Source organism: Salvelinus sp. IW2-2015, linkage group LG20 (assembly GCF_002910315.2).
Source record: "Salvelinus sp. IW2-2015 linkage group LG20, ASM291031v2, whole genome shotgun sequence".
NCBI classification, from domain to species: domain Eukaryota; kingdom Metazoa; phylum Chordata; class Actinopteri; order Salmoniformes; family Salmonidae; genus Salvelinus; species Salvelinus sp. IW2-2015.
Window position 1 is genome coordinate 70,324,100 of NC_036860.1, and position 144,179 is coordinate 70,468,278.

Consider the following 144,179-nt stretch of genomic DNA (forward strand, 5'->3'; position numbering starts at 1 on the left):
AGCAGCAGTGGCCGCACACCCCGCTGGGCTCCCCCACCTCTTCCACTCTCACTTGGTTGACTGGTGCTTCCTCTTCCTTGGTGGTTATTTCTGTGGTTAATTGCTCTCACGCTGTCTTTACTCCTGTTCCTCCTTCCCCCACACCGGGTGACTACTGGGGCCACGTGCAGACCTCTGCCACAGAAAGTGGTAACTCAAAACTGATTCACACAGATACTTTTAAATCTGATGGGTTCTTAATAACAATGCGACACAAGAGCAGAAAACAAAGATGCCAAAAAGCGTATTCAACAGACACAATTAAATGAATCAATCTTGGCTTTTGGTGAATTTGTTATAATATTCCAAGAGATTGTTTTCAACAGTAGTGTTGGGAAGTAATGAATGATGTAATCTATATTTTCATCAAAAGGTCAATGTAGAAATGTTCCAATCATCAAGTTAAAGAGACACGGAATCTTTGTGCTCTCAGAAAAACTCATACGAGTCGAATATACGTATACAAGGCACCATACTGAATGAAACTTCTGCACCTCGTGTGCACAGGATGCGGAAAGGTGCACGTTTTTGGTTGAAGGTTCAGTAGCTCACGTGTGCAGAAATTGTGTGAGTGTATATCAGACGAAAGAAGTATGAATAAAACGAGAAACTGCACACGGTTTTTACAGGGTCTCAATGGAGGCCTTTATCCAAATAACAGAAGTCATGCACAGCGTTAGTTTGGAAATAATTAAATTCAAAATTGTGCCTTACCAAAAATACAACTAAACTTTTTAAACGGCCGTTCATAATAGTTTTTCTGGTTTGTAAAATTCCAGTAACATTCCCCAATATCCAGGCTTTCCAAATCTGGTTGAATGTTTCCCGGAATAAGGAGGAAATTGCTGATACGGAGATCTCCAAAGGAATTTCTGATAAAACTTGGGATTTAGGGAAAGTTAAGGAATTTTCACCCGTAAACAGTTTATATAATTTGGTGGTGATCTTAAAAACCATGTCTGTTATCCTCAAGTTTCTAATGGTCACATGGAGTCGTATTATTACTAGATCAGACATCCGTGCACCATACTTCCGTTCCACTGTCCCGTATACAACACATTCCACACGCGCTCTATTATTTATTAAATGTTGTTTGCTTTTATATACATTACACAGTCACGACAACACACTGGGTACACTTTGTGTTTTTATCTTTCCGATGATAGGAGAGGAATGTTCTAAAACAGAGAAGAGAGTAGTTTGGTATGATGTCTGAGGTAAAACAATGAGTCAGTGGAGCATCGCCAAACTGGCACCTAGCCCTTAAGGGCCTACTTTGAGTAGTGTAAAACAGACTGCCTTCCAGTATCTCAGAGAGAGAGAGAGAGAGAAAAGAAGGTGTGGTATTTTGAGGAAATGAGTCATTCTTGATGCGTGCACTGGGTGGCTTTACACAGGCACGCGGCGCACACACAGAATGACGCACAACACAGGGTGTATAGGAGGTAAGAGTCTACCACACATAGCTTATTAATATACAGGTCACCCATACAGGCTTGCGTATTAATGGCACCTATAAGCCCCTATTATAGTGCACTACGTTTGATGATGCACTATATAGAGAGTAGTAGGACATTTGGGCGCACAACACATCCAGCTTCTGTGCTTAAGAAACAGCAGAGGGAGCAAAGCAACTTATTTAAGATTCATGCGATTCTCTAGTTTGAGCCAGAAGAGAGAAGAGGTGCTGAACGAACGCATATAGAAATAAAGGGACAAGTATTTATTGCTGAGTCCAAAGCACCAAATTATCCTATAATAGCTCACTATTTTCAGGTTTTGACCAAGGCTCAGGCCTTGCAGAGATCTTCTGGGACGCAGAACATTGTGTTGTAGGGACGCTGAGGTGTCCTAGCCGCAGACATGAGGGAGCAAGGGCGGTAATGAGACTCCAAGACAGACTTCTCTTATCACCGTCTCTGGTTGCAATGTTCCTGGTAATAAAGTCTGTACAGATTGTGAACTAAATACTGGTCTGACGTGCACTGAGCTACAGAATTATTTGGATATTAGATAGATACCCACTGTACGTCCTCTAGCTAAATTATCTCTGGATCAACGGACTGCATTTGCGAGGAACCTGAGGGATCTTGGCTGAAGTGCCTGCGGAAGAACGCGCATCCCTTCTGAACATGGTTCTAATGGGGTGTTACATAGTTCCTCCCTGCCTCCAAATGATCATGCGAAGTGTTGTCCTGACCACGTTCTCAGTTCCAGGCTCTCATCGGACCGTTACTCTCCATCGGTCCAGTCATCAGGCAGAGAGGGTAACTAGGTCACTGGACCAAGGAAACCATGTATGGACAGAAGTGGATTTTTTGTCTCTTGGCTAGAACAGTCCAACAAACAGACCAGCTATTGTGGAAGAAAAGCACGCTGAGGGGGAAGCCATACATTGTGGTGTCAAGACTAAGTGAAAAGAGTCTGCACAACTAGTTGTGGGTTTAGTTGAGTCTGGGAGGATAATAGTATACTTGGTGTTGGTTATGCATGGTGTAGGTCAATCATCCAGGTTCGTGCGATATTGAGGGGAGATAGGAATCTGACAGGTTCCCTTGCATGTGATGACCTTCTAAGGGTCTTTGTTACGAGGAAGATGCTCTAGGGAGTTACCTGTGCTTCTGCGTCTGGGCTGAACATGAGAGATTGGAGATGCATGCTGAGTAATGTGGTCATGGTGGTGGATGTTTCAGAAGAGGTAGGCCTCGGGTTGTATTTTCATCTACCCCTCTGATACTGATTCCTTAAAGTCACGAGAATGACGACTGATGACTTGGGTCAGTTGTTGTGCTGACTCCGCTCCTCAAATGGTCTCGCTACTCTCTATATGTGTTCAAAACCTTAGGGTGATTGGGGGAAAGGTGGAATAAAGTGGTTAGCTAAGAATGTAGTTACAAGAAGCGCGGGAGAATCGCCAGCTCTGTGTTCTCTAATAAAGATTGCGCTCGTACTAATAGCAGGGATAGAGTCCACTATCTGGTATCGCAAATCAGACCATGTGGACCGCCATTGTTCTAGGTTCTCTGTCACTGGTTGGGAGCAGGGTGGGCGCACACTATCGCCCAGCTCTGGGTCGTCATATGTGGCTTGGTGATCGGTTAGCTCGCGCCTCGCGGGGTCATCACTCGCAGGCAGAAGAAGAGAGAGATCGTGCTTATCGTCTTCTTCTTAGACATTATATTCTCACGAGCTGGTTCAATTAATACTCACACACTTCTTCGTCACATTGACGGCCTGGAAGAGGCGATGAAAGTATAGTAAAAGTACGTACCTATGAGAGACGGAGACGAGAGCGAGCGAGAAAGAAGAGCGGAGAGGAAGAGATGCAGGGTTTTAAGAGCAAAAGTAGATTATAGATTGACAGAACATATATAATTTCTAGAATTTGCAACACTCCTGTTAGAAGTGATAACGAAAGGTAACAATCGATCACATTGTAATTTTAAGTTACTGTTGAAGTGTGATACTCTGAGTGTTTGAAGAGGCCTGCATGGTGTCTGATTGGGTTTGGGCCCGTTTGACAGCTCTTGATAGACTGGACACGCTCATCAGTCTGGGATTCTGTTTAACGGAAGACAGGAAAACGTTAAGAGAAAATTGTCTTAACACAGTAAAACAACACTAAAAAGCCGTTCATGAACTAACACTCCATGTTCCCTTGCCCCCCAATATAGAACAAAAATATAAATGCAAACGTAAAGTTTTATCCATGTTTATAGCTGGAATAAAATAACCCAGAATGTCCATATGCACCAATTTATTTGCGTCACTGTTCGATGAGCATTTCTCGTTGCCAAGATACGCAGACAACATTACAGTTGCAAATAAACGCGATTAAACAGCATGATCATACAGGTGCACCTGTGTGCTGGGACAAAAAGGCACTCTAAACTGTGCCGTTTTGTCAAACACAAGTGCCAGACATCCAAGTTGTGAGGGAGGTGCAATTGGCATGCTGATGCAGGAATGTCCACTAAGAGCTACTGCCAGAGATTGAATGTTATTCTCTACCAGCAGATTTCTCTATGTCAACAGGCCTCACATCCGCAGACCACGTGTAATCACGCCGACCTCCACATCCGGCTTTGCTTCACTGGGGATTGTCTGAGAACAGTCAGTCGGACAGCTGAATGAGTGTGGGTTTGGACAGCCAATAGTTTGGGACAAAACTTCAGAAACCGTTCAGGGAAGCTATCTGTGTGTTCGTCGTCCTCAACAGGGTTGACTGATGCATTTCGGCGTCGTTCAGTTGAAATGCTCACCTTCGACTATACCGGCAGATGGTAGAACACGTGGCAAACGGCGTCGTGTGGCGAGCGGTTGTTTTGGATGTCAACGTTGTCAACAGTTATGGAAGGGGCTGGACTAAGCTATGGACAACGATACATTTGCATTTTATTGGATGGCTATTTGCGAACGCACGAGAGAGATCTGAGGCCCATTGTCCGTATATGTGTTATTCTATGTTCAGAAAGACAATTGCAACGGACCCCATGCCGGATGGGATGTTTTTCTGTACATGTCCCAGTTTCTTCAAAGGCCTGCTTATACAGACATGTACCATTGGCATGTTTGGGATCTGGATAACGTGTTACGACAGCGTGTTCCAGTTCCACAATATCGCTAACTTTGCAACAGCATTGAACGAGAAGTGGACAAAGATAACCGAAAATCACTCATGCGAAGAAAGTGCGGCATGCGGAGGCAACAGTCACCTAGCTACTGAAGACGAATGCCAGTTGGTCGCGTACCAATCCATTCTTAATATGATTCTGAGTGAACTGCTACAAAATCAATGGGGGGCCCACGGTAATGTCGACGTGATAACAGTTTGGATAGCTAGGGCCTAAACTAACTTAGCATCGAAACCAAAATGCTAAGTGCATGGTCAATTGACTGATAGGTGACTGACATAAGAGAAAACACTGATGTGTGAGAACATTATCGTAAATTGATTTGTGTAGGGGGGGGGGGGCTTGATCCGGAGGGCCTCAAAGGGATAGTTGCCCTGATTATAACTCAATGACATGTATCCATGTATTTGCAGTAGTACACTTCCTTCGTGAACACGATTTAATAGCAAACTCGTATGTGCTAAAGAATGATAAATGAAGGAACATTTTATTCTGGACAGTGTACTCCTGATGCATTGAAAAGTCATGATAAGTGTCAGTGAGAGCGTTCAGGTAGTCTCTAAAGAACATCTCAAACGGCCCGTGTCACGTGGATGTTTTCCATTTTCCTCCTCTGAGGTCACTTCTCATCTACCACACAAAGATAAAGACACAGGGTTATTCAGTGTAACTCGTAGTGGTGTAAAGCTATAGGTACAAGTATACAGGCTTGCAGTTAGAGTTGTACATTCTGGTAACTTCTAAAATTCAGAAGTCCTGGTTGGGAACAGCAAGGAAATCGTGAATATCAACGGAGTCGTGAAAACAAGGTTTGTGGTAAGTTACCAGAACATTGAAACCTAGTTGCAGTATACAGGAGAGCGAGGAGAGGACAGTAGCAGTAGATAACCTAGCCTGATTGACGCGAAGGCGTAGTTTCTGGATGCACCGCCAGATCCCACTCACCTGTATCAGCCCGTCAATTAGAAGCTGAGGCCGAGGAACAACAGGACACCGTCGTCACACAAACGTTGGACAGTAGCCCAATTGTTTGCATTGTTTTCACTTTCCTTCGTGGGATATGCACACTCACCACAGGCCTTTAAATTGCACCTCTATTTTACTCAGGCACATCTTTTCTGTTCAGAAGTGGCTGGTAAAGCCCTTTTTCCCTGCTAATATATCACATCATCAGAATGAGAACAACCGACAGACAGACAGACCGGACAAACGGTAACGCCTGTTTGTGGCATTATAAACGTTATAACGGTCATAATACAGCGTGACATACGTCATAATAGTGGTCCAATAGAACTGTCATGACATCATATATTTTACGCTGTTGTGTGACATATATTGTGTTATTTTCTATGGCTGGTTATGAAACACTTGCTGAGAAGCGTCAAAACACATTTATATTCAAATGCACTTTTCTTCTGAAGAGGTTTCTTTTCATTTCAAAGTTGTTTGTGAGTCCTTTGTTGTTGTCTGTAATGAATCTTTAGTGTTTTTTTTCTATATTTTTAACTATTTAAGAAAACTACCTTTATGCACTGTCATAAAGCATTATGACTATCATAATCATACAAGCCAGTCAGGCAGTCCGTACATCCCCTTATGTCGTTATCAGTCATAAAGAAGGTGTTTTATCTGCTCCTGAAATTGCTCTGCAAATTCATCCCTGGGATGCACGCCACACAATTGGGGTAAGGTACATGTCTGACGTCAAGTGTGCGAAGTTACAAGGGTAATTTAATATGGACCATTTCAGAAAATTTTATATAACATAAATATTAACTATTGACAGTAGGCTATAAGAGTAATGGAATGTTAGTAGGTTTCTATGGTGTTTTGACACTTATCGCGGTGTGTCATGACAGTGTTATGACCATATTACGACAGGTTATAACATGTACGCCAGTGTTCTGAAATATTATGATTGCGTTAGGGGCGAGTGAAGTGTTACCGAGCACAATACATTGTTTTCCAGTGGTCGATGCACAATCGTGACGAAACTTGGCAGGATGCGTTTCTCTCCTGCAGAGGTCACTCCGACTGGCAGCAAACTGGTCTGAGCACACGAACAGGGAAAAGGGTTCGTTGTTATAGAGGTCCATAAGTACTCGCTACTGAAAACCAAGGACTCTTCTATTCTTTTAACAAACAACTCAATGGCACGATGTTAGGTTTGGCCATTGCCGAAATGGAGCCTGATGTGCACGTGTGGTAAAGTTCTCTTGCTTTAGAAATAGAATCATAAGTGGACATCACATGTCAGCTATAACTGAGCGTATCAGGGTTGGGTCAATTTGAATTCATGAATTTAATCAATTCGATCCCACACATTGAAATTGAATTGGCTACACCCAGCAGGAAGCAGTATTACATTAATAATAAGATCGAATTAATTCAAAACATTCAACTGAGACAAACTGACACTCTATTCTTTTTTACAAATATTTTGCCATTTTGTACCTGACTTCTTAATAAAGAAAACAGATCGCCTTTGCACATATGTAGTTTGGATTCTAATTTAATTGATGTCAGATAAACGATTTCTTGATTTGTATTTTATTGTCATTAGAATGTTAGGTTGTTTTACATTTGGAGCTGTTTGATATGCATTCTGGGAAATATTTCAAAAAACAACAACATCTAAAGTGAATAAGATTATTGACAACCTACAAATTATTCTTACAATATTTCCAGTACTGTAATGTAGTTTAACTTTAAAAGAATTAATTAAATTCTGACTTTACTATAATTCAAGATTGAAATTCTGCTTTCCTGTGGGGTGTGGCCAATTAAATTTAAAGAAATTAAAATTGGAAGACCAATTTTCAACTCATTCAGAATTGACCCAACCCTGGAGGTGTACGCTAAGCCGCAGTCAACTTGCTTTGGTCTGAGAGGCTATTCCCATTCAGCATTTCTATCTATGGTTCAGTGTCCCATACTAGCATTTCTTATTTCATGGTTCAGTGCTGTCTCTCTGTAATACCTTTGATGTGCCCTTGTCTCTGACGGCTTGCAGCGTGGGTCCTGCGGTGAGGAACTTCATAAGGTTTGTGTCTGGTCTTCTTGTCATCTGATGGTCATATGTGGACTCTCATGGCTACAGACCAATGAGATAGAATTAGATGACAGATTTACTGCTAACCTCTAGAAAAACACTGACAGGTTTCGATGGCTATAGACTGATAACAATCGGGATTCTGACACCATATTCATCACAACTAACACAATAAATATACAACATTTCTGTAGACACATAACTAATGGGAGATGACTTAAACCTGAGACGCATGACGATAACAATAAATATTGTAGACAAAGATTAACGATCTCGAAACCATAAAACAAAAATGAAAGAGGGGGGGGGGGGGGTAGTTTGGGTTAGGGTAAACAGACAGGCAGAGACAGCAGGCCACTGAACTTGCTCTTAGAGTTCTGTGATCTTTCTCCTTGTCCTTGTTTCTTCAGGCTCCAGGAGACCTGGCATGTCCTCCTCTATGGCATCATCTGACTCCCAGGCTACATGTGTGAGTAGGTAACACACACCAGGGAATACAAGAAGGGACAGCGAAACAGGTAGGCTACCTTTGGGCTGGCATACCATCAAACGGCCCATGACTAAACATGCCACTCTGGCCACTTAGTGGGATCATGTGGAAGCTGAAATCAAGAATTTAAGATTATTTCAATCAGTGCACATCTGACTGAATCAGATTTGCGGTTGTGTGTGGCGTGTGGCGTTGCTTTGTGGTGTGTTTTGGTAACTCACGTGTGTGCGTATGCTGGGTCGTAGTGCTCTGTAACAGTCGATGATGAACTGTCATTCTCTGACTGGATCAGCAGCTGTGTGCCTGGACGGGTTTTCAGCTGCGAAGAGGAGACAAATACATTTTTTAACAGTAAGACATTACTCAACATGAAATAATCTCCCTGTCATCATCATGTTTATACACGTAGTGCTACATTGTCTGAGGCACTTGGCTAATTGCCTTAAAAAATTGCACAAGGCGCATATTCAAGCAGCTTTAATTATTATAATAATTTATTTATTTAACTAGGCAAGTCAGTGAGAGGCAAATTCTTTATTTACAATGACCGGCCTACCGGGGAACAGTGGGTTAATAACTTGCTTGTTAGGGAAACGAACGACGATTTATTTTCCTTGTCATGCTCGGGATTCGATCCAGAAACCTTTCGGGTTACTGGCCAACCTCACCACTAGCCGCCCCGTTTGCCAGATTTTTGTAAGGAGCCTCACTTACTCTATAACATGCTTCTTGGCTGGACCTGTCTTTGGTAAGCCCAACTCTATTGATCTCCTCGTCAGTCACAGTAAACTCTGGCTTGACTGGATGCCTCAAAACTACAGCGAGCAACAAGTAACACATGACAAAAGTATGTGGACACAAAAGTTTGCTCGTCAACGATCTCATTCAAAATCATTGGCATTAATATGGAGTTGGTCCCTTTGCTGGCAATACCAGCTTCCACTGCTTTCTGAAGCTTTTCCACTAGAGGTTGGAATAGTGCTGCGGGGAGTTGCTTCCTATAGCCACAAGACGATTGGGATGTTGGGCGAGTAGGCCTGATAGCCTGGCTCACAGCGGCGTTCATTCAGGTCAGGCTCGTGGCAGGCAAGTCAAGTTCTTTCCACACCGATCTCGACAAACCATTATGTACTGGACCTCGCTTTGGTGTCACGGGTGGCATTGTCAGCTGGAAACAGGAAAGCGGCCTTCCCCAAACTGTTGTCTACAAAGTTGGACAGCACAGAACCTTCTAGATGTCATTGTATGCTGTAGCGTTAAGAGTGTGAACTAACTGCACACGGGCCTAGCCGAACATGAAAAACAGTCCAGATCATGTATTCCTGCCTCACAAACTGTAGAGTGTTGGTACATGCGAATTCGGGCAGATAGCGTTCTCCTGGCATCGCCAAACCAGATTCGTCCGTCGGACTGCCAGATTGGTGGAAGCTTACACATTCAGCCGATTTGCTTGCATTGCGCAGTTGTCTAGGCGTGTGTGCGGTGCTTCGGCCATGCGAAACACATTCATAAAGCTTCCCGACGAACAGTTCTTGTGCTGACGTTGCTTCAGAAGTGAGTTGGAACTCGGTAGTGGGGGCGTTGCAACCGAGACAAACTTTTTTAGCGAGCTACGCGTTTCAGCACTCGGGGTCCCTTTCCGTAGGCCTTTGCATCTGAGCCGTTGATGTCAGACGTTCCAATTCACATATATAGCATACAGTTGCACAGGGGCAGCTCTAGCAGGGCAGACATTTATGAACTGACTTGTTGGATAGGGGCATCCTAGGACAGACAACGTTGAAAGTGATGCGCTCTTCATAGGGCCATTTTACTGCCAATGGGTTGTCTATGGAACTGGCTGCTGTGTGCAAGAATGTTATAGCAACTGTCAGCAACGGTGTGGCGAAATAGCGACTCCTACTAATTTGAAAGGGGTGTCCACAATACTTTTGAGTTGAGTATAGTAGTGAGAAACACACACGACATCACAGCGTGGTGTCATGGAGTTTGTCAATCCCAACCGTGGCAACTCCAGTGTTTTTTGGTGAGATATTACTGGGAGATAAGTTGTTCTAGAGTTAGAGTTTGTCATCTACTCACCATGAACACAGGTGCATCATTGAGATTTTATATTATATATATATATTATAATAATATATATATACTGCTCAAAAAAATAAGGGAACACTAAAATAAACATCTAATCTGAATGAATGAAATATTCTTATTTAAGATACTTTTCTTTACATAGTGTGATGTGTGATAACAAAATCACACAAAATTAATGGGAAATCAAATTATCAACCCATGGAGGGTCTGGATTTGAGTCAGCACTTCAATATTAAAGTGGACAACACACCTAGCTGATCCACTTTGATGTAATGTCCTTAAAACGAAAGTCAAAATGAGGCTCATGTGAATGTGTGTGGCTCAAGTTCTGTATGCCCTCTACAACGCCTGGGCAATGCCCTGATGAGCGTGGCGGATGGTCTTCTGAGGGAGTGCTCCTCCCCAGACCTGACTAAAGCATCCGCACCTCTGGACAGTTGTGGTGCAACGTGGGCGTTGGTGTATGGAGCGAGCATGATGTTCCAGAGTGTGCGTCAATTTGGATTCAGGTCTGGGGACGGGCGGGCCCAGTCCATAGCATTCAATGCCTTCCTCTTGCAGGAACTGCTGACACACCCAGCACATGGGTCATGCATTGTCTTGCATTAGGAGGAACACAGGGCAACCGCCAGCATATGTTCACACGGGGTCTGAAGGATCATCTCGGTACCTAATGCCGTCAGGTGCTACTCTCGGCGAGCACATGGCGGTGACTTTGCGGCCCCGAAAGAAATGCCACCCAAACATGACTGACCCCGCCAAACCGGTCATGCTGGAGGATGTTGCAGGCAGCAGAACGTTCTCCACGCGTCTCAAACTCTGTCACGTCTGGTCCAATGTCTCAGTGGTGAACTGCTTTCAGTTGTGAAGAGCTGTGTGAGGGGGAACGGCACCTCCGTACTTTCAGGCTCTGATCAGGCCCTACACCCAACAGGGCACTGCGTTCATGCACTCTGGCCTGCTGCCTCCCTCCCTCTGGAGGAGTAGGTTCCCGCTCAGCCTGGCTGGGCCTACTTTCCAGTGGGCGGATGGAAATCAAACATCACGACAGAACCATGGGGGCTGTTTGCTTTATTTGCAAGGCCCGTCAAGACCCGGAGATTTATTGCAAGCGCACGCGGGGTCCTGATTAGCAGAAACACGGCTCTGCGTTCGAGAGAGAAGAATGACCCACGGTGGGATGTGTGACCTGTATGTCCTAGAGGTGTATTTTAATTCCTGTATGACATAAACAAGCGTTCCAACCAGTGGAGGTTGGATCCTTTACAGCGCGTAATGGTTTCATAAGTGGAGAGCTGACGTGGGGGTGAGGGGGAAGACTAGAGACAGCTCCAGCCTCAAACTGCTGGGTGCAATTTGCATCATTTTGATCATAAATCTCTCTCAGCCCTCCGCCAGTATGGCCTCAGACACTGATACTAACGCCTGCTTGTACTTAGACTCAGGCACACACTCTCGGAGGTCCATTGACTTGAGATGTGCCAGTAAGTCAAGCTTTCAATCAAATCTTCCACTGACATCAGCATAGGCTACATATTATGCACCGATGCCAATAGATTCACTTGACAGTTTGGGCTACTCCGTGACAATCAAGTCAGTCGCTTCATGACGTGCATTTACTATCATAAGCACGTCTGACATACAGTATGTCCGGAGTTTGCTCTTCCTTCAGGCGGGAATACGTCCTCGACTCTCACTCAGACTCGCACACTCCTTCATGTAACTGCCTGCCTGTGCTTTCCTCCATGGTTCTCCTCAGAGTTCTCAGTATGTCGACCTGCACTCTAGGGCCTTCTGTCCCATCCCGTCCTGCTCATTGATCCTCATCCCTCATACCTCGTAGCTTCTTGCACATTGGATCCATTCTAATATCATAACAGGAGCCTGCTTCGCGATTAGCTCAATTAGAACCCCCGCCCCCTGCTCCCCCAACGCCCATTAAACACTGGCCCGTCCTCCGCTCCTCTGCCACTCCGACCCTCTTCCATTGATCCCCGTCCATCCTTCGGATCAGCCTTAATCACCGACCGCTGTCCCCTCGACCATAAACGACCACGCTAGACCGCGCCTTGTCAAAAACCTACGGGGGCCGGCGGAATTTATCGGATCCTTAAAGGTAGGAGTTTGCACAGGGGAAGGAGAGGAGGCCAGCGGAGTCTGCAACACGGCGCACACCCGTGTGAGCTGCCTAGCGTGTCATAATACAGCACCAGAGGCCCCGGGATGAAGCGTGGTTGGCGGATTGATTTAGTGTCACGGCAGGTCTCGCCCCCTTCATGCGCCTTATCGAGTGATCCGCTGAGCGTGACAGGTTGACGTTATTGAGGAGCACCCAATCACTCGCCCGTCTTTTTTTTTTATCCGCCAGTGTATTGGCATTACCTTTCTTCTACCTTCTACCTCTAGTCACATCTCAGGTCATCCTCTTTCTTTTCAGGGAGAAACATTGGTTAGTTGTTGTTCCATTTTGTGACAGCCATTTTGGTCTCCTGCTTTCCAGTGTTGGCATGGCCTCAAGGGGACTTGGGAGGCAGGCTGTGTCCGGTCACGCCACACCTGGAGGGGTTATTTTGCCGACCTTGTACCTCTATACGTAACACAAAACAAAAGGGTATTTGTCCCCCATTCGTGCAGCATGTGAGCCAATTGAAATATTTAGCATTCAATTCTATCTGTTGTCCTTCGAGTGATTTTCAAATCCTCACGCTACCATATCAAACTCTATTTTTATATATTCCTCTTGCATTTAAGTGAACAGTTTAGATAGTTAGTTAGACGAAAAGGGACATTGAGAAAAGAAAACAGATGAACTCGTCAAAGTCTCAGAGTGGGGAGACCTTTACTGTCTGTGGTGGCTGATTCCTGGTACCCGCTAGCCACTCATGGCGTCTGATTTCCTAGAAGAACAGAGCAGTTCCGCCCAGAGCGAGTCAGCTGATTCACCAGTCAGCAGAAATAGACAAAGCACACATAGTTGAAAGTGTGTCATCCATTTTTTACACTGAGCGTTACCGCACCCTCTGTGCAAAGCCGAGGTAGTTTACGTGCTTGAGCTAAACATGCTCTTTGATATTGACTCTATCTGGTACTGTTGTCCACAGAATGCGTGGAAATATATCTCACTCTGCCTTCACACAGTCTGATAAAGAAGAGGCTATATGTCGAGCACAGTACATGAGAATGAACATCCTTGGGGCTGCTTTGTGTATGAACCAACTTTCTAAGGATCTCTGTGTGTCTGAATGTAGTGTGTCCTGTAATTGCCACAGTGTCTGCTTGTGGACTCTTCTCAAACACGTACAGACACCATTGTCTTTACAATTTGCGGGACTAACAAAGCATTTGATGACAGTGTCATGCTAAATATTTATGATTCACCAGACCAATGGTTAACGATCTTGCTCTAAGTTCACTATACTCCCAGGGGTGCATCATGGGCCTCTATGTGGCCCTGCAACAATCTCCAAAGTTATGTAACAGCTTGGACTACTGTAACCTCTGAATGGCGACTTCTTCATTCAGCAGGTGTGTTTTGTTATTTTTTTTATTTAACCTTTATTTAACTAGGCAAGTCAGTTAAGAACAAATTCTTATTTTCAATGATGGCCTAGGAACAGTGGGTTAACTGCCTTGTTCAGGGGCAGAACGACAGATTTTTTACCTTGTCAGCTCGGGGATTCAATCTTGCAACCTTTCGGTTACTAGTCCAACGCTCTAACGGTGTAATCTGGGCGCTGTGTTAAACCTCTCTCTCGATCACTTTTGGTTTCCCTCTCAAACCTTTTTCTCCGTCGCTAACATCCCTCTCCCCCCTCTCGCTTTCTCTTGCCAAGGCCTGCCACCAATTACATGTGTGTTTGAGAGTCACACCCACCGTCTGACATCACAACACTCAGACAGCCCTCCACCAATTTCTCCGCCCTATTTCGCAAGGACAGACAGACAGACAGACAGACAGACAGACAGACAGACAGAGACAAAGACAGAAAAATGTGTTTGTTTGCGCCTGTGTGAGCATTCTGACAAGCCTTTGTCAACCCTGTCGGCCTTTGTAAATCTGACCAGTGACGGGGTACTGAGGCGACATCAGTCTCCCACACAACCGCCCTAACTGCCATGCTTTGTCAATCATAGCCAGCCACAGCCAAGCAAGAAGCCTTCACTTCTCAGTCACCGCCACTATTCGGTCCAGCTAAATAACTGCAGTTGAAGGCAAGTGACGGCCATTGAAAGCATTTGACAGCGGCAGCGTTTGAAAGTTTGAATGAGCTTTTGGTCCCCATCTGACCCGATCAGACTAGACCCATGGGTGTCAAACCCCAAAGTAACGTCATGGCAACGTTTTAAGAACGCTGCATTCCACGTATGCCTTCCTATCGAGTTTATCATGGAGTATAGGATGGGGGTTGGTGAGAGAGTGCTTGTTTACATAACACACCGTGACATTTTGATAAAACTCTGGCAATTGATACGCATTGTTAACCAATGGTTTGTAATCGTACTGGAAAGAACTTATAAATATACTTTAGCTCTGTAAACCTCTACCATGTATGTTTACTTTGTATGTTTACCTTGTGTTTCCCACACCGTGTAGCTGTTTATGTTTTAATCGTCCTCCTTTGTCTTCAAACTGTCTCATGTTTGAAGTAAATGTCTTTGTTTTGGGAAGATTCTTCTGGAATGACTGTGACTGTGTTCATACTTTGGACTGAACGTAAGCCAATGAATGTAAGAAAGAAGCTCTGAAGATGCATTCTCAGTCAAGGTGGAGACCGTCTGTCACGATCGTGTGGAGGATTGACGGACCAAAACGCAGCAGTAGGAAAATAAGCCATCTTCTTTTATTATTGAAGAAGGCAAAATGAAACAAAACACACTTTCAAACTAACCAAAACAAAAACGATCGTGAAGCTAATAAACGTCGTGCACATCCAACAGGCTACAAACGTTCTGACATAGACAATTACCCACAATCAAATGAAAGCCTATGGCTACCCTAAATATGGCTCCCAATCAGAGACAACAGAAATCAGCTGTCTCTAATTGGGAACTCATTCAGGCAACCATAGACTCTCCTAGACAACTAAACCAACATAGACACAGCTAGACACATGCACTCMACACAAACCCATACACTACACCCAACACCCCCTTTACCATATAAATCACCCAAAACCGACAAAACACAAACAATCCCCATGTCACACCCTGACCTAACTAAAATAATAAAGAAAACAAAGAATACTAAGGCCAGGGTGTGACACCGTCATTACATCTCACGATAAAGATATGAGCCCACGTTGGTTCCTCTTCGTGTCGTTTGTATGTAACACACATCAACAGTTTTAGTTTACGTTCAGATTGAGTGAGAGACGTGCCGGCCAGAGACTGTAAAGTCCATGGAGAATAAGAGCACCTCCTCCCAGCTGCCCACTGCACTGAGGGTAGGAAACACTGTCACCACTGATAAAACTACAATAATCGACAATTTCAATAAGCATTTTTCTACAGCTGGCCATGCTTTCCATCTGACTACCCCTACCCCGGCCAACATCTCAGCACCCCCTGCAGCAACTTGCCCAAGCCCCCCCCACTTCTCCTTCACCCAAATCCAAACAGCTGATGTTCTGAAAGCTGCAAAATCTGGATCCCTACAAATCAGCTGGGCTATACAATCTGGACCCTCTCTTTCTAAAATTATCTACCGAAATTGTTGCAACCCCTATTACTAGCCTATTCAACCTCTCTTTCGTATCGTATGAGATACCCATAGATTGGAAAGCTGCCGCTGTCATTACCCTCTTCAAAGGGGGAGACACTCTAGACCCAAACTGTTATAGACCTATATCCATCTTTGAAAGCCAAGTTAACAAACAGATCACCGACCATTTCGAATCCCACCGTACCTTCTCCACTATGCAATCTGGTTTCCGAGCTGGTCATGGGTGCACCTCAGCCACGCTCAAGGTCTTAAACGATATCATAACCGCCATTGATAAAAGACAGTACTGTGCAGCCATCTTCATCGACCTGGCCAAGGCTTTCGACTCTGTCAATCACTGCATTCTTATTGGCAGACACAATAGCCTTGGCTTCTCAAATGACTGCCTCACCTGGTTCACCAACTACTTCTCAGATAGAGTTCATTGTGTCAAATCGTAGGGCCTGTTTTCTGGACCTCTGGCAGTCTCTATGGGGTTGCCACAGGGTTCAATTCTCGGGCCGACTCTTTTCTCTGTATATATCAATGATGTCTCTCTTGCTGCTGGTGATTCTCTGATCCACCTCTACACAGACGACACCATTCTGTATACATCTGGCCCTTCATTGGACACTGTGCTACCAAACCTCCAAACGAGCTTCAATGCCATACAACACTCCTTCCGAAGCCTCCAACTGCTTTTAAATGCAAGTAAAACTAAGTGCATGCTCTTCAACCGATTGCTGCCCGTACCCTCCCGCCCAACTAGCATCACTACTCTGGACGGTTCTGATTTAGAATATGTGGACAACAATAAATACCTAGGTGTCTGGTTAGACTATAAACTCTCCTTCCAGACTCACATTAAGCAACTCCAATCAAAAATGAAATCTAGAATCGGCTTCCTATCGTAACAAAGCCTCCTTCAGTCATGCTGGCAAACATACCCTCGTAAAACTGACTATCCTACCCATCCTTGACTTCGGCGATGTCATTTACAAAATATCCTCCAACACTCTACTCAACAAATTGGATGTAATCACAGTGCCATCCGTTTTGTCACCAAAGCCCCATATACTACCCACCACTGCGACCTGTATGCTCTCGTTGGCTGGCCCTCGCTACATATTTGTCGCTAAACCCACTAGCTCCAGGTCACCTATAAGTCTATGCTAGGTAAAGCCCCGCCTTATCTCAGCTCACTGGTCACCATAACAACACCCACCCGTAGCACGCGCTCCAGCAGGTATATTTCACTGGTCACCCCCAAAGCCAACACTTCCTTTGGCCCCCTTTCCTTCCAGTTCTTTGCTGCCAATGACTGGAACGAATTGCAAAAATCACTGAAGCTGGAGTCTTATATCTCCCGCTCTAACTTTAAGCATCAGCTGTCAGAGCAGCTTATCGATCACTGTACCTGTACACAGCCAATCTGTGAATAGCACACCCAACTACCTCATCCCCATATTGTTACTTATCCTCTAGCTCTTTTGCACCCCAGTATCTCTATTCTCTACTTGCACATCATCATCTGCACATCTGTCATTCCAGTGGTAATGCTAAATTGTAATTATTTCGCCTCCATGGCCTATTTATCACCTTACCTCCTTACTCTTCTACATTTGCACACACTGTACATATATTCTTCTATTGTGTTATTGACTGTACGTTTGTTAATGTGTAATTCTGTGTTGTTGTTTTGTCACACTGCTTTGCTTTATCTTGGCCAGGTCGCAGTTGTAAATGAGAACTTGTTCTCAACTGGCCTACTTGGTTAAATAAAGGTGAAATATATATATATATATTTAAAAGACTGAGGAGTGATTTTAGTGTGCTTGGCTTTTCTAAAGACCATTGTACTCTTCTGCCATCTACTGGCCAAAAGGAAGTACCACTTGCATGCCCATCATGTTTACGTAGCCTATCGATATACTGAGTATACAAATATCAGGAACATCCTAATATTGAGTGGCCTGTCGTGGAAAGAGCAGGTGTTCTTAATGTTTGGTATACTCAGTGTAGAGGGAAAACAGCTTTTGTTTTTTATGAGATACTACAAATAATTTATTGTTCCCCAAAATCAAATAATTATGAATAAGCCTTTAAATATGTAAGTGTAATACATTTTACTAATTGATTAGGGGTTACTTAGTTATAAACAAACAAATGGTAGCGTACCAAACACTTATTTCATCGTTGTCAAACATGTGTGTTGGAGTGTATGCATTGAAGGAATAAAAACTCCATAATTGGCCCTCAATATTTAGCATGAAATGGACCTTGATGTGAACCATTATAAACATAAACAGTTGGTAGGCAAAACAATTGCAATGTCCAGATTTGGGGAAATGTAGGCCTTTAAAAAAAAAAATCTATAGATTATCAAATGTAACTGACGCCTAACATGTTAATTTTTCAGATAGCTTACCATATACGTTACATAATTTGAATAAATTTGAAACGGAAGTCAAAGTTTATGTGTAAAGTGTAGCCCTAAAGCAAGGCTATAGAGGCTATGTTTTATTAAAATATATACATATATATATATAATATAATATAATGAAGCACATCAAATTATGGTGACATAGCCTAAATATAGAGGCCTTTAGGACGCTCTGGGCCTTTTAGTGACAGCATGTGGTGTTTTGGAGACCGAGTGGCCAGGTCCAATATTGGTAAAATAGCCTACAAACTTCAGCCTTACATGGCTTTGAGAATCCCATTTTCAAAACAAGGCAGTCTAGGTTAGCCTACTTCAGCCTTTATTTTCCAACATAAGGCTCGATTTACTTTCGCTTGATTGACTTCCTGTTAATTGTTTTTTTTTTGTGTGAAACCTCTCAGCCCCGCCTGTCACCTAATATTTTCAGAAACCTGTCGCTTGTTTACCTCTCAAGACGATAAATCGTTTTATTTTTTTCTAATTTGGCTCCATTTTACGAAGACTGTGCGTCCGCGGTCTGAGATTGTGTGCGAGTTTATTTGTTTAAGAATGGGGCCATCATTTATATCCCGCGCGCTCTGTTTGGGCAGATGGTGGGCTTTGGTGCGCCAAACAGGGCTACGTGTTTATTTGAAATGGAGCATGTGGCACGCTAGGGTACAAAACGGCCCCAAGGAGCATGTGGTCCTCCGTCGCTGATTGAGAGACGAGAGTTTGGCAGCCTGGCTCGGCTTTTGACAAGATGCAGGAGACAGGACTGGTGTTCTGTTGAAACAGACCCGCCTGTTTTCACGGGCCCGGGCACCGGGCACAGAGACTGACTGGCCTCGAGTGCGGGCTGTTGGCTGTCCGTATTCTTTATGGCGTCGTTCGCAACCCCATGTGGATGTGATAATGAATTTTATATGTCCAGCTGGAACTTCATAGAAATATAATTACATTTCAAGATTACATTAAATATGACATATCACAGGCTAAAGCGTTGGACAATGGACAAATATTGGAGAGTTTAAAACGTGCTAATTGTAGGACATATTGTGCATCCATAGCGCAGGTGAAAATATGAAATTCAACTTTCGTGTTGAACGAATTCAATCTTTGCAAGATAATTAGATTGTGAAGGGGGTTATTGATTGTGCAATAAAAACAAATGCACTCCTTAAAACATAATAGATATAGGGCGTACTTTCAGTCAAATTATAGTTCCAACATGATGATGGTCTATACTCCACAGACCGTCAACAATAGAGCTACAGGGTAGAAGGGCTCACATTAAAGTTTACAGCAATAAGGCAGAGGCATTTGACAGTTATAGCCTAGAAAATAAAATGGAGTTTGTGAAAATGTTACAATCTTATATAAATTGTAATTCCATAAGAGGTTTTATTTCTCATAGGCCAGTTAATCAGTAAAGCACTTTCCATTTGTATTCTTTGTTTATTCTGTTATAGACAACACATAACAAGATGTTAGACTGCAGAACATGATACAACCTATATCCACAGTCTTATTTAAAGAAAAAAAAAATAGCATGTCTTCCTTTGATCACAGTTGATGATTGACAGTTTACCCCCTATTCCACCCCACCCTTCCCTATCTCCATCCAGCTCAGCCCACTTTTACATCATCACTGGAATATCCAATCAGCTGGAGACCAATTTGTCAATGTCAGGTCCACACACCAATCAGCGAAAGATATGGTAATACATTCGAGCCAATAAGAGTCAGCCTTTGTGCTCCATGGCTATATATATATATTGGACCTAAGCTGCATCTGTCACATAGACAGTTGGGAGCCAGCTGGATCATCGTATGGAACTAAATGAAACTGAGCAGAACATACCTTGAGGCTGATGTTATAGGCGTATTGATGGATACTAGGCATGGAGTTGATCGAGCTAGATTACTTTTGTATTGGGATGTAGGCCTATCTTAGTGGAACAGAAAGGCAGAAAGAATGGATATACACCTATTTATGTGGATGTCCTTTCTGAATTGTATTTTGTCAATACCAACTACTTAAGTATCCTACGTTAAGAACATTAAAAAAACGTTAATAACACATTAGTAACATTACACAACACAACAGCCTGAGAATACATTGATCGAGTGGACAAGGGCAGGATTTACAGAATGACATAACTACATTCTATGTCTGTCTGTAACACTGTCCAGTGTTGTCTTAGCTAAGTGCACCCTAGATAATCCTATGACCCAGCTTTGGGAGAATCGGACCCAACGGCCCGACTGCAGTCCATGTCTCTCAGGAATCTCAGCCCCAGATCCCCGTTCTACTCCTGGACACTCCTCCTGAACCCCTCCCATTACCCAGAGCACCATGGCCCCATCGTGGCCACGCACTGCCTCTGCCTGGCTTGTACAAATCACCCCCTGTCACTCTGTCAGAGCTGTGTAACATAATTCACCCTGTTTGACTTGGCTCTCTCACAAAGGGGGCTGAATGTGTGTAAGTGTGCGCTTCCCACTTGTGCTCAGAGCCTCGGACCTCTGCGTCACACCTGCTTTGATGGAGGCCAGACCATGGGGCTGCAGAGCCAGTGTGTGTGTGTGTGTGTGTGTGTGGTGGTGTGGTGTGTGTGGGTGTGTGTGTGTGTGTGATGTGTGTGTGTGTGTGTGGTGTGTGTGGTGTGTGTGTGTGTGTGTGTGTGTGTGTGTGTGTGTGTTGTGTGTGGTGTGTGTGTGTGTGGTGTGTGCGCTTGTCTATTGTTTCATAGTCCCCTCTCGCTATCACTGCTTCCCTCCCTCACTCCCTCTCATTTCATCTGTGTATTTTCGTCTCTCATTCGCATTTCTCTCAATTTTCTTTTCTCACTCGCTCTCTCATGTTGTAGCCTATCCCTGTTGTGAAAACCCGCTTGTTCAACTCCCACTCCCCTTAGGCTTTGTCCGTGGGCATCACAGGGATGGGGCTAGGGAGGTTGTTGCCCAAGAGCCCTCCTCATTCATCCTCTCACGCAGTCACTGGCAAGCTGTTTGGAGGGCACATTTTTGACTGATGATATGGCTACTTTCTCTGAACTGCAAGCTGCTAAAAGATCATACAACGTAAATAAGATGTCTTTTTTAGGTGATTTATGGAAAAGGGTGGCGTGGAAAGGCATTTTGTTTTCTCTCTCTCTCTCTCTTCTATATATATTATATATCTTTTTTTTTTATAGCTTGATAGACCTATAGGCCTTGACCTAGCAAATAGGCTTACCAAGTAAAATTATGATTCATATTGGTTTCAGCCACAGAGCTAATCAGAGAAAAGTAAAATATGAAAATATAATGAATATGAATATATATATATACATACAGGAAAAGTAAATATATTTACGTACAGTGGGGAGAACAAGTTTTGGATACACTGCCGATTTTTGCAGGTTTTCCTACTTACAAAGCATGTAGAGGGTCTGTAATTTTTATCATAGGTACACTTCAACTATGAGAGAGGAATCTAAAACAAAAATCCAGAAAATCACATTGTATGATTTTTAAGTAATTAATTTGCATTTTATTGCATGACATAAGTTATTTGATACCTCAGAAAAGCAGAACTTATATTTGGTAGCAGAAACCTTTGTTTGCAATTACAGAATCATACGTTTCCTGTAGTTCTTGACTAGGTTTGCACACACTGCAGCAGGGATTTTTGGCCCACTCCTCCCTACAGATCTTCTCCAGATCCTTCAGGTTTCGGGGCTGTCGCTGGGCAATACGGACTTTCAGTCCCTCCAAAGATTTTCCTATTGGGTTCAGGTCTGGAGACTGGCTAGGCCACTCCAGGACCTTGAGATGCTTCTTACGGAGCACTCCTTAGTTGCCATGGCTGTGTGCTTCGTGTCGTTGTCATGTTGGAAGACCCAGCCACGACCCATCTTCAATGCTGTTACTGAGGGAGGAGGTTGTTGGCCAAGATCTCGCGATACACATGGCCCCAATCCATCCTCCCCTCAATACGGTGCAGTCGTCCTGTCCCCTTTGCAGAAAAGCATCCCCAAAGAATGATGTTTCCACCTCCATGCTTCACGGTTGGGATGGTGTTCTTGGGGTTGTCCTCAATCTTCTTCTTTCTTCCAAAACACGGCGAGTGGAGTTAGACCAAAAAGCTCTATTTTTTTGTCTCATCAGACCAATGACCTTCTCCCATTCCTCCTCTGGATCATCCAGATGGTCATTGGCAAACTTCAGACGGCCTGGACATGGCACTGGCTTAAGCAGGGGGACCTTGGCGTGCGCTGCAGGATTTTAATCCATGACGGCGTAGTGTGTTACTAATGGTTTTCTTTGAGACTGTGGTCACAGCTCTCTCTTCAGGTCATTGACCAGGTCCTGCCGTGTAGTTCTGGGCTGATCCCTCACCTTCCTCCATGATCATTGATGCCCCACGAGGTGAAATCTTGCATGGAGCCCCAGACCGAGGGTGATTGACGTCATCTTGAACTTCTTCCATTTTCTAATAATTGCGCCAACAGTTGTTTCCTTCTCACCAAGCTGCTTGCCTATTGTCCTGTAGCCCATCCAGCTTGTGCAGGTCTACAATTTTTATACACTGTGCCGATTTTGCCAGGTTTCCTACTTACAAAGATGTAGAGGTCTGTAATTTTTATCATAGGTAAACTTCAACTGTGAGCAGACGGAATCTAAAACAAAAATCCAGAAAATCACATTGTATGATTTTTAAGTAATTAATTTGCATTTTATTGGCATGACATAAGTATTTGATCACCACCAACCAGTAAGAATTCCGGCTCTCACAGACCTGTTAGTTTTTTCTTTAAAAGCCCTGCCTGTTCTCCACTCATTACCTGTATTAACTGCACCTGTTTGAACTCGTTACCTGTATAAAAGACACCTGTCCACACGCTCAATCAAACGACTCCAACCTCTGCCACAAGTGGCCAAACGCAGAGAGCTGTGTAAGGCACTCAGGGAATAAAATTGTAGACCTGCACAAGGCTGTGATGAGCTAACAGGCAATAGGCAAGCAAGCTTGGTGAGAAGGCAACAACTGTTGGCCGCAATTATTAGAAAATGGAAGAAGTTCAAGATGACGGTCAATCACCCTCGGACTGGGGCTCCATGCAAGATATCACCTCGTGGGGCATCAATGATCATGAGGAAGGTGAGGGATCGCGCAAGACTACACGGCAGGACCTGGTCAATGACCTGAAGAGAGCTGGGACCACAGTCTCAAAGAAAACCATTTAGTAAACACTCTACGCCGTCAATGGGATAAAATCCTGCAACGCACGCAAGGTCCTGCTCAAGCCTAGCGCATGTCACAGGCCCGTTCTGAAGTTTGCCAAGACCATCTGAATGATCCAGAGGAGGAATGGGAGAAGGGTCATGTGGTCTGATGAGACAAAAATATAACTTTTTGGTCTAACTCCACTCGCTGTGTTTGGAGGAAGAAGAAGGATGAGTTACAACCCCAAGAACCCATCCCAACCGTGAGTATGGGGTGGAAACATCATTCTTTGGGGCTGCTTTTCTGCAAAGGGGACAGGACGACTGCACCGTATTGAGGGGAGGATGATGGGGCCATGTATCGCGAGATCTTGGCCAACAACCCTTCCCTCAGTAAGAGCATTGAAGATGGGTCGTGACTGGGTCTTCCAGCACTGACAACGACCCGAAACAACACAGCCAGGGCAACTAAGGAGTGGCTCCGAAGAAGCATCTCAAGGTCCTGGAAGTGGTACTCAGCCAGATCTCCAGACCTGAACCCAATAGAAAATCTTTGGAGGGAGCTGAAATTCCGTATTGCCCAGCGACAGCCCCGAAACCTGAAGGATCTGGAGAAGGTCTGTATGGAGGAGTGGGGCCAAAATCCCTGCTGCAGTGTGTTGCAAACCTGGTCAAGAATACAGAAATGTTGATTTTGTAATTGTGCCAAAACAAAGGTTTTCTGTACCAAATATTAAGTTCTGCTTTTCTGATGTATCAAATACTTATGTCATGCAATAAAATGCAAAGGAATTACTTAAAAATCATACAATGTGATTTTCTGGATTTTTGTTTTAGATTCTGTCTCTCACAGTTGAAGTGTACCTATGATAAAAATTACAGACCTCTACATGCTTTGTAAGTAGGAAAACCTGCAAAATCGGCAGTGTATCAAATACTTGTTCTCCCCACTGTATATGTACATATATTTTCATATTTTACTTTTCTCTGATTAGCTCTGTGGCTGAAACCAATATGAATTCATAATTTTACTTGGTAAGCCTATTTGCTAGGCCAAGGCCTATAGGTCTATCAAGCTATATAAAAAAAAAGTTTAATATCCGATGTGTGTTAAAGTGTCTGTTTTAATTTAATTATGGGGCATTTGCTAGCCTACAGATGCTATTTTATTCTTCATCTCCTCGTGAATTTGAACTGACCTTTCAGCACTCTCTTCTGCCTCCGTCTGATATGAGATGACGGAACCACGTGTTTGTGTGTGTTTTATTTCCCCGTACAGTTCAGACAGTGGCGGGACGTGAACGCATTTGAGAAAACGTTTGGAAAACAGATGTTCGTAGAGCAAAAAAAAAATCTCATAAAAAGGCCAGCTGGGTTGCTTTTGAGTTCGCCGTGACAGATGGAGATGTATCTGATATCTATTAGCACTCACGCCTCGCTTCTAAAAGGCCATAATGGATGTTGCGAGTTTCCGGAGGATGTGGCACACGTGCGTCGCGTGCTCACAGTCAACTGGTGCGTTGATGACGATAGCTGGTGCTGAGTACAGCTCAGGAGAAGAGAGGATGTTGTGATTGACCCTTTCGCTCAGGAAATGTATCATCCCACGTAATTAACCGATTAATGCCACGTAATGCCACAGACTGGAATATATTCTGGGATTCATCTGATAACATCGAGGAGTTCACCACATCAGTCACCGGCTCCATTAATAAGTGCATCTACGTTGTCATCCCACAGTGACTGTACGTACATACCCCAACCAGAAGCCATGGACTACAGGCAACATCCACACTGAGCTAAAGGATAGCGCTTATACACATCTAGATGTGTATAAGAGACAGGGTTAACATTTGCAAGGCCGTGAGGGCTAGACAGAATACCAGGACGCGTACTTAGAGCATGCGCTGACCAGCTGGCAAGTGTCTTTATTGACATTTTCTATCCCTGACCTGTACGTACATACCCCAACCAGAAGCCATGGACTACAGGCAACATCCACACTGAGCTAAAGGATAGAGCTGCCGCTTTCAAGGAGCGGGACACTATTCCGGACGCTTATACGCTGTCTCTTATACACATCTAGATGTGTATAAGAGACAAACGCAGCCGCAAGATTCCCAGCAAGGCCGCAGGGCTAGACAGAATACCAGGACGCGTACTTAGAGCATGCGCTGACCAGCTGGCAAGTGTCTTTATTGACATTTTCTATCCCTGACCTGTACGTACATACCCCAACCAGAAGCCATGGACTACAGGCAACATCCACACTGAGCTAAAGGATAGAGCTGCCGCTTTCAAGGAGCGGGACACTATTCCAGACGCTTATAAGAAATCCAGCTATGACCTCCTGAAGAGCCATCAAACAGGCAAAGCGTCAATTACAGGACTAAGATCCAATCCTACTATGCCGACCTCTGACGCTCAACGAATGTGCTAGGGCTTGCAAACTATCACGGATTACAAAGGGAAACGCAGCCGCAAGATTCCCAGCAAGGCCGCAGGGCTAGACAGAATACCAGGACGCGTACTTAGAGCATGCGCTGACCAGCTGGCAAGTGTCTTTATTGACATTTTCTATCCCTGACCTGTTCTGTAATACCAACTTGTTTCAAGCAGACCACCATAGTCCCCGTGCCCAAGAATGCCAAGCTAACCTGCCTAAATGACTACCGCCCAGTAACACTCACATCTATAGCCATTAAATGCTTTGAAGGCTTGTCACGGCTCACATCACCCTGGACCCACTCCAATTCGCATACCACTCCAACAGATCCACAGGTGACCAGCCTTTCAAAGCATTTCATGGCTATAGATGTGAGTGCTACAGGTCGATAGTCATTTAGGCAGGTTAGTCCCCTCCAAGCTCATCACCAAGCTCAGGACTCTGGGACTGAACATCTCCCGCTGCAACAGGATCGTTAACTTCCTGACGGGCCGCCCCCAGACGGTGAGGGTAGGCTACAACACATCCGCCACGCTGACCATCAACATGGGGCCCCTCAGGGGTGTGCGCTGCTTAGTCCCCTTCTGTAACACCTGTTCAGCCATGACTCCATGGCCGCGCACGACTCCAACACCACCAACAAGTTTGCTGACGACACGACGGTGGTAGGACTGATCACCAACGACGATGAGGCAGAGCTTCAAGTTCCTCGGTGTCCACATCACTAAGGAATTAACATGGTGCGCACAGACCCACACAGGCGCGAAGAGGGCACGACAGCGCCTCTCCCCACTCTGGAAAGATTTAGCATGGGCCCTTAGATCCTCAAAAAGTTTTACAGCTGCACCATTGAGAGTCTTGACTGGCTGCATCACCGCTTGGTACGGCAACTGCAAAGCACCCGGCCGCAAGGCTCTACAAAGGATGGTGAGTATGGCTTAGTACATCACTGTGAACGAGCTCCCTGCCATCCATGACCACTATACCAGGCGGTCAAAGACTCCAACCATCCAAGCCATAGACTGTTCTCTCTGCTGCCGCACAGCAAGCAATACCAGTGCACCAAGTCTGGAACCAACAGGACCTTGAACAGCTTCTACCGCCAAGCCATAAGACTACTAAACAAAATGCTAAATAGCTAATCAAATGGCTACCAGGACTACCTGCATTGACCCTTTTTTGCACTAACTCTCTTGGACTGACTCTACGCACACACACACGGGACTCTACCCACACATACTTAAACTGACACCGCAACACACACATAACATACGCACACATGCATCCTGATGACACACACGCGCTGCTGGTACTGTCTATTATCTATCCTGTTGCCTAGTCACTTTACTCCTACCTATATGTACATAGCTACCTCAATTAGCTCGTACCCCTGCACATCGGCTCTGTACTGGTACTCCCTGTATATAGCCATGTGATTTTGACTCTTTAAAAGGATTTGTTACTCACTGTGTATTTATTCCCCGTGTCAATATTTGTATTTTATTTTCTATTTTTTGACCTTTATCTTAAATTGTTTTGAAAAAGGACCTGTAGGTAAGCATTTCACTGTTAGTCTACACCTGTTGTTTACGAAGCATGTGACAAATAACATTTGATTTGATTCGAAATAAAAGCTTTGGCTACGGTACAGAGGAAAAGTGAACTATGCTACAAAAATGACGTTTCAATCTTTGTAGATAAATACAGATTACAATAAGCCTATTATTGGATTATAAAAGGTTCTGAAATAACCTAGGCCTATATGATTTTTCAATTATTATTAGCCTATGTTTATGGAAATTGTAATAAGCATAATGGTAATGAACAAAACGTGATAGGCTATAAGTATATAAGTATAAGTACCTTACTACAAGGCACTAGTACTAGGCGATCCATGATGAGATGGAGATATTCTGGTAATACATACTCCCAACTATTTGATTGGGCTTGGTTATGAGATTGAATGTCATGGTAGTTTGTCAATCCCAATATTATGTGAATGATATCCCTATCAGTGACTTTTCAGTGGGGAGAGAGGAAATTGCTCCACATGAAATGCTGCAAGGCGGTAATACGCCCCTAGATGGCAGCAATGCCAAAGTTGGGGAAACTAATCCTTGGTGGGCAGTGTACGCAGACAGGTCTTATCATCAGGCCGATTATAATTATGAGCTGGCAATTTCATGCGCTCAATAAAGATTCATTCGTTTTTGGTGTCGTTAATACTAATGAATGGACCACTGTAGCATAACACACTTTATAGCTTACTGCTGTGACGTGAACATGTTGGATTTGTCTTCACTATCACACATTTATATTCATATAGATACATTTTAAAACGCCAGACTGACAAGCGTTTTGAAGCGTATGTAGCCTATAATACAATGTTTTATTTATAATGCAATTGTGCATATTATTTTAAAACGAAAATAGGCTAAACACGAATGGCAGTAAAATTGCATATAACATCGTAAACTAACGATTTAGAGAGTTAATTCGATTTTTAGATGTGTAGGCTAAATAAATATAATGTAATCCGTTTCCGTTTCCGTCATCCTTATATGAAAGTAGCAGGTGCTCCTTGTACATTTGGACCATGTGTTCATTTTAAGAGACCTATATGCCCTCTTGCCATCAAATTCGTTAAACATTATCATTTCAGAATCGAAATAATTCTTAAACCTATAATAATAATGTTTTCCAATTATATAATAGCGAACCAGTTCTACACATTTTTACATCTAAAGCATCGCAATGTAACCTAAAATAGGCCTACGAGCAGCTTTGTATGCTATTCAATGTCTTTACATATACTATAACATTCACCACAGACACATCTTCATTGTCTATGCTAAATTTCCCTAATTACAGCCTACATTGAACAATTAAAACGATATTTAGCACAGAATGATATGGAATACAGAAAGCTCCACCCTGCACCAGACACATCCAATCACATTTTGAGATTTAACATCTGAAACGCTTCATTGGCTCTTGATATGAAGGCGGGGATTTTGACGTCAGACCCTGACGTCCAATCAAAACAGACACCACATCCCATGTCATGAATATTAACAACTAAGATTACCATTCAAAATATTCATTTCAAAAGACACTCTGGGCTACAGCCTTCACTGCTCACAGGAAGCCTTTTCGAGGAAACAAGAAAAAACATATTGTGTCAAATTAGATACGATAAATATGGAACAAGAGACATTTTGACAACACAAAATACAAAAAATATAGTTTAATTAGCTTGACAACAGGCAGACTCGAATGAGAAAACAGATGGCAATATAAATCAACAAAACTAACAACTAGAAACTGAACTACTGTAACAATACACAGGCTATTGCCTTTTTTTTCTGTTAAACTTACAACGCTTTGAAATGTAGTATATCAAAACGTCATGTTTAAAGTTCTCTGTAACTTAACTTCATAATCATTGAAGCCTAAGCAACAGTTCCCCCTAGTTGTGTAGGCCTGCGCACATTAAAACAACATTCAGTTCTCTTGGTTAGGTTAAAACATTCTTTACAGAGCATTTTGTGTGGGTTAAGGGAAATTAACAAAATCATGTGCTATAAATCTAGCATAATTCTTCAGATTTTTTATTGCAAATCAAATAAATTAAACAGATTATTTCCAATATAATAAATATAAAATGTCTTCTTGCCATCATAGGAAAAACGCTGTATTTGCCACTAATTACTATAAATATAGTCTATTTAAGCATAAACGCTAAATACACCCCTTAATATTTACACATAAATTCGTACTGTCCATTACTGTAAGACCTTTGGACAGGCAGTGTAGATCATTTGAGTATTGACCACTTTATTTGTTCTTTGGCAGACTGCATTATCTGGAGAGAGAAAAAAACAGAAAACACCTTTTCAGATTGAGTGTGGAGAAACAACATTCTCACAGATCAATAATAGTAGCCTATTATAGTATACTGTAGTAGTCTGTTATATTTATTGTTAATTGTGACCCAAGTCAACCAGTAGGTGTCACTATTGTATTCATGTGAATGGAACTCCTCAAACGTTCATATTTTACATGAAATATGAGCCCCATAAGCTTCGTAAGTGTAACAAACTTTGTAAGTGTATTTTGTGTAGTAGACACAAAAAAAGTGAGTTAGCTTCTCTGAGCAGACTTAAAATGCATTTTCATCTAGCTTAGAAACACAATTAAATTATATTCAAGATCGGTAACGACCTGATGCAAGTGTGCCTTGGTGATTTATAATCGTCACTCTCCCTGCTAAAATGAAATTCCACAAGAAAAACAGCATTTTTTGGGGCTGTTGAAACAGAGACGCATAGCATAAAACTATGCACCAGGGGGCGCAAGGAACCCAGGTAAAATTATGAACTTGTGTCTAGTGTTTAGTGTCTACGTCTAGTAGTTTACTGTTAAGTTCAGTGTTTTAGGTTTATTGTCTAGGTCTAGTTTTTTTTATATAGGCACCATGACAATTCCATGTCTCTTAGAGGGTTTTCAAGGTATTGTCATTTAAAGTTTGGTTCCAACTTGGGAGAAAAACTGTCACAAGGCAAATAGTTAATTAATAGCTTTGGATATAAACCCTTCCTTGCAAGCAGGGTCTGACTCAGGAGTACAGGGCAGTCTGAAAGTCACACATAGAGATGACCAGTATAGAACAGTCATGATGTGTCCATTCTATATACTTCATATCTATCCATCTATCTATCAGGGGCGGCAGCGTTGGGCATTGGGCCAGTAACTAAAAGGTTGCTGGATCGAATCCCCGAGCTGACAAGGTAAAAATCTGTCAATCTGCCCCTGAACAAGGCAGTTAACCCACTGTTGCTAGGCCGTCATTGTAAATAAGAATTTGTTCTTAACTGACTTGCCTAGTCAAATAAACGTTACATTTCAAAATATATATTAGAGACTCAAAATGTCCCACGTCGGAGGGTGAGGAGTGACTTACATTGGAGGTCATAGCCAATTTGTCCGTAATGTGCTGTGAGGGTTAAACCAAAAGGTTAGGAGAAGAAGGAAAGAGGAAGTAACAGGCAGAACATTGCATGAAGCTAAGAGCAATTCAGCAGCCACGCTGACCATGCAATGTCAGCCATTCCATCATTGACTATGCAGGTGTGAGCATGGCATCAAATTCAGATGCGGGTAAGTACATGCTGGCAAAGCTGGCAATTCTCCTAAATGATATTGAACGCACGTATGAATGCAGTGTGTTTGGTACTCATGAAGAATACCTGATTCAAATGGATGAATCTATGTCTGAATGCAGTGATGTTAGTCAAATGTAAATCCTATGGTAGTATTGACGGCATGTCATACAACTGGACCCTATCGTTTAAATCAACCCGGTATTATGAGTAGTAATATTCGATCATTTTAAAATTTAACAACACTGGGAGACAATTATCCATATATTGTTTACTGTGGCTTTATTCTACAGAGAATTTAGTATAGAAATGACGAAAATGGGTAACTGGAAAGGTAAGAATCAGGGTTGTGGTCAGTTCCGTTTAAATTCCAGTCAATTCAGAAAGTAAACCAAATTCCACTTCAAAGCATTGAAGATAATTGGAATTAGAATTTTGGTGTACTTCCTGAATCGACTAGAATTCAAAACGGAACTGACCCCAACCCTGATAAGAACCGTGTTATAGTTTATATGCAATTCATGTACTGTATATGACAGCAGAACAGAAGGTTATGTCATCAGGTGTGAGCTGAAATGAATGGCTAAAGTTCTATCCATAGAAAAGATCATCATACCACGCATGCAGGGTGACGTTGCGTTGTGTGTGGGTGCGTGTGTATGACCTCACCTGAGCCACGCTCTGCTCTGACAGTGGGTTCTCATCCGCCTGGAATAGATAAGAGTCAAAGAAAGAGGGGACGTGACGTCATAGCAATCAAGCACACACACCATTAGGGGCTGTGTGTGAACGGAGTCAAACACATAAAGCAATGCAACAACTGTGTAAGATAACAAGAATGCCCTTAAAACAGTAATTTGAAGCCTTGCATTGCGAATGTAAATGCACTCCGACACTGGTGAATATGTCAGTGACCACCACAATCCAATCAAAATGGCTGCCTCACACAAGGCATGCATTGTGCAAGGGAGTACAACAAAGGGCCCTGCTGCTCTTAGTGTACCAACACCTATGGTATTTCCGATAACCCCATACGGACGCCTTGAAACACTCTGGGCAACCTCAGGCTAACCCCTGACAAACCACAGCAAGACACAGACTTAGTGGACAGTTGTTCCAACGTTGTGAGGTGGTTATCTGGAGGTTATCAGAACCTAAAGTGATATGCTCTCTCATCACGCAGTTACCTGCACTGGATATCCCTCACCCATCCCTCACCCTCTATCCCTCACCCGCTATCCCTCACCCGTCATCTCTGGTTGTAGGGGCAGTCTGTTGCTATGCACACTGGCTTCTGTCCGTCTGTCCATCAATGTTACCAACGATGTAATCAAAGAGGTCGAAGCCGTAGGCTTGCTCTGAACCATCCAGCTGACAATGTGAGGGTGGGTTCGGGGGAGAGAGGACACATCAAAGAGGAAGATGGACTTGGGTGTTGAGGGGATGGTGGGGGGGTGCTGAAGACTGGCATTTGGTGTTGTGACATCAAATAAGTTAATTCATTTTCTTCAAACATACAGGTTATCAGAGTCAACAACAATCCACTAGACAATCCCTACATCTGTCGGTCTGAAAAAAATCACAATTTCCCATAGTCATCTGTGTCTTCAAGTATTGTCCCCATATCAGAATCCATGTATTAATCCATACAGTAGACACAGTCAGTGACTGTAGCTGTCTTACCCTGTAATTGACCTTCTGGATGACCTGTTGGGGGTCGCTTTCCAAGATCACCCTGGTAACACGACGGTAAGGGCGGTCATTAAGAGAACACAAGATAGTGTACCAGTAACTCCCAACTCCATCCCTTGAATGATACCTCAAATCAAAGTGTATTGGTCGCATACACAGTATAGCAGATGTTATAGCGGGTGCAGTGTTACTAGCTCCTAACAATGCAGTAAAATGTCAAAACAGGTACACATATAATCAGATTTTTTTTGCTCCAAAACAAGAAATCAAGAAATGTCGGAACGAATCCAATTTTCAACCCAAATAGCAATGTAACAGTAATCCAAATGCGATCTATACGTTACCCCCCGTCAATAATTTCGTCCACTACCAAGAAGACTCCGTCCATGTTGTCCAATAGACACCTTCTCTCCACATTTTTCCTGCGAGTAAGAAAACTTCAATGACTGACTTGAATTGTAGTTAGTATGTGGAGCCAATAGGGATGAAACCTGTGATTGGCTCTCATATTATTGCCTTGTGGACCAGAAATGTAGGGCCCATAACACCTTAGGCTATTCTGTACATTTAAAAAACACTGACTTAAATTAACTTCCCGTAGCACCAGTTGTCAAGGTTTGAAATGATACCGAACAGTTGGCATTTTAAAAAAAATAGGAGAAAACTGCATGAAAAGGAGTGGAGAGAGGAAGCAAATAGATTAATTCACTCTCTCCCTACCTGCATTGCTACTGCATTGGTTTCTATGGTAACGGCACCAGCCCCTGTCAAGCTGTTCCCTTTCACCGAGAGGCCAAGGGTGTGTCACTGTCATCCCATCATATATATAACCCAAAATAAACGATCAACAACTTAGTGTGGCCTTCCAACTGATACGGTTCCCCATATTTTGAACGCACGAAGGAAACAATTACACCAGAGCTTGTCAAATCACAAATGAACTTCTTTCTAATTTTGTTGACCTGTCCCCATATTAGCGGCGGCAGGTAGCCTAGTGGCGAGAGCGGTAACCGAAAGGTTGCTGGATCGAATCCCCGAGCTGACAAGGTAAGAATCTGTCGTTCTGCCCCTGAACAAGGCAGTTAACCCACTGTTACTAGGCCGTCATTGTAAACAAGAATTTGTTCTTAACTGACTTGCCTAGTTAAATAAAGGTTAAATCAAAAAACATTTACAAGAGTGATGCTCTCTAATAATTAACAAAAAAAAATCTAAATCGTTTCCTGCATCGCTGTTGACTTTGTTACAATTTTCTCCTCAATGTGTCTACAATCGTTAGCCCCTAAAGGTGACCGACATTCTCACATTTTAAAAAGGGAGGTTACTTCAACATAGACAACACTTACCTTAGGATTTGACTGAGGGACTCAAACAGACAGTTCAGCACAGCCATGAGCATGAGCTATAGGAAGAGAGAGCAGGGCAGTGGATGAGGGGAGGATGAAAAGAGAATTGAGAAGTATAGATGGAAGCCAGGCGAAGTAAACAGAGAAAGGTTGTGGGACAGGGAGAAAGAGAGAGGGAGAGAGCGAAAAGTCAGGTGTGGTTGACTCACACTGCTTGTAGAATATGAATGCCAATTTGCCATGAAGGGACTGGTCTTTCGCTAGCAACGTACATAGCAACAAGAAGTGCTGAAGAAAATCGAATTATCAGTCTTTTATTCTCATGGGCATTTGCAATATATAGGGTCTCCAATGATGACGTCATGCCGACAAATGACCAGTGGTGTGTATTCATGGATGCCAAAGGAAGCCAGCCCCCCCCCCCCATTTTATTTTGATTTTTACATATACACATTATATATGTACAGTGGGGAGAACAAGTATTTGATACACTGCCGATTTTGCAGGTTTTCCTACTTACAAAGCATGTAGAGGTCTGTAATTTTTTTATCATAGGTACACTTCAACTGTGAGAGACGGAATCTAAAACAAAAATCCAGAAAATCACATTGTATGATTTTTAAGTAATTAATTTGCATTTTATTGCATGACATAAGTATTTGATCACCTACCAACCAGTAAGAATTCCGGCTCTCACAGACCTGTTAGTTTTTCTTTGAAGCCCTCCTGTTCTCCACTCATTACCTGTATTAACTGCACCTGTTTGAACTCGTTACCTGTATAAAAGACACCTGTCCACACACTCAATCAAACACACTCCAACCTCTCCACAATGGCCAAGACCAGAGAGCTGTGTAAGGACATCAGGGATCAGTTCTCCCCACTGTATATGTAATTATCCTTCAATTTGCAAAAGAGGCTGAATGTATCTCACAGGAGAAAGCATCCGAGCGTGCGAAACAGCGCCCCTCTGTTTCTCTATGTGTAGGCCATCTATCTGATACTGTCTGGTCCAAACGAGTATGACATTGTTTCTGCCCGTAGCATTGAATGCAAGGGAAGCCAACGAGCATTTGGCCTCCCTCAATTAAAAAAGTATACAAAATCTGCCAATCAGCGTTGAGCTAAACTGACCGAGCTCAACTGTGAATGATCCTGGCGCACCAAAAAAAAAGTGTCAAGAGAAGCCAGTTTGGATTTTGGTATCACTCCTATCAAATCGCAATAAGAGCATACGTCATTGACAGAAACATCTCATTGTATTGTTGTCTTCTGGTGGTTAGCTGGCTAGCTCAAATTGGCACATTCCTAAATTAGCCATGGATGGAAATAGAGATTTGGACTTGTCGTTGTAATTCATTTTCTCTACTGGCCATGGCGATTCTTATCCAACCATTAATTAATATATTGTTGTGCCCTTGGCCTGAGAGGATGGAAGTTCAATATACGCTACCGGTCAAAAGTTTTAGAACACCTACTCATTCAAGGGTTTTTCTTTATTTTTTTACTATTTTCTACATTGTAGAAAAATAGTGAAGACATCAAAACTATGAAATAACACATGTGGAATCATGTAGTAACCCAAAAACTGTTCAACAAATCAAAATGTTATATTTGAGATTCTTAAAATAGCCCCCCTTTGCAAAGCTGTCGTCAAGGCACACTCTTGGCATTCTCTCAACCAGCTTCATGAGGTATTCGCCTTCCTAAAACTTAATTTGTGGAATTTATTTCCTTTATTTCCTTTTGAGCCAATCAGTTGTGTTGTGACAAGGTAGGGGGATATACAGAAGATGGTCTTTTACAAAATAGGACTAAGTCCATATTATGGCAAGAACAGCTCAAATAAGCAAAGAGAAACAACAGTCCATAATTACTTTAAAACATGAAGGTCAGTCAATAAGGAACATTTCAAGAACTTCAAAAGTTTCTTCAAGTGCAGTCGCAAAAACCAGCAAGCGCTATGATGAAACTGGCGCTCATGAGGACCGCCACAGGAATGGAAGACCCAGAGTTCACTCTGCTGCAGAGGATAAATTCCTCATCAGAGCTTCCAACCTCAGAAATTGCAGCCCAAATAAATGCTTCGCAGAGTTCAAGTAACAGACACGTCTCAACATCAACTGTTCAGAGGAGACTGTGTGAATCAGGCCTTCATGGTCAAATTACTGCAAAGAAACCACTACTAAAGGACACCAATAATAAGAAGAGACTTGCTTGGGCCAAGAAACACAAGCAATGGACATTAGAACAGTGGAAATGTATCCTTTGGTCTGGATTACAAATTGGAGATTTTGGTTCCAACCACCGTTTCTTTGTGAGACGCAGTGTGGGTGAACAGATGATCTCTGCATGTGTATTTCCCACCGTAAAGCATGGAGGAGGTGGTGTGATGGTGTGGGGGTGCTTTGATGGTGACACTGTCTGTGATTTATTTAGAATTCAAGCCAATCTTAACCAGCATGGCTACCACAGCATTTTGCAGTGATACGCCATCCCATCTGGTTTGGGCATAGTAGGACTATCATTTGTTTTTCAACAGGACAATGACCCAACACACCTCCAGGCTGTGTAAGGGCAATTTTACCAAGAAGTAGAGCGATGAAGTGCTGCATCAGTTGACCTGGCCTCCACAATCCCCCGACCTCAACCAAATTGAGATGGCCTGGGATGAGTCGGACCGCAGAGTGAAGGAAAAGCAGCCAACAACTGCTTAACATATGTGAGAACTCCTTCAAGACTGTCGGAAAAGCATTCCAGGTGAAGCTGGTTGAGAGAAAGCAAGAGTGTGCAAAGCTGTCATCAAGGCAAAGGGTGGCTATTTGAAAATATAAAATATAAAATATATTTTGATTAGTTTAACTTCTCTAGGGTAGGGGGCAGCATTCGGAATTTTGGATGAAATGCATGCCCAAATTAAACTGCCTGCTTCTCGGGCCCAGAAGATATGATATGCATTGAACTGGTAGATTTGGATAGGAAACACTCTAAAGTTTCCAAAACTGTTAAAATAGTGTCCGTGAGTATAACAGAACTGATTTGGCAGGCAAAAACCTGAGAAAAATCCATTCAGGAAGTAGTTATTTTTTTGGTTTTGTAGTTTTCTATTCAATGCCATTACAGTATCCATTGACTTAGGACTCAAATTGCAGTTCCTATGCCATCCACTAGATGTCAACAGTCTTTAGAAATTGTTTCATGCTTGTATCCTGAAAAATGAGGAAGTAAGAGCAGTCTGAATGAGTGGACCCTAAAGTGTCACAGAGCTTTTTCATGCGCGCGACCGAGAGAGTGCCTGTCTTGTTTACCTTTTAAATTGACGACGTTATTGTCTGGTTGAAATATTATCAATTATTTAGGCTAAAAACAACCTGAGGGTCGAATATAGACATCGTTTGACATGTTTCTATGAACTTTACGGATACAATTAGGATTTTTTTGTCTTCCTGTTTTGACTGCGTTTGAGCCTGTAGATTACTGAAGAAAACGCGCAAACAAAACGGAGGTTTTTGGATATAAAGAGACTTTATCGAACAAAAGGAACATTTATTGAGTAAATGAATGTCTGCTGAGTGCAACCATATGAAGATCATCAAAGGTAAGGGATTAATTTTCTCTATTTCTGACTTGTGTAACTGTTCTACTTGGCTGGTTACTGTTTGTAATGATTTGTCTAGTGGGCTATGTTCTCAAATAATCGTAAGGTATGCTTTCGCCGTAAAGCATTTTTATCTGACACCGTGGTTGGATTCACAAGAAGTTCATCTTTAAACCTATGTAAAATAGGTTTTGTTTTCTGAATTTTTATAATGAGTATTTCTGTATTTGAATTTGGCGCCCAGCAGTTTCACTGGCTGTTGAAGAGGTGGGACGCTAACGTCTCACGTACCCAAGAGAGGTTAACACTTTTTTGGTTACTACATGATTCCATATGTGTTATTTCATAGTTTTGATGTCTTCACAATTAAATAGTCAAAGAAAAACTCTTGAATGAGTAGGTGTTCTAAAACTTTTGACCGGTAGTGTATAGCTAGATGTAGAAAGCTAATGTTAACTTGCTAACGTTGCCCATGAAAGGAAGTTAGGTTAGCTAGCAATCATTTATTTTAGCCAGGTAGTCTGGGCAAACAAAAAATAAAAGCATGTACTGTATGACAGAGCGATTGACCATTTTGTCAACATGTGAGAAGAGCATGGTATTAGCGTTTCTCTACAAGTAGGGTGAGTCAACATGCTCTCCTACTTGCACGAATGCACACGCACACACAGAAATCAGAACCATGGACAGGCACATCATATTTAGTTTACGTTGACTGGATTAAATTGTTTTTGGTATCTTTGAGTTGTCACTGTATTAGACTAATCAGAGGAGATTTGATGATGAAATGTTGAAGATGAAATGGTGCTGGAATAGTGAAAGCAGCGCTTTGTGGATTTCACCGGACAGAGGTTGCTCTCCGGTTGTGTGATAAAACAAAAGGTGTGGTTGAATTCCTTCTGCCACTGTGTCTTCTTATCGTCTTCTTATATCATGGTCGCAAGGCATATTAGTTAACAGGTTAAAGACGAAACAACGCAATTCTCACAACACATAGGTTGTAACGGGGGTGGGGGGGCTTCCCCAGTGATTTTACCCATGCACCGCTACTACAAATTACATGTTGCTTTCTGAGATCCCGAATTCTAAATTGATATGTGAGCGCTTAACTCAGACTGTGTGAATTATGCATTGATGTCAATGGAAGGTTTGTGCAAAAAGGATCCGGGCCATATAGTCTTTGAAGCACCAGTCTCGCCTTGTACTCCCTCTGCATCACATTACCTACCTCATTCTCCTGTGCACTGCCCACCACGTAGAAGAACAGGTCAATGCTGCACTTATACACGATCGTCATCCCCTCCACGAAGGCAATCTCATCTGCTTGGGGGGGGGGAGATCAAGAGAGATCAAGCCACCAAGTAAACATTAAAGCACATCCACACCTTATTCACATTTACGGATATACCCAAGTGAGAGGTTTTATGGTTCTTTTTTATGTTTTATGGTTCCAATTTAAATGTGAGTTTTGTCATATAAAATGCTCAACTCCTATGTGTGTGGGGAAGAAGGGATGGAGAGGAAGGAGGGCTATAGAGATAGAGAGTGGGCATCCTCCTTAGGGGCAGGTGGACCCGGGGTGTCGGATGACTGCTGTGAATTCCATTGGAACAAAAGAGTGCGAGAGCTGTCTGTCGCTGAACTGGTTCCCTCCCCTTTTGTTCGATGTAACGCGAGCTTGGGAGGACTGAAGAACCCAGAGGAACCAATACTGTTTCTCATGTTTAGACAAACTGACCAATGAGGATTGAGCCGCCGGCTAACGCTATACAGCTAACCCAGTCTCGTGTTTTTCTATGTTGGAGGGATACACAAAAGGTGTGTGAACCACGGGTCCTGACTAAATCATTATTTACACAGTTTTCTATTAACGTGAAGCCAAAGAAGACTGGTACACATATGCATTGATTTACATTATGATACCGTCGATACTGATTTCACTGACGGTGCACATCAACTTTCTCACCACATTGTTAGAAGCTTATTTTTTCTTAATCTCATTGGTTCATTAAAACTATAACATGGAATAGAATATTAGGCTTCAAGCTCAACCATCTACTCCAATAGTCTCCTGGGTCATTTTTTTGAATGGGGGAAAAACTTACTGTCAGCTTTGTGTGTCTTGTTGAAAACGTTCTTTTCAAAGTTCTTCTGCTCCTTCATGGAGGGGTAGAGCTCTGTGTCGTAGTACTAAAACGCACCAAAGACAGACATGAGACGCATTAGTTATGACAAATACACCATCTACAAGAGTGCTCATTTGGGGAAGTTCTCACAATGTCTCGACTCCACAACAATAGCCAATGTGGGTAGCTATTGGACAACTGTTATTGGCATACCTTTGATAGAAGTCTATTGCCATCGTTATCCAGAATGAAGACCGCTTTCACTGTGTACAGCGAGGGTTCCTGAAAGACAGTATGACCACACGTTGACTAGAATAAAGGACCATTTGCATTTCCATGGGACCTAGGCATACTGAACACATTCCTAACAGTTATTAATAGAACACTGATGACGATGATATTGGTGATGATAATACAATCTAGTCACGTTATTCAAAAACACGAGGGATATGACAATGTCAGAAAGAGACGTGAGTGTAGATGTCGATGGTCGCAGATCCTTCAGTTCTTTCCATCCCACGGTGGCTTGTTTGAACCAGGCCAAAGTTCTGTTATGCACTGACTACCACAGACTCAGAGCCTAAGTGTATCACAGAACTTGGGCCAGGAACATCACATTCAGGACTTTAGACCTTGAATTGAGATGAACTGGAGGAAAGTGCAAACCAGTCATCAAGATGCCTGTGCCAATTAGAAACAGTCCATATTCAAACTAATTCCTTGAAAAGTTCAATGAGGTGCAGGTGTCAGGTAACCAGTCCTATGGTCCTTTGTGCAACATTATTTTATGCATTAAGCACAGTGAATATCAATATCAAGAGTGCATAACTTATGAAGTCCACATCCTGACACTGTACTGTGCAGCCATAATGACTCTGCCTACTAACAGAAAACACTGCCAATTTACATTGAACAATACATCAGATAAAATGATATCAGTAAAAAAATATATATATATAGAGAGAGGGATATTTCGAGGCCGAGGGTCAAGAACAGCAGGTTGGTTAATCAACGAAAAGTAATTGCGGCCTTGTCCAGCGCTGCTTGTTTTATTCTAAGTTTAAATTACAGTAAAAAAAAAATTAACACAAACAATTTATTGTAGTGCAATGATCATCTGTCTAGAGTTTAGTTCAAAAGTGTAAAATTATTCTATGCATATTTAGTTGAAAAACCCACCTGTGGAATCAAGTTTTTGGTACGCGTAAAATGCTGCGAAACGCAGCTCCTCCGGTTGAAACCAAATATCGTAGACGTGGCACACAATATATCCAGTGTTCACCCTTCAATGCTTGGGCAGGCTGATGTCACAGTTCTAATACAAGTATAACGGATAGCCGACAACTCATGCCATTCATTTAAGTGTAAATCATAACAAATTAGGTTATAATCTCAGATATGTGACATGGGGTAGCTTTTTAGACAGTATGCCCCTCTCTCTGGGATAATTTGGCAACTGTTCGAGTTTGTACAACAGCAATTGCCCATTGACGAGGAAAAGTGCAACACATGTTGCAGCTGGTTGTGGAATTTCAGTACGCCACACTCAAATAGCGCATAGACAACATTCAGACTACAACGATAGTCGTGCAGAATACAATACTTCCTAATGTCTGCTATCGTACCTGAAAATATTAGATCCAGCCAGTCAGAGACCTCAAAAAAAATCACTTAGCCTGGGCATGATGCAAAAACACTGAATACAACATTTTACGCAGCAAAGGGCTACAATGAATGCTATTGAAGCAATGGCCAACGAGGCCTAATCATGCATTTTCAAGGTAAAACTCGTTTAGAAATACATAACGCTCCATATCCCTACCGATTGCTTACCAAAGACGCGATCTCCATAGTGGTTCTCTGGTGTTGACGTGGACAGGTTTGAGCTGTCATTCTAGTAGACCTCGCAAAATCCTCTGACTCATGGGTGGGCGGATCCTCTGCTGGCCTAGAGGAGGCTCCGCGAAACCAAGCCCCTCAGTCGGCCATGTTGGCTCCTTCAAATTCGTGAATGATGTTAGGTCCTCGTTCTCTAGGAACCACAATGGCGTCAGTTTCTTATAGTGGTGTTTTTACGCGTCACTCCAAAATGAACACCGTTAGGGTTTTGATGACCACCTACTTCATATGGCCAAGTAGTGAATTATGGGGCATTATGCATATACATCCTATCAGTATTATCTTTAATCTCATGTGTATAGAATATGTCATAAATGACCTACTCTTGTTACAAGTGATAGCCTATTTTATAAAAAAATATATATGTGATTCAAACCATGTTACGAGGCTCGTCTGGATTAGCCAGCGTGGATGTCTTTCTGTTATAGTTCGTTCTAGCACGGCAGATGGCAGCAATGCACATATGGATGGACCGTCAGACAGACAGTAGGATATTCTACTTTGGAGCCTGCGTACGGTGTGGCTGTGTGTTCAGTTGATTTGGCAGGGTTGATATAGATGGGCGGTATAGCCTATAGGGGGGTATGGTTTTTGACGCCGCGGAGTTATAGAAAACAGAAAAGTGAAATGGTAGGCTTTACGTCATGTAGGGAGGGGACAGCGAACGGCTCCGTGAACTGAGCAGGTTTTAAAATTCTTCACTCTCTGATTTAGAGTCATAATACAAAATCTTCCAAAAGGATTGGGCTCGCTGCGTTTCCACTGATGTGCCCATTTTTGACAACTTCTGTCTCCATAGTCCGGTAAGAGAGTCAAACCAGGAAACTAACATTATCTACACTTGTTTGTAGATAATGGCAGTTATGTAGGCCTAATATGGGTGTTATTACTGTAAGTAAATATGTAAACAGGCTATACACATTGTATACCTTAAATTGAGATGAAGTGGAGTTTATGGGACAGTTTCTCGACCCATTTCTATTGATATTCAGTTGCTCGACCCATTTCTATTTGCCAATAAAAGTGGAACATTTCTGAAGAATGAGGGTGAACAATTACTGTCAACGGTTTTTAGATCCTTGACGTTCATACATAATTCCAGATATTTTCAAATGAACTTCTAATGATTTCGCGGGGTCGTTCAGTGTCCTTTGATGAAGTAGCCTACAGGTTAAATTATCAACGTTCTCCCTGTCAGACAGGTTCAAATTCAGTAATTTAATCCATTTTTGGTTGAACGGGCTCCTCATGTGACATGTTTCATGCAGGAACAACTGCAATAGACATGCCTATTGAAAACATCTAGCAGAATAACATTGGTCACCGGTTTATTTACATGGCGTAATACATTACAAATAGTTGCCTACAGTTACCGAAGTAATGCGTTGTCAAGTTATTCATTGAGCCATTGATTGGCAGAATATGCTTGTTATTTCCCGGGTAACAGTGTGATTACCACTGTGTGTCTAGTAGCCGCCCTGGCGCTAACTACTGTACCAAACAACTTCTAGAACGAATAGAAGGAAGTAAGTGGAAGTGAAGTCACTGGTATCTTTTGATAATAATAACACTCCCCTGTTTGTTATCTTTAGGAATATTTTTTTTAAATTCGCTTTGGGTCATCAAGTATACAACAATCGTATATAGGGCACACTTAAGCCCTTTGGGGCCCGAAGCAAGATTTGGTTGGGTGGCCTCCCACCTCGCTCAAAACATTTTAGTGGCCCCAGTCTTAACGGTGGAGAGACATTTATTCGTTTTTAAGTTAATTTCCTGCAACTCTACACATTTTGCCATGGGGCATAGAAAAAATCAGTTTCTTGGAAAATTTCCTGCAATTCTACACATTTTGCCATGGGGTGGAGAGAAATTTCTGCAGTTTTAAAGCACATTCATGCAATTCTACACATTTTGCCATGGGGTGGAGAGAAATTTCTGCAGTTTTAAAGCACATTCATGCAATTCTACACATTTTATAATGACTTAGGCATATTAATATAATTTCGGGAGTGAAAATGACTAACAAAATCATTGGGGGCCCCATGAAGGTCAGGCCCACGTGCCCAGTCAGTATTCAGCCATGATTACTACAAGTTTAGATAGCTGGCTAAACTAACTACTAATCAAAAAATATATATTTTGGGGTTATGGGCCCCCTAGCGGCCGTAGGCCCTAAGCAACCCTGATCTATGCCTGGAAGAGGCCCTGATCTTATGGTGTTCAATTCAGCAGCCTTTTCCTCTGCTATTTCATCAATTATGTTGGATTCACTACTTCTTATTTTATGAATTGTCTTTTCAATGTGATATTCTTTTGAAATAACTAATCAATTAATTGTATTATCTAACTTTATTCTTTCATGTTGTGTTTGTCCGTATAGGATTTAACGATATTTGGAAGAGTGAAGAGGAGAGGATACATCACTTTTTTATCTCACCATAGTGTCTATTTTGGTGTATCCTAAATAGCTTTATTTTGCCTCTTTATTACATTGACTTGAAGCTATAGATAACCCATCAACAGACAATACGTCTTCTGAGGCTTACACTTGGCATTTTGCCACCCACCACGTCTCCATTCCCTTTCCCTCATTTCGTGCACTCACCCTGTAAAACTCTGAAGACAAGACATGATGTGTCTGAAGAAATATTTCACAGAGGGCTTGATCCAAGTAGCCATCCTGCTCAGCCTGGTTGGCGTCAGAGTAGATGTGGGCTCTTACTTGCCCCACTCGCACGAGATGATCCTGGGCCCCACCTCAGCCCTCACCCAGACCCAGTTCCACAACCAGCTGGACGGCCAGGACCTCCACCCCAAAAGTGTAGACCTGGACGGCTTCTTCACAGCCCGGAGGCTTCTGGGCTGGGTCCGCTCCCTGGACCGCCTCCGGGTGCCCAGCTCGGAGCTAGAAACCTGGCTGGTGCGGCGCGAACCTGATACCCTGGTGGTGGGGGCTCCTGGCCAGCCAGCCCCCCTGGAGGGAGGTGCAGGTGGGTTGGAGGTTCATGCAGTTGACCAGGTGGGGTCGGTCATGAGGTCAAGCGTGGTGGCGGGGTCGCTGGAGTCGGAATATGGGCCAATCAGAGAGGACAGTCCGAACACCGTGGCGCCCCTTCTAAGAAGAAGCCATGAGGAGGAGGATAAGGATGAGGATCTCTATGAAGAGGTAAACTATGGTGAACTCTTCTACACTCTAAGTCAGTAAGACCAGTGGCAGCATAGAGTGGTGTTCAAGAGAATTGGCTGTGTCAGAGCTTATTCAATGTTCAAATACAATGCAGTGCCTTAAACAAATGAATTCACAATAGGGAACTACATTACTGCAAATCAGTCCAAAACTCTGCCACTGGGGAAGTGTGTTCAATTAGGCAACTATCAAACTGTTGATTTACAGAAGGCAAGTGATACACCGGTCATATATCATTAGGGATCAAGGGCAGGACTTACCGGAGGCTGAGATCACTATAAAAGGAGGCTTAACTGGGAGAGAAGAACACCCTTGTATGAAAACAGCCTTTCAATAAACACAGTGGGGATTCCCACCCTCGGATTCAAGCAAGCGAAAGCTTCCTGGTTGTATTTGCTGTATCATGCTGTTAATTTCAAACCTGCATAACTAAGAGATTGCGATGCACACAAGGCGAGATATTTACTATTTATAACTCCCTTAATTTACAGCATTAGAGAATGGATCTAAGATTGCAAGTCAAGAATGAAGTGTAGGTTACTTTTCAGAATAAGTGACTGGTCGTAAACGATTGTCAGACGTCTTGGCTTATTCAGTGTGTCTAACATAACTTAGCAGGCGTAAAAGACATGCCTGAAATTAGATCCCTTACATACTGGTCTTGACGAGAAAGGGGAAAAATGTTGGGGGAGGTTCCCTTCTGCACTGATCAAGTAAATGTGGAGGAGGAGTTAAGATGGAGTGTCGCCTTGTTAACGCCCACAAGAGGAAGTCTCGTCACAGGCTCTTTCCATTTCCCCTGAAAACCGGAACATCCGGTTGTTGTGCGACAGGGTCTAGGTCTGCCGATGAAGTGCCACTTATGTGCAGTCGTAGGCTCTGACAAAGTGTTGAGCCTTTATCGTGTAGTGTGGGCTGGTGTTTACGAGCCAATCCCCGTGCCCGACCAATAGGAACACAGCCGGCACGGAGTACGCACACAATAACATGATTGAAGTGTCAGATTAATATAATAGTTTGATTTAAACGTTTACATGCTTTGCAAGAAGAACGATTTCTCGAATAATCTTTCATCTTTTACATGACATCAGAAAAATCGGGCTACCTAATTGGATTTTGATAAATAAACAAAATCGCAACTCAAAATAAACGTTTTACCACAGTGGCCATGTTTTTTTTGGGACGCATATTTGATTCTGACGTGTAAAAAGTTTGTATGTGAAAACAATTAGCAGACACAGACGTTCACTTCACTCGTGCGTAAGCATAGAAAGAGGCTTGCACTGCTGGCACGTGCTGATCAAATACACCGCTGCGGTTGGCCAAGCCTACGTTGGCTGACGTAAACTCTCAAGCCAATCGCAGAAATGTGACGACAAAACTGAAGCAAATCATACAACCTGATTTGGTAACATCTCACAGTGTGGCATGTAATAATCGTAAAAGGCTGAATCCGACGTACAGGGTGGGAAGGCCTTAAAGTGAAACATTTTTCCTGTTAAAACATTTGTTCTATTCTAGTAAAAAAGTTCCCGGGGATTGTATATTTGGCATGGTGTTTGGTGGGCTGACCTCTTCAGATTTCAATAGCATTAGTATCATGACCAATATGACGAGGCAAACCATTTAGGTCATTAGTAGTCAATATTTACTCTCTGAGGACTTGCTGAACTTGAAAATACGACATAAATCACTTTGAAGACAGGAAAAATATCGACAGTCTTGTTTTATCCAGTCTATTCTTGATAAGTGTGGATATCCAACTGTATTGCAACAGTTACATTTGAGTAATTGTAAGAAATAACAATTAACTCAACAACCCCGTCATTATGTTTTAGCATGTGCTCACTTTTGTTAGAGCCTTTGTTTTGGAACCCAAAACACTCATTGAGCAACAGTGTTGGGCATTGAATGACAGAATCACGGGGAGTGAGTGCAGCAGCATGCCAAAAGCTTGGCTGGACTTCCCCTTGTTTTTCCAACAGCTGAGGGAGAGCTGCTTGTTGATATGGTCCACTAACTGTGAGGGGCGCGTTGGCCGGGGCCCAGGCTACTCTGTGTCAGAGGAAAGTAGGCCAGAGAGGGGTGTGTGACTGGAAATGTGTCCCACTTTAGCCACTGGCTATTCAGTCTTGCCCCATACATACAGCTTTCCATACCCATCGAAGCCCAGCAGATTTGATGTAGGAATAAACTGTAGAAGTATACACATTCCGTGTAGGCTAATTGTATTTGTACGCCAATCATATTTAGAAGTGCAATCACAATAATACTTGATTTTACTATGGAAATAAATGTATCGGAAGATACCTAAAACATTAGTTAAAACATGTATTTATTTATTTACTCTCCATTTGTTGAATATGGCAAACACAGGGGACAGCTTCTACTGCTCCAACCTAGACCTTGAAGGGGAATTCCAAAATCACTTTCATTTAGCACCGAGGTAGAATATTAGTCACTTTGGGAGTGTAGGGAGTTTTCAGTCACTGTAGGGTCTAAATATACAGTATATCTGCAAGGCAACATGCCTGAGTATGCACCCTACACTGGACTCATCAACACTCCATAATGAGCTTGTTTTGGATTGGGGAAAGTATGGGAGTTGTTTTGTTTTAGTCCTCTGCATGTCATTGCCATCTCCTGGCTTCTGGTCTTTTGGGTTATTTGACTGCGTACCCAGTCTCAACCATGACGACTGCAGACATCCACAGACACCGGAGGCTTTAGGTTTAGCCTCCCAAATCAGAAGCCACTCGCAGGGCAGAGAAAGTGGTGTCATTTGGCATGTCCACTGTCACAGTTGACCAAGTATGAAGTTCAGACTGGACGTGTAGCCCTGTTGGCTATTTCTGGACAGGAGGGCATGTTTTTTGGCATTGCTAACTGGTACTCGGTTTAAAATGTACATGCCTCATGTTTTCCCACCAACCCCCCATGAATACAGTCCTGTTGACAAATATTTTGTAACATAGTTAAAAATATATATTCTTGAGGCTCTTACTACCATAGATGGTTATGCTTTCTGGGTCGACCCAGATTCCAGTAAGTGATATTGAAATGAGCATCTGAGACCAAGTTAGGTGCTGCAATCGTGATGTAACGATTCAGACATACTGATACTCTTAGTTCCTTCCAAGGATCTAAGTGTCCCTGATAACGATCTTCACCCGGACTAACTCATCAGTGAAGCAGCAACCGCACCGAGACAGCTGGGCTGTATTTTTCAACTCCAGCTGCATCATATTATGGCAGCAATGTGTGGTACTGTCTGGGTCTGGGGCATGCCACCACATCTCTCCCTCTTATAGGTGTTGGTATTGTTACAGGGCTAGGCTGGACATGTCTGACGTGCCAGACATAACCAGTCCTACAGTATTATGTGAGAGGAGAAAAGTCAACTAAGCTTCCTCTGGGATAGTGCTCTGTGAAACCGTTGCCCTCCCCTCTCTCTGTGCATTCGTACAGAGGGGCCAAGGACCTCTCCTAAGGCCAAGTGCTATAATTGGTCTTAACTTCCCAGACTTGTTATTCAGTTCTATTACAACTCATCTCTGCTCTATTACCTTGACTTGCTCAATGAAACACAAATGCTGCCAAGTTCATCTATCTGAGCATCTCAGGGCAGTAATATTGTGACGTCAATATTGTGGAAGGTGGCAAACTGACAACATCAGTATTGACTCGCCAGCTCTGCTGTAAACCACAGATGTTTGTCTTGGAAACTTGGACTCAGAGCTCAAATAGCACTCAGAGCTTTGTAGTTATGTTACAATCAGAACATTGGCCCTGTGGCACGAGGTGGCATCATTCTAGCACACAGTTATACCTTTGGTTTCGCAACGCTTGTTTACTGACTTGGGCTAGTAGTATATGACCTCTTCAGACAGGTGCATGTATATGTATAGCCCTATACCCAGAGCACTCTACACATAGCCCCATGGACCCCATCCACTGCCCAAATCTGTCCAGAGCTGCTGCATTYKRSCWCACAGTTWTWYCTTTGGTTTCGCAACGCTTGTTTACTGACTTGGGCTAGTAGTATATGACCTCTTCAGACAGGTGCATGTATATGTATAGCCCTATACCCAGAGCACTCTACACATAGCCCCATGGACCCCATCCACTGCCCAAATCTGTCCAGAGCTGCTGCATTTGGCCTCACACCCCCCTTACCCAACACTTCTCATGTTGTGCTTATGCTTGAGGAAAACATGCTGTGCAATCCCTTCCAGTCACATTCAGGTACACATTTACCCAAAGATGCCAGAGTAGCAGGACCACAGGCCTCAGGGAATGGTCAGAGGTAGGGATTGGAACCAGTTCAGGGAACAGAACAGAAAACCAGAGAGAAAAAAAATTGGCGGAAGGGAAACAGAACCAGGAACCAAAGTGAACTTCCGGAACAGAACCGTTATTTTCTAACCTTGAGAACCAGTTAAAAATGTTATTTTCTGTTACCAAAATATTCCTAACGTGTAGTATATAATTTAGTTTCCAACCCCTGGTCAGACGTCAAACATGTTGTCAAATACGGTTCAAGGGGTCACAAGATCAGAATGTTCCAATCAGTCAAAGTGTCAAAGCCAAGGAGAGGCCAGCTAGTCAGTTTCACTCAGGTCGCTGTACGGTAAGGTAGAATCGGGGCATCACAAAGGGCAACATCCCCAACTCCAGTAGTCCCTTTCAGTGGAGGGCGAGAGGATCAGCTGCAAATATAGAACTGGTTTAGGGACATGACTGGATCAGTTGGTATCACTGAGCTCCAACTTAAGGAAAAGGTTAAGTCTATTCATAGCCATCCCACTGTTTGTATGCAATGTCTACTAATGTATGGGCCGTCATGGAAAAATTAAACAATAGTAGATAAAACGCAAGGTGGCTCCGATCCCCTCTTTTTGTCCCTGGCATGTGTCCCATCTAAAAAAAATTGTACAGCGATAACTTAAATCAAACATACAACGATACATAGGGCATTGTATGGATGATTGAATGTCATAGTTATTATGCTTAATAAGGAGGTGCCGATAACTTTGCTTCGCCTAACATTTCAATTATTATTGTGTGTTCACAGGATACAGATACGCTTTGGCAGGATCACTCTGATCGTGGACGCCATCAGTGGCCTGAGGAGGGAGAGGAGGAGGAGCTGGTGGGGGACACCTGGAGAGAAATCTGGAGGGATGGTGGACGCTCTTACGACCGTGCGAATAGAGAACTTGCACAGGATTTATCTGATCAGGTGGGACTCAGTCCTGAGGCTTACAATGGCAATAAAAAGTATGTGAACCCTTTGGAATTACCTGGATTTCTGCATAAATCATCTAAGTCACAACAATCATCTTCATCTAAGTCACAACAATAGACAAACAGTGTACTTAAACGAATAACACACAAATAATTGTATTTTCTTGTCTATATTGAATACATAATTTAAAACATTCACAGTGTAAGTTGGAAAAAGTATGCGAACTCCTAGGCTAATGACTTCTCCAAAAGCTAATTGGATTCAGGAGTCAGCTAACCTGGAGTCCAGTCAATGAGACGAGATTGGAGAGGTTGGTTAGAGCTGCCTTGCCCTATAAAAAAACTCTATTCACAAGAAGCATTGCCTGATGTGAACCATGACTCGAACAAAAGAGATCTCAAAAGACCTAAGATTAAGAATTGTTGACTTGCATAAAGCTGGAAAGGGTTACAAAAAGTATCTCGAAAAGCCTTGATGTTCATCAGTCCACGGTAAGACAAATTGTCTATAAATGGAGAAAGTTCAGCACTGTTGCTACTCTCCCTAGAAGTGGCCATGCTGCAAAGATGACAAGAGCACACCGCAGAATGCTCAATGAGGTTAAGAAGAATCCTAGTGTCAGCTCAAGACTTACAGAAATCTCTGAAACATGCTAACATCTCTGTTGACGAGTCTACGATACATAAAACACTAAACTAGAATGGTGTTCATGGGAGGACACCACGGAAGAAGCCACTGCTGTCCAAAAAAAACATTGTTGCACGTCTGAAGTTTGCAAAAGTGCACCTGGATGTTCCACAGCGCTACTGGCAAAATATTCTGTGGACAGATGGAACTGCAGTTGAGTTGTTTGGAAGGAACACAACACTATCTGTGGAGAAAAAAAAGGCACAGCACACCAACATCAAAACCTCATCACAACTGTAAAGTATGGTGGAGGGAGCATCATGGTTTGGGGCTGCTTTGCTGCCTCATGGCCTGGACAGCTTGCTATCGTCGACAGAAAAATGAATTCCTAAGTTTATCAAGATATTTTGCAGGAGAATGTAAGGCTATTTGTCCACCAATTGAAGCTCAACAGAAGTTGGGTGATGCAACAGGACAACGACCCAAAACACAGAAGTAAATCAACAACAGAATGGCTTCAACAGAAGAAAATACGGCTTCTGGAGTGGCCCAGTCAGAGTCCTGACCTCAACCCGATTGAGATGCTTTGGCATGACCTCAAGACAGCAGTTCACACCAGACATCCCAAGAATATTGCTGAACTGAAACAGTTTTGTAAAGAGGAATGGTCCACATTTCCTCCTGACCGTTGTGCAGGTCTGATCCGCAACTACAGAAAACATTTGGTTGAGGTTATTGCTGCCAAAGGAGGGTCAACCACTTATTAAATCCAAGAGTTCACATACTTTTTTCCATCCTGCACTGTGAATGTTTCCACGGTGTGTTAAATAAAGACATGAAAACCTATAATTGTGTGGTTGTTATTAGTTTAAGCAGACTGTGTTTGTCTATTGTTGTGACCTAGATGAAGATCAGATCAAATTTTATGACCAATTCATGCAGACATCCAGGTATTTCCAAAGGGTTCACAAACTTTTTCTTGCCACTATAAATGTCCATATACCATATACAGTGGGGGGAAAAAGTATTCAGCCACCAATTGTGCAAGTTCTCCCACTTAAAAAGATGAGAGGCCTGTAATTTTCATCATAGGTACACTTCAACTATGACAGACAAAATGATTAAAAAAATTCCAGAAAATCACATTGTAGGATTTTTAATGAATTTATTTGCAAATTATGGTGGAAAATAAGTATTTGGTCACCTACAAACAAGCAAGATTTCTGGCTCTCACAGACCTGTAATTCTTTCTTTAAGAGGCTCCTCTGTCCTCCACTCGTTACCTGTATTAATGGCACCTGTTTGAACTTGTTATCAGTATAAAAGACACCTGTCCACAACCTCAAACAGTCACACTCCAAACTACACTATGGCCAAGACCAAAGAGCTGTCAAAGGACACAGAAACAAAATTGTAGACCTGCACCAGGCTGGGAAGACTGAATCTGCAATAGGTAAGCAGCTTGGTTTGAAGAAATCAACTGTGGGAGCAATTATTAGGAAATGGAAGACATACAAGACCACTGATAATCTCCCTCGATCTGGGGCTCCACGCAAGATCTCACCCCGTGGGGTCAAAATGATCACAAGAACGGTGAGCAAAAATCCCAGAACCACACGGGGGGACCTAGTGAATGACCTGCAGAGAGCTGGGACCAAAGTAACAAAGCCTACCATCAGTAACACACTACACCGCCAGGGACTCAAATCCTGCAGTGCCAGACGTGTCCCCCTGCTTAAGCCAGTACATGTCCAGGCCCGTCTGAAGTTTGCTAGAGAGCATTTGGATGACCAGAAGAAGATTGGGAGAATGTCATATGGTCAGATGAAACCAAAATAGAACTTTTTGGTAAAAACTCAACTCGTCGTGTTTGGAGGACAAAGAATGCTGAGTTGCATCCAAAGAACACCATACCTACTGTGAAGCATGGGGGTGGAAACATCATGCTTTGGGGCTGTTTTTCTGCAAAGGGACCAGGACGACTGATCCGTGTAAAGGAAAGAATGAATGGGGCCATGTATCGTGAGATTTTGAGTGAAAACCTCCTTCCATCAGCAAGGGCATTGAAGATGAAAGGTGGCTGGTCCTTTCAGCATGACAATGATCCCAAACACACCGCCCGGGCAACGAAGGAGTGGCTTCGTAAGAAGCATTTCAAGGTCCTGGAGTGGCCTAGCCAGTCTCCAGATCTCAACCCCATAGAAAATCTTTGGAGGGAGTTGAAAGTCCGTTTTGCCCAGCAACAGCCCAAAAACATCACTGCTCTAGAGGAGATCTGCATGGAGGAATGAGCCAAAATACCAGCAACAGTGTGTGAAAACCTTGTGAAGACTTACAGAAAACATTTGACCTCTGTCATTGCCAACAAAGGGTATATAACAAAGTATTGACAAACTTTTGTTATTGACCAAATACTTATTTTCCACCATAATTTGCAAATAAATTCATAAAAAATCCTACAATGTGATTTTCTGGATTTTTTTCTCTCATTTTGTCTGTCATAGTTGAAGTGTACCTATGATGAAAATTACAGGCCTCTCTCATCTTTTTAAGTGGGAGAACTTGCACAATTGGTGGCTGACTAAATACTTTTTTGCCCCACTGTATACCTGTACACTTGGACATCCTGCTTCAATTATGTTATAAACGCACATGCTGAAATGTTAGACATGGCAAGACTGGCATACAAGATGGAATAGGAGCCGCTTTCCCCAAACACTGGAAACTTTCCGCCTCAGCTCACAGACCGATTGAGAGGCCCTGACAAGTGCACTTTGGGAAAGCATAACACTTCGGTTGCTTGAAACAAAATATGGGTTTTCTATCCTGGCTGTGCGTCGTGAAGCAGGATAGAGTGTTTGGGGTAGATGAGGTGGAGATAGGAAACAGTCTTCCCAAGTGTGTAAAATAACAACATAACCCAGAAACCTTCCCTTTTATAGGGCAGTTTCTAACCACAATCTCTTGCACTCTCTTGCACTCCTATACCTAATTTTGGGAACAGGGGCAGCCATATATCATTACAAAGGCATTTGCACTCCTCAGTGGTGTATAGCTGGAGCATGAGATTACTGTATTTCTCCTTAGGTCAAGCATAGTGAAATGAAATTGACATTCGATACCACACTACAAAATTATTCAGATAAAGCCACGCTGTTCTGTTTAGTTTACCCTCTTGCCATAACATGTTTTGTAAAAGCCTAATCATCTCCACCATCTGTGTCAGTTCAGCCCAGAAGAACCATTGTCACCATCCAGAACATCCAGGTAGCTCTCTGCTCACTCCTGTTCTCTTCTCCATCAGTTTGCCAGCTTGGAAGCTCAGTCCTCAATGTCCTTCCAGGAATGTCTACGGCTCTTGGAAGACACCTTCCCTTTTGGAGAGGAGACAGAGGTACAGCACAGTTGTTTTATTTGATGGTACTAGGGTAAGAGATGACCATTGATAGGTTTGTTGATCATTGGATGACCATTGTGATGTTTCTGTTTTTAGCCGTCAGACCCAGTTGGCATAGATCTGAGGGAAGCCAGCGGAGAGGACCCAACCCCTGTCCGAGAGCTTCTTCTGTCCCCCCTGTCGTCCCACGAGGATCCCTCTCTGGACTTGGAGCAGCAGTGGCATGATATTCTCGCCATCATGGAGCCAGAAGTAAGTCCTAAGTGGTTTCTGATTTTATCCCCTTCATAATTTATTTAAAATGTTGAAAAGTGTATAAACTTTGAAATACTCTTGCCCTGAAAGTAATTCAAAAGAATATCTAATCTAACTTCTTGTACTATTTTGGAAGGATATGGACCTTGACAGAGATGTAATGCAATCTGGATCTATTCAGAGTTCCAGCTTGATGGACCCCGTTCACCAGGATGTCAGCCTTCAGCAGGCAATCCTGCCCAGAAGCAGCCAGGAGAGTTACCCCTTCAACTCCAGCTTCGGGGGCAGTGTTCCCCTGGAGGCCCCACTCCAGCTAGCCCTGCTCAGTCAGTCCTCCAGTGGACCTGACTTTGACCTTAACTTGACCTTTGGCCCATCTGACCTGACAGATAGCGCCCTTCCTTTGGCACTCAATGGCACAGTTGGCAACCCCATGCCTTCCATTCAGTCAAGTCTCTTTCTGGAGGAACCAGTCCTGCCTAGCCCACTCGGCTCCCTCTTGGATGATGCCTTGCTGGATGAGCTTAGCTTCCAGGGCCTGGCTCTGGAGGAAGGCTTCAACCCAACACAGGCCTCCCAACTTGAGGAGGAGCTAGACTCTGACTCTGGACTTTCTCTGAACTTCAGCCACAGCCCTGCATCCCCTAGCGGCTCGGAGGCATCCTATTCCTCTTCTTCGTCCTCTTCATCGTCTGACTCTTCTGTGTTTTCTGAAGAAGGGGCTGTGGGCTACAGCTCTGACATGGAGGTTATTGTGGAGCGAGAGGAGGGTGCTGTGGGAGGCTACTCCCCAGAAGTCAGCAAGATGTGCAGCACAAGCTACCAGAAGCCTGGGCGTTTCAACAACCTCCCTTGGCTGGAACAAGTGGGCCACGACCATACCTACAACCAGCCTAGGGCCACCTCTCCCAGGCAGGGAAAGTCCCTCAAGCTACCAAAGTCGCGTTACAGCAAACCCTATGAGCATGACATTTCCGATAAGCTTTGGGGCCGTGATGAGCGCCGGGCTCGCACCATGAAGATCCCCTTCTCCAACGATCTCATCGTCAACCTGCCCGTGGAGGAGTTCAACGAACTTCTGACCAAGCATCGTCTCAGTGAGGGCCAGCTCAACCTGATCCGAGACATTCGCAGGCGGGGCAAAAACAAGATGGCCGCTCAGAACTGCCGCCGGCGCAAGCTTGATGTCCTGTTTGGGCTCGAAGAGGGGGTAGAAGGATTATGCCGCCACAAGGCCCGCCTGTTGAAGGAAAAGGCAGAGAACCTTCGCTCTGTCCGGGAAATGAAGCAGCGGCTCAGTGGTCTGTACCAGGAGGTTTTTTCCCGTCTGCGGGATGAGCAAGGAAGACCCTTGCTTGCCACTGACTACAGCCTCCAATTTGGCAATGATGGACAGGTCCTGCTTGCTACACGGAACGGTTCAGCCAGTGAGCAAAACTGCAAGCCCCACAAGAAACAGGACGGAAAAAAGTGAAAAAATTAGTTGGGTGTGTAGTTTGGAGTCGATTGACAAGGAGATGGCTGTAAAGTTACAAGAATTTCTCACAATAAGAGGGAACTGAAAAGGAAAGATGCAAGAGGATGCTCTTCCTAAAATCGGTTTAATCTGCAAAGGACATGTAGCACAAATATGATCATGCAAGAATCTTGTGAGCATCATGGAAAAACAAAAGGGAAAACCTGTCTCAGGAGCAAAATAACTGTTGGGAGGACCATGTCAGCCTTCCAAAGAAATACAGTACATAAAACACTAAAAGGTGACAAGGAGGAAGGGCTAGCCTAAGGCCTTCAGCCAAAAGACAAGACCGGGCCCTTAGCGCAATGCGGGCACATTGCTGTCCCGGTTTTCCAGTGCCTATATGTTGAGAGGTTGGGCCTAGGTTCCTTGAAGTCATCACTCACTGGACAGTTTATTAGGTATACATCTAGTACCGGCTCAGACCCCCCTTTGCCTCCAGAACAACACAAACTCTTCTGGGCATGGATTCTACAAGATGTCGGAAACTTTTGTTGCTCAATTGGTATCAAGGGACCTAACATGTGTCAGGAAAAACATTCCCCACACCAGTACACCACCTACACCAGCCTGTACCAGGCAGGATGAGTCCATGGACTCGTGCTGCTTATGCCAAGTCCTGACTCTGACATGAGCATGACGCAACAGGAACTGGGATTCAGCAGACCAGGCAATGTTTTTCCAGTCCTCAATTGTCCAGTGTTGGTGATGACATGCCCACTGGAGTCACTTGTTTTTAGCTAATAGGAGTTTAACCTGGTATTGCGTCTGCTGCAATAGCCCATCCGTGACGAGGATCAACGAGTTGTGCATCCCCGAGATGCCGTTCTGCACACCACTGTTGTACTACGGTGTGATTTGTCTGTTTGTGGCCCAACTGTTTGTGGCCCTCTCTCATCAACAAGCTGTTTTTGCCCACAGGGCTGCCGCTGACTGGATGTTTCATTATTTGTCGCACCCTTCTCGGTAAACCCGAGACACCGTTGTGTGTGAAAAACTCAGGAGGGCGGACGTTTGAGATACTGGATCCGGCGAGCCTGGCACCGACGATCATACCACACTCAAAGTCACTTAGGGCACTCGTTGCCCATTCTAATGTTCAATCAAACAGTAACTGAATGCCTCGATGCCCATCTACCTGCTTTATATAGCAAGCCTCGGCCACAAGACTCACTGTCTGTAGGAGTGATCCATTTTAATGAACGGGGTTGTGTACCTTAAAAATTGACCGGTTAGTGTATACCCAAGTAAAAAGGGTAAGACAGGGGAGCCTGGTTGAGAACATAAAGGGAACCAAAAAGGTTTGCACCTGTCTAAAGCCAACCGAACACAAGTTGCCATTAACTGGTAGTGAAGGAGTTGGATACTGCCTTTAGTAAAGCCTTAGTTACCCACACAGCTATCTGTGGTTCTCAGGGGATGTGACTGCATGACATGGTACAATGATATTCAGGAAATAGACTAGTTTAAAGTACCTGGAAATAGTATCTACTAATAGTATCTAACAGTATTGTGTTAATGATATGGTTGTGGACTTTGATTTGTAACAAGTTGAAATTGAATGCCTTATCACCGGTCATCATAGTGGAATACAGCTGTTAAAGCTGCATAAAATATCACAGCATTTTCATAAACGTTAAAAAGTTTTAAATGTATTAAATGCCACTATAAGTACTGTGATTGTGTCCTCACACTACTGCTATGCTTTGTCAAGCACTTTCCAAGTGTCCAATATCAGCAACAGAAAAGTATTTAACAAAAACACTGAATTAGGTGCTTTATTGTATTATTGGTTTGAAAAGAACAAGATTTTGTTTTAGGAGGTGTTCTTACCCCATTTGGTTTCATACTTTTGAATACTTGCTGGCAACCAAGGGATGTTGCTTTTGGGTGAATAAAACATTTTCAACCTACATCTCTTTTTGATCCCTTATTCCTTGACGATTTAGTGATATTACTAGGAATACTAATACGTACGAAAGAATTACAAGCCAACTTGTTTCGACAAACGATATGAAACACCATTGTTAACAAAAAAATGATTTATTGTCCAAAAACATTTAAACAAGTAAAAGTAACCACTGCAAATGGTGACTGATTGAAAGCAAGAAACATGCAACAAGAGATGCCTCTTCAGGAGACACAAGAAAGAGTCAAAGACAAAATAACTAAAAGGTTACATATGAGCCACTTGACTAGGGTATAATGTATATATAGAAATCTTCCGGTCTGGTATATTAGAAAAGACACGCAAGCCCTCTTAGACTTGTCATGATAAAATGAGCTGTAAAATACCCAAATGCAAAATCAATCCAAGGCAACAGGCTCTATACCAGGGCTGTAAAACTCCTGGTAATGGTGGTTGTCTTCAGTACCTAAACATTTAAATGTTAGACACCATTAACCAGTTAAAATCGATTAACAATTTTTCATACAAGCTATTGTTAGCTGTGATGAATCAATTACATTCTTTACTTAACAATTTAGGATTTAAAAGATGCCAGAAGAGGGATATTCAGACGCAATAGAGCAGTGAACAATTCTTCAATTAATCCAGAGGTAGCAAAGCCCCGCAAACCAAACTTGAATATAACCCACCCACCTCTGTGAGGGTCAGTTCTTTAAATTGGCAGCTCATTTTAATATAACAGATCCAGACACGGCGAGAATTAACATCAGAGCTCAACGGTAAAGTCTGAAAGGAGAATTAGCTTAGTTGGAGAGGTCGTCTTGATCTGGTCTTGCGATTTCAGTTTGTCAGTTGTGTGAGATGAATAAGTTGCTAGATTGATCTATATTCCATGGCTGCCAACACCTTGGATAGATTTACTTTACACTATAAAACAGACCACCATAAAACCGTTTTATTTACTTTGAATCACAATATAGACTACCTAGGGACACGTCGTCTGTATTTAAAATAGGGGTTTAGTAAAACAGAGGTGCGTGTGCATAGACCAGGGCATTATAACCCTGTTCCTGGAAAGCTACTGTCATGTACAGTTGAAGTCGGAAGTTTACATACACCTTAGCCTAATACATTTAAACTCAGTTTTTCACAATTCCTGACATTTAATCGCAGTAAAAATTCCCCGTCTTAGGTCAGCTAGGATCATCACTTTATTTTAAGAATGTGAAATGTCAGAATAATACTAGAAAATTATTTATTTCAGCTTTTATTTCTTTCATCACATTCCCAGTGGGTCAGAAGTTTACATACACTCAATTAGTATTTGGTAGCATTGCCTTTAAATTGTTTAACTTGGGTCAAATGTTTCAGGTAGCCTTCCACAAGCTTCCCACAATAAGTTGGGTACATTTTGGCCCATTCCTCCTGACAGCTGGTGTAACTGAAGTTTGTAGGCCTTTGTAGGCTTCCTTGCTCACACACGCCTTTTCAGTTCTGCCCAAACATTTTTCTGTAGGATTAAGGTCAGGGCTTTGTGATGGCCTCTAATACCTTGACTTGTTGTCCTTAAGCCATTTTGCCACAACTTTGGAAGTGTACTTGGGGTCATTGTCCATTTGGAAGACCCATTTGCAACCAAGCTTTAACTTCCTGACTCCTGTCTTGAGATGTTGCTTCAATATATCCATATCATTTTCTTTTCCCCATGATGCCATCTATTTTGTGAAGTGCACCAGTCCCTCCTGCAGCAAAGCACCCCCACAACATAATGCTGCCACCACCGTGCTTCAAGGTTGGGATGGTGTTCTTCGGCTTGCAAGCTTCCCCCTTATTCCTCCAAACATAACGATGGTCATTATAGCCAAGTAGTTCTATTTTTGTTTCATCAGACCAGAGGACATTTCTCCAAAAAGTACAATCTTTGTCCCCATGTGCAGTTGCAAACCGTAGTCTGGCTTTTTTTTTTATGGAAGTTTTGGAGCAGTGGCTTCTTCCTTGCTGAGCGGCTTTTCATGTTATGTCAAAATAGGACTCGTTTTACTGATGATATATATACCTTTGTACCTGTTTCCTCCAACATCTTCACAAGGCCCTTTGCTGTTGTTCTGGGATTGATTTGCACTTTTCGCACCAAAGTACATTAATCTTTAGGAGACAGAACGCGTCTCCTTCCTGAGCGGTATGACGGCTGCATGGTCCCATGGTGTTTATACATGCGTACTATTGTTTGTACAGATGAACGTGGTACCTTCAGACGTTTGGAAATTGCTCCCAAGGATGAACCAGACTTGTGGAAGCCTACAATTTTTTTTCTTAGGTCTTGGCTGATTTCTTTTGATTTTCCCATGATGTTAAGCAAAGAGTCACTGAGTTTGAAGGTAAGCCTTGAAATACATCCCCAGGTACACCTCCAATTGACTCAAATTATGTAAATTAGCCTATCAGAAGCTTCTAAAGCCATGACAATTTTCTGGAATTTTCCAAGCTGTTTAAAGGCATATGTAAACTTCTGACCCACTGGAATTGTGATACAGTGAATTATAAGTGAAATAATCTGTCCGTAAACAATTGTTGGAAAAATTACTTGTGTCATGCACAAAGTAGATGTCCTAAACGACTTGCTAAAACTATAGTTTGTTAACAAGAAATGTGTGGAGTGGTTGAAAAAATAGTTTGAATGACTCCAACCTAAGTGTATGTTAACTTCCAACTTCAACTGTAGGTTCTCGTCAACCCCCGTTTTAATTTACCTGATTCAGTTTATGAACCAGCTAATTATTAGAATCAGGTGCGCTATATTAGGGTTGGCGTGAAAGGATGGTAGCTCTCCAGGAACAGGGTTGGAGAGCCCTGGCATAGACACTACATTTTCCTCTGTGTATACCTCTTGGGATAGATTTGGTTCCATTAAAAAAAAAAAAAAATCAATTTGTTTTGTCCATCCCTCATCTTCGCAACCACATTAAAACCATGGGCCTTGACTGAGCCTAACCCTTCCCACCACCTTAATCCAAATCCACGTATTTCCAGTGCAGTTTGACAACAATACCAAACCTCCTAAAAGCCCCAATCCCCTCAAGGAAGCCTGTGAATGGTGAGCATATGCTGCACATGGGAATAGCTCGACAAGAAATAAGGACAGAATATGTGGGCGTTATAGTAAAAGCTTTCCACCAAAGATTAATCTGAGTGAAAGCCTATCTTTCGCATCTTCATCTCTAGCTTCTTACTTGGTGCCTGTTTTCTGAGGGTGTGTTATCTGGCAGGAAAGTAGTACACACCAATCAAGTCTTTTTAGCCATGGGTACGAGACCACAAACAACTCAGGTTACATAGGTCATACTGGTGCTCCACAACAAAGTTAGTAGCTCCATACCAGGGTTTCTGTTAGCCGGTAATAGACGGTTTTTGGCCGATGAAAAAAGTGAAAAGCCGATAAATAAAATGTCCGACCAGCCAATTGTCTGTGAGAGAAAAGAAAAATCCCCTTGCAAAATAATGCTCTTTAGCTTATTCATTGATGGAAATACCAGTCGATGCAAATACATTTGACCGGTCAAGCTTATCAGTCTATAGGTTAATTTGCATAATTAAATTGCTGCATGTGTATTTCCGTTAGTCTTTATGCATCTTATTTATCACAGGCACACAGCATACAGATGCAGAGGCTAATTTGAGCGGGAAAATCTGCGGTTTGAGGAGCTGCTGGTAAGGCTTCTCAAACCGCCTGTTTGTTGCTGCTGGAGTAAAACGTGCTTTTACAAGCCCAATCATTGCGCAACAATTCTAAATGCAATTGCGTGTTAAAAAAGTTGATGGCCACCATTAAAAATAGCAACTATTTGTATTTCTTAACTGACAATTGAAGCGTGCTTATTTTAAGTGCCTAGGCAACGCTATGCAGGCTTCAGACACCACTTTGCAATGAAATGGAGGCAGTATGCATTTAGAAAACATTCGTAATTGTTTGAAACCTGAATGTTTTACTTCATATGAGACTTGTCTTCCCTTGCGTCAAAGTAGCCTAGCCAAGATCCGACCATAGAAACGTAAAGGCAATTGTTTTAAAGTTCCATATGCCATTGAAACCAGTAGCCTATTTCTCTCATGTTCTATTGGTTTTCAAATCAACTCACTCTCATTTTCCAGTAATCAAAGGCACAATCCTAGTCATATTAGCAACCCATGCTAGTTGTTGCATCTTTAGATTAAGAGGGGAGATCTAATGGATATTTTAATCTCATGAAAACCGCTCGCATGTGCAGTGCGCATTTCACAAGTGTTTTCCTGCTAATTGCATTTTGGAACGAACATTCACGCGAAGCCTACTGCCTTGTGTACATTGCTGCACATACAGTGGCTTGCGAAAGGAAAAATGCCATGGGGGGGTTGAATACTATCTTGTTGCCTTACAACCAGTAATTAAAATGGATTTTTTAGGGGTTTGCATCATTTGATTTACACATGCCTACCACTTCGAAGATGCAAAATATTTTTGGGTGAAACAAACAAGAAATAACACCAAAAACTAAAAAAACTGAAAACTTGAGCGTGCATAACTATTCAGTCAATACTTTGTAGAGCCACCTTTTGAAGCAATTACAGCTGCAAGTCTCTCGGGGTGTCTCTATTAGCTTGCCACTGAGAATTTTGCCCATTCTTCAAGGCAAAACTGCTCTAGCTCCTTCAAGTTGAATGGGTTCCACTAGTGTACAGCAAGCTTTAAGTCATACCACAGATTCTCAATTGGATTGAGGTCTGGGCTTTGACTAGGCCATTCAAAGACATTTACATGTTTCCCCTTAATCCACTCGAGCATTGCTTTAGCAGTATGCTTCGGGTTATTGTCCTGCTGGATGGTGAACCTCTGTCCCAGTCTCAAATCTCTGGAAGACAAACAGGTTTCCCTCAAGAATTTCCCTGTATTAAGCAACATCCATCATTCCTTCAATTCTGACCAGTTTCCCAGTCCCTGTCGATGAAAAACATCCCCACAGCATGTTGCTGCCACCACCATGCTTCACTGTGGGGATGGTCTTCTCAGGGTGATGGGAGGTGTTGGGTTTGCACCAGACATAGCATTTTTCCTTGATGGCCAAAAAGCTCAATTTTAATCTCATCTGACCAGAGTACCTTCTTTCGTATGTTTGGGGACTCTCCCACATGCCTTTTGGCGAACACCAAACGAGTTTGGTTAGTTTTTTCTTCAAGCAAATGGCTTTTTTTCTGGCCACTCTTCCATAAAGCCCAGCTCTGTGGAGTGTACGGTTTAAAGTGGTCCTGTGGACAGATACTCCAATCTCCGCTGTGGAGCTTTGTAGCTCCTTCAGGGTTATCTTTGGTCTCTTTGTTGCCTCAGATTAATGCCCTCCTTGCCTGGTCCGTGAGTTTTGGTGGGTGGCCCTCTCTTGGCATGTTTGTTGTGGGGACATATTCTTTCCATTTTTTAATAATGGATTTAATGGTGCTCTGTGGGATGTGTTTTATAACCCAACCCTGATCTGTACTTCTCCAAAAATGTGTCCCTGACCTGTTTGGAGAGCGCCTTGGTCTTCATGGTGCCATTTGCTTGGTGGTGCCCCTTGCTTAGTGGTGTTGCAGACTCTGGGGCCTTTCAGAACAGGTGTATATATACACACTCAGATCATGTGACACTTAAATAAAGTCCACCTGTGTGCAATCTAACTAATTATGTGACCTCTGAAGGTAATTGGTTGCACCAGATCTTATTTAGGGACTTCATAGCAAAGGGCGTGAATACATATGCACATACAATCTTTCAGAGTTTTGTTTGAATTGTTTGAAACAAGTAATTCTTTTCATTTCACTTTGCAAATTTGGACTATTTTGTGTATGTCCATTACATGAAATCCAGATTAAAATGTGTTTTTAATTTCAGGTTGTAATGCAACAAAATAGGAAAAACGGCAAGGGTGATTAGTACTTTTGCAAGGTACTGTATGTGAAGAAATTATAGTTTAATCAACATTTTAAGCGAAATGTTCTGATCGGTTGCATCAGTGTCATTGCTTGAAGGTTATTTTCATAAATAATGTTATGTAGCCTAGGCCTACTGGTTGTATGCATTTGGGATCTGTTGTCCCAGAGTCTGTCTGGAGTAGGCCATTTCTTTCCTCGCACAGAACGACAAGCTGACCAATAAATAGGTCAAATGTTCTACTATGGGGAATAGTATATTGACATAGGCTAGGGATTTTGCTGTTTGTTACTCACCTTGCTGGCTGAGGAAAAGTAAAAGCGGACAGTTATTCTAACATCTTCAAAGTGCGCATCGGAATTCGGTAAAGATGCACGCTGTTGCATCCTCGATTTGCATGTTCTTTTAAAACAAATGACCATAATCTAAAATGTGATCCGTCATTCTGAGCACCGTGGCTGTACGCCCTAATCAGATTACGCACACAATGCATATGGGTCGGGAAAACGTCTCAAATGTCTGGTAAATTAAAATGCTGCCCGTCAAATGTCCAGCACCATGTTTTGCTAATGGAAACCCTGCATCACACCATTGTTCACACCTCTATACACCTCCTATGTGTAACACTTAAAGACCAGAATATAAATTAACTCTAGTCTGAACATCCCAAAAATTCAAATAAAATCCTTCTTAGATCGCTCTCATAACCAATTAAAACTAACCAAATATAACCGCAACTATTTACACATTATATGATAATGATATGGCAAGGGAAGGCAGGTGCCAACACTTAAAACAGGTTTCATAAAAAGTAGAAAGACAAACAAAAAGCACTGCAAGTTGCTCGATGAGGGATGTGTAGGTACAAGATAATGTTCTGACAAGAAATCAACTTCAACATTTCACGCAAGAAAACTGGAAATGAAGATTGGCTATTTCAATTCTATTAGCTGAGAACTTTTGCTGGATCGTGTTTTGGAATCGGACCATTCCATTTTGTAAACTCAGCTGCTGTAGTGATACACTTTTGAGTTAGCGAGGTATCTTGACAAAAGCTTTTCTGAGGCGAAACTACACTAAGAGGAGCTGGTGATTTTGAAGCATTTCAGTGCTCAGGGACTGAAAACTACATATCCCATGATTCTATCTGATGAGACCCAAAAGTGAGGCCTGATAAAGTGATCTTGAGACTTAGGAGTTCTATTTACCCATGCCCCCCCCCCACAACCCACCTCCTTGACAAGTCTTATCATCCCTACCCATCTGTCAACCTCTGTTTTAGTTTTAACAGTCCGGGTTTGCAGAAAGGTTTTGAAACAAATCAGCTTCTCTGTCCCACACCCTCCACCCCACCCTCTGTACCCCCTTCCCCTTCATCCTGGACCTGTGGCTAGTTCTTATCATCCTTCTTCTCTTCCTCCTCGGTGGGGTAGGAGTGCCATGTCAGACGCTCCTCGTAGAAGGAGATGACCACCTGTGGACATTTAATGTTGGCCTCCTTGGCCGGCACCAGGTCCGCCTCATCACTGTTCTTCCTGTGGAGACAGGATTTAAGGGAGAAGCCACTTCAATCAGTTATGTCCCACTTTTTTGGAGGGGACAACTAGTATTTGACCAATCTTCCACTCTCCCAGTACCGTATAGTGAAAAGTCCCAAAAAAGTCAAAATCCCAATGCAGCCCAGAACTCACCATTTCATGAGGAACATCAGCTCTCCACTGGAGTCTGTGGCTCCAATGATCCGTTCGGGGTCAAGACCACGAGCAAAGCCTCTGGGCTTCTCGGCCTGAAAGAGTGACGGATAAGGAGAGAAGGTTCAGTACAGGGCTACGTTCACGGTCTATAGTATCAGGCATGTTCTTTAATACTGAAACCAAGTACAGGCTCTCACCTCATCTTTCCTCTTCTTGGGCCTGCCTTCTTCACCCCCTGCCTCTGTGTCAGACTCGCCAGCTTTCCTCTTGCCACCAGACTCTTTCTTGTAACTTTCTTTTTTGTTATGATGATTCTGCATGTACTCGGCAATCAGGTCAGGGCAATCCAGGTTGTCCTGCGGTTCCCATGTATTGTCCTCACTGTGGTGAACAAATACAGGTTAAAAAGGCTACAACATAAGACACTACCTGAAAAAGGTCCATTTATACCTGGGCTACAACCATTAGATTCGGTTCCAAACCCCCCCAGAACCAACTGATCGAAAATTCCCCAGCCCATGGACAAGCTAACAATTGAGATTATTCCGATATGGTCGTAATAGCACATGAAGAAAAAAAAGGGGTCAGGGCCCGAGGTGGCAGGACTACCACCGCAACACTGGAAGACGAAGTAGTAAAACAGACGGATGCCAAATATACAGCAGCTGAAGACCAACCAAGCAAGTCCATCTGTGTCACCGTGGACCAGAAAAAGATGGAAATGTTTGTAATGGCTATTGACTTTTTGTAGAACGACGAGAGGAACAACAACCAACCAAAGGAAAGAAAAATACAAATAATTTGCGATTTAACACAATGGTTCAAATAATCCTAGAATTAGGTAGCAGGCCTTGGCAGATGTTTTAATTTGATTTAACTAGGCAAGTCAGTTAAGAATGAATTATTACTTACAATGCCAAACCCTAAACCGGACGACACTGGGCCAATTGTGCGCAGTCCAGTGGGACTCTCAATCACGGCCGGTTGTGCTACAACCTGGAATCGAACCAGGGTCTGTAGTGATGCCTTTAGCACTGATATGCAGTGCCTTAGACCACTGCGCCACTCGGGAGCCCACTGATGCAGTGCCAAGCCCAAAGATCAGGGCCCTATAAAATATGCGATATGGAGAACCCAGACAGAATCCAGACATTAAAATGGAATTCAACAATATTCCAACATGTATTGAACTTAGTTTATGTTCTATCATTTAGAAAATGTATTTTTCCAAGATTATAATAAGACGAACTAAAAGCATAAGGGGTTCATATTTTCCTTTAACTTTGAAGAGGCAATGGCCCGGGAATGCCCCTGTGTGTGCACGCGTTTGTCTACCACATAGCCATTAGCGGTGATGCTAACTACAACCGTCTTCTGGTAGATGGAAAGGCTTTCCCAAAAACCTTCTCAATTAAATGTTTACTACAAAGTAGTCTATGCCTACCTGGCAGAATTATTATTTGCATCAATCCAGTGGTGATTTGTTTAACAAATCTAAAATCATGTGTGCTACAGGTCTCTTGCTGGTGCCAGGCTGCACACTTGAATATAAAAAAGGGTATCTACACCCAAAGATTTACATTTTTCCCAGACCTCAAAAGTGGTCTGCAGGTGTGGATTAAGCACTGTTGTGGACTTACATCCAATTTTGTTCTATATAAAAATTGAGGGAAAAACAAAGGGAATTAGAAAAAAATAAATATATATAGGGCCCTAAAGGAGCATACGCAAACTTGTGTAGGGAGATGGAATTGGGTGATGTACCCCAGTTCCATAATCTTTCCCCGTTGTATCCTGAACAATTCCGTAAGCTAGTGGAGTTGGTGGCCCCTCTAAATCAGGAAGCAAGACACTAATTTCAAGGACAGCATTTCTGCGATTCCTGGCCACTGGTGAGCAATAGCTAACCTAATTTTTCAATGCTTGATGTTGATATTAGATGGTCATCATGACAATGAGACAACCATGAAGACAAGTAAAGGGGAGGCCCCCATGAAATGGGCAAAAATGAATGGCATCTTACTGGCATTGGGCGAACCATATACACAATCGCAAATACCACAAATAAAACGGCAGTTCTTCAAAAACATATTGCAAGCCGAACATGGCATATGACAAGTGTCATACTCCAAAAATCCCAAAGGTGGTGAGTGCGCTCCACCGTAGATTTTCCATATGGGAAATGGTCAAAGTCAGGTCCCAAGGGTGACATTTTCAAAATCTCAAAATAAATTCAAACTTTTAAAACCTCATTTGGCACTTTTTGGACTGTTGTTCAAAAAAATTATGATTTTTTTTGGTCAATTATACATATGTAGAAACTTTATGGATATACATTTGTCTTATTTTATTGAGTTGTTCCATAAGGCCCATGTTTTGTCCATTTGCCATAAATGATCATAGGAAGTCAGATTCCGAACTCAAAAGTCAGTGAACCATGTCCAAATGGCATAAGGAATGTCCAAATGGGATATATACTGACCAAATGATAGATCACCTTATTAAGCCCCGAATCAACCTAGAAGGTCTATTTGTCAAGTTTGATCATAGGAAGTAAGAATTTCTCATTGATTTATTTATTTTATTTCACCTTTATTTAACCAGGTAGGCAAGTTGAGAACAAGTTCTCATTTACAACTGTGACCTGGCCAAGATAAAGCAAAGCAGTTTGACACATATAACAACAGAGTTACACATGGAGTAAAACAAACATACAGTCAATAATACAGTAGAAAAATAAGTCTATATACAATGTGAGCAAATGAGGTGAGATAAGGGAAGTAAAGGCAATAAATAGGCCATGGTGGCGAAGTAAATACAATATACCAATTAAAACACTGGAATGGTAGATTTGACAGTAGATGAGTGTGCAAAGTAGAAATACTAGGGTGCAAAGGAGCAAAATAAATAAATAAATACCGTAGGGGAAGAGGTAGTTTGGGCTATTTATAGATGGGCTATGTACAGGTGCAGTGATCTGTGAGCTGCCCTGACAGCTGGTGCTTAAAGCTAGTGAGGGAGATAAGTGTTTCCAGTTTCAGAGATTTTTGTAGTTCATTCCAGTCATTGGCAGCAGAGAACTGGAAGGAGAGGTTGATGTCGATTCAGTATGTCCATTTCGTAATGGGAAGTCCTTATGGATATGCAACGGACACTGTCAACTTGCAGAAGAGCATGTTCACACTGACAATATAGCATATGTGTCTTGGACACTCTTCAATCGCTCGTTGGTGTTGATTTCAAGCCTGTCCATTTGGTGATATTAAATCCCTCATTTATACATTTCCAATTGTACACTGTCCATTGGCAATGTCTTACAATGGGCATTTACCATCACGAACTGGACATGCTGCAGAAATGCCCAATTGACTGGCTCGTTGAATTAGGGATGGCCGAGCAGTAATAGTGGTTCCTCTCCATCGCTAGTTGGTGTTGATTTCTGCCTGTCCATTTGGTGATGGTAAATCCCTCAGTAAATCCCTCATTCCAAGATGGCGTAGCAGTCGGAAGTGTGTTCCGTCTTGTCCCATACTGTCCCGTTGTAAATATAGTTTCTTGTATTTTTTCGAATATATTTTAATCTCACTATCCACACTATCTACCAAGAGACTTCTCGTTTATATTCTTCGTTGCTGTCTATTCACCACCACAAACCAATTCTGGCACTAAGACCACACTCAATGAGCTGTATAAGGCCATAAGCAAACAGGAAAACGCTCATCCAGAGGCGGCGCTCCTAGTGGTCGGGGACTTTAATGCAGGGAAACTTAAATCAGTTTTTTTCTCATTTCTACCAGCATGTAAAACATTTCTAGACCACCTTTACTCCACACACAGAGACGCATATAACGCTCTCACTCGCCTTCCATTTGTCAAATCTGACCATAATTCTACCCTCCTGATCCCTGCTTTCAAGCAAAAACGAAAGCAGGAAGCACCAGTGACTCAGTCAATAAAAAAAAGTGGTCAGATCAAGCAGACGCTAAGTTACAGGACTGTTTTGCTTGCATAGACTGGAATATGTTCCGGGATTCTTCCTATGCCATTGAGGACATCAGTCACCACATCAGTCACTGGCTTCATCAATAAGTCCATCGATGACGTCGTCCCCACAGTGACTGTACGTACATACCACAATTAGAAGTCATGGATTACAGGCAACAGCCGCACTAAGCTAAAAGGGTAGAGCTGCCGCTTTCAAGGAGCGGGACTCTAACCTGGAAAGTTAGAAGAAATCCCGCTATGCCCTCCTACAAAACCATCACAGGCAAAAGCATCAATATAGAACTAAGATTGAATGGTACCACACCTGCTCCGACGCTTTCCGGATGTGGCAGAGCACGCAAACTATTAGACTAAAAAAAGGGAAGTACAGCCGCAAGCTGCCCAGTGACACAAGCCTACCAGACGAGCTAAATTACTTCTATGCTCGCTTTGAGGCAAGCAAAACTGAAACATGCATGAGAGCATCAGCTGTTCTGTGAGATCACGCTCTCCGTAGCCGATGTGAGTAAGAACTTTAAACAGGTCAACATTCACAAGGCCGCAGGGCCAGACAGGTTACGGATACGTGTACTCGAGCATGCACTGACCAACTGGCAAATGTTTTCACTGACATTTTCAACCTGTCCCTGACCGAGTCTGTAATATCAACATGTTTCAAGCAGACCACCATAGTCCCTGTGCCTAAGGACACTAAGGGAACCTGCCTATATTACTACCGACCAGTAGCACTCACATCTGTAGCCATGGAGTGCTTTGAAAGGCTGGTCATAGCTCACAACACCATTATCCCAGAAACCCTAGACCCACCCCAATTTGCATACCGCCAAAACAGATCCACAGATGATGCAATCTCTATTGCACTCCACACTGCCCTTACCCACCTGGACTAAAGGAACACCTATGTGAGAATGCTATTCATTGACTACAGCTCAGCATTCAACACCATAGTGCCCTCAAAGCTCATCACGAAGCTAAGGACCCTGGGACAAAACACCTCTCTCTGCAACTGGATCCTGGAATTCCTGACAGGCCGCCCCCAGGTGGGAAGGGTAGGTAACAACACATCCTCCAAGCTGATCCTCAACACAGGGGTGCGTGCTCAGTCCCCTGCTGTACTCCCTGTTCACTCATGACTGCACGGCCAAGCACGAATCCAACACCATCATTAAGTTTGCCGACGACACAACAGTGGTAGGCCTGATCACCGACAACGATGAGACAGCCTATAGGGAGGTCAGAGACCTGGCAATGTGGTGCCAGGACAACATCCTCTCCCTCAATGTGATCAAGACAAAGGAGATGATTGTGTACTACAGGAAAAGGAGGACCGAGCACGCTCCCATTCTCATCGACGAAGCTGTAGTGGAGCAGGTTGAGAGCTTCAAGTTCCTTGGTGTCCACATCACCAAACTATCATGGTCCAAACACACCAAGACAGTCGTGCAGAGGGCACGACAAAGCCTATTCCCCCTCAGGAGACTGAAAAGACTTGGCATGGGTCCTCAGATCCTCAAAAAGTTATACAGCTGCCCCATCGAGAACATCCTGACTGGTATGACAACTGCTCAGCCTCGACCGCAAGCCACTACAGAGGGTAGTGCAAACGGCCCAGTATACAACTGGGGCCAAGCTTCCTACCATCCAGGACCTCTATACCAGGCGGTGTCAGAGAAAGACCCTAAAAATTGTCAAAGACTCCAGCCACCCTAGTCATGGACTTCTCTCTGCTACCACACAGCAAGTGGTACCGGAGCACCAAGTCTAGGTCCAAAAGGCTTAACAGCTTCTACCCCCAAGCCATAAGACTCCTGAACAGCTAATCAAATGGGGCTACCCAGACTATTTGCATTGCTCCCCCCCCCTTTCATCTTTAACACTGCTGCTACTCTGTTTATTATCTATGCATAGTCACTTTAACTACCTACATGTACAGATTACCTCAACTAACCGGTACCCCCTATATATAGCCTCGCTACTGTTATTTTACCGCTGCTCTTTAATTATTTGTTATTTTTTACTTAACACTTATTTTTCTTAAAACTGCATTGTTGGTTAAGGGCTTGTAAGTAAGCATTTCACTGTGTTGTATTCGGCGCATTTGACAAATAAAATTTGATTTGAAATAGCTGTGCAGCAACGCTCCCCATCTAACCTGACAGAGCTTGAGAGGATCTGCAGAGAAGAATGGGAGAAACTCTCCAAATACAGGTGTGCCAAGCTTGTAGCGTCATACCCAAGAAGACTCGAGGCTGTAATCGCAGCCAAAGGCGCTTCGACAAAGTACTGAGTAAAGCGTTTGAATACTTATGTAAATGTGATATCAGTTTTTTTTAATAAAATGAGCAAAATAAAAAAGGGATTTGTCATTATGAGTTATGTGCAGATTGATGTGGGATTAAAAAAAAAATCAATTTTAGAGTAAGGCTGTAACGTAACAAAATGTGGAAAAAGTCAAAGGTTCTGAATACTTTCCAAATGCACTGTACTTGCCAACCACTGGCAAGCGTTCCACACCACGACTTGTCTCAAGCCAGAGACATTAGAGACCATTGTAGACCTTGCGCAACATGCTCTGTGAGGAAAATGGCGACCAATATGTCTGACCTGTTGCAGATCCGGAGGGCCCAGGGGGTTTTACAACTCCTGTTGCATGGCAACAAGACCCCCAGCTACCCCAAGCGCCACTACCCCATAGGTACCAATAAAGAGATGCAAAATTATAATAGAAAATGTATACAGGATTGTATGTCATGTATGATAATTTCATTTCTGTGACTGTAGTATTACAAGCATTAAGTCTCAACTCACTCGGAGAAGCCTTTCCATTTGAGCAGAAACTCCACGCGTCCCTTTACCACCCGTCGGTCCAGCACCTTCTCCACCACATACTCCTCCTCCTCTTCCTCTACCACCTCCTCCACCTTCTTCTTGGTCTGCTTCTTCCCTGCTGTTGCCGCCAACTTGACCTCTTCCTTGGGGGGCTCTGGTGAAGGGAAGGAGTGCAGAACAGTTTGGTTAGACTCCAAAGACTTTGTTCACGGCTATAAGCCCCACTGATTATGGGCACACTTTACTACGGTCAGATTACACAGATGGGATTCGTTGCAAAACGTTGGATTCACGTCCAAATCAAGTCTGTTGGACTTGATTTGCCAATCAAAATACAAATGGTGGTCTTTTATGCAATTAAGCTGCAGTGCCAGCATGGCAACCTTTGTACCTTTTTATCGTCAACCCTGTTTGCCAACCCTTTCTTCATTACGGTTCATGGAATTGTAGAGGACTATGCTGCTCTCTGATGTATGTAGGCTTCAAGGTCTCTGGCTCTGAATCACTAGCATCTGGCTGATCCACTTTCAAATTGGGTTTTTGTAACTCTGTAAATATAACCAAACCATGGCAATGGGTTTCTGTATTCAAAGAGAGATCCTCCAACTGATCCTCATGGATTTGTTTTTAGAGGGAGTTAGATGAGCTTGGTATGCTCTTGGGGTAGTTTTAAGGTGTCCGGTATGGGGACTGGACCCAAGGATTTAACATTTCAAGGACATACACTACCGTTCAAAAGTTTGGGGTCACTTAGAAATGTCCTTATTTTCCATGAAAACATACATGAAATGAGTTGCAAAATGAATAGGAAATATAGTCAAGACGTTGACAAGGTAATAAATAATGATTTTTAATTGAAATAGTGTCCTTCAAACTTTGCTTTCGCTAAAGAATCCTCCATTTGCAGCAATTACAGCCTTGCAGACCTTTGCCATTCTAGTTGTCAATTAGTTGAGGTAATCTGAAGAGAATTCACCCTATGCTTCCTGAAGCACCTTCCACAAGTTGGATCGGCTTGATTGGCACTTCTTACATACCATACGGTCAAGCTGCTCCCACAACAGCTCAACAGGGTTGAGATCCGGTGACTATGCTGGCATTATAGACAATACCAGCTGACTGCATCTTCCCTAAATAGTTCTTGCATAGTTTGGAGCTGTGCTTTGGGTCATTGTCCAATTGTAGTTGGAAATTGGCTCCAATTAAGCGCCGTCCACAGGGTATGGCATGGCAAAATGGAGTGATAGCCTTCCTTCTTCAAGATCCCTTTAACCCTGAACAATTCTCCCACTTAACAACCACCAAAGCACCCCCAGACCATCACATGTACTCCACCATGCTTGACAGATAGCGTCAAGTAGTCCTCCCGCATCTTTTCATTTTCCCACGTCTCATGAATGTTCTTCTTTGTGATCCGAACACCTCAAACTTAGATTTGTCTATCCACAACACTTTTTTCCAATCTTCCTCTGTCGAGTGTCTGTATTCTTTTGCCCATCTTAAACTTTTATTGGCCAGTCTGAGATATGGCTTTTTCTTTGCAACTATGCCTAGAAGGCCAGCATCGCGGAGTTGCCTCTTCACTGTTGATGTTGAGACTGGTGATTTGCGGGTACTATTTAATGAAGCTGCCAGTTGAGGACTTGTGAGGCGTCGGTTTCTCAAACTAGACACTCTAATGTACTTATCCTCTTGCTCAGTTGTGCTCCGGGCCTCCCACTCCTCTTTCTATTCTGGTTAGAGCCAGTTTGCTCTGTTCTGTGAAGGGAGTAGTACACAGCGTTGTACGAGATCTTCCGTGTCTTGGCAATTTCTCGCATGGAATAGCCTTCATTTCTCAGAACAAGAATAGACTGACGAGTTTCAGAATAAAATTATTTATTTCTGGCCATTTTGAGCCTGTAATCGAAACCAAATTCTGATGCTCCAGATACTCAACTAGTCTAAAGAAGGCCAGTTTTATTGCTTCTTTAATCAACACAACAGTTTCCAGCTGTGCTAACATAATTGCAAAAAGGTTTTCTAATGATCAATTAGCCTTTTAAAATGATAAACTTGGATTAGCTAACACAACGTGCCATTGGAACGCAGGCGTGATGGTTGCTGATAATGGGCCTCTGTGCGCCTATGTAGATATTCCATTTTTTTTTAAACAGCTGTTTCCAGCTACAATAGTCATTTACAACATTAACAATGTCTACAATGTATTTCTGATCAATTCAATGTTATTTTAAAATGGACAAAATATTTTGCCTTTCTTTCAAAATCAAGGACATTTCTAAGTGACCCCAAACTTTTGAACGGTAGCGTATATACACTATCATGGAGAGGGATGCACTATCATTGCTGATTTGAAGCCCAAATAGACATACAGGTTGGGCAAAGGATAAGAGGTGTCACACAGCAAATGAAAGGTTTCGGTCACACTTTATTTGGATATTATCTGTAGAGCATCTACAGACGAACTATCAACAAACTATCTGTTGATAAGCAACTGCTTGGTAAGGTTAGGTTTAGAATAAGGGTTTCGGGTAAAGGTTAGGGCGACGTTTAGAGTTAGGATAAAGGTTTGGCAGATAATTAGTTGAAATGTTAGTGATAGTCTGTAGAGCATCTACAGTTAGACTAGCCAACAAAAGAAAGTGTTACCAATTGTTTTGAAACTATGGTCCACCTCTAGCGTGGACCATAACATCAAAGGGCGGGTCTGCACCCTTGAAAAAGTAAAAGGCACGACCTATAAGATTCTTGGATATCTGAAAGAGGATGGACAAGATGGTGTTAAGGAAGACGACCAAAGCAAACAGTCACAGATGAGTGCATAGTTGACGAATGTGTGTGTGTGTGTGTGTGTGTGTGTGTGTAGAGGGTGGACACAGCGCATTCCATATTAGGCTTGGGCACTATACCGTATACCGGGGTATTTGGAAAAAGCTATGGGATGGTTTTTCCAATACCGTCAATACTGTTTAAACTATTTATTTGAAATGTTTTAATAAATTTGAATATTTCTAGCTACATAAGTAAATACCTGCAGTCAACTTCTGCAATACGTTAGATTTCAGCTGTCACATTATTATGAGGCTTACGTTAGTCTACAGTCATGTGATTTGTTTACAAGCACACAAAGACGAGAGAGCGGAGCCTTGAGCCTTGTGCAGCATGCGCCAGGTGATCTAATTACAGTATGGAATTCACAGTTAAATATTGGTCAGCTAGATCTCTTATAACTATTAAGTTAACTGTCTAAATGTGCTAAATGCTCCTCAGTTGTGCATTTAGTATGCTAATTTAGTAGCTAGTTAGCTATCTAGCGAAGTGGTTAGCTTCTTCCAAAATCAAGCATTCGCTTGGTAACAGCAGAGAACCCCCTCCGGGATCAAGAGCCTTGCTGTCTAATATTTGTTATTCGCGTGCAGCAAACTGAGTATCATTTTTGAGTTACTTGTATAGTTTAGGTCAGAAACTATACAAAATGTTTGCAATGCCCTTGCTAGCATTTAGTTAGCATTCTCTATGGAATTTTTTATTTACTTTTTAGCATTGCTAACCTTCAGATTACCGAGTATCAGTGGTGTTTGAAAACATGGCCCCTTGTGTTCAGTGCCAGTATTATATCCCGGTATGGCACAAGGTCTCTATGAAGGTATGACAATCTGGATACCGCCCAAGCCTAGTACATATCCCCCTAATCTTGTCAAGGTGGGCAGCCAAGTAAGAGAGAATCCTCTGGAGGCCCCACAAAAAAAATTTTGAGGTAAATCCTCTTCTAGAGCGGAAAAGCTTGTTTATGTTCCACCGCTGAAGAATGATACAAGCAACATTACATATTCACGAATTAGAGCTGAGTAGGAATGTAGAGGGAAAGATCTCAGTTGCATAACCCTCACGTCCTCATCTCCTTCTCAAAACCCATTGGATGAGAAAGCCAGAGGTCCTTCCCCTCTGACCTTATCCTCCAATGGGTTTTGAGAAGGAGACGAGGAGAGAGGACGCGAGGATTATGCAATTGAGATCTTCCAGAGGTGATTTCCACGTGGAGTGGAAAAACTTGAGACTGAAAAGTATTAGCACGTCAACTCATAGGGGAAATACACGGCATTGACACGGAAAATATCTGAAGTTATCACTTCAAGCCCAAATATATAACACTTTGACTAAAGCGACCGACTTAAATCCTTGTGCAACATCATGGGTAAGCTATGGGCATCGTCTTTTACCCCCCAAAAAGTGAATTTCCGCTCGTGGGCGTTTAAGTTCTGCCGAAGCTGGCCAGTCTACCACCCAACCCTATGGCATTCATAAGACAGAAACAATGGCTTACCGTTTTCATTAGTAGAAAGTTGATCTACAACTTCAGTGGTAACACCAGTAGTAACACTGGGGGTCACATCGCTAGGGGGTTCTGTAGCGGTAGGCTCACTCATTTTCAGGCTGGGAGAAGGCAGTGGAACCAGCGGGTTCCTTGTCAGCAGAGCTAAACAGGGTGAGAGGGGTTACTTAGGCATGGGTGATGGGAGGACCGGGGGTCGTGGATCAGAGGCATCAGGGAGATATCACAGAAGGCAGGAGAGAATGGCATTGGTAAGAACAACACATGGTTTCATCTCTCACAGTCAAATCGATTACTAAAGTGTAATGCATGCATACCTCTACAGCACAGATAGAACAATGAGACAGATGTCCCATCGGCTGTATACATGTGAAGCATCCAGTTGGCATTTCCACTCACCACCAAATATGGTGACCAGAGGAAGACCAGTGGTTGGCAGTGGGAGAAGATGGAGCGAGATGGATTTTGGGCGACACTCTGCTTATTTTCTCATCTATTAAACATTTGATCTCAATACAGTTCTGTGACCAAAAATACAATCTGTTACAAACAGAATGGACTAAGCTTTGTAAACTTTATCCTTCGCCAAAGTTTAAAAAAATTCTGATCAGGACAAAATGAGTTATCGCACGTGCACTTCAGAGTAGGCTTTCCCTAACAGAAATATGCAAATACATGCAAGAACGCGCCAATAGGATCTCGCTAGCTCGTGCTTGGCTCCACCCACATCCTTGCTTGTTCTGCCTACTATGATTCATTTGCACCTATTGGAAACAGGCTGTGGTCTATCTTGGGTTAGTTATAAAATAATCTTTGACTACAGTTCCTACTACTGGTCAGTACTAAAACGCATGGAGCGGCGATATATTATGTTTCTATTAAAAAAGCTGGCATGCATTGTACTGCAAGTCTGCAACTAATGCAAATAAATACACAGAAAAACAAATATTTGACTAGAAGCCCTCTTAGGTTTGTCATCACTACTTCCAGAAATATTTATGACTAGACCGTCTAAATGATGGTACACTGTTGGTGTGATTCCCAGAGGAGAGCCCTAGGGGTTGGTACCTGTCTTGAATACATGATCTAGGCAGGGGGTAGGGACTATACGAGTTCTTGAACATTCCATTGGGCTGTAGCCTTGATGTGGTGTAGACAAATGCACACCTAACTAATATGTTTGGAAAGTTTAAAATGTCAGAAGCACAATCATATCAATCAGACCAGCAATTACGCATTTAAGCACATACAATTACATGAGATTCGGCATGAAGGGGTCAAGCTTCAAATCTAGACATCAAGGCACAGTTTTGTCACATACAGACAAATCAACTTAGGCACACAATCACTACAAACCACTGGTAGAAAACAAACACGGTGAGAACAAGAGAATGTCTGGAGGAGGAAGGGGGCACACAGACATCCTGATTCTTACCCTATGGAACACACAACAGCATGAAAACGCTTACCCCCACCCCTTCCTAACTCAACATTGGGGTAAGCAGGGGTAAAGCATCACTATCATACAAACACAAATTGATTTTTTAAAAATCATTAAATAAAACGTATCGTTTTTCAGTATCATCAAATATTGTGTAGGCTAAACGACGCATTTGAGTGCCAGCTTTTGACGCGCAATTCAACAGTTAGTTTCAAAATGTAAGTCATTTCAAGAAGGTGATGATTTCTGATTCCATTGCCCTATTGGGGTAGCATTGATTTTAGGTGCACGCTGCAGTTCGCTGGTGGCTATAATGTTCTTAACCAGCAATGTCAATCAATGATGTGAATTTAGCCACTTGTAAATCGATGCAAATATATTTGTCTCGTAAGCAGTCCTTTCTTTGCTACAGCACGTTTCCTCTCTTTCATGAGTAGCCAATTCGATGAGCCACATTCCTGCCTGAAAGGGGGTAATGAAATGTAGCAACCTAATCGTTTTCCTACTTCAATAATAAACAGGCAATCGCGCAGTGCAACAAAGTAAAAGGGTCAAATACACGGGAACTGTAAAGGGCTACACACAATTGCAATGTATTAACCAACCCATTCACTATGCCATCAGCCGATCCCGTTTCACATTATGGTACTAGGGGTTTTTTCCCCCCAGAGCTGTCGAGATGGAATGACTAGTCGTCCATGTTGACCTGAATCATAGCACGAGCAATCTACACGAATTTGCGCGAAAACAATACAATTGAACACTCAAAACAGAATCCGCATGCAACAATGTAGCAAGATGCACATTGCCGTGTCAATATATTGGCCTATCGAAATATGTGTATCACCCATTGTGCATAATAGAAGGTTAACGCTGGGGGGACCGCTAAAGAGCAGAAGGCGATGGTGAAGTAACTAGCCACTTACCTTTACAGAGATTTGACTCTAATGAATGAATTGTCGGAAATTGGGTTAATTTTATCAAATGAAAACCAGTATTACACCAATGGTTTATCTAAAATATATATATATATGTTGTGCTTATCCTATGTAAAGATCAGCTTGTAAAATATTTTAAAAGGACACTCTTCTCGTTTTTGCGTAAAGCTACAGACAATAGCCCTCCAGTGCCTCCCTCGTACCCGCCAACTCCGGCAAAGCGTGGCTACGCAACGTGTTATTGTATGGCACCATGGGAGATGAAGTCTTTATACATTTTATTTGTATTTATTTATTTTCTCTATTATAAACATATTATTCAGAGATGTTTGATGATCTTCATTTTCAATGTTTAGTTATTGGTCAAGCATGCCAATGGGTAGAGCAATTACTTTACTTACAATGTCTTGTACTTGGTTCTATACTCTAGAATTTCATGATCAGTTGTGGAAGCCTGAACTCGTCTCCCCCCACCTTGCTCTCCATGTTTCTCTCTCTATTCCTGTTGGCTGGTTAGCCTTCACTGACTTCAGCCAGTGGAAGGCGAATGACAGACTTTCCCTTCTTCTCCATTGCCAGATGTATTTTTAACTGACTGCAATGACACTTATATCATACATATTCTGAAGGTATAGCATCTTTGATGTCCCGACTGACAAACTGCTGTATGTGAAAACCCTCAGACCTCTGATGAAGATGTCACCCATGAGAGCTGCCATCTTCACCCTCTCTGTGTCTCTGTATCATTAGAAGCCATCCTGTTCATTTATTTTTTTATTAATCATAATAGTTTACAGGCAATAGCTCAGACAAACAATGCTTCCAAAATGTGCATTCATTATGTTGTCATGTAAATCAAAAGGAACAGATGAAAAAACACAAAAGTAATGTGTAAAGGATTTAGAGCATGGCAGTGATGCGTACTAACAAAATATCAGTAAAAAGCTTGCATTACCTGCACATGCACCAGTCACAGTTCTGTTAAAAACAAGACTAGACTGCTGCAGAGCTTGGCCTTGCGGCTAACACTGTATCAAACGTGTTTGTGTGTGTATGTGCTTGTGATGATGAGTGTGTGTGTGTGTGATATATTGTGATTATTATTTGTATCTGGAATGCACGAACCAAAGCCATTAAACAGGATCTTCTGCTCTCCCACAACTACAGTATCTGATCTTGTCAAAGCACATAGGGTCATATCCTCTTTGTTCCTTTGACACTAAAGATAAAGAGGTGTCCGACCATACCTGTACTTTTGGAATGGAAATGCAAATGCCTCTCCATTTCCCATCAAAACCATGAATTGAATCAATTGGATAGGATTAAAATAGAGGAGAAGGGATTAACTCATAGGTCTATATGAGCAGGTGGACAGTATAATGTATATTTGTTTATGTAGATCCCTAATTGATTTGACTGTGTGGCGAAGCGTTAAGGGTCAGGCAGGATGACAAGTGGTGTGATMATGTCCCCTGTCTCCTGAGGCTGGGTAACATATGTGTTCTTCAAATACATGAATACACACACACGCACATGCATGCAAAAACACCTATTCCCCCTCCAAACACACATCTGCACCCCTACCCCCCTTTTGCATGTACACAAACACATGCACGCGTATGGTGTCTTAGAAGTATGAGTAAGTGGGAAGAGGAAGAAGATGCAGAGGGGGAGAGGAGGGAGATGGGTAGAGGGAGGAGGACAAACAACACGTTCAGCTTCATTAGCCAATAGCAACCCCTTTTAACAGGAAGCCCATTATTCACCCAGGACCCCAAGTCAATTACAAGTAGGAAGGAGGTGACTTTGGTGGGAACTTTCAACAAACCCTAACTCTCATGGTATATGAAGAAAGAAAACTCATATGTATCGATTATATGGTGGCCAAAGAACTGCTCCGATTGTCTGGTCCAAGTCCTTAGTCTATATAGCTGATGATTGTGTTTTAGTTAGTGTTGACAATTTTTATATTCAAATGTAAGTTGTACTCACAAATCAGCGTGTTGCTGCCACTTGCCACAATGTTCTGTTGAAAATCAGTAGGAAAGAAATTACATTCTCTATCTATCTTCAACCAGCAATCTCAGTTCCCAAGAGGAAGGAGTGAACAAAAATTGAAATAAGTTGTGAACGAACTGGGAGGAAACGAGGACAAGGAAAAATTTGAGATCTTCTGAAAGAGGAGAGGATAACCGAAGTTGAGGGGTGAAGTCTACCCCAGTAGGATGAAAGAGGGTATAGAGAGAGAAGGGGTGAAGGAGAGGTGGGGAAGGAGGAGGGGATAAGGGGTGAGAGGTCTCTCTCAGGTAATGTTGAGGAAAGAAACCTGATTGGGTTTTAGCGGAGAACAAAAGAGGAGAGCACACGAATTCATCTTGTGTCTCTGCAGCCTGATGGTTCTAATTACCCCATTACTCACTAGAACCAGTGGCCCTGTGGTATGAGAGAGAGGGGAGGGGGGGGGGGGGGGGTGAGAGAGAGAGAGACAGAGACAAAGAAGGGTAGATATAGAGAAACAGAGTAATAGGAAAAGAGAGGGTCAGATGAAGAGAGAAAAATAAAGACAGAGAAAAGGATGTGTTGTAGAAAAACATGTCTACAATCTACATACAGTGATTAACAGCAAGAGATCAACCTTCAAGAGATGATGGCTACCATTGGAATGACTATTATAATTAAGCAATAAGACCGAGGGGGTGTGTATAATCAAATCAAATTTATTTATATAGCCCTCGTACATCAGCTGATATCTCCAAGTGCTGTACAGAAACTCTGCCTAAAACCCCAAACCGCAAGCAATGCAGGTGTAGAAAGCACGTGCTAGAGAAAACTCCCTAGAAAGCCAAAACCTAGGAAGAAACCTAGAGAGAACCAGGTATGAGGAGGTGGCCAGTCTGGCTGTGCGGGTGGAATCTATAACAAGAACATGGCCAAGATGTTCAAATGTTCATAAATGACCAGCATGGTCAAATAATAATAATCACAGTAGTTGTCGAAGGGTGCAGCACCTCAGGAGTAAATGTCAGTTGGCCAATATACCACAGCAATATATATATATATATGGCCAATATACCACAGCTAAATTCTTATGCGCGAAGTGGACAGCTCTTTGCCATGGTATATTGGCCGTATACCACAAACCCCAGAGGTGCCTTGTCGCTATTATAAACTGGTTACCAACATAAATAGAACAGTAAACAAGTATTTTTGAATAGCCGTGGTATATTGTCCGATATACACACGGCTGAAATGCTGTTTCAGCCAATCAGCATCAATGACCCATCTGTCACATGTTTCATAAACAATAGGTGTAAACTAACAGTGAAATGCTTAATTTCCAACAATGCATAGTTAAAGATAATATATATATTTAAAGAAATAGTAACATGAGGAATAAATACACAGTGAATAATGATTAACAATAACAAGTAAAAAATAACATGGCTAATACAGGGAGTACTGAGTCGATGTGCAGGGGTATAAGGTAATTGAGGTAGCTACACTATATATACAAAAATATGTGGACACCCCTTCAAATGAGTGGATTCGGCTATTTCAGCCACATCCGTAGCTGACAGGTGTATAAAATCGAGCACACAGACATGCAATCTCCATAGACATAAATTGGCAGTAGCATGGCCATACTGAAGAGCTCCGTGACTTTCAACTTGGCATCGTCATAGGATGCCACCTTTCCAACAAATCAGTTTGTCAAATGTCTGCCCTGCTAGAGCTTTCCCGGTCAACTGTAAGTGCTGTTATTGTGAATTGAAAACATCCATGGCTAAGCCATGAAGTGGTAGGCCACACAAGCTCACAGAAAGGGACCTCCAAGATATGAAACCAGTAGTGCGTAAAAATCGTCTGTCCTCGGTTGCAACAGTCACTACCGAGTTCCAAACTGCCTCTGGAAGTAACGTCAGCACAAGAACTGTTCGTCGGGAGTTTGATGAAATGGGTTTCCATGGCCGAGCAGCTGCACACAAGCCTAAGATCACCATGCGCAATGCCAAGCGTCGGCTGGAGTGGTGTAAAGCTCACCGCCATTGGACTCTGGAGCAGTGGAAAGGCGTTTTCTGGAGTGATGAATCATGCTGCACCGGCTGACGGGCGACTCCATATTAATGCCCATGATTTTGGATTGAGATTTTCGACATGTAGTTGGTCATGTGGTGCATGTATTGTGCCAAATTCAATTCAAAAGTCGAATGGGGTGGGATGGTGCTACTGAGTGGCGCAGCAGTCAGTAGCCTCTAGCATCTCAGTGCTAGAGGAATCACTACAGACACCGTGGTTCGAATCCAGGCTGTATCACAACCGGCCGTGATTGGGAGTCCCATAGGGCGGCGCACAATTGGCCCAGCGTCGCCCGGGTTTGGCAGGTGTAGGCYGTCATTGTAAATAAGACTTTGTTCTTAACTGACTTGCCTAGTTAAATAAAGGTTAAATAAATACGATTGCGCGAACAAACACTTGAGTTGCGAGAGAAGAAATGTTGTCGAGCGAGCAGAGGACGGGTCTGGCGAACGCAGGCCAGCGTTGTGCGCAAATTAAACTTGAGAGCTTGCGAGTACAACTTCATTTATGCATGTAGTAAATTAATAACAGAGCAGATATATTTGTTCCCCTGAAGAAATACCTACATGTCAAGACTCAGAAATGACTGCACTCAGAAATACGCCGCGTTCCTACACGGATGTCTTTTCTCCCTCTCACACCAACTTTCCAGTTTGCTCTCCAAAATCCATTTTGCTCTCGCTACTGCTTAATATCATTTTATAACAGGTGGAAATTCTAGCCAATGAACAGGGTGAGTATAATTTGTGGAACATTCCAACAGGAATCCAACAAACAACGCATTCAAAGTTGTATAGTGGACAAATACGATACCGGGTAGGGAGTGGGCTATTTCATTAAGTATTTCACTAACAACGTTTATTCCGAAAAATGTCTGTCCTCACTCTGGTAGCCTATGGCCAAACATTAATAATAAACTACGCGGTGAGTTGATGCCTATTCGGCAGCTAGTTAGTTAGGTGAATTGATCGTGCTACTTTGTATGCGTTGTTTGTTGGAAATCTTGTACTTTACGAAGTATTTGGAACAGATTCCTGTTGGAACGTTCCACAAATTATACCCACCAAATGAACATAGCCTGTGCTGTACCAGTCCACTAAAATCCACTTGGTCAGGTTGTTGGACCAATCACGGATCGACTGCTCTCTAACCAGATTTTTGACCATAGAGGTAAAAGGGGACAGTGAAAGATGAACGATAGCTGACAATAATGAGACAAATTCAATAGTTTTTCAGTAGAGGTACTAGCTAATCAACTATGATTTCAATATTGAAATTGAAGTAAGTAGTTATTTGGTCTTCTGTTATTAAAGCAGGTAACGTTAGCTAACTGTTAGCTAGCTAGCTAACGTTTAACCATGTGGTTTAGTTTAATATACCGTCTCTGGTTTAACTAAGAGCTTTGTACCTAAGTTGAGTAGGGGTTTAGTAAAGGAGGACTTGGAAGACCAGCATGACGGGGTGGCAGAAGAGGGGTGAGAACCGACAGGGGAAGAGGTCAGTGATTTGAGGATGGGTAGCCAAGAGAGGTCAGGCTCTTAATCAAATAATAGCCATTATTGTAATCTGCTAACTGCATAATTTGAGATATACAATCTGATTGAAATAAAGATTTGTAACTTTCACTTTTTTGTGCAGTTACAATAAATGAGATTGACCTTAAACCATTTCTCTCTCTCCATCCCTCTTTCCATGTAGGTCCACTGTCACCAAAATGTGGTGGTGAAGTTGTTCTCAGCTCAGCTGACAGAGACGGGAGATACAGGAGCCCATTCTGTTCCAAGTAGGTTACCTTGGCTCTCCTGTATGCACAGCACTCTGGAGACTCCCTGCAGGTAACCATGACATCCACCAATCACCCATTTAACTTAATCATTAGTGGTACTGATAGTTCCTCAAATCTCTTTGACGCTGTATGAAGGCATTGTGCATAGGACATTTGTCACGTAGAGAGGATGATGACCAGCTGCTGTCTATTGGTTAGAAATATGGTTCTATACTGAATGTATGTGATAGTCATTGCTAAACAATAGCTCTCCACGAACTGGGTTGGGCATGAAATGACAGCAGGCTGTTCAATACTGARCCATGCTGACTGACAAGTGGTGTGGATTGGTACAGGAAAATTCCACAGTTTCAGAGTATTTGTATTTATTATGGATCCCCATTAGCTGCTACCAATGCAGCAACTCTTCCTTATACATTTTTAAAAACATTATGGTACATTCACAGATTTCACAACACACTGTGTGCCCTCAGGCCCCTACTCCACCACTACCACATTCTATTTTATATATACTTTTTTATTTAACCTTTCATTTAACTAGGCCAGTCAGTTTACAATGAACAGTGGGTTAACTGCCTTGTTCAGGGGCAGAACAACAGATTTTTACCACATATCTACTAGAGGTTGACCGATTATGATTTTTCAACGCCGATACCGATTATCCCAAAAAAAAGCGGATACCGATTAATCGGCCGATTAAAAAAAAAATATATATATATATATATAATAAATAAATAAAAATGTATTTATTTGTAATAATGACAATTACAACAATACTGAATGAACACTTATTTTAACTTAATATAATACATCAATAAAATCAATTTAGCCTCAAATAAATAATGAAACATGTTCAATTTGGTTTAAATAATGCAAAAACAAAGTGTTGGAGAAGAAAGTAAAAGTGCAATATGTGCCATGTAAAAAAGCTCATGTTTAAGTTCCTTGCTCAGAACATGAGAACATATGAAAGCTGGTGGTTCCTTTTAACATGAGTCTTCAATATTCCCCAGGTAAGAAGTTTTAGGTTGTAGTTATTATAGGAATTATAGGACTATTTCTCTCTATACCATTTGTATTTCATATACCTTTGACTATTAGATGTTCTTATAGGCACTTTAGTATTGCCAGAGTAACAGTATAGCTTCCGTCCCTCTCCTCGCCCCTACCTGGGCTCGAACCAGGAACACATCGACAACAGCCACCCTCGAAGCATCGTTACCCATCGCTCCACAAAAGCCAAGGGGAACAACTACTCAAAGTCTCAGAGCGAGTGACATCACCGATTGAAATGCTATTAGCGCGCACCCTGCTAACTAGCTAGCCATTTCACATCGGTTACACCAGCCTAATCTCGGGAGTTGATAGGCTTGAAGTCATAAACAGCTCAATGCTTGAAGCATTGCGAAGAGCTGCTGGCAAACGCACGAAAGTGCTGTTTGAATGAATGCTTACGAGCCTGCTGCTGCCTACCATCGCTCAGTCAGACTTTTCTATCAAATATCAAATCATAGACTTAATTATAACATAACACACAGAAATAGGTAACCATGACATCCACCAATCACCCATGTAATGTAAATGTAAATACGAGCCTTTGGTCATTAATATGGTCGAATCCGGAAACTATCATTTCGAAAACACAACGTTTATTCTTTCAGTGAAATACGGAACCGTTCCGTATTTTATCTAACGGGTGGCATCCCTAAGTATAAATATTGCTGTTACATTGTACAACCTTCAATGTTATGTCATAATTATGTACAATTCTGGCAAATTAATTACGGTCTTTGTTAGGAATAAATGGACTAAACACAGTTTGCAACGAGCCAGATGGCCCAAACTGCTGCATATACCCTGACTGCTTGCACGGAACGCAAGAGAAGTGACACAATTTCCCTAATTATAAGAAATTCATGTTAGCAGGCAATATTAACTAAATATGCAGGTTTAAAAATATATACTTGTGTATTGATTTTAAAGAAAGGCATTGATGTTTATGGTTAGGTTTGGTGCAACGACAGTGCTAAATCATCACCCGTTTGGCGAAGTAGGCTGTGATTCGATGAGAAATTTACAGGCACCGCATCGATTATATGCAACGCAGGGCACGCTAGATAAACTAGTAATATCACCAACCATGTGTAGTTAACTAGTGATTATGTGAAGACTGATTGTTTTTTATAAGTTTAATGCTAGCTAGCAACTTACCTTGGCTTCTTGCTGCCCTCACGTAACAGGTAGTCAGCCTGCCACGCAGGCTCCTCGTGGAGTGCAATGTAAGGCAGGTGGTTAGAGCGTTGGACTAGTAACCGGAAGGTTGCAAAAACGAATCCCCGAGCTGACAAGGTAAAAATCTGTCGTTCTGCCCCTGAACAAGGCAGTTAACCCACCGTTCCTAGGCCGTCATTGAAAATAAGAATGACTTAACTGACTTGCCTAGTTAAATAAAGGTGTAAAAAATGTAATTATTTAAAACGTTTTTTATTTTTATTTTTTTTAATCGGCCAAATCTGTGTCCAAAAATACCGATTTTTGATTGTTATGAAAACTTGAAATCGGCCCTAATTAATCGGCCATTCCGATTAATCGGTCGACCTCTATCTACAGTACAAAATTCATGTGTACGTGTGTGCGTAATGTGTATGTTATCGTGTGTGAATGCATGTGTTTGTGTTGCTTCACAGTCCCCGCTGTTCCATAAGGTGTATTTTCATCAGTTTTTTTAAATCTAATTTTACTGCTTGCATCAGTTACTAGATGTGGAATAGAGTTCTATGTAGTCATGGCTCTATGTAGTACTGTGCTCCTCCGATAGTCTGTTCTGGACTTGGGGACTGTGAAGAGACCTCTAGTGGCATGTCTTGTGGGGTATACATGGCTGTCCGAGCTGTGCGCCAGTAGTTCAAACAGACAGCTCGGTGCATTAAACATGTCAATACCTCTCATAAATACAAATAGTGACAAAGTCAATCTCTCCTCCACTTTGAGCCAGGAGAGATTGACATGCATATTATTAATATTAGCTCTCTGTGTACATCCAAGGCCAGCCGTGCTGCCCTGTTCTGAGCCAATTGCAATTCTCCTAAATCCCTTTTGTGGAACCTGACCACACGAGTGAACAGTAGTTCAGGTGCGACAAAACTAGGGCCTGTAGGACCTGCCTTGTTGATAGTGCTGTTAAGAAGGTAGAGTAGCGCTTTATTATGAACATACTTCCCCCCCATCTTAGCTACTGTTGTATCCATATGTTTTTACCATGACAGTTCATAATCCGGGGTTGATCCAAGCAGTTTAGTCACGTCAACTAGCTCAATTTCCACATTATTTCTTTCAAGATTTAGTTGAGGTTTAGTGAATGATTTGTCCCAAATACAATGTTTTTAGTTTTAGAAATATTTAGGACTCACTTATTCCTTGCCACCCACTCTGAAACTAACTGCAGCTCTTTGTTAAGTGTTGCAGTGATTTCACTCACTGTAGTAGCTGACATGTATAGTGTTAACTCAAAGCCAGTGGCATGTCATTAGTAAACATTTGAAAAAAGTAATGGGCCTAGAGAGATGACTTGGGGAATTCCTGATTCTACCTGGATTATGTTGGAGTGGCTTCCATTAAAGAACACGTTCTGTTAGACAGGTAACTCTTTATCCACAATATAGCAGGGGGTATAAAGCCATAACACATACGTTTTCCCAGCAGCAGACTATGATCGATAATGTGAAAAGCCACACTGAAGTCTAACAAAACAGCCCCCACATTCTTTTTATCATCAATTTCTCTCAGCGAATCATCAGTCATTTGTGTAAGTGCTGTGCTTGTTGAATGTCCTTCCCTATAAGCATGCTGAAAGTTTGTCAGTTTGTTCACTGTAAAATAGCATTGTATCTGGTCAAACACAATTTTTTCCCAAAAGTTTGGTTGGCTATTTAAACAATTTTTTAAACCTTTATTTAACTAGGTAAGTCAGTTAAGAACAAACTATTTTTTACAATGACGGCCTACACCGGCCAATTGTGCGCTGCCCTATGGGACTCCCAATCACGTCCGGGTGTGATACAGCCTGGTTTCGAACCAGGGACTGTAGTGACGCCTCTTGCACTGAGATGCATTGCCATAGACCGCTGCATCCGTGTGTATGTGTGTTAATTATTTAACTGCACTAGAATGCTTAAAAGGCCGCTAAAATTTTAAATATCGGTTATCGGTATCGTTTTTTTGGGCAAGGAAAATATTGGATATCGGTATCGGCAAAAAATGTGATCGGTCCATCACTAATTTGTTAACACATTTTAATGCACATTTGTGGCCTGCTGGAGGTCATTTTGCAGGGCTCTGGCTGTGCTCCTCCTTGCACAAAGGCGGAGGTAGCGGTCCTGCTGCTGGGTTGTTGCCCTCCTACGGCCTCCTCCACGTCTCCTGATGTACTGCCTGTCTCCTGGTAGCGCCTCCATGCTCTGGACACTACGCTGACAGACACAGCAAACCTTCTTGCCACAGCTCGCATTGATGTGACATCCTGGATGAGCTGCACTACCTGAGCCACTTGTGTGGGTTGTAGACTCCGTCTCATGCAACCACTAGAGTGAAAGCACCGCCAGCATTCAAAAGTGACCAAAACATCAGCCAGGAAGCATAGGAACTGAGAAGTGGTCTGTGGTCACCACCTGCGGAATCACTCCTTTATTGCTAATTGCCTATAATTTCCACCTTTTGTCTATTCCATTTGCACAACAGCATGTGAAATTTATTGTCAATCAGTGTTGCTTCCTAAGTGGACAGTTTGATTTCACAGAAGTGTGATTGACTTGGAGTTACATTGTGTTGTTTAAGTGTTCCCTTAATTTTTTTGAGCAGTGTATATTCAATAAAACTTCCCATGCCAAATTGAAATAATTTTAGATTCTACAATTGATAGACAATAGTAGTTCCCAATCAGACAATTATTGTAAACAAATCTGTTTCCCTCAGTGCAATGTTTGGTGAATGCATGGTGTTGTTTTGTCCTCCTTTGAATGCAACCATCATCGAGTCCATCCTCACTTCCTCGATCACTGCAACGGATTGTCCGGTCTGCTGAGAGGGTCATTGGCTACCACCTTCCCTCCATCGAGGTCCTGCATAACCCCTTCATGCCCGACCCCCTTTCACACCCTCTTCCAAAAAGTCCCATCTGGCAAACGGTTCAGGTCAATCACAAGCAAAACCTCCAGGCACCTGAACAGTTTCTTCCCCTATGCCTTGGCACTCACCAACCGCCCATCTGGTTCACGATTAACCTCTCATCCGTGGACTTTGCACTATTCATCCACAGACGATGCACCCATCCACAGACGATGCACCATACATGTGTAGCACATGGGGATGTGTGAAACTTAATCCTCAGCCTTAAGTGTCCCGTTTGTGTCGCCTTATTACAGGGATGACACTAGTCACCTTTTGGCGAAATTCGCCGTTTTGAATCCAAAATAGGTGACCTATGTGATACGTGTAGATCCGATGGGCTTTGGATGACTACTGGCTGTAAGTGAACGAGTGATGCGCATTTGGAGCAATACTGGCTGCAGGAAGTGCAAAAAAAAAAGGGTCACCTTTTTGGGCCCATTTTTTTGGGGCCCATTCCTCCTGTTATTAACTAGCTTTTGAGGTGGTGCGATTGGTTAAGACGCTTGAGAGACGTGTGTTTGTGAGGCAGAGGTCCTGAGTTTCCGCCAGGTATGGGCCGACTGGAGGAAGTGGTACTCGCTAAGCGAGCAGCGTGACATCCTTTACACATGCATAATTTATAATGTAACTTATTGTGCTCATAGTGTACACACTGTATGTGGATTTGCATCTATGTATATTGTGTTTGTGGTTGCACCATTTCACATAGTCAAATTCCTGTACGTGCTAATTTATTTGGTGAATTAAAGCTGATTGACATGTTTTAACTTGAGTAGCTGGTTTATCATGTCAGTTTACATTCTATTATTTTTGGACTGGTTATGTAGTGTATGAACTGCAGCAGGTAGCAGCTTCTCCCCTTTGTGTCTTCCCCTATGTGTCTTCATGTATGTTGCAGGGTCTACAGATAATCACGGATTACAAATGGAAAACCAGCCACGTCGCGGACACCGACGTCTTGCTCCCGGACAAGCTAAACACCTTTGCCCGAATTGAGGATAACACAGTGCCACTGATGTGGCCCGCTCCCGAGGACTGTGGGCTCTCGTTCTCCGTGGCCGACGCGAGTGAGACATTTAAGCTGCTGGCTCAGACGGCATCTCTAGCCGCGTCCTCAGAGCATGCGCAGACCAGCTGGCTGGAGGGGTTATGGGCATATTCAATCTCTCCCTATCCCAGTCTGCTGTCCCCACTTGCTTCAAGATGTCCACCATTGTTCCTCTACCCAAGAAAGCAAAGGTAACTGAACTAAATGGCTATCGGCCCGTAGCACTCCTGCCATCATGAAGTGCTTTGAGAGGGTAGTTAAGGATCATATCACCTCTACATTACCTGGCACCCAAGACCCACTTCAATTTGCATACTGCCCCAATAGATCCACAGACGATGCAATCGTCATCACACTGCACACTTTCCTATATCATCTGGACAAGAGGAATACCTATGTAAGAATGCTGTTTATTGACTACAGTTCAGCATTTAACACCATAGTAGCCTCCAAGCTCATCATTAAGTTTGGGGCCCTGGGTCTGAAACCCACCCTGTTCAACTGGGTCCTGGACTTCCTGATGGGCCGCCACCAGATGGTGAAGGTAGGAAACAACACCTGCACTTTGCTGATCCTCAACACAGGGGCCCCATAAGGGTGTGTGCTCAGCCCACTCCTGTACTCCCTGTTCACCCATTACTTCGTGGCCACGCACGCCTCCAACTCAATCATCAAGTTTGCAGACGACTCAACAGTGGTAGGCCTGATTACCAACAATGACGAGACATCCTACAGGGAGGAGGTGAGGGCCCTGGCAGAGTGGTGCAAGGAAAATAACTCCCTCAACAAAACGAAGGAGCTGATCGTGGACTTCAGGAAACAGCAGAGGGAGCACGCCCCTATCCACATCGACAGGACCGCAGTGGAGAAGGTGGAAAGCTTCAAATTCCTAGGCATACACATCACTGACAATCTGAAATGGTCCACCCACACACAGTGTGGTGAAGAAAGAGCAACAGCCCCTAAGACCCTCACAAACTTTTACAGATGCACAATTGAGAGCATCCTTCCGGGATGTATCGCCGCCTGGTACAGCAACTGCACCGCCTGCAACCGCAGGGCTCTCCAGAGGGTGGTGCAGTCTGCCCAACGCATCACCGGTGGCACACTGCCTGCTCTCCAGGACACCTACAGCACCTGATGAATTTTGGCACATTTCTTCTGACAGAGCTGGTGGAACTTTTATGGCCACTCCAATACCTTGACTTTGTTGTCCTTAAGCCATTATGCCACAACTTTGGAAGTATGCTTGGGGTCATTGTCCATTTGGAAGACCCATTTGTGAAGCTTTAACTTCCTGACTGATGTCTTGAGATGTTGCTTCAATATAGCCACATAATTTTCTTTCCTCATGATGCCATCTATTTTGTGAAGTGCGCCAGACCCTCCTGCAGCAAAGCACCCCCACAACAAGATGCTGCTACCCCCGTGCTTCACGGTTGGGATGGTGTTCTTTGGCTTGCAAGCCTCCCCCTTTTCCCTCCAAACATAACGATGGTCATTATGGCCAAACAGCTCTATTTTTGTTTCATCAGACCAGAGGACATTTCTCCAAAAAGTACGATCTATGTGCAGTTGTAAACCGTAGGTTTTGGAGCAGTGGGTTCTTTCTTGCTGAGTGGCCTTTCAGGTTATGTCGATTATAGGACTTGTTTTACTGTGGATATAGACACTGTACCTGTTTCCTCCAGCGTCTTCACAAGGTTTGTTGTTGTTCTGCGATTGATTTTCACTTTTTGCACCAAAGTACATTAATCTCTAGGAGACAGAACGTGTCTCCTTCCTGAGCGGTATGACGGCTGCGTGGTTCCATGGTGTTTATACTTGCGTATACTATTGTTTGTACAGATGCACGTGGTACCTTCAGGCATTTGGAAATTGCTCTCAAGGATGAACCAGACTTGCGGAGGTCTACAACTTTTTTTTCTGGGGTCTTGGCTGATTTCTTTTGATTTTCTCATGATGTCAAGCAAAGAGGCACTGAGTTTGAAGATAAGCCTTGAAATACATCCACACCTTCAATTGACTCAAATTATGTCAATTAGTCTATCAGAAGCTTCTAAAGCACATATGTCAGAGTCAAGGCCCGCGGGCCACATCCGGCCCGCGAGAAGGTTTTTTACGGCCCCTGGGATGATCTTGATTTATTATTAGAACCGGCCCGCAGACCGCAGCAAGCCGGCAGCCCGCAGATCTTTTACACGCACCAATACTACATTTCCCACAATGCAACGGTGACGCACCGAGCAGTAGGCTGCTTCATTTCAATATTTATTGGCACAGCAGTCGTCAGCATCACAGTAAAATTAACTTTCAGATACCCATCAAAAATGGCAAAAGGAGGTGCACGAGAACCGGGGGTTTCAAACAAGGTGGGAGTCGGAGTATATGTTCACGGAGGTAGCTGGAAAACCTGTGTGTCTTCTGTGTGGAGAAAGTGTGGCGGTACTGAAAGAGTATAATCTGAGACGACATTATGAAACGAAACACGCGGACAAAAACAAGAATATGGACATGGAACAAAGGCTACAAAAGGCAGAGGAATTAAAACGAGGCCTCAAATCTCGACAGGCTTGTTCAAAAAAGCCAAATCACAAGGCCAGGCTGCTGTCAAGGCAGTTTTATTTTGGCAGAAGAGATCGCTAAATCAGCCCGGCCATTTACGGAGGGGGATTTCATCAAAACTGCATGATTAAAGTTTGTGACGAAGTTTGCCCAGAAAAAGGCAACTCTTTTAAATGTGAGTCTGAGCAGAAACACCATTGCCGAGAGGTGACCAGTTGTCCATCAATCTAAAAGAGCAGCTTGTGAAAAAGGGAAAAGATTTCATTGCATATTCCTTGGCTGTGGATGAGAGCACCGACATTTCTGAACTTGCCCAGTTGTCAATTTTCATCCGCGGAGTGGATCCAGCCTAAGCGTGACAGAGGAGTTTTTGGCTTTACGTCCTATGCATGGCAAAACTACGGGGCATGATTTGTATGAAGAGGTGTCAAGATGTGTAAATGAGATGGAGCTGCTTGGGAAAACTCGTGGGTTTGACAACCGACGGAGCACCTGCGATGTGGGGCACAGGAGCGGACTGGTGGCGAAGATACGGGAAAAGATGAAAGAGGAAAACGCGACAGGTGAGCTGACAGCTTATCTTGTATCATACACCAGGAAGCGTTGTGCGGTAACAACTTGAAAATGGAGCATGTAATGAGCATCATCACGCGCACAGTTAACTTTATCAGAGCCAAGGTTTGAATCACCGCCAGTTCAAGGCATTTCTGCGCGAGTTAGAAACGGAGCATGGTGATTTGCCTTATCACACAGAGGTGCGATGGCTAAGCCAGGGAAAGGTGCTTCAAAGATGTTTCGAGCTTCGTGAGGAAGATTTGTCTGTTCTTGGACAGCAAAGGGAAAGACACAACACACCGAGACGAATGTTTCTGTGTGAAATGGCTTTTCTGTGTGACATTACGAGTCATCTGAATGCAATGAACTTGCAGCTGCAGGGTCGGGATCATATGTCATCTCTTGATTGGTACATGTACAGTGGAAGGCATTTAAAACAACTGACTCTGTGGGAGACGCAGATGCGGAAAGAAAATTTGAGCCCCTTTCCAGCTGCCAGACCTGAAAGAGAAGCTCTCTACCAGTTGCGTTCCGAGCGCACAGTTGGCTGATAAAATAGGTATGCTTGCCGCTGACTTTCTCGAGCCGATTTTCTGACTTTGAAGCACAAAAAAGCAGGTTGGAACTGCTCGGTAACCCATTTGCTGTTGACGTGGAAAGCTCACCACCAAACCTCCAAATGGGAGTTGATTGACCTCCAATGCAATGATGCACTGAGGGCAAAATATGCGCAGTGGGTGCTGCGGAGTTCGCCCGTTTCCTCCCCGACACAATGCCCCAGCTGCGCATCCAGGCTGCTCAACGTTGTCTATGTTTGGCAGCACATACCTGTGTGAACAACTGTTTTCTTTGATGAACCTGAACACAAACATCACACAGAAGTCGACTTACTGCTGAACACCTCCACTCAATTCTGAGGATTTCCTCAGCTCAAAGCCTTACCCCGAACATTGATGAACTTGTGGAAAAGATGGGACCACCACAGTATCACCCTCAACCTCAAACAAGTGAACATTACTGTGCAATCACATATTTAGAGTTTTTACTCAGTTCAAGTTTAAAGTTAAAGTTTAATATTGTTTTCACTGCATGTTACTTCTCCTTAAACAAAGTGTTGTTTTTGATTAATAGATTTTTGCACTTTATTTATTGTATTTCAATCCAATTATATTTTAAAAATATTTCAGTTGGTGGATGATAGAAAATTGCTATTATTGTTTTTTTTCTTTGAAGTAAATTAAGCCCACTTTGCTAATAGAAAATATAGCACTGAAATGGTGCCCTTGAATCCCGGTTTCTTTCATTTAATGTTCATGTTATGGGGATTTTTATATAAAGGAAATTTGTCTTTTGTGTCTGTTGAAAATTAAAGATTACTGACAGAGCCATAAGAAAATATTGCTTTATTTATCTGATCATATTGGAATATATTTGTTAGGTTTTCAGTAGGTTCAATTAGGTTCACTAGACTATATGCGTCATTTAAACATTTTTCAATGAACATTCGAACAGTCCGGCCCTCGGCTTGTAGCTAAATTTTTTATTTGGCCCTCCGTCCATTTGACTTTGACACCCCTGTTCTAAAGCCATGACATAATTTTCGGGAATTTTCCAAACTGTTTAAAGGCACAGTCAACTTAGTGTATGTTAACTTCTGACCCACTGGAATTGTGATACAGTGAAATAATCAGTCTGTAAAACAATTGTTGGAAAAATTACTTGTCATGCACAAAGTAGATGTTCTAACCGACTTGCCAAAACTATAGTTTGTTTACAAGAAATTTGCGGAGTGGTTGAAAAACTAGTTTTAATGACTCCAACCTAAGTGTATGTAAACATCCGACTTCAATTGTATGTGCATGTGACCAATAAAATGTTATTTAAAAAAAGGGTCAATGCAGGTAGCTGGGGTAGCCATTTGAATAGCTATTTAGCAGCCTTGTTTAGCAGTCTCATGGCTTGGGGGGGTAGAAGCTGTTCAGGGTCCATTTGGTTCCAGACATGGCGCACTGGTACCCCTTGCCGTGCGGTAGCAGAGAGAACAGGCTATGGCTAGGGTGTCTGGAATCTTTGATATAGAGGTCTTGGATGGCAGGGAGCTCGACCGCATTTACCCCAGTACTTTTCCATCTGGTGTGGCGACAGAGCAGCAGCACCTACCAGGCCAGTTCTCAGTGCATTTTTGCGTTCCAGTTCAACATTTACCTGCTCTGTCGCAGTCCTACCATTGAAAACCATTGGAAACTACATGCTGAAAAGTCGTGCTATTTGTCATTTAGCAATATGTTTGGCCGTTCATTCAAGCACCACAAAACTCCCACGAGTCACTCACAACTTCTCGAGCAGCACAGAAGTTGATAGCTACGCGCACAGCACGTGCAAGCGGTCCTGAGCAAAAAGAAGCGCCCGTTAATCTACTCGCTGAGTTTATTTATTTGAGGGAATGTAATTTACAAAAGTGAACCTTACAAACGTCTTAGGGCTAGGCCCCTTTTTTCTCAATTTCCGCCTGAATGACGTGCCCAAAGTAAACTGCCTGTTGCTCAGGCCCTGAAGCCAGGATATGCATATAATTGGTACCAATGGAAGGAAAACACTTTGAAGTTTGTGGAAATGTTTAAAAAACTTAGGAGAATATAACACAATAGATATGGTAAGAGAAAATCCAAAGAAAAACCAACCAGAATACATTTTGAGAGACAATGCTCTTACAATGGCAAGTATAAGGGCATACTCAACTCTAGCTCCCAGGATGCAATTCCTATGGATTCCACAGGGTGTCAGCAGTCTATGTTAAAGATTTCAGGCTTGTAACTTCCAAAACAAATAAGAAATATCAGTTTTAGTACAGGGACACAGTCTTGGAAATTCGTGTTTGCACGCGCCATTAAGAAAGGACGCACCTGCTAAAATCAGTTTCCGGTTGAACATACTTCTTTCCGTAAGAAATATTATAGTTTGATTACATTTTAGGGTATATGAGAAGTAAATAGAAACGTATTTTGACTTGTTTAAATAAAGTTTTGGGGTATATTTTCAGATTTCTTTCTATGCATGTTGAACGAGTGGATTACTCAAATCGATGGCGCCAACTAAACAGACTTTTTGGGATATAAAGAAGGATTTTAGCTGACGAAACGACACTACATGTTATAGCTGGGACCCTTTGGATGACAAATTAAGGGAAGATTTTCAAAAAGTAAGTGAATATTTAATCGCTATTTGTGAATTTATGAAACCTGTGCCGGTGGAAAAATATTTTGATGTGGGGCGCCGTCCTCAAACAATCGCATGACATACTTTTGCTGTAATAGCCACTGTAAATCGGACAGTGCAGTTAGATTAACAAGAATTTAAGCTTTCAACCGATATAAGACACATGTATGTACCTAAATGTTTCATATCCATAGTTTTTATGTTTATTTGAATAGCGCGCCCTCCAGTTTCACCGGAAGTAGTTGATGGGATGCCTAGCCCTAAGAAGTTTTTGTACAACATACAACATACTAGCAATATGCTGGTTACTGTTGATTGTCTGCAAAAAGAAACCTACAAAAAATACACTTTAGCATTGTCCTTGGCTAGCCTACTGTAGCCAGCTGATATATCTTTTGGAACGCAGATCCCTTAAACGAGTAGGGTGCTATTTTGAGATGTAAAAAAATATATTCTCAAGGTGACATACTTGAACAAAAATTCATGTAATTAATACAATGCGATTCTAAAGAATATAGTAATGACTTCCATTGCTAAAGTATCTTAAACAGCTTTTTAATACATGTCACAATAACCATATTTAGCATTTTCATAGCTGCTTATAGAGAGAAAACATGCCAACCTACAGGCCTGCATGAGCCCAATGCATTTTAAAACTACACCATGTCTGGGCCAGTAGAAATTCTGTTTGGGCCAGTAAGAAAAAATGTTAGTGTTGGATCCTGTCATAGCCTACAAATAGGACCCATAGTTTTACCTGACCAGGTCATGAGATCTGGAAACTCCAGGTCCCAGAAAAGACGCATACTAATTTTGCCAAACCACTTTTGAACCTGTGGTGCCACCTCTGCCAAGTGGTGATGCAGCCAGTCAATATTCTCTCAATGGTGCAGCTGTAGAACTTGTTTATTATCCGAGGACCCATCCCAAATCTTTACAGCCTCCTGAGGGGGAAGAGGCACTGTCATGCCCTTTTCACAACTGTGTGTGAGGAACTTGAAGATCTCGAACCTGCTCCACTACAGCCCCCTTGATGTGGATGGGGGAGTGCTCGCCCATTTGTTTCCTGTAGTCCACGATCAGCTCCTTTGTCTTGCTGATGTAGAGGGAGAGGTTGTTGTCCTGGCACCACACTGCCAGGTCTCTGACCTCCTCCCTATAGGCTATCTTATTGTCATCGGTGATCAGTCCTACCACTGCAGTGTCGTCAGCAAACTTGATGATGGTGTTGGCGTCATGCACGGCCATGCAGTTGTGGATGAACAGGGAGTACAGGAGCGGACTAAGCACACACCCCTGAGGGGCCCCCGTGTTGATGGTCAGCATGGCGTATGTGTTGTTGCCTACCCTCACCGCCTGGGGGTGGCCCGTAAGGAAGTCCAATATCCAGTTGCAGAGGGAGGTGTTCAGTCCCAGGGTCCTGAGGTTGGTGACGAGCTTGGAGGGCACTATGGTGTTTAATGCTGAGCTGTAGTCAATGAACAGTATTCTTCCAAAGGTATTCCCTTTTTCCAGGTGGGTGAGGGCAGTGTGGAGATCAATAGAGATTGTGTCATCTGTGGATCTGTTGAGGGGGGTGCAAATTGAAGAGGGTCCAGGGGGTCTGGGATCATGGTATTGATGTGAGCCATGACCAGCCTTTCAAAGCACTTCATGGCTATACATGTGAGTGCTACGGGGGATAGTAATTTAGGAAGGTTACCTTGACGTTCTTAGGCACGGGGACTATGGTGGTCTGCTTGAAACAAGTTGGTATTACAGACCGGGTTTGGAATAGGTTGAAAATATTAGTGAAGACACTTGCCAGCTGGTCAGCGCATGCTCTAAGTACACATCTTGGTATTTCGTCTGGCCCCGCGGCATTGCGAATGTTAACCTGTTTAAAGGTCTTACTCACATCGGCTACGGAGAGCGAGCTCACACAGATGTCTGGAACAGCTGGTGCTCTCATGCATGGTTCAGTGTTGCTTGCCTCAAAGCACGTATAGAAGGTATTTGGCTCATCCGGTAGGCTGGTGTCACTGGGCAGTTCATGACTGGGTTCCCCTTTTTAATCCGTTATGGTTTGCAAGCCCTGAAACATCCGTTGAGCATCAGAGCCAGCTTAGTAGGATTTGATCTTAGCCCTGTATTGACGCTTTGCCTGTTTGATGGCTCATCTGAGGTTGTAGCAGGATTTCATATAACCGTCCAGATTAGCAGTGGCATGTATTCGGAGATGCCAACGAATGCCAGGCTTCCCCAAAAAATTATTTTGTACGTTTTATCTTTCTTCTCTGTGTTTCATAAATGTCCTTACATTTGCAAGAAGCTGAATGTATCTCACTGGAGAAAGCATCAAAGCGAACGAAACAGAATGTGTCATATGTGTAACCCATCTATCTGATGCCATCTGGTCAAAGAGTATGACATTGTTGCCGCCGTAGCATTGAATGCAAGGAATGCCAGCGAGCATTTGGCCTCCCTCGATAAGAAAATAAAAAATAATTAAAGCCGCTAAACTGAATAAGCTCAGCTGTGAATGGTCCTGGAACACCCCAAAAGGGAAGCCAGTTGGGATTTGGCTTCGCACCAATCACATCACAACAGATGCCAAATGTCATTGACAGAAAAAACAGTTGAATTGTTGTGTCGTTATCCTCCGGTGGCTAGCTAGCTAAAATTGGCCCTTTCCTAAATTAGCATAGATAGGGATTTGGACTTGTGGTTTTACTTAATTCTCCATACTGGCCAATGATTATAATGGCGATTTCTAATCCAACCATAAATTCATATACTGTGCCCCTTGCCTGAGAGGATGGAATTCAACATGTAGCTAGATATAGTTAACTAGCTGGCCTGGTGCATCGTTGCCCATGAAAGGGAGTTAGGCTAGCTAGCAAGCATTTTAGCCAGGTAGCCTAGGACAACAAAAACTAAAAGTGTGTACTGTATGACAGCCATCGACCGTTTAGGCAACAGGAAAGAGGAGGTTGGCATTGGCGTTTCTCTGCAAATAGGGTGAGTCAACATGTTTTTTTCTACTTACACAGTAACTTACATCAGTACCATGGACAGCCACATCATATTTAACTTACTTTTATTGGACTAAATCGTTTTTGGTATCTTTGAGTTGTCATTGTATTAGTATAGGTGATTAGATTATGTTGAAATGGTGGTGAATAGTGGAGGCAGCATCTGTTTCCTTTGCGACTTGCAGTTACTCTCCGTGGTTCTAAATCAATTGTTGTTTAGTGGTCTGAAAATGTCGGAAACATTAACTTGTTTGAACATGCTGTAGATCACATATGTCAGAGTCAAGGCCCGCGGGCCACATCCGGCCCGCGAGAAGGTTTTTTACGGCCCCTGGGATGATCTTGATTTATTATTAGAACCGGCCCGCAGACCGCAGCAAGCCGGCAGCCCGCAGATCTTTTACACGCACCAATACTACATTTCCCACAATGCAACGGTGACGCACCGAGCAGTAGGCTGCTTCATTTCAATATTTATTGGCACAGCAGTCGTCAGCATCACAGTAAAATTAACTTTCAGATACCCATCAAAAATGGCAAAACGGAAGGTGGACACTGAGAACCGGGGGTTTCAAACAAGGTGGGAGTCGGAGTATATGTTGAACACCCTGTTCTAAAGATGGACAGTAATTTTCCGGGATTTTCACCTGTTTAAAGGCACTCAACTTAGTGTGTGTAAGCTGTCTGACTCCACTGGAATTGTGATACAGTGAAATAATCAGTCTGTACAACAATGTTGGAAAAATTACTTGTCGCAACAAAGTAGATGTTCTAACCGACTTGCCAAAACTATAGGTTTGTTTACAAGAATTTGCGGAGTGGTTGAAAAACTATTTTATGATCCAACCTAAGTGTATGTAACATCCGACTTCAATTGTATGTGCATGTGACCAATAAAATGTATATTTAAAAAAGGGTCAATGCAGGTAGCTGGGGTAGCATTGAATAGCTATTTAGCAGCCTTGTTTAGCAGTCTCATGGCTTGGGGGGTAGAAGCTGTTCAGGGTCCATTTGTTCAGACATGCGCACTGGTACCTCCCTTGCCGTGCGGTTAGCAGAAGAAAGCGCTATGGCTAGGGGTGTCTGGAATTCTTTGAGTATAGAGGTCTTGGATGCGGGAGCTCGACCGATTTACCCAGTACCTTTTCCATCTGGTTGCGAAGAGCAGCAGCACCTACCCGGCCATTTCAGTGCATTTTTGCGTTCCAGTTCAACATTTACTGCTCTGTCGCAGTCCTACCATTGAAACCATTGGAAACTACATGCTGACAAGTCGTGCTATTTGTCATTAGCATATGTTGGCGTCATTCAAGCACACAAAACCTCCCACGTACACTCACAACTTCTCGAGCAGCACAGAATTGATAGTACGCGCACGCAACGTGCAAGCGGTCTGAGCAAAGAACGCCCGTTAATCTATCGCTGAGTTTATTTATTGATGGAATGTAATTTACAAAAGTGAACCTTACAAACGTTTAGGCTAGGCCTTTTTTCTCAATTTCCGCCTGAATGACGTGCCCAAAGTAAACTGCCTGTTGCTCAGCCCTGAAGCCAGGATATGCATATAATGGTACCAATGGAAGAAAACATTTGAAGTTGTGGAATGTTTAAAAAACTAGGAGAATATAACACAATAGATATGGTAAGAGAAAATCAAGAAAACAACCAGAGAATACATTTTGAGAGACAATGCTCTTAAATGGCAAGTATAAAGGGCATACTCACTCTAGCTCCCAAGGATAGCAATTCCTATGATTCCACAGGGTTGTAGCAGTCTATGTTAAAGATTCAGGCTTGTAACTTCCAAAACAAATAAGAAATATCAGTTTTAGTACAGGGCAACAGTCTGGAAATTCGTGTTTGCACGCGCCATTAAAGAAGGACGCACTGCTAAATCAGTTTCCGGTTGACATACTTCTTTCCGTAAGAATATTATAGGTTGATTACATTTTAGGGTATATGAGAAGTAAATAGAAAGTATTTTGATGTGTTACATAAAGATTTGGGTATATTTTCAGATTTCTTTCTATGCATGTTGAACGAGGTGGATTACTCAATCGATGGCGCAACTAAACAGACTTTTTTGGATATAAAAGAAGGATTTAAGCTGACGAAACGACACTACATGTTTATAGCTGGGACTTTGGATGAAAATAAGGGAAGATTTTCAAAAAGTAAGTGAATATTTAATCGCTATTTGTGAATTTATGAAACCTGTGCGGTGAAAAAATTTTTGTGTGGGGCGCCGTCCTCAAACAATCGCATGACATACTTTTTTGCTTGTAATAGCCATGTAAATCGGAAGTGCAGTTAGATTAACAAGAATTAAGCTTTCCAACCGATATAGACACATTATGTACCTAAATGTTCATATCCATAGTTTTTATGTTTATTTGAATAGCGCGCCTCTCCAGTTTCAGGAAGTAGTTGATGGGATGCCTAGCGTAAGAAGTTTTTGTACAACATACAACATACTACGCAATATGCTGGTTACTGTTGTTTCTGCAAAAAGAAAACCTACAAAAATACCGTTTAGCATTGTCTTGGCTAGCCTACTGTAGCCAGCTGATATATCTTTTGGAACGCAGATCCTTAAACGAGTAGGGTGCTATTTGGAGATGTAAAAAATATATTCTCAAGGTGACATACTTGAACAAAATTTCTGTAATTAATACATGCGATTCTAAAGAATATAGTAATGGATCTCCATTGCTAAAGTATCTTAAACAGCTTTTAATACAGTCACAATAACTATTTAGCATTTTCATAGCATGCTTAAGAGAGAAAAACATGCCAACCTACAGGCCCTGCATGAGCCCAATGCATTTTAAAAACCTACCATTGTCTGGGCCAGTAAGATGTCTGTTTGGGCCCAGTAAGAAAAATGTTTAGTGTTGGATTCCTGTCAAGCCTACAAATAGGACCCATGTTTTACCTGACCAGGTCATGAAGATCTGGAAACTCCAGGTCCCAGAAAAGACGCATACTAATTTTGCCAAACCACTTTGGAAACCTGTGGTGCCACCTCTGCCAAGTGGTATGCAGCCAGTCAATATTCTAATGTGCAGCTGTAGAACTTGTTTTATATCCGAGGACCCATCCAATCTTACAGCCTCCTGAGGGGGAAGAGGCACTGTCATGCCCTTTTCACAACTGTGTGTGGGAACTTGAAGATCGAACCTGCTCCACTACAGCCCCCTTGATGTGGATGGGGGAGTGCTCGCCCCATTGTTTCCTTAGTCCACGATCAGCTCCTTGTCTTGCTGATGTAGAGGGAGAGGTTGTGTGTCCACTTTTGCTAAAATAGAAAATATAGGCTACTGATGGTGCCTTGAATACCGGTTTCTTTCATTTAATGTTCATGTTATGGGGATTTTTATATAAAGGAAATTTGTCTTTTGTGTCTGTTGAAAATTAAAGATTACTGACAGAGCCATAAGAAAATATTGCTTTATTTATCTGATCATATTGGAATATATTTGTTAGGTTTTCAGTAGGTTCAATTAGGTTCACTAGACTATATGCGTCATTTAAAAAATTTTCAATGAACATTCGAACAGTCCGGCCCTCGGCTTGTAGCTAAATTTTTTATTTGGCCCTCCGTCCATTTGACTTTGACACCCCTGCTGTAGATAATGTAACTTTTTGTTACATGCAATATGCTTTGTGGACCTTACTGGACAGATGTTGCTCTCCTGTGTTGTGATAAAACAAAGATGTGGTTGAATTTATTCTGCCACTGTGTCTTCCTATTGTCTCGGCCTTAGGCCTATATATCACAAGTCATATGAACAAACGGGTTATACAGCAAACAACGCAATTATCACAACACGTAGGTGTAATATGGCTTTTTTTTCTGGCTTGGCTTCTCCAGTGATTTTACCCAAGCACAACTACTGCGGATTAGTGTCCCACTCCTTGAAAGCAGCAGTTTTAGCCTTTAGCTCAGTGCAGATGTTGCCTGTAATCCATGGTTTCTGGTTGGGATATGTACAGTCACTGTGGGGCGATGTCGTCGATGCACTTATTAATGAGGCCGGTGACTGATGTGGTAAACTCCTCGATGTTATGGGATGAATACCGGAACATATTCCAGTCTGTGCTTGGGGAAACGTCATCAAACCACTTCCGTATTGATACTGGTACGTCCTGTTCGAGTTTTTGCTTGTCAGCAGGAAGCAGGAGTATAGAATTGTGGTCTGATTTTCCGAAAGGATGGTGAGGGAGGGCTTTGCATGAGTTTCTGTGTGTTTTAATAAAGATGATCTACAGTTTTTTTCACATCTAGTTGCACAGGTAAAAATGAGGTCAAATGGATTTCAGTTTCCCTCCATTAAAATCACCGGCCAAGAGAAACCTTTCAATGTGCATTTTCTTGTTTGATCGCCAATGTTGTCTCGTCAGGGTACCAACTGGCCTGCCTCTTTTTCGCCGCCGCTTCCTCTTTCGAGTCCTGGGGATTAGGACCTGTTCCGGAGTAAACGGAACGTCCAGAGCAGCCGACTCGTTGAAGTAGACATAAAATTAAAAAAAATGAAGATCAGTGTACAAAACGACACACAAAATAGCAGAATTGGTCAGGGGCCGTAAGAAGGCTGCTATTCACTGCAGCGCCATCTAGCACCCAAACTACGCAGTTTATAAAACTGTTTAATACACATTTCTAAAAATGAAATGTATCTGAATATCATCATTCTGAATGTAAGCGCTAGTAAATGAAAGGCACGAAACAGTTGTTACTGTAAAAGTAACAATTCTGTTTTATTGAGTACATATGATTTAGTTAAATATAGAGCTCTCGTGGAGTGTGGTTGTGGGACAGTGAGCAAAGGTCTCCAGAGTGCTGGTCAGTGGGAAGTATTGCCCTGTCACTGAAGCAGTGGAGGCTGAGAGAGAGGCTCATCTCCCTCAGGCCTTTTACAGGCCTGCTGAAAGCCGGGGGCGAGGGCCTTTTGATGGCACGCTCAACCTGGTCAAACACTGAGGTCTTTGGCCAATCAGTGGTGTTGACAGGATGGAGGTCCCAGACCGATGAGTTGTCCACTGAAGGCTCCTCCAGGGCATTGTCCACACCGGTTAATGTGGAAGGATGAGTTCCAAAGGTTATTCAATGCTGCCACCTTGTGGATAAAAGGGTTGAGCGCTCTCTTTTAAACAAATACTGAGTGGTCACTGACACAATAAAATGTAGAACAATTGCAATTAAAATTGTAAAGATTTCTTCGTCCAACATTATAGTGAAGTAAAAGGTTCTGGCACACTACAGCCCAAGGGAAGCCGTGGCACCATTGTCATAGGCAAAGCAGACTGTAGGGTTTTCTGTCATCTGCATAGTAGTGTACACTGAGTACACCAAACACTAGGACAACTTTCCTAATATTGCGTTTAACCCTGGATTCTGGATTCATCTGGGTCAGCCTGTCAGGGAAAGAGCAGGTGTCCTTAATGTTTTGGATACTCAGTGTGTGTAATCATGTATATCAATTGATATAAAGGGGTATTTTAATTGAATATCATGACTGCTTGTGGGAGCTGTTATCCCATGTTAACAAGGAAGCTGGATGAGATTGGGTTCATGTAAAATGTTGCTGTAGCAATAGGTAGTATTGGATGATTTACGTGTCTTCGTGGCAGTTAAAGTACAAGTTGAAAGAGATATAAACTGTCCTTTGTGTGAGCTGTTAAAACGAGGTACTGACTCTCTCAGTACAGATCACACGGAGAGGAAATTTCCGCATTTAACCCAATCCCTCTGAATCAGGCATTGGTCACAAGAGCAGTAATGGTAAATGAGAATGTGTCCAAACACAATCAATTTACTGAACGTTTCTGCCCTCTTTTGGGTATAGTTACAGCAATATTACATAAACATTTCCCAAACATAACAATATTTACAAGCAGAGCACTACCAGAACAGAGTGCATACTCAGCCTATGTGCCCTTGGGAGTGCATATCACTTTGGACCCCACTCCCCCTATCCTGTAGTATACTATCTAGTCTAGTGTGTAGAGTCCTTGCACTGTCGGTACAGTGAACAAGAAAAATCAATACATTATTATCTCAGTTGGCTTGTCTAAGCCATAAACCGAGCCACTACTAATAGCAGGCTTTGATACGAATATCCCACCCCAGGCGTTAATGGGATCGTAATATACCTCCTCTGTCCGATACTGAATGCTTTACAGCTATATGCTTTTCTGCTTTTGGCCACGAGGTGGTGCTTCAGAGCAAGGTTTATTAAAGCTGTATTGATACCGTAAGGCAGGGAGCGTCAACTATATGTAGATTCAGCCGAGGGACGATTTTGTCTTGTGCATATGGTCGGCGGCCAGAACATAATTACAAATCATTTTATAGACTGGAAATGGACCGCAAGAAGACCCAAAAAATATAATATTTGACAAAAACATCATTTCAAACCATGCTTACGTTTGTATACTATTCTGCGTGGGAATACTTGGAACAGATTGACAAAAATGTTATCACTTGGAGGTGATTTACTGGTGTTTTTACAGTATTTTATGTACAACAATTAAAAACGAATTTCTCATAAAACTTAGGGGGGCCAAATAAAATAACCGAACATGCAGACAAACAGTAGCAGATCTAATTAAAATATGCTTCCTCGCCCACTTCCTCCGCTTTGGTCCTCTCTTTCTCTCTCTCTCTCCCTCTCTTTCTACTCCAAATGCTGTAATGACTTGGATCGCAGTTGTTTCAGGAGCTGTGTTTTACGATTGGCAACCATTCTGGTTGAGGGAGACAAGAGAAGACACCCTCTGTCTAATGTTACCATGGTCACAGAGTTTTTTTTTTTGTCAGCTGCTAGGAGCCATGTCATCTACCCTGAACCATTTCAGACGGTGCTGATTATTAGAGTGTTTTGCGAATGCTTACACACTTGTTGCGGAATTTGGCTCACTGTTGTCAAAACGCTACACACAAGCCAAGTAAGAGATAAATATCTCACTTCTATGTCTAAATGAAACTCTGCCATCAAAACCTAACAATCCTTTTTCAAAATGGCATTTTTGCAACAAAATGAGACACACCTGCACCATTTGAATTACTCTTTCAAAGCAGCAACAACACACTGATTTACTTTATACAAAACACTGCTGTCTTTAGTACTTTGTATACCTTTTTCATTTTTCTCATACAGGCTTCTGTGAAAGATTGTTCCAGCACAGTACATCTACTCACATTTCAATGAACACAAAAAATAGAAAGGCTTCAGAAAGAAATATATACAGCTTATTTTTTTGGCCTTCGCAGGTTTTTACAACAAAAAAACACAAAGAAAAGTAGAAGTACAGTAATCAATACAATATGTTACTGTAAACTCACAAAAACAAAAATAATTACAGTAAAATTACTGTAAAAATAATTACAGTAAAAAATAATAAACAAAAAATAGTATAGCAAGGGATGGGGTGGATGGTTTATGAATCCCGCCTTCTGTTAGGGTCTGGTCACATCACCTCATCCACATCACAAACAATGTCCTCCCTGGCTGGGCAACGGGGAAAATATTGCCTTGCAGCATCCAACCCTGGACTGACCCCACCTCAGTGTCTCCGCATGCCTCTTCCATTGCTTGCAGAAGAGGCAGGCGGTCATGTGGTTGGCGGTCATACACACGCCAAGCCGAAAGTAATTCCTCAATCGGAATGAGAACTGTGGAGTCAGGGGGCAAGTATACAACTGTGAAGTTATTGTGGTTGGTGAACCAGTCCCTGACCAGAGCAGCCCGGTGGAAACTAACATTATCCCAGATGACAACAAACCCGGGCTGCTCAGGTCCGTCCTGTACAGCTGCATTATGTAGTGCATCCAGACATATGAACATGTGAGCAGTATTGTAGGGACCCAGGGTGCCATGGTGATGGAGAACTCCTTGCCAGACTAATGGTGGCACACAAGGTGATATTTCCCCCACGCTGCCCAGGGACATTCACAACGGTTCTTTGTCCTGTAACATTCGGCCCAGACGCCTGTTTTTTTTAGCTAGATCGAATCCAACTTCCTCAATGGAAATGAACTCATGAGGCTGTGCAGCTGCATCAATGTCCAGGACTCTCTGTAACAGAAAATGCAAACACTGTTACGGTAATATGGTGTAACTTCAAACACAGGACTACAATGTCTGTGGGGGTGGGGGTGGGTTGTGTCAGACACATTCAGTCAACACTACAAGCTGCAGGTGCCCCATAGACCCCCCCCCCCCAGGCAGGACAATGCCTAGGTCACATACTGCTTTGTCTGAATGTATCTATGCAGTGCCAATAGCAACAATCTACTGCCATTACTGTATTACAGTAACAGTACAGTGACACTTACTTGCACGTAGTCATGACTCTAACGCTGTTCCTCTCAAATGGAACCCTGGACATCGAACGCTGTTCCTCTCAAATAGAACCCTGGACATCGAACGCTGTTCCTCTCAAATAGAACCCTGGACATCGAACGCTGTTCCTCTCAAATAGAACCCTGGACATCGAACGCTGTTCCTCTCAAATGGAACCCTGGACATCGAACGCTGTTCCTCTCAAATGGAACCCTGGACATCGAACGCTGTTCCTCTCAAATGGAACCCTGGACATCGAACGCTTTTCCTCTCAAATGGAACCCTGGACATCGAACGCTGTTCCTCTCAAATGGAACCCTGGACATCGAACGCTGTTCCTCTCAAATGGAACCCTGGACATCGAACGCTGTTCCTCTCAATAGAACCCTGGACATCGAACGCTGTTCCTCTCAAATAGAACCCTGGACAATCGAACGTTGTTCCTCTCAAATAGAACCCTGGACATCGAACGCTGTTCCTCTCAATGGAACCCTGGACATCGAACGCTGTTCCTCTCAAATAGAACCCTGGACATCGAACGCTGTTCTCTCAAATGGAACCCTGGACATCGAACGCTGTTCCTCTCAAATGGAACCCTGGACATCGAACGCTGTTCCTCTCAATAGAACCCTGGACATCGAACGCTGTTCCTCTCAAATAGAACCTGACATCGAACATTGTTCCTCTCAAATAGAACCCTGGACATCGAACGCTGTTCCTCTCAAATGGAACCCTGGACATCGAACGCTGTTCTCCAAATGGAACCCTGGACATCGAACGTTGTTCCTCTCAAATAGAACCCTGGACATCGAACGCTGCTCCTCTCAAATAGAACCCTGGACATCGAACGCTGTTCCTCTCAAATGGAACCCTGGACATCGAACGCTGCTCCTCTCAAATGGAACCTGGACATCGAACGCTGTTCCTCTCAAATGGAACCTGGACATCGAACGCTGCTCCTCTCAAATGGAACCCTGGACATCGAACGCTGCTCCTCTCAAATAGAACCCTGGACATCGAACGCTGCTCTCTCAAATAGACCCTGGACATCGAACGCTGTTCCTCTCAAATAGAACCCTGGACATCGAACGCTGTTCCTCTCAAATAGAACCCTGGACATCGAACGCTGCTCCTCTCAAAAGGAACCCTGGACATCGAACGCTCTTCCTCTCAAATGGAACCCTGGGACATCGAACGCTGTCCTCTCAATGGAACCCTGGACATCGAACGCTGTTCCTCTCAAATGGAACCCTGGACATCGAACGCTGTTCCTCTCAAATGGAACCCTGGACATCGAACGCTGTTCCTCTCAAATGAACCCTGGACATCGAACGCTGCTCTCTCAAATGGAACCTGGACATCGAACGCTGCTCCTCTCAAATGGAACCCTGGACATCGAACGCTGTTCCTCTCAAATGGAACCCTGGACATCGAACGCTGTTCCTCTCAAATGGAACCCTGTACAGCTGCTTCATCGTAGGTTGGTGTTGAAGCAAGACGCGGCGGAGTGTCAACATACTGACACGGTTGATATTATGGAATGTTGTGTGATCCGAGATGATTTGCTCTGGTAGTTGATGTAGGTGGATGGTGTTGTTTGCCCACACTAGATTGACATTGGCCAGTTCTTGTTCATGGGGAACAGACGTGGCCTTCCACCCTCAGGAGGTCGTCTGGCAGTTCTGTAGACAATGTCAGAATATGATGTCATTGATTAGGTTCTTTTTTACATACTGTACTGTCATACTGTACACAGTAACATCAAAACTGTATTACATGTACTTCACAGTACTATACCAATTTTTTTTTGTTCATTGAGGAGCATAGACCTAATATTGTAGGGCTACATTGTATTGTACTGTGATGCAGAATGATGTGCAATAATTACATAGGTACAGTCTAGTGTAGAAAGTTGAAGACATACCTGTTCTCCAGTCTAAATGTCCGTATTATGGATTCTACCGTGTAGCGACTCAGGTTGGGCTGGACTCTCTGCCCAGCCTCCCTCATCGTCAGGCCATGATTTATGACATGGTCCACCAAAGTGGCCCTAATGTCGTCGGAAATATGTCTCCGTCTATTGCCTGGTCCCCTTCTTTGTTCTTGTCCTCGCACTCTCTCTCCTCTCTCTCTCTGTCTGTTTTGCATTTTGAATAGAACTGTTTTCCCAATTATTGCAAGAGATTTCATTCTTGAACGAAGTGTCTAATGTAAGAAACAGTGTAGTGTTTTGCAGGTGTGTTGCAGAATTGCAAACAAAGTGCAAACAAAGTGCAAAGTGTGTTGCAGAATTGCAAACAGATGGCAAAGCAGAAAATGTGTTTGTACTTTTGGTGCCTTTGTTTGAGGCATGGTTACAAAAGTAAAGGTTTTGATGCTTTTGTCGAAGCATTCACTTTCAATGTGTAAGCATTCTGCAAAAACACTAAGACGTGTGTGTGTGTGTGTGTGTGTGTGTGTGTGTGTGTGTGTGTGTGTGTAGCTAGAGCACATAGTCACAAAAATAGAACGATTTTCCCCATGACACTGATCTAAGGTCATTTTTGGACTTCACCACCCGTATGGGATAAAGGTTAAGACTTAGAGAGGGACAGCTGTTTCCCAATGTCTTCTATTTCTGCACATAAACGTAGCTACAAACCCCAGCACCCCAATGCAGCAAACAGAACACGGACTCTGGCCGTAATGACAGAGACATACACCAGAGGGCGCCCCAACTCTCACATCCCAAACCATTGATCCTGCCCTTCTCTTCTGATGGAGGGAATGAGGAGAAGAGAGAGCAGAAGGATGGCTAATTAAACAAGTGCAGCCAAGAGAGGGACTGGTAGAGCAGAAAAGATGACGAGACACACACACGGTCTTGTATAACTAACCTTCTGGGGACACCCAATTCACTCCCATTCAAAATCCTGTTTTCCCTAACCCATAACCCTAAACCTAACTTTAACACTAACCCTAAACCTAGCCCTAACACTAATTCTAACCTTAACCCTGAACCCCCTAGAAATAGCATTTGACCTGGTAGGGACCAACAAAATGTTTTTTTCTTCCCACAAGTAAAGTTACACACACGCAGTCCCTTTTGTTTTCCTAATCCGTTCCTTCCATTCCCTTCTTTCCTCCTCGACTTTTCTATTTCTCCTTCTCAAATCCCCCCCTCCTCCTCTGCTCTCTCGCTCCCTCTCTCCATCTCTCCTCTCTCTGCTGTGACAGGCGGTTTTAACATCTCCCCGGCCCATCTGTGCACCGCTCTCTCTACATTCCCCCCGCTGCAAGAGAAAAGGGCTTTCTGATGATCAACGTTGCATTTATTATTATGCTTCTACATCACCAGATGCACTGAGCCAACGCACCCAGGCACTGATGTATGCCCTTTCTCTATCCCTCTCGCCTCTCTCGCCTCTCTCTCCTTTTCCCGCTCCCCCTTGTCCCCCACACTCCCTCGCTCTCCCTTTCACCCTCTCCTGCTCTTTTTCACTGAGACCGAGAGAGTTCACGCAGAGTACATACATTGACAACGTTAGTTTGGGAGCATACGGTATGCACTTTGTGACTACTAGTCATCCCCTCCCAACCCCCCCCCACACACACTCTCTCCCCTGCTTGCATTTAAAACTACTCCATCTGGCCCCGATGGTCCCTCACTTCCTCTTCTCTTCACTCCCCTCTTTCCCTATCCACCATGTTAACCCCCCCCCCCCCCCACTGTGTTCCAGCAAGCCAGCCTATCCCATTCCAGGGAAGGACCTTGGCACCTCGCCTCATCCTAACCCATTACCCATCATCCCCGCTCAATTGAACTTATTTTGACTCTGCTACGCTATGCTCAATACTTCTGATCGGCGTGACGCTTGAACTACCATCTATAAGCCGCTCTGTGACGGGCCTGACGATGGAGAACAGGTTGATTTGGTTAAGGGGGGGAGGGGGGGGGGGTTCTAGGAATGTCAAGGGAGAGGTGGGGATGGTGTTAGGAAACATAACACAAGAAGAGGAGAAGGCAATTGACATGTAGAGGAGGATGTACACTACCGTTCAAAAGTTTGGGGTCACTTAGAAATGTCCTTGTTTTTGAAAGAAAAGCTAATTTTTTTGTCCATTAAAATAACATCAAATTGATCAGAAATATAGTGTAGACACAAGTCTCAACGTCAACAGTGAAGAGGCGACTCCGGGATGCTGGCCTTCTAGGCAGAGTTCCTGTGTCGAGTGTCTGTGTTCTTTTGCCCATCTTAATCTGTTATTTTTATTGGCCAGTCTGAGATATGACTTTTTCTTTGCAACTCTGCAACTCTGCCTTTTTCTTTGCAAGGCCAGCATCCTGGAGTCGCCTTTTCACTGTTGACGTTGAGACTGGTGTTTTGCGGGTACTACTTAATGAAGCTGCCAGTTGAGGACTTGTGAGGCGTCGGTTTCTCAAACTAGACACTCTAATGTACTTGTCCTCTTGCTCAGTTGTGCACCTCCCACTCCTCTTTCTATTCTGGTTAGAGCCAGTTTGCGCTGTTCTGTGAAGGGAGTAGTACACAGCGTTGTATGAGATCTTCAGTTTTTTGGCAATTTCTCGCATGGAATAGCCTTCATTTCTCAGAACAAGAATAGCCTGACGAGTTTCAGAATAAGATTCTTTGTTTCTGGCCATTTTGAGCCTGTAATCAAAACCAAATGCTGATGCTCCAGATACTCAACTAGTCTAAAGGCCAGTTTCAGAAGAAAGTTTGGAGCCTGTAATCGAAACCACAAATGCTGATGCTCCAGATACTCAGTCTAGTCAGATACTAGTCTAAAGAAGGCCAGTTTTATTGCTTCTTTAAACAGAACAGCAGTTTTCAGCTGTGCTAACATAATTGCAAAAGGGTTTTCTAATGATCAATTAGCCTTTTAAAATTATAAACTTGGATTAGCTAACACAATGTGCCATTGGAACACAGTAGCGATGGTTGCTGATAATGAGCCTCTGTACGCCTATGTAGATATTCCATTAAACATCTGCCGTTTCCAGCTACAATAGTCATTTACAACATTAACAACGTCTACACTATATTTCTGATCAATTTGATGTTTTTTTAATGGACAAAAAAAATGTGCTTTTCTTTCAAAAACAAGGACATTTCTAAGTCAGCCCGAACTTTTGAAGGGTAGCGTATGTCGTATGTTAGAGGGGTAATCGTAGGGTTAATGTTCTGTGGTGATGAATACTGCTGCAGCTCGATGCTGGGAGCAGTCAGAAGGAGTGAACCACTGTAAATGAATGTAAATGGATGCATCATCTGAAGAGCGAGAAAACGTACACCTCCTTAGAAATCCGTAGCTTCTCTTCCCTTAAAAGGGCTATAGGCGAGGGGAAGCAAAAGTCTGTTTTTGGAGACACTTTGGATTCATCTTCTTCATTCAAGCTTTATGTTGATGATGTAGCTGAATTCTGACCTTGAACTCTTGACCTATGTATGAGGTGAGGCTTTGGGTTGAATGGGATTCTGGCTTTACGTACGTTTTCGCTCTCTGGTGTTTCTCAAACTGAGCCGTATGGCTGAGCACAGCGTAGCACGACTTCCAGAGAGTCAAGAATGGTTTTCAACTCAAACACAGACTGACACACCCTTGAATACTCTCAAATGCATTTACAGTGCCTTCCGAAAAGTATTCAGACCTCTTCCGTTTTTCCAGCCTTATTTACAGTTACAGCCTTATTCTAATATTGATTAAATAAAACATTTTCCTCAGATCTACACACACTACCCCATCATGACAAAGCGAAAACATGTTTTTAGAGTTTTTTTCAAATGTATTACAAATAAAAAAAAACAGAAATACCTTATTTACATAAGTATTCAGACCCTTTGCTATGAGACTCAATTGAGCTCAGGTGCATCCTGTTTCCATTGATCATCCTTGATGTTTCAACAACTTGACTGGAATCCACCTGTGGTAAAATGAATTGATTGTACATTATTTGGAAAGGCACACACCTGACTATATAAGATCCCACAGTTTTCAGTGCATGTCAGAGCAAAACCAAGCCATTAGGTCGAAGGAATTGTCTGTAGAGGTCCGAGACAGGATTGTGTCGAGGCACAGATCTGGCAAAGGGTACCAAAACATTTATGCAGCATTGACAGTCCTCAAAAACACAGTGGCCTCCATCATTCTTAAATGAAGAAGTTTGGAACCACCAAGACTCTTCTAAGAGTTGGCTGCCTGGCCAAACTGAGCAATTGGGGGAGAAGAACTCGATGGTCACTCTGACAGAGCTCTAGAGTTCCTCTTTGGAAATGGGAGAACTTTCCAGAAGGACAACCATCTCAGCAGCACTCCACCAATCAGGCCTTTATGACGGAAGCCACTCCTCAGTAAAATGCACATGACAGCCCGCTTGGAGTTTGCCAAAATAGACCTAAAGACTCTCAGACCATGAGAAACAAGATTCTCTGGTCTAATGAAATCAAGATTTAACTCTTTAGCCTGAATGCCTAGCGTCACGTCTGGAGGAAACCTGTCACTATCCCTACGGTGAAGCATGGTGGTGGCAGCATCATGTTGTGGGGGATGTTTTTCAGCGGCAGGAACTGGGAGACTAGTCAGGATTGAGGCAAAGATGAACGGAGCAAAGTACAGAGAGGTCCTTGATGAAAACCTGCTCCAGAGCGCTCAGGACCTTAGACTGGGGTTGAAGGCTCACCTTCCGACAGGACAATGACCCTAAGCACACAGCCAAGACAATGCAGGAGTGGCTTCGGGACAAGTCTCTGAATGTCCTTGAATGGCCCAGCCAGATCCCGGACTTGAACCCGATCGAGCATCTCTGGAGAGACCTGAAAACAGCTGTGCAGCAACGCTAACCCGTCTAATCTGACAGGGCTTTAGAGGATCTGCAGAGAGGAATGAGAGAAACTCCCCAAATACAGGTGTGCCAAGCTGTAGCATCATACCCAAGAAGACTCGAGGCTGTAATCTCTGCCAAAGGTGCGTCAACAAAGTACCGAGTAAAGGGTCTGAATACTTATCTAAATGTGATATTTCAGTTTTTTATTGGTTATACATTTGCAAAAAATGTCTAAACCTGTTTTTGCTTTATCATTATGGGGTATTGTGTGTAGATTGATAAGGGGGGAAATAATTTCAATCAATTTTAGAATAACGTTGTAACGTAACAAAATGTGGAAAAAGTCAAGGGGTCTGAATACTTTCCGAATGCACTGTATATACAGTGTACAATATATACGCACATCATCATTACATACAAACAAACATACCCTTTATTACACACAGTCACACAATGTACCCATAAGCAACCAATTTCAAATATATCTTAACATTCACTCTGCTCTTCTACTGAACTAGCCCAGACTACAAAGGTCTTATTTCTGATCTGATGGAGACAGATCCATCCCGTCAACCAGCCCTCACATCTCCCAGCACCATACATCAAGGTGATACCCCCTGGCATGGCATGTCAGACTGTGGTAAATCACCTCTCTCTCAGTGTAAATCAGGGTAAATATGTGGGAATCTCAAGATTTAACTCTTTGGCCTGAATGCCAAGCGTCACGTCTGGAGGAAACCTACCCCCCCCTGCTATGGCAGAACACTCTCTCTTAGAACAGTGAGGGGCTCTTCATCTCCCAGACACCACGGGAACCAACCCGCATCACTAGCGTGACTCCATTTTGGGGTGGATGGAGAGAGACGGGGAGGGAGGTTAGGGGGGATGAGGAATGTGAACGGGGGAAGAATGTACGGAGGAGATAAGAGGAGAATGAGAACAAATGGAGTGAGGGGAGAGCGAGCGAGGGAGGGAGGTTGGGCTTTCGTTTCATCGGCGGAGGGAGCAGAGAGCAGTGCAGCGCAGCACCACAAGGGAGCCTAATTCTTCCTGCCAACCTCGCAGCGACCCCACCGCTGATGGGGTGAAAGGCAGGTGGAAAGAGAGGGAGAGAGACATGGAATGGGATGTATAAAGAGGGAAGGATCCATACATGTATTCAAGGGATGGGTGTGGGGGCAGAGGGAGGGGAGAGGGTTGGGGTACTGGTCGCCTAGACAACGCCTATAATGGTGGACCTGTGATGTCATGTATTTACCGCCGAGGGGGTGCGTAGGCACTGGAAGTGTAATGGCGTGTGTGTGTGTGGGTGAGGGTAGGGAGGTGGATGATGGTGAGGGATGATGTCACTTATCACAGGGCGACTTGTCACCCTCCATCATTTCTCTCTAATGTCACCCATCTCTCTCCTCTTTCATTCTCTCTCCTTTCTTTTTTCCTGTCTTTAGTCAGTCCCTTCTGCCCTCATTCACTCTCCTTTCCTTTCCTCTTTGGTCCTCTTGTCATTCGCTACATTCAGCCTCTTCCCTCTCTCCTGTCCTCCATCTTGTTCTCTCTCGATCGTTCCGGCTGTTGTACAATATGGGGCTCGTTTGGTACCTCTGAACACTTAAAAAGACACACACACACACACACACACACACACACACACACACACACACGGAGCAGTTGGTTGCTAACAGTAGCGCCGCGCTGCATTGCGCTGCCTGCCCCCAGGGCTGGGTTGTGATGGAGAATGGAAAGTCTGTCTTTGCCCTGCCGTTGAACCCACAGCCTGCATCTCTCCCTCCTCCTCTCTCTCTCTCCCCTTTTCACTCTCTTTCTCTCTCTCTCACACACACACACACACATACTAGCTTGCTACCGGCCGTTGTTTGCACAACATAATTAAATTCATCCCTTTTTCATGCAAACTCAGGAAGACCTCTAAACATGATCCACGGCCACAATATCATAACATCTAGGTTTTACAACGTCTGTGTTTGCTCGGCTAACAGGGATATTGTGTGCTGTCCATGTGATGCTTTGACAACATTTGACAACACACGTCAAATAGCCTTCTGGAGGGCTAATTTGATTTGGCACCCTCGACCCTTGGTAAGCACACCAACTTTAATTCCCAAGGAAACGGCGGCGGCCATTTTGAAGCCTCTGTGTGACCGTCTGGTGACCTCTCCTCCGATGCCCCCTGAATGGAGGGGAGGGGTGAAGGCCGGGTCACGGCGCCTTGCCCAGTTCTCTGAGGGGATAGCGCCCTCCTCTGGAGGAGTCTGACCGTAACGAGGAACACTCAGGTCAACAGGTTAGATGGAGACTGAGCCTGAAGGCGATCATGAATACAATGACAAAACATCACGGGAGAGGACACAGTAACGCCTCAACAAAGGCCTCTCTTTCCCACTCATTCTTCCTCCTCCCTCTGGACACAGCCTCCCTCCCTCTCTCCTGCCTACTGAGCAGGCATTACGGATGGCCCCTTAGCCATAATGGCCGTTTAAAGTGGACGTGAGTGCGCTACAGAGTGTCTGTAATGATGGCTGTTTACGCTGCTCCCCCCTCCATTTGTAATGATTAGGCCCTGGATGGATGGGGCCGCATGCCTTCGTGATTGACCAACGCTTCAGGAAGGGAAGAGGAGGGGGAAGTGTACGGGGATGGGAGGGGTGGTGGGTACTATGTCCAGGAGGAGGGGGGGAGGSGATGTTCGGACAATGAGACRCTGTAGTTGACCTGCAGGTGAMCCCGGRCTAACCCGACCGGTGGAGGAGCTGACCGTTAGATGATCGCTGTCCCCGCAATGACCCCGCGACCCCAGACTGAAACCCCGTCACCATGGCCAATGGTTGACCCCTCAAAGTGGACGTTTGGAGTTGTGGTCGTCTACTAGGGGACACAAAGGCCACAGGGTGGGTCTCCACTGGACACGGAGATAGAGTAAGAGAAAAGCACAGAAAGAGAGAGTGAAGTTCGAGACAAAGGAGTCAGGCCAGAGGTGAAAGGTCAGAGCATGGTTTTTTACTCTGTCCATTCTTTGAGTCAGTGTGAGGGAGGGAAAGATGGCCTGACCTCCTGCTGGGCCATAAGTTGGGGTTGACCTCTGACCCCTGGACTTCCCCTGACCGAGGGCGTCTCATTGGACCACATTGGCACAATATGGTATGCTCTTTCCTGTCAAGGCTATGGTATAAGAGTCTGTATTTCAGAGGGCTTTTTGGAAGAGTGGGCACAAAGACTGAGGCCAGGAGTTTGAACCTCCTGAACCTAATCATGACACTGAAACAATTGTGTGTGTGTGTGTGTGTGTGTGTGTGTGTGTGTGTGTGTGTGTGTGTGTGTGTGTGTGTCACACTTGGTGTCACGGTATGCTGATTTATACCAATGCAATGCACACCATAATAATATCACCATGGAGTGTAGCCTCATATAAAATCAGCATACCGTTACAGTGAAAGATCAGTGAGCAGCACTGCATGCTAAGTACACTGAGAGCCCCACGTCACACACTAGCGCTGCTGAAGCCGAGCCAGCGTGATGCGCCATCGGGGAACGGTACTGCATGGCCACTGACGAACGGTCATTGGCTGACATAGGCTACAGCGGTGTTGTGTGATGATCGGAACAAAGACCAGCCACATAGCAACAAGGGCATACCAGTGAAAGAGACACAAGTCAAAGTGAGATTTCCTGTTTTGCCATTTTTGCATTCAGTCATGATGGGCTCTGTGTTCCTTTGCCCATTTGGACCACTTGACCTCACAAGGGGTCAGACTGAGTAGAATGGCCAGAGGCAGTCACAGTTCAGATGAACCCATTTCTGTTTTCCAATGGATCCTACAGTGTCAGTAGCAATGGAAGGCAGCGCCTGGGTTTGGCCCCTAGGTGTCAGCAGTGACCGTTAGAGACCGTGGCGTTGGAGCGTCGTTCCAAACGGTCTCTTTCTCAGTACCACATAATATGACTCGCGTAAGAAGCCCACTTTTCATTTCCCTCTCATTCTGATTTAGTCCAACAATGATCCTCTCATGCGCTTCCACAGGAACCCTTCTCATTAAGTCACAGGCCAGAAAAAGAGTCACACACTCTAACGTTGCAAGTATAGCCTCTTTTGCCGTTCTTAGTCATTTCTCGACATTAATAAGAATGCACCTCCATTTTGACTACACCCTGCTGCAACCAACCAATGAGGAGTGGCCGGGGTCCTGGGCTCTGCCTGTGGCACCGTTACCCGGGCAACCTGTCGCCGAGCGACCCAAGGGGCAGTTGGCCAGCCATCTAATGAGCGGAGCAACGTCCTGCCAGGAGAGCGCCGGAGAGATTTACTGCCTATTACACACCAGCTAGCACACAGCTAATATATGCTGTTACACTCCCTGCTCACTTGTGGCAGCCATTTTTTTACCAGGATGTTCACCACACATCAGATGTAGTGACTGAACACTTCAATGTGAGGAGGACAACAGAAAAGTCTAACCTTTCTTCTTGACCAATATCACATACTGTATGTCTATTCTGAAGATCACACTGACGTTAGGCGGGATCTTCAGAGGGTGTGTACACCGTGGTATGCTGGTCTAGCCTCAGCCAGTACTCCAGCCAATATACACAGCTAAAAGACGGGATCTTCCCTACGGTAAATGCAGAGCAGCGTGAAACACACTGTAAATGATGTGTGTACGTGGGGACTTCCAGTAACTGAGTTAACGCCTGGGGGATCCAAAATGGCAGCTTTATATGGATCGATGGGCCTGATGGATCGACTCACAGGACAGCCACTGAAGGGACACCAAATCCTGCTGGGAGAGAGGGAGAAGAGAGAGGGAGAAGAGAGGAGAGAGGGAGAAGAGAGAGGGAGAAGAGGGGAGAGAGGGAGAAGAGAGCGGGCAAAGAGGGGGGAGAGAGGGAAGAGAGGAGAAGAAAGAGAGGAGAGAGGGAGAAGAGAGCGGGCAAAGAGGGGGGAGAGAGGAGAGAGGGAGGGAGGAGAGAGGGAGAAGAGAGCGGGCAAAGAGGGGGGAGAGAGGGAGAAGAGAGAGTGGGAAGAGGGGAGAGAGGGAGGAACGGCGGGGAAAAGAGGGCGAAAAGGGGGAAGAGAGGAGAGAGGGAGAAGAGAGGGAAGAGAGGAGAGAGGGAGAAGAGAAAGAGGAGAGGAAGACAAGGGGGAGAAGAGAGGTTTTAATAGCAACACAGCTTCTGCCATGTCCCTTGAATGCGTATTTATCTTAAACTGGCGTATTCACACAACGTTGGGAGCTTTCAAAATGGTGAGGGGGAGGGTGGGGGGGTGGGTGGGGGGGTAGAGAGAATAGAGGGGGCAATCAGGGAGCCATTTCAGGGGGAAAGAAAGACAGTCTTATGGGGATCTCTGTAAAATCTGCACCTGGGAAGGCCAAGATCCCTCCGCTCGTAAATCTGGCCCGTGGGAACACTGGAATGCAGACTGTCGGTTGGCCTGCCCCCTCTGAGGAGGAACCTTTCAGTCCCACATGCATAAATTAGAACCCTGACACCTCGGAGGGGCCTATGGCGTGGCAGGGTGAACTTGTGTATGAAAGAAGAGTTCTTCAGCTCCGCCTTCTTCATAGAGGTGACCTGCCAATTAAATGTGGAGCTACTGTAGATGCTCATTGGTGGAAAGAGAGGCTTGGCTTTTCTCACAGAATTCTGATTAGCTGGTGTGTTGTAGATCTGTGTATCTAGTGAATGTAATGCACTTTTAAAAGTTGTTACATTTCAATCGTATGGAGAACCGACAACCTTTTTGTCAAATGTAACTTGAATTTATGACAGAGAGTCTACACACGTAAGACAACTTTCCCCTTCTCTCCCATGGAGCCAGAGGAGATGAGAAGCTCTTCTACTTCACCACCTGAGAACTCGCTCCTTACTTCTAATTAGAAATGGAAATCATAAAATCCCTCCTCCCCCTGCCCCCTCTCTCCAAATGTCAGAGGGAGGGCGAGGCAGGGGTGGCAGGGTTGCGGAGCGGGGAGGGTGTAAAGATGCCAGATGGATGGTGGCATTAGACACTATTTCATGTTTCACTGTGCTGGGTGCCGGAGGAGAGGGGGAGGAGGGTGGTGTGTGTGTGTGTGTGGGAGCGAGAGAAAGAGAGAGAGAGCATTGTGTGTGTGAGAGAGTGTGTGTTGGAGAGAGCGCGTGTGTGTGTGTGTATGCGTGCTGTAGCAGCGGAGTCTGCACGCAGCGTGAGATTAATTCAGCCAAATTAATTGGGCCGAGATTGAAAATGAGAACGAGTCGCAGCTGAGCCCCAGCATCCCTGCCTTCATCCCTCCTTCCCCTCATTTTTACACTTATTTCTTCTGTCATTTATTTAGCTGTAAGGGGAAAATCTCATATGCTCCCCAAAAACAATTCTAGACATACAACACGAGTGCTTATGTACAGAGGAATGCACCAACCAAAACTCAGTGCTGGAGCTGAACGTGTTTTTTTCTTTGTTATAAACGTGTTTCTGGAGGATTCTGTGCTGTTGCTGAGAGGGGAAGAGAGAGGGAGAGAGAGAGAGAGAGAGAGAGAGACAGAGAGACAGAGAGAGAGAGAGAAAAATCAGTTACAGTCAACTTGCCTGTGAGACCTGACATGACACGTCTTTAGCCACCTGCCAGGGGTGTAGCGACACAACTTTACCGTTGACACCACCAGTGACCCAGCCGTCAGACAGTGTTTCAGTGGGAACACAATACTTACACGACGCCACAGTGATGCTTAGTGACAGGACACTATTTCAGGGGCAGGTGGTAGGGTAGTATGCCTACTTATGTCAGGGCAGTATTTCAGCGATACCAAAGTGGCTTAGACCTACTAAATGTCTGGGGAGGAATGGGCGGTAGTAATGGCAGTAAAGTATGTTGACAAGCACTTGGGTTTGAGTGACGGTTCAGTGTTTACAGTGATTGAGCAGGTCATGTGTTAGTGAGAAGACAGTGTGTGTGTGTGTGTGTGTGTGTGTCATGTTTTAGTGAAAAGACAAGGCTTTAGAACCAAGACAGAGATAGTGACAGGGTGGGGTTATAGAGCCATTACTGGACAATGGATATGTGACAGTAAATAATGTTAACAGTATATAACCCGAAACAATATCTGGGACAGAATTTGACTCATGTTTGAGTGACATGGTTAAGGTCTGCAGTAAGTGACCAGACAAAGTTTTAATGACCATGCTCGGTCACATGGTCACTTCAGAGGAATGAGTAGGCAAATTGTGGAATTGTGCACTTCACAATATCTGTGTGTTTGTGTGTGTGTGTGTGTGAGAGGGGGGGAGAGAAAGAGAGAGAGAGAGAAGGTGTGTGTGTGTTCATTGGAGGGTGCTTTCTGAGAGAGGGGGACAGGGGAGATGAGTAGAGTTACGAGCTCTCTTTCTCTCATTCTCTGGTTCTGTACCTTTAGTACAAAGCGACACACAGAGTCTCGGTCTCGCCTGAGTGAGCAACTCAATTATCTCCTTTTAATACAGCCTTAGCCTCGTACACCGATCCCATTATGCCACAGCACATCCCCGCCGGTGACCACACCGCGCCGTCTCTTAGCGACAAGCCACCAGACTCTCTCTCTCTCTCTCTTTCTTGTGTAGTCTCTCTTCAGAAGCACCGGGCGCATTCTGCTCACTTTAATGTGGGAAAGGAACGGGCCTCACAGGCATGCTGTACATGTACATACCATCTCAACAGGTGGAGAAAAATGCTACATTCCATTTATCCTTTATTGGATGGAAAATCTCTGGTCGGTGGTTTCCCAGATTTAGATCTACGATTTTTCTTTTAAAGTGCATAAATTAAAACAATAACACTTCAGATACATGTTCAATGACCAAGCCAACGCCAAACAAATGATATACATTGCAGTGATAATGCTCTCGAAGCCGGTGTTTGGAGGATATATTGGCTCGGGTGCTGCTTCGAGGGCATTATCACATTATACAAGGGGTTACCAACATATTCAAATAATGATTTACATATTTTCATTAAAAACGTTATTTTGATGAATGTATTATACTATTTCATCCTTCCACAAGATATAGTCCCGACACAAATCTAGGGTTGCTACCCAAGCCGGCTGGTCATTCGTTCTATCGGTTCGGTTGCCAGAGGCCCAGTCGTTCAGTCTTTTTGTTCTGTATCTATGGACGCGACTCAGTCGTTCGTTCGAAATGTTCCATTGCCATACTGGCTGGCACACATTTTGCCTTGTATGCTAGCTAGCCAACTAGGGCTAATTTACAGTCACGGCAAACAGTGCAGCCAGAATAACAGAATAGCTGCATTTGCATTTGTTGAATCTGTTTTTCTAGTGACATTGATTTGGACAGATCCAAAGCAATGAGCTAATGAGGCGCGATTTCGCCTGGCATAGAAAAAGTGCTCTCTGGTTAGGACACGGTTGTTCAGAGGAGCTAGCCAACAACACAGCTAACACAGTCACTTCAAACTGAAGCTGGAAAGACTGCAAACTAGCTGCAATTGTTTCGTTTTACCTTTTTTCAATTGACATTTCTTTGTATAAATCCATGAAAACTATGCCAGTTGATTCTTGATTTCGGCTGACTGAGAAATGCTGCCTGCCTGTCTGTTTCGTCTCAACTCCCGGCACGTTCATTACTATGGGACAGCTGGTGATCGAATTTGAATATTGAAACAATGTTGCAAATGTCGGAGAGACAGACAGCAAGGTTTATACAAATCTCCGCTGTTGAAAACTAAATGTTAGTCTGAAAGAAATGTGCGATAGTGTATTTTTATAATGGATATCAAGTTTATAAATTGCCTGGCTGGGCTAATGAGACAGTGGATTGCGCAGTCAGATGGAACAGAGTAGTATTTTTTATATTTTTTATGTATTGTTATTTTTTTAATGGTAAATCTAATTTTAGATTTTTTTGTACCTTTTTATTTAACTAGGTAAGTCAGTTAAGAACAAATTATTATTTAACAATGACGGCCGAGATAGGCATTTTAACGTCATAGATTTAGCCGGTTGTAACTTGTGGAATAGATACCGGCTGGAATGCGATTTTAACCAATCAGCAGTCAGGATTAGACCCACCCATTGTATAATTTTATTATTATTATTATTTCTTAGGGTCAACAATGACTTCTACCATAGTACCAATTACAGTGTCTTATGAAATGGGGGGTGGAGGGGGTGAGGTAAATGCATATATCATTTGTTGTGATTCTGTTGTGATCTAAAACCAATAAATAAATCAAAAGATTGAAGGTTTAAAAGCTTTTTCGGTTTAATGAAAACCAGAGTTTTTTTTCTTAAAACACAAACCAATAGACTAACACATGGTGGTAGTCTACCTCTACCTTGTGTGTGGGTGTGCAGTCTGAGATGCTGGGATGTGTGGAACAGCCTGGCTGGGTTGATCAGCTTCTGAGAGCCAACTGGTAAATCACTACAGGTTCACAGTCTCACCCTTACCAGCCAATATACACAGTGTGAAGAACATTTGGAGATTTCATTCGGATATTTTTCCATGGCTGCAGCTGACTTTTGAATCCCTCCCATTCTCCCTCTCTTTGTTTCCGCTTCTCAGAGGGCATATCACAATTTTTTCTACCTGTGCCTGGTTGTCAGAGGACAGTAATCTCTCTCTCCTAACCCCCCTACCTCTCTTTCGGTCAAGCATCCATCACTCACTCACTCACTCTATTTATCTCTTTATCAAAGGACATACCACTCCCCCTTTCAGGGCACTCATCTTTCACTCAATCTCCTTCAGTCCTTCTCTCTCTCCCTATCGCACTCTCTCCATCGACCTCTCTCTTTCACTTTCCATCTCATGTTTTGCCTCCACCTCGTCTCTCTCTGTCCCTCTGTCTCTCTGTCCCTCTGTCTCTCTCTCTCTCTCTCTCTCTCTGTCTCTCTCTGTCTCTCTGTGTGTGTGTGTGTGTGTGTGTGTGTGTGTGTACCGGTACACGGCGCTGTCACACAGAAAACAAATCAAAGTCTGTCAGCGTGGACAGATTGATGTGTCTCTCATCCCTGAGCCGACTGCACATAGCTCATCATTACTGTCTGCACTGCAGCTGAAGAGGAGAGGAAGGGAGAGCCAATAAGCTGGGAGGAAGGGGGAGAGCAGGATAGGTGGGGAGAGCAGGATAGGTGGGGAGAGCAGCGGGAAAGAGGAGAGGATAAGGGAGGAGAGGGAAAAGAAGACGGGAGAGGGAGGAGGAGAGGAAATACGGAGAAAACAAGGAAAGGGAGAAAAAGGGAGCATATGAGGAGAGACAGTCGAAAAAAGGAAGGGTCTGTGCACTTCAACCAAACCATAAGGAGCGGTATCCCAGCATGACTTCTCATGCATGTGTTTGCTTGAATAACTGCCATGTGTGCAAATGCCAGCCTACCAGCGGAGTGCGCATAAATCAAATTAGTGCTGAACATGTGTGCATATCTCTGTGACTGCGTGTGTGCGTACGTGTGTTCCTGGGTACGCACATGTGAGCTGATGTGTGTCTGTTCACGAGTCCTTGCTTCATACTTGATAAGGGCCCCACCGTTTGCCATGTGCCTGACAACATCGACATGGTTTTATCTTATTGGAGGGCCAGGCTGCCAGCTTCATCTGATAGGCTGTCCAATCATGTCAAATGGAGACCTCTGCTTGTGTAAAACCTGCCCTCTCAAAACAAAATGAAAACTAGACAATAACAGTTCCGTAACTGTAATATTTCATGTTAGCAAGGTAGCTAGTTTTACAACCAGTGTGTGTGTGTGTGTCTGTCTGTGTGGGGGACGCTCCAAATTGGCCAATTCTCATCATGTCACGAAGAGGTTTTATTTTATTTCACTTTCGTTGGCAGGTGGATGAGCCAAACTCTGCGGTCCGAGAAACAAATGACAATGACAGGAGCAGGACAGGAGAGTCTCCTGGTTGATTTATGCGGACAATAACTGCAAATGAAAGCGGTAGAATAGAGGAGAAATGAGAAATGTAGAGGGGGAGGAGAGGAGAGTATAAAAGATGATAGAGGATGCATACTGAGCTGGTTATCACTCCTCTAAGGTTGTGGGTTTGATGGATAGTGTGGCGCGCCGTGTTGGTTATTTATGAAAGCGCATAACTGTTGGTTGATCTTTGGATGTTAGACTTTTGTGGTTGAGTTTGTCATGTTGGTTACATTTCCACAAGTCCATCCGATGCCTACTCCGAACTCTATGACACAAAGTCTACCCCGCTTTCTCTCTCATTCACGTACCGGTGGCCTCGCTGGCTCGCTCCAGTTGCTCAGTCTGTCTGTCTGCGCTGGTGGCAAACGATGCGACTGGGCCCCGTGCCAGACAGAGTCGGAGCCAGAGCCCAGAGCTTGGAGCCACAGTTCCCCGGTACCTCGCCATCTTCCATCCCTGCACTTCAGTAAATGAGCCCACAGCTAGACAGGAAACGACACGCTGAGCAATCGGCATTGATCCCTCTGCTCTATTCCAGCCAATCAGGGGAGGGTTAGGAGACAGTGGTGGAGATGGCGTAGGTGGTGTGTCGGGTCGGTTTGTATGTGTGTGTGTGTGTGTGGAAGGGCGGGGGTGGCTAGCCTACATTGAGGAGGCATGCTTCTTAGTGTCTTGGAGTCAGCCTGGCTTCGTAAAGAAGAAGGAGTCTGTAAGGCCAGTGTACCATTATGTTTGAGTGTTTTTCTATCCACCAAACCCAACATATCAGACTGATAAATCTGCAGACAGCTGGGATCCAGTGAACTGGCATTATTGACCTGTCTGGTATAATGGAGCAGTAATGTATCAGGACTTTTAAAAAGTTCACATGGGTTCAAAATCTGTCTCCTGTCGGGTCATGTTCTGGGTCGTTCCTTTGAGATTTGAAGTAGAAATTGTGCGTCGATATTGAATTTTAAATCCTGTTATATTAAACGAAGCACCCCTTAATAAAGACCCACGGATAATTCAATACATCTGATTTAAATATATGAATAAAGAGTTGCTAAAGATCTTTGAGTGCCACTCGTGCAACCTCTTGACTTCTAGGAAGATATTTGACGATTTAACCCCCAAATGGTCCAAGGTTTCCAACATCATTGCAAAGCCCTGGTTATATCGTTGCTCTGACAGTCATTTCTGAAGGTGATTATTCTTCTTGTGTGATTAGTGATGCAGTTACACGTCTGTCTCTCGTTTTAAGTGAATTCGAAACTATTCCTGTTTTATTGTTTTAACAAAAAAGAGAAACTTCTAAGGGTCAACTCGTGGTGTAAAGCAGGTTCTACTCTTTTTGGCCATTTCCGTGTTTTGTGTGTAAAAGCCGGTTCTACCTTTTGGCCATTTTCCGTGTTTTGCGGTGTAAAAGCCGGTTCTACCTTTTTGGCCATTTTCCGTGTTTTGTGGTGTAAAAGCCGGTTCTACTCTTTGGCCATTTTCCCGTGTTTTTGGTGTAAAAGCCGGTTCTACTCTTTTGGCCATTTCCCGTGTTTTGTGGTGTAAAAGCAGGTTCTACTCTTTTTGGCCATTTCCGTGTTTTGTGGTTAAAAGCCGGTTCTCACTTTTTTGCGCATTTTCCCGTGTTTGTGGTGTAAAAGCAGGTTCTATCTTTTTGGCCATTTTCGGTGTTTTGTGGTGTAAAAGCAGGTTACTCTCTTTTGGCATTTCCCGTGTTTTGTGGTGTAAAAGCCGTTCTACTCTTTTTGGCCATTTCCCGTGTTTTGTGGTGTAAAAGCCGTTCTACTCTTTTTGGCCATTTCCCGTGTTTTGTGTGTAAAAGCAGTTCTACTCTTTTTGGCCATTTTCCCGTGTTTTGTGGTGTAAAGCCGGTTCTACTCTTTTTGGGCCTTTTCCCGTGTTTGTGGTGTAAAAGCCGGTTTACTCTTTTTGGCCATTTTCCCGTGTTTTGTGGTGTAAAAGCAGGTTCTACTCTTTTTTGGCCATTTTCCCGTTTTTTGTGTGTAAAAGCAGGTTCTACTCTTTTTGCCATTTTCCCGTGTTTTGTGGTGTAAAGCAGGTTCTACTCTTTTGGCCATTTTCCCGTTGTTTGTGGTGTAAAGGCAGGTTCTACCTTTTTTGGCCATTTTCCCGTGTTTTGTGGTGTAAAACTGAACTCAACAAATCAATCCTGTTACCCATAGATAGACAGGCTAGAACTGTTTTAATATTAAATCATTTTGGTGAAACTTCAATTGTCCCCCCCCTGTTACACACAACAATCTTCCATTCCCGCTGTCACAAGGGGATTCATGGCTGATTTTAAGATTAAATCGTCAAGCCTATTACGGTGAACACTGTTACTTCATTTGGCACTTGCTATAGTTATTTTGTTTTGAGATGGGAACATGTGCTCTTTATGACAGAATGTTAAAATGGGTGAAATCATTATTATTATGATTTTTTTTGACCAAGTTACACTTCTCAAAAGGCACCGAAACGGTGGAACAACCCGTCTCTCCATATTCTATAGTTCGGCAAATCTGCTGTCTGAAATGTTCCCCGACTTGGGCTAAAATACTACACGCACTTTCCTAGATGTCGGTGAACGTTTTGGTTACAAGCGCATTGCCCATAGCCCCTAGCTCAGAGTCTATGGACGTATCCCAAATGGCACCCTATTCCCTATAGTGTACTATTTCAAAAGAAATGCATACAGGGTGCATCCCTGGGCCAAGCTGGGCCCTTTGTCAGGACAGGACAGGCAGGAGCTCTACTGGGGGGCTCTGGCCCGGGGGCATGGAGGGAGTGGCCTGACTGGACATTGTGCCAGCGTGGCACTGAGAAGAGACCGTAGGGTAATGGGGTGTGGTACCAAGCCCTGCGGGCCCAAAAAGGGGGAGGGAAGGGGTAGAGGGAGAAAGAGAGAGAGAGTAAGAAAGAGAGAAAAGGAAAGATAGAGAAAGTTAAAGGAAGAGAGATAATGAGGAAGAAAGAGAAAGGGAGAGGGGTATGGGGGAGTGAAAAAGAAGGACAATTGTATCCCCAGTGAGACAGAGGTGGAGAGAATAGAGGAATGAAGAATGGTGAACAATGTGTTTGGTTTTAAAAGAGAGGGTGAATAAAAAAGAGAGAATAGAGGGATGGATGGAGCGCGGTATGAACTGTAGCGTGCAGGGAAGCCCAGGATAGAACTTACATCATTGTCACATCGAACCAGCAGCATTCCTGCTGTGTCCTTCAGCTCTCTCAGTCTGGTGTTGTGTTGGGTTTAAAATAGTGGAGAGACACCCACTTTGAGAGGATGCTTGGGTCTGCTGCCTAAATGGGAGGCTCACACGCTACGGATGGGAGGCTGGGGGGAACGAGGGGGGCAAATGGAGGCGGTGTGTTCAGAAAAAACAACATCCGCAGAGTAATGCTCCTCTCCTGGGTAGAATTATTATCCAGGAAGCGAACCCCTCTGACGTGGCAAGGCAACCCCGCCATTGACCCCAGTGCTGCTCTCATCCAATAAAAGCAGGAGGCGCTTGTAGGAAGGTCACCGGGAGACTTCCCCTTGGCCTGGGCCCGGCTGTCCATCTGCCAGGCTCTCCCTGAGAGCCCATTAGGAACGGAGCGGAAGAGAAGGGAAACGCCACGGCATTCCAGACATTCCTCCCAGTCCCTCCGACTCCTCCAGCGTCTCCGTGAACGCTGGGAACGTCTCTGCACACACAAATAATAATACCTGAAGATTCTAAGGTTCTGGGAATGAGATAAGAGGAACGAAAGTAAGCATTCTTATTGGATCCCTATTATTGTAATTGTAAAACACTCATTATTTGCCTATTCCATATCGGCATGGTATATCATATATTGGCTTTAGTGTATTTCAATATGTTAGTATATTGGTATGTACATCATCATGTGTCTGTGACCTCACTTCCTGTCCCAGTGGAGGACAGCTTCTGTTTCCTCTCGGACAGGAGAGAGAGCCGGTGTTTACTCCCTCAGTGGCTTCCTACACCACACACACACACACATCCACACACATGAATATATACTCACACAAACCCACTTATATATCCTGTACATGCAGAGCCACATTCTCACAAACCCTACTCAAACGCAAAACGTAGCACCCCATGGCCACTAAAATCGGAGTAACTTGCTCATTCATTCACCGTAACCAGCCATCGTACATCCCCATACAAGTCCCCTTACACAGGGCCACCAGTACAATCACACACTCACAGACACCCAGTAGAAAAGTTTCAGTGGACATCGACACTTCCTCATAACCAAATGGACCCTGAGGACCCAGCGAGGGAATTAGCATCGATACAGATACTTCTTCCACCAACCAGGCTTCAGGGCCCCTGTCCTCCCCCACTTGTCCCCCCTCTACTGCCCCCCACCCACAACGCTACTCCCCCGCTGGCCAGCTCAGGGCGGACGAGGGCATGGGGGGTCCAAACGAGGGGGGAAGAGGAGCTGGTCCAGAACGGCTCTCCACTAAATTACCCTCATTAATTGTCATCAGCTCCTCAGGATGTTGGAGTGGATTAGCTTAATAGCAGCAACTAGAGCTTCTTCTTTAAGAACGGAAAGAATAACAAAAAGTCATTGAAGGACAGAGGCTTTGGTTTTGTGGGGAAACTTTACATGATTCCATCAGTCCGGTCTAACTGAGTTTTATGTCACTATTAAAAAGTTGTGGGGGTGAACAACAAGAGGATACAAAATACAGGACAGCGTCAATGTAACATAACATATTCTGCTAAGATGTTTTTCCACAGGTGGGTGATTCTCATGAAACCAGTTTTAAACATGTCTGTAGCAAATTGAGTTGCAGAACCATGATGCATCTGCAAAAATCAACTATCTGAAATATTCCAAATTCTCATTACTGAAATGTGTCTGGATTAAATTCTCGGGTAATTTTATACAATTTTACTTGAGTATAACCTCATTTATTTGAATAAAACACAAAATATTTAGGTGTAGTTTGTCCATGAATCATAATAATTGTACACTAGTTGAAGTTTACATGAATCTAGAATATGTATTACGTAAATGTGTCGTGTCTCATTACCATAAAACATTTTCAAGTTCCTGTAAAAACTACAGACAGTTTTCAAATAAAGTTTTATTCACCCATGATCCTTAGACAAGCACAACTTAAATTAATTTATCCACTTATGCCTTCAGAATTAGATTCTCAAACATCCCCTTTATCTCAATTGGCCTTCTCATTACTGAAACGGCTATAAAGCTCAAATTGGGAAAAAGTCAGAGAACCATTATCTTACCAACACAGAGGCATGAATGGGCTTTAGAGATAGGGTCAATTGTTTGCTGACTCATAATGTCTCCTATTATTTGCATATTGAGCTAAGGTCAACTCATTACGAAACACAAACGTCTCATTACTATGTCATTTTTAGGTCCGTTTCGGTAATGAGAACCATAATGATAATAAGATAATTCTAATGGCTGTGCTCTGCTGTTAACTTCATTTATTTACTATGACCTATTGTATAGATGATTATTTTTATTTTTTTAATGTATTTTATTTCACCTTTATTTAACCAGGTAGGCCAGTTGAGAACAAGGCCAAGATAGAGCAAAGCAGTGCGGCAAAACAACAACACAGAGTTACACATAAACAAACGTACGGTCAACAACACAATGGAAAAATCTACAGAGTGTGCAAATGTAGAAGAGTAGGGAGGTAGGCAATAACGAGGCCATAAAGGCTAGAAATGTAACATATTTAGCATGAATACTGGAGTGATAGATGTGCAGATGATGATGTGTAAGTAGAGATACTGGGGTGCAAAAGAGCAAGAAGATAAATAACAATATGGGGATGAGGTAATTGGGTGTGCTATTTACAGATGGGCTGTGTACAGGTAAAGTGATCGGTAAGCTGCTCTTACAGCTGATGCTTAAAGTTAGAGAGGGAGATTTTTTGGCAATTTGTTCCAGTCATTGGCCGCAGAGAACTGGAAGGAAAGGCGGCCAAAGGAAGTGTTGGCTTTGGGGATGACTAGTGAAATATACCTGCTGTAGAGCGTGCTACGGGGGGTGTTGCTTTGGTGACCAGTGAGTTGAGATAAGGCGGGGCTTTACCTAGCAGAGACTTATAGATGACCTGGAGCCAGTGGGTCTGGCAACTAATATGTAGTGAGGGCCAGCCAATGAGAGCATATAGGTTGCAGTGGTGGGTAGTATATGGGGCTTTGGTGACAAAACGGATGGCACTGTGATAGACTGCATCCAATTTGCTGAGTAGAGTGTTGGAGGCTATTTTGTAAATGACCTTGCCAAAGTCAAGGATGGGTAGGATAGTCAGTTATATGAGGATATGTTTGGCAGCATGAGTGAAGGAGGCTTTGTTGTGAAATAGGAAGCCGATTCTAGATTTAATTTTGGATTGGATATGCTTGATGTGAGTCTGGAAGGAGAGTTTACAGTCTAACCAGACACCTAGGTATTTGTAGTTGTCCACATATTCTAAGTCAGAACCGTCCAGAGTAGTGATGCTAGTCGGGCGGAAGGGTGCGGGCAGCAATCGGTTGAAGAGCATGCACTTAGTTTTACTTGTATTTAAAAGCAGTTGGATGCCACGGAAGTAGTGTTGTGTGGTGTTGAAGCTCATTTGGAGGTTTATTAGCACAGTGTTCAATGAACGGCCAGATGTACACGGAATGGTGTCGTCTGCGTAGAGGTGGATCAGAGAATCACCAGCAGCAAGAGAGACATCATTGATATATACAGAGAAAAGAGTCAGCCCGAGAATTGAACCCTGTGGCACCCCCATAGGGACTGCCAGAGGTCCGGACAACAGGCTATCTGATTTGACACACTGAACTCTATCTGAGAAGTAGTTGGTGAACCAGGCGAGGCAGTCATTTGAGAAGCCAAGGCTATTGAGTCTGCCGATAAGAATGCAGTGATTTACAGAGTCGAAAGCCTTGGCCAGGACGATGAAGATGGCTGCACAGTACTGTCTTTTATCGATGGCGGTTATGATATCGTTTAGGACCTTGAGCGTGGCTGAGGTGCACCCATGACCAGCTCGGAAACCAGATGCTGTAGTTGGAGGAACGTACGGTGGGATTTGAAATGGTCGGTGATCTGTTTGTTAACTGGCTTTCGAAGACTTTTAGAAAGGCAGGGCAGTATGGATATAGGTCTATAACAGTTTGGGTCTAGAGTGTCTCTCCCTTTGAAGAGGGGGGTGACCGTGGCAGATTAAAATCCTCGGGGATCTCAGACGATACGAAAAGGAGGTTGAATAGGCTAGTAATAGGGTTGCAACAATTTCGGCAGATCATTTTAGAAAGAGAGGGTCCAGATTGTCGAGCCCAGCTAATTTGGAGGATCTAGATTTTGCAGCTCTTTCACAACATCAGCTGTCTGGATTTGGTGAAGCAGGAGGGGAAAGGGGGGGGGGGGGGGGGTTGGGCAATTTGCTGCAGGGGGTGCTGAGATGTTGGCCGGGTAGGGGTAGCCAGGTTTGAAATATGGCCAGCCGCAGAAAAATGCTTATTGAAATGATCGATTATCGTATTTTTGGTGGCCTTCCTAAGCCAGGATTCAGACACGGCTAGGGACATCCGGGTTGGCGGAGTGTGCTAAAGCAGTGAAATAAACAAACTTAGGGAGGAGGCTTCAACTGTTAACATGCATGAAACCAAGGCTTTTACGGTTACAGAAGTCAACAAATGAGAGCGCTTGGGGAATGGGAGTGATGCTGGGGCTGCAGGGCCTGGGTTAAACCTCTACATCACCAGAGCAACAGAGGAGAGTAGGATAAGGGGTATGGCTAAAGCTATAAGAACTGATCTTCTAGTACGTTCAGAACAAAGAGTAAAAGGAAGCGATTACTGGGCGCAGAAGAATAGATTCAAGGCATAATGTACAGACAAGGGTATGGTAGGATGTGAGTACAGTGGAGGTAAACCTAGGCATTGAGTGACGATGAGAGAGAGGTTTTGTCTCTAGCGGCACCATTTAAGCCAGGTGAAGTCACCTCATGAGTGGGGGGTGGAACAAAAGGCCTAGCTAAGGCATATTGAGCAGGGCTAGAGGCTCTACAGTGAAACAAGACAATAATCACTAACCAAAACAGCAATAGACAAGGCATATTGACATTAGGGAGAGGCATGTGTTGCCGAGTGATCATAGGGTCCAGTGAGTTGCTCGGCGAGCTGGAGACACGGCGATTCAGACAGCTAGCAGGCCGGGGCTAGCAGGCTAGCAGATGGGCCTCAGGGTGAAGTCGTAATGGGAGAGCCTGTTGAAACCCCCTCGAACGGCTACGTCGGCAGACCAGTCGTGATGGATCGGCAGGGCTCCGTGTCGGCAGCAAGGGTCCAGGCCAATTGGCAAAAGAGGTATTGAAGTCCAGGAATTGTCTGATGGATGTCTTCGGCTAGCCGGGAGATGGGCCTAGCTCGAGGCTAGCTCCAGGCTAACTGGTGCTTGCTTCGGTACAGAGACGTATCCACCACTTAAAGGAGGATAACCCCCATTTGGACATGTGTACCTGTTTTCACACTTACCTATACTCTTGTTTGGTATCCAAACACAGTTTTTGGTCCATAGCTCACGTATTTTGATACTTTATAGTCATATTGTGTTATGCCGTTTGCCCATTCAATCCAGAAATAGATCTAAAATACCTTACAACCACAAATATCCACATCCTAACACACCAATATTACCTGTAAAGAGCCAATTTGTTATGTTTATGTCCACTTTGACTTTTGAAAATACATACTTATAATGAAATGAGGGGTATTTTTGGTAGAGTCCATTAATTAAGATCAGCGATTTTAGTATTATGCAAGTCATTTGTGATTAACAAATGACACACTTTGATGATTTGTTGGGTTCTTGAATCTTTGATAAAGATCAGTACAGTTTGTCAATGGCAAACTATGCAACACTCATTACCGAAATACGCAGTCTCATCTCCAAAACCTGCTCATCATTACTGTAATGCACCAATATTTAGGAAATATTACGAAAAATCAAACATGTACTTTAGCAATTTTGGATTCATCTGATAGTGTAAACTTTGTACTTTATCCACATGTGTGTACATAAATAAAATAAAGTGATTATGACCAAAAAATATTGAAAAGGGGTTATTTGTTACTGTAATTAGATAAATTACAAAATATATTTTAATAATTACATTTTTACATTTTTGGGACTCTGAAAACTGTTGTGGTAATGACAAGTACAGATCCTGATCTCAGTGATCCAACAGAAAATGTTGTGTAAAATGACAGAATGTTTTGGCAAACGTCAGTTTTGTAAGAATGACCTAAGTAGGGTTGCAAAATTCTTTCCCAAAATTCCCATGTTTTCCTGATTCGGAGGATTCCGCGTTTCCTGCTTATTCCCTTCTGATTCTGGGAATCTTCCAACCAGGATTTCCAGAAAAAAACGGGGCATTTTTGGAAAGTTTGGGGAAAATGTTTCAACCCTATCCACAGGTAAGCAGTGTAAAGAGAAGAGGGATGATGATGAAAAGCACCAGTCAAAAGTTCTACAAAAGTTCTTTCCTGTCCTGAAAGGTGGAAGTTAGCACTTTAGCATTAGCTAGACTCTCCATTCGATCATCAGTAGGTATCACATCACGTGCTCGTAGTACAGTACATAAATGTCAACAACAGTTAAAGCAGTACAGTAAGCACTGAGACCTTGGTTAAATCATGAGTGATGGGGATGTCAGTCTGTCCAAAGGTGGTGGTGGAAGGGACTAAGACCCCTGCCTGCCTGTCTGTCGCTAGCATTGGTTTACGGGCTTAGGGAATTCAGGCAATTTGCTGTATCGATCGCTAGCTAATTAGCCTCAGATTAAGAGGCGCAAACGAATTTGTGCCAAACAAACATGAGTGGCGAGCTCTATGGCATTGATTTCCTGTAATGTCCTAATGATCGGCTCAGTCAGCAGGGGCCATTACTTCCCACGCACGACCCAGGGACATGTGGCGCTAGCGTAAATCTAAGGTGTGTCAATTCAGCTAAGGGCTTGAGCTTTGCTCACTCTCTCAGAGTCATTTGGTGTTAGTAGTGCCCCACCAAATCGTCTGCCTTGGTTTGTGGCCTTTTTAAGTCATCACTCAAGGTTTTCATCAGCTGTTTGTTGATGCTGTTGAGTGCTCTGTCTATGGCACTGATAGGCTGAGGGTCTCAGGCAGATACTCAGGGTCTCAGGCAGATACTCTGACAGCAGAGACCTTCGATGACCCCAGAGCTGACACAGATACCACACTGCCTGTTCCCACCATCCATCTAGAAGAACATCATCGCAATCCAATACTCCCCATAATGCACCCTTTCATACTACTTCCTGGAATGGACGATATAATAATACAAAATAAAAAACAGAACCACAGCTGTGGCACTTCTTCCTCTACCTCCATCTTTCTCCTCCCTTTCTCCCTCTCCCTTTCTTTCTCCCCCTTTCTTCTCCTCCCTCTCTCTTCCTCCCTCTCTCTACCGCTACCTTGTCCTCCCGTAAAAGTTTCAAAGTCACCATAAAAGGCGCCAGCGTCTTTTTAATGGAGATTCATCACACTGTCATCTCTGTTTTCTCCCCGTAGCGAGAGCAAAGTGTTTGTATGAGCGTGTGAACGGCCGTTTGTTCGGCTCCTCGTTTAGCCCAGCGCAGGATGAGAAGCCCCGTCATTATCTCAGGAGATGGACCAGAGAGAGGTAGCACCGTCTCTCTCTCTCTACCTCTCTCTGTCCCTCTACCACGCTCTCCCTCTCTCGCTCTCCATCTTGCGGAGGTACGGTGCCAGGTAGTCTCATTGAGGTGCCATAGATTTGCCGTATATTGGTTTTGGAAACCTTCCAACTGTGTTAGGAAGTGTAGAGGTGTAGGGTTTTCCAAAATCACTGATGGGAATACCAGAGATAGTTGCAGTGTAGTAGGTTATATCACGGCAGTAACTGGATGGTTGGTGGGGCCAGATGTCAGTCAAAGCAGAAGCTAAAATCATCATACACAATATTTTGAAAGGCCCACTACAGTCAAAAGCATGATTATCCTTGTTTGATATACGCTCAATGGCCAGGTTACTATGTACACTATCTAGTACTGGGTCGGACCCCCCCAACCCCCCTTTGCCTCCAGAACAGCATGAATTCTTCGGGGAATGGACACGTTGCTCAATTGGTACCAAGGGACCTAACGTGTGCCAGGAAAACATTCCCCACAACATTACACCACCGCCGCCAGCCTGTACCGTTGACAGCAGGCAGGATGGGGCCATGGACTCATGCTGCTTACGCCAAATCCTGACTCTGCCATTAGCATGACGCAACAACAACCGTGATTCGTCAGAGCAGGCAACGTTTTTCCACTCTTCAATTGTCCAGTGTTGGTGATCGCGCGCCCACTGGAGCCGCTTCTTCTTGTTTTTAGCTGGCAGGTGTGGTCGTCTGCTGCAACAGCCCATCCGTGACAAGGACCGACGAGTTGTGCGTTCCGAGATGTCGATCTGCACACTACTGTTGTACTGTGCCATTATTTGGGGCCCACCTGTTAGCTTGCATTCTCCTTCAACCTCTCATCAACGAGCTGTTTTCGCCCACAGGACAGCCACTGACTGGATGTTTTTTGTTTGTCGCACCATTCTCTGTAAACCCTAGACAATGTCGTGCGTGAAAAGCCCAGGAGGCCGGCCATTTGAGGTGTTGGAACTGGCGCACCTGGCACCGACGATCATACCAAGCTCAATGTTGCTTCGGTCACTTGTTTTGCCCATTCTAACATTCAATCAAACAGTAGCTGAATGTTTCAATGCCTGTCTGCCTACTTTATATAGCAAGCCACGGCCCTGTGGTGTACCTAATAAACTGGCCACTGAGTGTACAAAACACCTGCTCACTTGTACACAGCTTGTACCTGTGTACAAGACACCTGCTCTTTCCATGACATATACTGACCAGGTGAATCCAGGTGAAAGCTATGATCCCTTATTGATGTCACTTATTAAATCAGTGTAGGTAAAGGGGAGGAGACAAGTTAAAGAAGGACTTTTAAGCCTTGAGACAATTGAGACATGGATTGTGTATGTATGCCATTCAGAGGTTGATTGGGCAAGATAAAACATTTAAGTGATCGGGTTATGGCAGTAGGTGCCAGGTGCACCGGTTTGTGTTAAGAGCTGCAGCGCTGCTGGGTTTTTCACGATCAAGAGTTTCCCCTGTGTATCAAGAATGGTCCACCACCCAAAGGACATCCAGCCAACTTGACAAAACTGTGGGAAGCATTGGAGTCAACATGGGCCAGCATCCCTGTGGAACGCTTTCGACACCTTGTAGAGTCCATGCCCCGATGAGGCTGTTCTGTGGACAAGAGGGGGAGAATCACCAGGCAGTAAATTGGTTAATAGACCAATAAGAAAGAGAGTTCCAAACCTCTCTGCCAATATTTACATTTTACATTTTAGTCATTTAGCAGACGCTCTTATCCAGAGCGACTTACAGTAGAGTGCATACATTTTATTACATTTTTTACATACTGAGACAAGGATATCCCTACCGGCCAAGAGCAGACGCTCTTATCCAGAGCGACTTACAGTAGAGTGCATACATTTTATTACATACTGAGACCAGGATATCCCTACCGGCCAAACCCTCCCTACCGGCCAAACCCTCCCTAACCCGGACGACGCTATGCCAATTGTGCGTCGCCCCACGGATCTCCCGGTTGCGGCCGGCTGCGACAGAGCCTGGGCGCGAACCCAGCCCAGCCTGGGCGCGAACCCAGAGACTCTGGTGGCGCAGCTAGCACTGCGATGCAGTGCCCTAGACCACTGCGCCACCCGGGACACCGGGTATCAACTTCAGTTTTCCCCTACCCACTCAGACCACTCCCTGCAGGGTCGGTTCCAGGCATAAGCGACATAAGCGGTTGCTTAGGGCCCCCGGGGGCCCCGACCACAAAAATAAATAAATTAAAACTTTAAAAAATAAATAATTGGGTACTCAGTCGGGGTCTCAACTTACTATTCAGAGTTAGAATAGTAGAATACACAAGGTGCAGTTTCTAAATGTGGTTTTGCATCAGCAGTTTTTCTCTTGCAATGTCAGTCACTGACAGTCACTCATTTAGCCATGTCAGGTAACAATTGTTTGATTGGTAGTTAGTCTAGCCAGCTAACTAAACTTGTAGTAATCATGGCCGAATTCTGACCGGGCACAGGGACTCTGACCTTCAGGGGGCCCCCATTGATTTTGTTAGTCATTTTCACTATCGTATTAGCATGGCATAAGTCATTACAAAATGTGTAGAATTGCAGGAAATTAGCTTTAAAAAGGTCCAATGTGACATTTTTTGTTCTTAACAAAGAGCAATTTCTCAAGCAATAATTTTGCTAGGACTGTCTGGGAGTGGTCTGAGTGGGGAGGGGAAAACGGACAATGTGCCGTTATTGGCAGAGGTTTGGAACTGTCTTTCTTATTGGTTTATTAACTAATTTACCGCATGGTGACGTCACCATGGAAGAGCAAAACTCCCTCCCACCAAAACAGGCTGAAATTTCTGCCAACATTTTCTTCAAACATAAAGGTTCTCTCCACCGTCAAGAGTGAGCTACAATGTTTTTCGCGAGGTGTGGGGGGGGGGGCAACCAAATCTCGCTTAGGGCCCCCAAAAGGCTAGAGCCCTAACTCCCAGACAGCCCTAGCTACAGATGGATTTGTGCCGTAAGGAACCAACACTGGTGTCCTAACGTGAACCTGTTGCTGGGGTCATTAACCCATTTCTATAATTCGCCGTGTGTGGTGTTGAACAAAACAATGTTTTACTTCACTTGGTTCTGAGCGGAGTGAAAATCGCAACTTGAAAATACCTTTCAATGCCCTGAAACAAATGTTGTGACAACAGGATGTTCATAAGTTGACCACATGTACAAGATGACGTCTCATCATGAGATAAACAGAGCATGACGTTGGCTTTACACAGAGCAGACACTGTCTCAGATATTCTCTATCCCCACCCCTAGATCCTCAGCCTTGTACAATCCAAGTAAGCTCAGTAGGACACCATGTATTACCCACGGTGCTATGCAAACAAACAGATAAATGAACGTGTGACTCAGCGTAGTGTGACAGCGGTATTAGAGTTATATCATGACAAGATGGGTGGGAGCCAGACAACAAGCCTGGACGGCAGACCTCAGGGATAGGAGAATGGGGGAAGTAGTGGTGGTGGTGAGGATGTGGAGAGGTGTGGGGTGTACAGGTTGATTGTTTCAATGAAGCAATTTGATTCAATTTTCCACTCAATAAAATTACCCATCAGTGCTGGCGCCGTTTGGCTGTCCAGACTCGCTCATTTTCAGATCCCCCTCTTAATTGAACGAGTTTATGTACTTGTCTCACTGAAATTGGAAAAATTTATCACCTGGAAAATGTAACATTTTTCTCCCTCCAGGCTGTGCATGCCATGTTTTTTCCCCTGCTAACTTCATCAGAATGATGAGCCCCTATGAAATTAATTTGTTTGCATTTGCGTACAGGATGAAATGTTCTTATTTGCACAGGCAGGAGGGAAGGAGAGAGGGCTGGAGTGGGTAGGTGAAGGAAAAATAAATTATTTTAATTTGAGATGAAGTTTTCTGTCTCTGTCCTCAACAAAGTATGTCCTCTGGCTTCCTGAGGAGTTATAATAATAGAGATGAGCTGAATACCAGAATGTATTTTCTCTTAATCGTACTCTGAATGGACTCAAAACTGCTACCAATTTTTTTTTACATTTGAATCCCAAATGCATTTTGTGCAAAACATTTGAGGTTTACTATATTACAAACCAATTGCATGTAAGATCATTTTCTCTCTCTGAGTAACTCTGAATATACAGTAGAGTCGGCTGAACGCTCGGTTAAACTGCCTAGCGTTGCATTCTGGGTCGTACGGTGTAGCTCAATGGAGCAGGGATGGGCATGCTGGAAGCTCGTTAATCTACCCATCTCACCACGCACCATATGCTCTACTCACAGAAGGCCCAGCTGAGCTATGGTCTTTTCTTCTCTGCTGTTCGGGAAAATCCACTGAATTTGTCTCGGGTTCACTATAAGACCCAGTTGAATTTCACTACATCAAATGTAAAGAAAAATACTCTTGAGTAAGTGTGGAGTATCTGTATTGTATGTCAATCTGAGAGAGAGAGAGACACAAGAGGGACAGAGAGAGAGGGACAGAGCGAGAGAGCGAGAGAAAGTGGAACACCTTGGAACAACATGCAGGCTGCACTTGCTAGTTCTAATAAGGCAAATGGCTATTGATCAACCCTCCATTATAGGCATTGACATGACTGAGTGGATTTGAATGACTGAGTGACTGTGTGAGAGAGAGAGATAGATGGATGAGAAAATGGCCTCTGATTTGCCATCTGTGGTCAGAGTCTTTTTCCTGTGCCCCAATTTGGCCCAATGTGGAGCGCCAGCCTATCAGGCTGCGACACTCCTCTGCCTCTTGACAGAGGAACTGTAACCCATAATGTTCCGCATAGTGTCCTCACAATGCCAATGCATGACACTATTGTTATTACTGTGACATCATTTCTGAGCAAGACCATCGAGGCCAGTCATACACAAATTCATAGCAATGATATACTGTGTAACTTAACAATGCGTGAGTGTGTGTGTGTGGGTGGGTGTGTGTGCCAACTGTCAGTGATACCTTGAGAGGGATGGAAAAGGTGCTGCTGGAGTTGAATTGGACAGAACACACTGTCTGTCCTGTCCAATGCCACCGCGACAAGCTGTAGAACAGGACAGGGATAGTAACGGACAGGCACCTCCGGGGCTGCCAAAATAAAATGAGCAGCAATCACTGGGGGTGACGGTGCACATGCTACATTAAGCCAGCCAATTGAGCATTAACGCCAATGAATATGGMTGTCACTGCCGGAGAACATAGGTTCAACTTGAAGAAACAACTCAAACGGCTACCTGAGCATGATGATGCAGCCTATCGGCATGAAAATGATGAATCCTTAAAAGTGTATCTATACCCATGGTATCTAACTGTAAAACAGAGCTGAGTCAAATATTTATTTACACGTTTAATTATTTTCAAATATGTGTTAACTTTTTGAGGAATCTGATAAACATGTCTAATAAACTATCTTACAGGTCTGAAATCTAGACAAACATTTAAATCATGTGATTGAGTCATATGGTCATCTAAATCTATTTAACTMTGATTCATCATCCGTCTACTATGGCCGTGCAGATCGGATGCAGAATGAGGGGCTTTTATACCATGCTTTGTGATTTCGTTTTTTTTTTTTACGTCTGGATGGTACTGGGACACATGGCGTCGATGGAGCGTGGCATTGATTGTGGGAGACTGGAGTGCAGAGACAAAAGGTATCGGGTCACCAGCCACACCGCCACCACTGTTACAGCTGGATCGATAGAGTCGAGGAAAGAAAGAGGGAGAGTGACGTTTCCCTATGCATTTCCAGTAAGGGATGGGGGAGGGATGGAGGGATGGTGTGGGTGGATAAACAGGGGGAATTTATATAACAATGGATTGCATTAATACGGGCCTCACATCAGACATAAGGTAGCTATAGTATTAGCTACACATTGTGTTGTCCTTTGGCAGCGTAGGCAAAACACTCACCTTGGTGATCAATAGCAGATGAAACAATTGCTCTCATTTGGAACAATTACAATGAGTAGTCTACATTGACATAGAATGTCGAAAGAATTACAATGGCAACTCTCAACTAGAAGCTATTTTACCTCAACAGAAAGGACAGCTTTGAAATAGCCCATTAGAATCACGGGTACTCAGTTAACCGTTTCTTTGACGACCCTCACGGCTACCATTATCTCTGTATCTATGATCTCCAAATATCTCTGATCACGCTCCTTGAGCGTAATAGTTGAAAATGATAGCAATTACCGGAAACATTATAGGAACACCTTTAATCCGCAGGTTTAAGAACAGTAGGCATGTTGGGTGATCAAATTACCCTGATTAAGTGAAGACACCTCTAGCAATCTAACCCTGTATGCTGAAAATAGAGGAGCCTGTTGGGCTTAATTTAGGGCTAATGACTGGTCTGACTGTGTCATTATCGTAATTTGAGAGATGGCTAATGTGCCTTCGCCACGACATTCACCAATTGTGGGGTAAGCGATGGGCTCCCGTCGTGCCAGTCCGTAACCCGATGCCAGCCTCGAAGGGGCGTCAACAAACATCATCGATACCCATGGTGCACTGTGATCCCTGTCAAAACCCCAATCCCTCGGGTTAATGTGAGTCCAAGCCACACCACCAGACATTTACCGTTTGCAAAATAGGTTGGTGAATACAGGGTTCCGATGGCGTCTGAAAGAATTAGATGAAATAACTTGTATTGCGCATTATGTAAACGTGTAAACAGCTTTATTATGGGTGCTCTGTAAAATGAAGCAAAGGAA

At 43.6% G+C, this 144,179-nt stretch overlaps 3 protein-coding genes across 16 annotated transcripts; 1 reads left to right on the plus strand and 2 right to left on the minus strand.

Annotated features, from left to right (window-relative positions):
* Positions 1-29,321: 29,321 nt before the first annotated feature.
* On the minus strand, positions 29,322-42,046 carry copz2 (COPI coat complex subunit zeta 2). 13 transcript variants are annotated; one of them, XR_002879609.2, is made up of 11 exons: positions 41,847-41,951; positions 40,227-40,295; positions 39,993-40,077; positions 39,116-39,210; positions 34,290-34,345; positions 33,288-33,365; positions 32,935-32,986; positions 32,498-32,622; positions 31,921-31,959; positions 31,053-31,085; positions 29,322-29,954 (listed from the first exon to the last, which is right to left on the minus strand). XR_002879609.2 is itself a non-coding variant. In XM_024012860.2 (10 exons), exons 1-10 carry the CDS (start codon positions 41,904-41,906, stop codon positions 29,907-29,909), a joined length of 612 nt encoding a protein of 203 aa, XP_023868628.1. In that variant the 5' UTR covers positions 41,907-42,046; the 3' UTR covers positions 29,322-29,906. The 13 variants fall into 13 exon arrangements, 10 of the variants coding, with proteins under 10 accessions (XP_023868628.1, XP_023868625.1, XP_023868624.1 ...); XR_002879607.2 differs by having other exon boundaries at positions 32,935-33,058; XM_024012860.2 differs by lacking the exon at positions 32,498-32,622 and having other exon boundaries at positions 39,116-39,207; positions 41,847-42,046.
* A 345-nt stretch (positions 42,047-42,391) lies between these two features.
* Positions 42,392-58,055, plus strand: LOC111981548 (endoplasmic reticulum membrane sensor NFE2L1). Of its 2 annotated transcripts, none has more exons than XM_024012855.2 (6): positions 42,392-42,715; positions 44,293-45,078; positions 50,174-50,341; positions 54,279-54,368; positions 54,468-54,623; positions 54,808-58,055. In XM_024012855.2, the coding sequence occupies exons 2-6, from the start codon at positions 44,542-44,544 to the stop codon at positions 56,098-56,100; spliced, it is 2,244 nt and encodes a 747-aa protein (XP_023868623.1). In that variant the 5' UTR covers positions 42,392-42,715; positions 44,293-44,541; the 3' UTR covers positions 56,101-58,055. The 2 variants fall into 2 exon arrangements, with proteins under 2 accessions (XP_023868623.1, XP_023868622.1); XM_024012854.2 differs by having other exon boundaries at positions 42,396-42,715; positions 54,763-58,055.
* A 111-nt stretch (positions 58,056-58,166) lies between these two features.
* LOC111981911 (chromobox protein homolog 1-like) lies at positions 58,167-79,431 on the minus strand. Its single transcript, XM_024013399.3, has 6 exons — positions 79,218-79,431; positions 76,842-76,994; positions 72,497-72,671; positions 65,881-66,064; positions 65,681-65,775; positions 58,167-65,524 (listed from the first exon to the last, which is right to left on the minus strand). Exons 2-6 carry the CDS (start codon positions 76,942-76,944, stop codon positions 65,380-65,382), a joined length of 702 nt encoding a protein of 233 aa, XP_023869167.1. The 5' UTR covers positions 76,945-76,994; positions 79,218-79,431; the 3' UTR covers positions 58,167-65,379.
* Positions 79,432-144,179: the final 64,748 nt, after the last annotated feature.

What these genes read in the sequence shown, in the direction of transcription:
- copz2 (XM_024012856.2), bottom strand. Translation starts at nt 41,906, where the DNA reads ATGACAGCTCAAACCTGTCCACGTCAACACCAGAGAACCACTATGGAG. An exon ending in GCAATAGACTTCTATCAAAG is followed by an intron (nt 40,078 to 40,226) that starts GTATGCCAATAA and finishes GGTGCGTTTTAG; the next exon opens with TACTACGACACAGAGCTCTA. An exon ending in TCCCTCAGTCAAATCCTAAG is followed by an intron (nt 33,366 to 34,289) that starts GTAAGTGTTGTC and finishes TCTTACTCGCAG; the next exon opens with GAAAAATGTGGAGAGAAGGT.
- LOC111981548 (XM_024012854.2), top strand. Translation starts at nt 44,542, where the DNA reads ATGATGTGTCTGAAGAAATATTTCACAGAGGGCTTGATCCAAGTAGCC. An exon ending in CACAGGATTTATCTGATCAG is followed by an intron (nt 50,342 to 54,278) that starts GTGGGACTCAGT and finishes CTTCTCCATCAG; the next exon opens with TTTGCCAGCTTGGAAGCTCA. An exon ending in CTTTTGGAGAGGAGACAGAG is followed by an intron (nt 54,369 to 54,467) that starts GTACAGCACAGT and finishes TTCTGTTTTTAG; the next exon opens with CCGTCAGACCCAGTTGGCAT.
- LOC111981911 (XM_024013399.3), bottom strand. Translation starts at nt 76,944, where the DNA reads ATGAGTGAGCCTACCGCTACAGAACCCCCTAGCGATGTGACCCCCAGT. An exon ending in ACTTTCTACTAATGAAAACG is followed by an intron (nt 72,672 to 76,841) that starts GTAAGCCATTGT and finishes TCCCTTCACCAG; the next exon opens with AGCCCCCCAAGGAAGAGGTC. An exon ending in AAATGGAAAGGCTTCTCCGA is followed by an intron (nt 66,065 to 72,496) that starts GTGAGTTGAGAC and finishes TGTTCACCACAG; the next exon opens with TGAGGACAATACATGGGAAC.